The sequence below is a fragment of the Crinia signifera genome, chromosome 8 (assembly GCF_055691185.1).
Source record: "Crinia signifera chromosome 8, ASM5569118v1, whole genome shotgun sequence".
Lineage (NCBI taxonomy): Eukaryota > Metazoa > Chordata > Amphibia > Anura > Myobatrachidae > Crinia > Crinia signifera.
In genome coordinates this window covers 146,731,553-146,875,731 of record NC_139224.1, presented here as the reverse complement: position 1 = coordinate 146,875,731, position 144,179 = coordinate 146,731,553, and positions in this window count along the sequence as shown.

Below are 144,179 nucleotides of genomic sequence, written 5' to 3'. Positions count from 1 at the left end.
GACTGACCCCCAGACCCTGACCCCGAGCCGTGTAGAGACTGCTGACCTGCCCGCGGCGTCAGCATCGCTACCAACTGCCGGACCACCGCCATGTCCACCTCTGGGGCGGCTGCTTGCGCAACGCCAGGCAGCACCGGCCCTGGAGCCGTGGGTGAAGTCGCCTGTGCCGCCGGGGATGGCCTAATGCGCTGTGGGAGCAAGCACGTTCTGGAGAGCCACCTCCTCCTTGCCCTCCGTAGAGGAGTCATGGGGGACCCCGCGGAGGGGTGACTCTGAGAGGGTACAGTAGGCTGGGCTGACAGGGAATAAGAGTCCCCAAGCTGTGGCATGGGACCCGCTGCTCGCGTCCGGCGGCCATCTTGGATAGGCGCGGACGCACCAGGACCCGCTGCAGCGGGCCCCTGTGACCATGTGCACCTGCCGCGTTGCCTACCTCCGCCGGGGGTGCCTCCGCTACCCCGGGCGGGAGCGCAAACCGCTATATCAGCTTGCGGCCTAACGCCGCGGACGACCGCATCATCAGCCGATGACGCGGACCGCGCGCCCCGCCGCTGTGGTCCCGTTCTCGCCGCCGCTCTGCCTCCCCGCCCGGCCTGCGTGACGCTGGCCGTTGGAGGAGCAGAGGGGGAGCCGGGCCGTGCAAATCGGGCGGGTGGGTGGATGGCTCTACGCGGGCGCGGCATAGTTAGGCCGGGCAGCAGCAGCGCTAAAGTATCTGTGACCCAAGTCCCCAAGGAGCAGCCGTAGGACAGAGAGAGAGATAGAGACAGAAAGAAATGGGAGAGAAACAGATTAGACAGAAGAAGAATAAATAGCAATGAAAAGGGGGAATTTGTACAGGAGAGAGTCAGAAAACCAACCTGCTCCTTGGAAAACCGGGCCAGAGAGCAGATCACCTGACTCTCTGGCTATTCCTACAACAGGAAACTCCTCCCTAGCTCCCTAATTGGCTATTGCTGCAGCATCATAGCCTTAACAAAAACCACAACCAAAGTGCAGGCATCTCAGACTCCTTCTGTAGTTTATGTTACCTCCAGCTTATTCAGCCATCGGTTTTCTCAACAACAGGTGTAGTCAATCAGGATCACAACAACAGGTGTAATCAGGATCGCCTCAGCAGGTATAATCAGGATCACAATAACAGGTGTAATCAGGATCATAACAACAGGTGTAATCAGGATCACAACAACTGGTGTAATCAGGATCACATCAACAGGTGTAATCAGGATCACATCAACAGGTGTAATCAATCAGGATCACAACAAAAGGTGTAATCAGAATCACAACAACAGGTGTAATCAGGATCACAACAATGGGTGTAATTAGGATCACAACAACGGGTGTAATTAGGATCACAACAACAGGTGTAAAATGGATCACAACAACAGGAGTAAGATAATCAGTACTACATCACCAGGTAATATGTGTAAAGCAGTAGTTACCAAACTTGGTCCTCAAGAACCATTAATGGTCCAGGTTTTAAGTATATCAATATTTTGCATGGCTTAATGAGGACAGTACCTCAGTACCTCAAGAGCACAACAACAGTGTAGGGCAATCAGGAACATAGCAACAGGGTAAGGTGTCAGAAACCCAGCAAAAGGTGTAAGTCAATCACAAAGAGATACAGGACGAGATTCTCTAATCTAAATATGCGGTAAAAACCCTGTTATCTGGGTTTTTACTGCATTTTGATATGCAGCAAAACCCGCACGGAGGGCTTTCGCTGCATGGGGTATTAACGCACCCACGCCGTCTCGCGCTGACCACCCCCTCGCCTGTGTGCGGTCAGCACAGCACTGTGCTGCCCGGACCTGTGACCTCCTCCTTCCTGCACTGAAAATCATCTTCCGGGTGCAGGGAGGAGTAGAGCCCGCCTGCCCGCTACAGCAGCACAAGCCGGGTACGGTAGGGAGGGAGAGCTGCCGGGACCCGCTGCGCATCGCTGGCTCACCGCAAAAGACAGCTCTTAACGCAGGAGCTGTCTTTTGCCATAATTATCGCATATTTTAGAACATATGCGACAATTATATCAGCGGTTGCGGGTGGACGGGGGGCGCGGATGTTAGAGCATCCCGCCCACAGTATTTAACCATGAGAGTCAGAAGTAACATCACTAGACTGTTAGAGGTTTTGTAGACTTTAGAATAGACACCATAGGTATAGCTACAATGCGTGCAAGTGGTGCCATTGCTATCGGGCCCAGGAGCTTAGGGGGGCCCTGAATCCAGCTCAAGTCCCTAAAATTTCCTAAGAAAATTGATCCCGGCCCATTGCCCATGCCTGAATAGAGGGACTTGCCAGTGGTGATCTCTGTCTATGCCTCTCAGGAAAGTATCACACTGATATGATCCATCTCCCACACACCCGTTTCACAGCCATAGACAGCAGAACTAATCAGTGAGCCCAGCAATGTCAGAGAGTAGGCTTCTCCTTGTATCAGTGGCGTGCGGTGGGGTGAGGCAGGTGAGGCACAGCCTTTCCTGTCATACTAGCGCATATGCCGGCATTTGGAATTGGTAAAGTATGTCAAAAATACAAATAATTTATAAAAAAATTCTTATTTTTATTATTCTAATCATTTTTATAGTCAATACGCTGGAGTAAAAAGTCTATGGCAGGTGAGGCAGTGACTCACCTACAGTGCCTCACCTACAGTGCCTCACCTGGCTACCTTTTCTGCACATCTCTTATCAAAGCTCAGCGAATCTCCAGCAGTGTATACTGATGCACATGTGTATAATGCTGGTATATACCCCATCATGGCTCATATATTGTGTGCAAATCTGGCTCTGGTACTTGCCAGGGACTCTTGAGCCATTTACCTCACCTCACGTCCATGCCTCCTTGTATCCAGCATTTGTAAAGCTGGGAGCAGCACCTCAGGGACCTGTTTTTTTTTTTAGCACTGTTTAAAAAAACAACAACATCCATAACAGGAGGGCAGTTCTGGCGGTACTTGTGTATTATCACGGTGCCTGATTTCATCTAAATCGCATATGATATCGCATACTATTTAGCGGCTGATTCGATCCGCAATGCGATTTAGCGGGTGATTTGTGGATGTTTTTCGGGCAATTTTCCACAATTTTCTGCTGATTTGCATGCTATTCTATCCTTGCACACCCCCACTATCCAAGTCAGCCCAAAGCGTGGCGAGCGCACGTGGTACACGTTCTCCCGACCTGTTCATACCCCCACTATCCACATCGGCGTAGAGTTGATGCTATAAAGCGTGGTGAGCACAGCGAGCCACCTAGCCCGTAGCGTGTCGAGCGGACACGGAAAACAATCCCGAAGCGTGGCTTACTTGACGTGTATTCCGGGTCCCCTCGCGGGACTCGTTGCACTTGCCACGCTTCGGGCTTGGTGGCTCTCTGCGCTCGCCACGCTTTATAGCATCATCTCCCTGCCAGCGTGGATAGTGGGGGTATGAACAGGTCGGGAGCAGTGTTCCCTCTAAGCTGTGCGCGTGTGCGCGCGCACACATCTCGCCAAGCCCGCGCACAGACATTACAACTGAGTGCACAAAGGTTAAAATCTTGTTTAGTGTGCCACAAGTTTAATAAGGTTGAAAATCACTGCTATAGCCTATGTGTTGGTGTGTGAAGTCTGTAAACATTCAAATTGCTTTATTAACTCAACAGAACTCGAAACCTAGGCCTTTATATGTTGTGTGATGCACACAAATTAAAATTTCCTTCCAAAGTTGCACAGACAATATCTTTTGCCGCACACAGCCTTCGTAAAATTAGAGGGAACATTGGTCGGGAGGATGCGTACCGCGTGCACTCGCCACGCTTCGGGCTCACTTGGATAGTGGGGGTGTGCAAGGATGGAATAGAATGCAAGCCGGCAGAAAATCACAGAAAATCGGCCGCAAATCAGCCGCTAAATCGCATCCAATTTCTGCATGAGATTTACGGCCGCCATGATAATACACAAGTACCCATAAAGGTAATATAGATCCAAAACAAAACGGGGGGGGGGGTGTCAGTGCACATCTCTAGCAGAATTTTTTTTTTAAATACCACTGGAAAGGAGTGGAAAAGAATGATTTGAGGTTAAAAATTCTGTAGGAACAAAAGCAAGCACCAACTACAGTAATTCACCTATTTTTGGCTTTGTTTAAAAAATAAACCCTCCAAAAGCAACACAGGAGGGCAGTTTTGGCAAAGCACAACATAAAGGTAACACATTTCTGAGGCAAATAACAGTCACTCTAGACGTGGATAAAAATAATTTGATGGTCGGCATCTTTTTTGCCCATACGCCCGCATGCAAATGGGTGCATATATATATATATATATATATATATATATATATATATATATTGTCTACAAAAGAAACGATAAGAGCAAGCGCACTATAGTGCATGAATCAATTTTAAACAATTTATTGAAGGGTACACAGAAGATAAAACAGGTAGCGGGGGTCACGTACCACAACAAGCGGCACTAGTCGCCGCAGTAGAATCGCATAAACTGCTTTTCCCAGCAGTAGTTTGTAGGAGAGGTTACACTCAATTGTGGCATCCACAGCAGCAGCGGTTGCGGTCTCACACCCCACAGGTTCAAAGTTCTTGGTCAGAGAAGACGCTAGGCCACCCCCCAACGCATTTCGTCATCGACTTCGTCAGAGCCCTCTTGAGTAAATACTCTGCTTGATAAGTTGTGCACGTTTATTTCTTGTTTGTTCTCCGTTTTACTTTTTCTTTCGCACTGTTTGCCCCTCCGCGTCCTGGATCTTTTATTTGTGCTCTTGTGCGCACTCTTAAAGGGAACTGTGGAAGTACCCGATGCTGTATCTCGCTCGCTACCAGATGAGATTCCACCACTAGATTGGTCTGTCTCCAGTGGTAATCTAACTCTGCGTCTGTTGTATCTTTGCCGTCCAGGGTTTGGAAAGCTTTTAGTATTGTTCACCCAAGAGTAAACTCTGTTCTCTTGGTAATCCTTTGTTACTTTTTCAAATTTGTCCGTTTTAAACCTAATAAGGTCTTGTTTGTATTTTTCAGTTTGTATTTGCAGTTTGTTCAACCAGTCTCCCGGGGGGTCGGACGTGAATACAGTGGTTGTCTCCCTTTCTAATGTTGTTATCTTCTCCTTTACTGCAATCAATTCTCTCTGTGATTCTTCTATGACCAGTAATATTAGATCAAACGAAGCTTTATTCAGCACAGCAGCCCATCTTCTACAGAAATCAGGATTATATCTTCCAATTGTAGGAACGTTATGTATCCTGAATCCTCTCGGGATCTTCTTGTCTCGATAATAGTCGGACAGCGATACACCATGCAGGAAAAAGTCGATCTCCTTCTTTTTAAGTTTAAGAAGTTTGAGGAATTGTTGCTCTGCAGTCTCGTTGGAGGTAGTTTGTGCCAATTTATCTTTGAACAGGATGCGGTCCGCGTCACTGTCTGATAATGTGAGTAGGTCTCCTCTGGGGAGGTCAGTATGTTGAAATCCAGGAATCTGCGCTTGGCTTTCGTCTGTCATTCCGTGCAGACTACTGTGTGCCGTGCTCTCCCGTGGTGATTCACTGATGTCCACAATAAATGCGGTGACGGTGCCTTGGCTTTGGGTTAGGTAACCCTATTTGATATTGTTGCTGTATGCCCGGCACTCCTGTCTCTTATCCAGTTGCAGCTTCACCCGGTGCCTTCTCCAATCAATTGTGTAGTCTGGTAGTAATGAGCGGCACTCCAAGGTATCATAGATTCAATAATACACAAAACAAGTGCTGAATTCTACGTTTCGGTTTATTTCAACCTTCATCAGGATTACAAGTATGGTGCAGTACATGGTTTATATAGGTACAGACAGAGTGATCCCACGTTTGTGAGCCCGCCTAATGTGGTGATGACATCATCACAGGTGAGCCGCCTCACCTGTGGCGCATCAATTACATGAAACAGTGCCAGTGAAGAAAAAAGAAAAAAACAGCGATATTTACATTTACTTTGTACAAAAAAAGTGCTTTACAATAAATATATACAAAATACCAGTGCATAATGTCAAAATAGCAGCAGATATAGTTAATGCCTTTAATATCAATATAACATATATTGATATTAAAGGCATTAACTATACAGTATCTGCTGCTATTTTGACATTATGCACTGGTATTTTGTATATATTTATTGTAAAGCACTTTTTTTGTACAAAGTAAATGTAAATATCGCTGTTTTTTTCTTTTTTCTTTTTTCTTCACCGGCACTGTTTCATGTAATTGATGCGCCACAGGTGAGGCGGCTCACCTGTGATGATGTCATCACCACATTGGGCGGGCTCACAAACGTGGGATCACTCTGTCTGTACCTATATAAACCATGTACTGCACCATACTTGTATTCCTGATGAAGGTTGAAATAAACCGAAACGTAGAATTCAGCACTTGTTTTGTGTATTATTGAATCTATGATACCTTGGAGTGCCGCTCATTACTACCAGACTACACGATTGATTGGTGAAGGCACCGGGTGAAGCTGCAACTGGATAAGAGACAGGAGTGCCGGGCATACAGCAACAATATCAAATAGGGTTACCTAACCCAAAGCCAAGGCACCGTCACCGCATTTATTGTGGACATCAGTGAATCACCACGGGAGAGCACGGCACACAGTAGTCTGCACGGAATGACAGACGAAAGCCAAGCGCAGATTCCTGGATTCCAACATACTGACCTCCGCAGAGGAGACCTACTCACATTATCAGAGAGTGACGCGGACCGCATGCTGTTCAAAGATAAATTGGCACAAACTACCTCCAACGAGACTGCAGAGCAACAATTCCTCAAACTTCTTAAACTTAAAAAGAAGGAGATCGACTTTTACCTGCATGGTGTATCGCTGTCCGACTATTATCGAGACAAGAAGATCCCGAGAGGATTCAGGATACATAACGTTCCTACAATTGGAAGATATAATCCTGATTTCTGTAGAAGATGGGCTGCTGTGCTGAATAAAGCTTCGTTTGATCTAATATTACTGGTCATAGAAGAATCACAGAGAGAATTGATTGCAGTAAAGGAGAAGATAACAACATTAGAAAGGGAGACAACCACTGTATTCACGTCCGACCCCCCGGGAGACTGGTTGAACAAACTGCAAATACAAACTGAAAAATACAAACAAGACCTTATTAGGTTTAAAACGGACAAATTTGAAAAAGTAACAAAGGATTACCAAGAGAACAGAGTTTACTCTTGGGTGAACAATACTAAAAGCTTTCCAAACCCTGGACGGCAAAGATACAACAGACGCAGAGTTAGATTCCCACTGGAGACAGACCAATCTAGTGGTGGAATCTCATCTGGTAGCGAGCGAGATACAGCATCGTTTACTTCCACAGTTCCCTTTAGGAGTGCACACAAGAGCACAAATAAAAGATCCAGGACGCGGAGGGGCAAACAGTGCGAAAGAAAAAGTAAAACGGAGAACAAACAAGAAATAAACGTGCACAACTTATCAAGCAGAGTATTTACTCAAGAGGAAATGACAGTCCTCAGCAAGGGACTCAGCTTTGTCCCGACTAATAAACACCGTGAATTTGATGCACTAGTAGAAAGCAACCTGTTTGCAAGACAACTCAAACTGAAGGAATTCTTTAATGCCTCGGCAAATGAAAACCTCCCTGGACCAATGGGACCAGTACGTAAAAAAAGTAACTTTGATCCGGCATCAAATAACCACGCAATCAAGTCTTATATCAACCTCATCACAGAGGAGATAAAAAACTACAAAGAAACTTCACCAAGTATCAGCAATCTCACAAAACCAGAATACCTGGCGTTGCAAAAAATATCCATGTACCAGGATATAATTATCAGACCAGCTGATAAAGGAGGTGCACTGGTAATACAGGACATTTTGGACTATAGAAATTAAGCAATGAGACAATTGGGTGACACTGAAGTATACACACAACTTGCAAAAGACCCGACTTGTGAATTTACAATACAACTTGATGGATTACTGAAAGAGGCGGTATCCAATAATTGGATAACCAAAGACATTGCTTTGTCACTTTTGAAAACAAATCCCAAAGTCCCAGCCTTCTATACTATTCCCAAACTACATAAAAACTATCGCAACCCGGGCCAATCGTATCGGCTAGAAATTCTCTTTTCTATGATGTTGCCAAATACTTGGACTATTACTTACAGCCGGTTGTACAAAGACAAGCTACTTATTTGAAAGACAATAATACTTTCTTAAATAAACTGAACACCCTTAGGGATATACCAGATGACTGTCTACTCTGCACAGCTGACGTCACAAGCCTGTACACGAACATTCCCACAGTACGAGGCACGGATGCGGTATGTACCCTACTTGAATCGTCTGAACATTACAACGGCCCCCCTATTCCATTCTTTACAAGACTTTTGCGTTTGGCACTTGATAATAACTACTTTATCTTTGATGGCAAATTCTACAAGCAAATACAGGGGTGTGCAATGGGAAGTTGTGTGGCTCCGGCCTATGCGAATTCATTTATGTTTGCAGTAGAGAAATGTCTGTTTTTTTCTATTGAGATGCATTACAGTAAGATACATATGTTTACAAGATATATAGATGATATCTTCATTCTCTGTCTGGGAACACGAGAGCATTTCCTTGAAATGATGGAAACGATCAATTTAATGGACCCCAACATTAAATTCACTTTTGAAATTGACAGTAGCACAATCCATTTTTTAGATGTACCTTTTAAAAAAACTGGCAATAAATTACTTACCACAGTATACACTAAACCTACGGACTGCAACATGCTGTTGGCAGCAAGTAGCTACCATCCAGTTCCCCTCAAAAAAGGCTTGCCGTACTCTCAATTTTTGAGAGTACACAGAATTTGTAATGACCCCATAGACGAATTGGAACAAATGCATAAAATGAAGCATAAATTCATGAGGGTACAGCAATAAATTACTGACGCAAGCAATGGAGAAAGCACTAGCTTCTCCTCGAACACTGCCTGAGGAAAATAAGGATAAAAGCCAACAATCAGTGGTTTGGGTCAACACCTACTCCACAGCTAGCGCTGACCTAAACAGGACAGCGAAAAAATGCTGGCCAATCATTCAAAGAGACCCAGGTCTCTCTGCATTAAAAGACAAAACCCTGCTTTCTTGCCACAAAAGAGGCAGAAACATTAGGAACATGATAATGCACATGGATATCACCCCTTTTAAGAAAGAGACACAGGGACAGTTCCTCACCAAAAAAGCAGGAGTTTATAAATGCACGGGATGTGCAACATGTACTTATCTGGAGACAGGGGATCACTTCTTTCACCCGCACAGTGGAGCTAAGATAACAATTAAACATACGCTATCATGTAGCAGTACACACGTGATCTACTATATAAAATGTCCCTGCTCTAAACTTTACATTGGTAAAACCTCCTGCCAATTAAGGGGAGAATGAACCAGCACAGAAGCGCAATCCGTCAAACATTAATGGGCAAATCAATTGACCAACCTGTAGCAAAACACTTTAAGGAGATGGGACACAATCTATCACAACTAAGATACAAAATGATAGAACATGTCCCAGCCAGTTTAAGAGGTGGAGATAGAAATAGACAATTGTTGCAAAAAGAAACTAAATGGATCTCTTGTTTAAACACAATCTCCCCTAAAGGTCTTAATGAATACATATCCTTTACAAGTTTCCTGCAATAAGTAACTCGCCTAGTGATATGAAGTATGCTTGTTTCCTTAAATGATAGCCTGCTTCATTTAGTAAAAATAATCTAATTGTCTCTAACGACATATATAACCTGTTATATTGATATTAAAGGCATTAACTATATCTGCTGCTATTTTGACATTATGCACTGGTATTTTGTATATATTTATTGTAAAGCACTTTTTTTGTACAAAGTAAATGTAAATATCGCTGTTTTTTTCTTTTTTCTTCACTGGCACTGTTTCATGTAATTGATGCGCCACAGGTGAGGCGGCTCACCTGTGATGATGTCATCACCACATTGGGCGGGCTCACAAACGTGGGATCACTCTGTCTGTACCTATATAAACCATGTACTGCACCATACTTGTAATCCTGATGAAGGTTGAAATAAACCGAAACGTAGAATTCAGCACTTGTTTTGTGTATTATTGAATCTATGATACCTTGGAGTGCCGCTCATAGCTACCAGACTACACGATTGATTGGAGAAGGCACCGGGTGAAGCTGCAACTGGATAAGAGACAGGAGTGCCGGGCATACAGCAACAATATATATATATATATATATATATATATATATATATATATATATATATACTGTATATTTGCCTTTCGTATATAGGCAAGACAGAGGGCAGATTTAAAGATAGAATGTCATCTCACCGTTCTGCCATTCGCAAAGCTCTTGCAACATGTTCGAGCGAACAACCCGTTGCTTGCCACTTTGTGCAATTCAAAAATCCACTGTCCTCCATTCACTACCGTGCTATCGATATGGTACCTGCCTCTTTAAGAGGAGGAAACCACTCATCCAAACTTATAAAATGTGAGTCCAGTTGGATCATTAAGTTAGATGTCATTGCACCGAGCGGACTCAATGAAAGTATTTCTTATGCATGTTTTCATTGAATTCTTTATATGCTGTTTATATGTTTTGTATATTAATACTTATTATGCATTGATATCATTTGTTACCATGCCTGCGTGTTATCTGTTAATGTTATGTCACCATGACTACGGTTGCTTGGAGATCACGGCCAGCTTGTAGTAGCTGGGCGATGACATCATCTCCAAGCGCCTAGTGTTGCACGTAGCGGCACAGCACGCCGCGTTCTGGTTGTATGTTCTTCACATGGGTTATAAAGGTATGTTCATTTGTCTTTATCACTTGTCTTGAACACAGTTTATAATAAAACTGAAACGTTGCCATACAACTATCTTGTTTCATTTTGATCCGAGTGCCGCACCTACGCCTGCCCTATATATATATATATATATATATATATATATATAAATATATATATATATATAAAACCATATGGTCCGGCACTCTAAATAACTGTTCGGTGCGTCGTCGGTGCCCCAGCAGCGGTAAACGCTATATATCAATACAGATGGCGCGGCACTCGTAACTTCATATAGAAACCAGATAGAAGCCTTTTTGCTTATCAATGATGTCTATATTAAGGTCAGTGTTATGTTTTGTTTTTTTCCTGATGACAAATAAAATTTGAAACGTTGATAAGAAAGAAGGCTTCTATCTGGTCTCTATGTGAAGTTACGAGTGCCGCGCCATCTATATTGATATATATATACGAATCCAAACAAAGGGCACTCAGGGACTTCAGATGGGTGAAAACAGAGGACTGGTTTATTTCTCAGTCATATCTTATGACTGAGAAATAAACCAGTCCTCTGTTTTCACCCATCTGAAGTCCCTGAGTGCCCTTTGTTTGGATTCGTATCATTGGGACTGCAAGGTTCCTTATTGCAGGCACCAGGGCAAGCTACCTTGGCTTATACCTAAGTCCAGGAGTGCCAGTTCTTTCGGATTCTTCTTGATATATATATATATATATATATATATATATATACACAGAAAAAGATGTAAGCCGCCACCTGAACTGGTCAGTACCCCCTATAATGGGTTAAGTGATAATGGCATGCAGGTACTCCCTTATTTATCAAAGGTGTCAGCTATCCTCTAAGAGTTAACACCTTGGTAAGTGTGCTATATAATTAAGAAAAAGAAATGAGGGATAGAGGTTCAGCGACTAAATATACCTGTGCATAAACAGTGCTTTTTTTCTATAAAAATATATTTATTTAAAGATGTGCACAATAGCACTACACAGAATTTTTCATAAAACAAACATTTAGAAGAATTATTTACATAGAAAAAACGAAGGATAAGAGATATGACCTTTATAAAATTACTATGTAAGAACAAATTCTTATATAGTAATTTTATAAAGGTCATATCTCTTATCCTTCGTTTTTTCTATGTAAATAATTCTTATTACTGTTTGTTTTATGAAAAATTCTGTGTAGTGCTATTGTGCACGTCTTTAAATAAATATATTTTTATAGAAAAAAAACACTGTTTATGCACAGGTATATTTAGTCGCTGAACCTCTATCCCTCGTTTCATATATATATATATATATATATATATATATATATATATATATATATATAGAGAGAGAGAGAGAGAGAGAGAGAGAGAGAGAGAGACTTTTGCGGGGATGGACGCAGCACTCCAGACACTTTTGTAATCCAAAAACTTTATTGAGAAAGGCAAAGAGAGACCGTTCAAGGAGCGGATGACGGCCCATCAGTCGTCTATCCGTAAGGCTATAGCCAAAGGGTCTAGTGACCAACCAGTCGCTAGACACTTTCTTCATGCTAAACATAGTCTGTCATCTATCAAATACCGCATGATAGACCACATTCCGGTATCTATCCGGGGTGGAAATCGTGGGCTCGCTGGATAGCGAAATTGGGCACAGTAACGCCCAATGGACACAATGAATATTCAGGCATTAATGTACTGTTATGATTTTTACAGCTCTATAGGCAATATTATGCCTCGGGCTAGCTGGTGAGAAGTTACAGAAGGGTCCGGATTGCTATACCTGTCCATTTCACACGAGGAGCTTGACGAAAATACGCAAGTATTGAAACGTTGCCTTTCTCAATAAAGTTTTTGGATTACAAAAAAGTCTGGAGTGCTGCGTCCATCCCCGCAAAAGTCTACATACCCCTTGACGAAGGCACCCCACCAACAAAGGACTTAGGGAAGCTGTGCCCGGCCAACTTGCAAGTATATATATATATATATATATAGAGAGAGAGAGTGTAGGGAGGACGGCGGCACTCGGTGCAAGAAATGACTCACGCGGTAGGCATATGTAACCAACGTTTCATGGCCAGGGTTGCCACTTTATCAAGGTGCCAATAACAAACAAACAATACACATACACTTACTTAAATAACCACTGAGACGTCCATGAGACACGGCGTCCAGCCCCGCTGCGTCAAGATGACGTCATCTGCTGCAAGCGGCGCAGTGTGCCACGGAGGAACCACATGATCAACACACCAAAAGCTGATAGGAAGAGAAACAAAGAAACAAAAAAAGATAAATAAACACGCAATGTAACCAGTGCAATGAAACATAAAATGCAAGCATCATCGATAACTCAAATGGCTGTCAACAAATGAGGATACATAAACATAATAATGTTGCACGATAATGCAAATGATGAGTTTCATAAAAAACATGCTAACCCGAGGTTTTCATTAAGACCCCGAGGGGCCAATGTATCCAGCAAAAATATCCACCGGCTCTCTGCTTTTAAAAGTACCAAAGATCTGTCACCACCGCGTGATAGCGGGGGGACATGATCTATGATGCGGTATCTTAAAGAAGTCAGTGAATGTCTGGCTTCGACGAAATGCTTGCTCACTGGGTGCTCCCCATGCCCACAATTGAGAGCAATTTTTATGTTGGATCTGTGTGCGGCCGCACGCTCCTTGAAGGGCCTGTCGGTTTTACCGACATAGTGTCGGCCGCAGGGACAGCTGAGAAGGTAGACCACATACCTAGAATGACAGCTGACATGATGCTTAATTTTAAACTTCTTCCCTGTAAAGGGGTGATGGAAAGAATCCCCTTGTATCATGTAGCTGCACGTAGTGCAGCCACAGCATCGGAAGCAGCCTGGCTTTGGAGTGCCTAGGAATGTGGCTGCCTTAGGGGGCGGAAAGCTGATGTTGTTGTGAACTAAATGATCACGTAGATTTTTACCCCTTTTATAGGAACACATAATAGACTTAGGGGGAGGGGCCCTAAACTGCACACCCTGGACATATGAGGTGCTACCTGCTGAGACTTGTAGTGCAGCAAGCAGGAGGAGGAGTTTGCAGGTGCACACTAAATATATATGCTAGACCTTTTAATCTCTTGCTATATTGCATTTGAGGTTATTAGCATAGTAATGGCCATTAGTATCGGCTTGTCCACCGCGTCCAGGTTACCTCAATAGGACAAGTCCCTAACACTACTCTGGGACAGGTCCAGGGCACAGGGCCCCCCAGGCCAGCCCAGCAGAACCACCCCATGACATCACATTAGTGTGAAATTAAAGTGATAGTAAAAGGGATAGGGGAAATTATATGTGATAGGACTTACCTACAGTAGGTAAGAAGTAATAATAAATGTGAAGGGTGCTACATATATATTAAACAAACTAAAGCTTGAGCCCTGGGAGGGCAGGGTCACTGGTGATGAGCGGCCAGTATTTATTGGAAATGGATTTTATTTGTTTACTTTTATTATGGAATGAGTTAACCCATATAAGTCTGTTATCCATTTTCTGCCTGTTGGGTTTGGCGGAAAGGGCTTGTTCCCGGCCAAGGGCCAGGACCTTATTTTTAGCCTGTATTAGGTCTTCATAGCAGTAACCCCGCTGTAAGAATTTTTGGATCATGGAATTCAAAGAATTCTCAAGACCAGTTCGGTCACTCTCAATTCGGAGCACCCTCAGCATTTGAGAGAACGGTAACCCCTTTTTAAGGGGAACCGGGTGATGAGAGGAAGCTAGAAGGGTGGTATTTCTGTCACTGCTTTTGACATGAAGTGAGGTGCAGATCTGACCATCGACTATTTTGATGTTAACGTCGAGGTATTGCACCTCCATTTGGCCAATAGAAAAGGTTAATTTGGCAGGGGAAGAGGACTCATTGTGTGAGTCTAACATGCCCTGCAACACAGAAACATCGCCGACCCACAGGACCAACAGGTCGTCGATGTAACGTGTATACATGAGTAGGTTGCCTGTGGATAAAGGGTTATTGCAAAATAAATCTTGGTCAATGATATGCATGAACGCATTTGCCAGCGATGGAGCCACAGAGGACCCCATCGCACAGCCCTGTACTTGAATGTAAAATCTGCTGTTAAATACAAAATAGTTGCGTTTTAAAGTGAGATTTAATAATTTCAGAAAAAATTGTATACTGGGACCTTTGTATAGAGGGTTGTCAGTTATGAGCCTGCACACGGCATCCATCCCCGCCTGATGCGGTATGCACGTGTACAGACTCACAACATCAATGGTGCCCAAAGAACATTCAGCAGTAACATTGCCAATGCTGGCCAATTTGAGAAGTAAGTCATTAGTGTCCTTGAGGTAAGTGTCCATGTTTTGGACACACGGCTGAAGAAAAAAATCAAGGTACACAGAGGTGTTCTGGTAAAGGGATCCCCGGGCGGAGATAATGGGTCTCCCCGGGGGTTTCACCAGACACTTGTGTACCTTGGGTAACAGGTACAATAGGGGAGTCACAGGATGCGTGACAGTAAGCGCGTCCAAGGTGGAGGCAGAGATAATGCCCTGTGTGACAGCTTCGAGGAGGATCTTGTCCAACTCCGCTTTGAAAGATGCCGTGGGGTCCGAGTCCAATAATTTATAAGTGTCCTGGTCGGCCAGTTGTCGATTGGCCTCAGCGACATAATCGGCGGTGTTGAGGACAACAGTGGCACCGCCTTTGTCCGTCGGGCGGATCGAGATGGTGTTGTCACTGCTGAGGGTTTTTAAGGCCAGCCGTTCAGCACTTGTGAAGTTGGAATGTCCAAGAGAAGGAGTGTGAATACAATCTGTAATGTCCTTTTCCAACATCCTGCTGAAGGTTCTGATGGAGGGGTTAAGGGACACAGGCTCAAACTTGGACTTTTTCTTCAAGCTTATAGGAAAGGGTGACACAGTCGACGCAGTAGAAATAGATGAATCTTTATGTTGAAAAAATTCACGAAGTTTCAACTGTCTGTTTAGTTTGAATTGCTCGACTTTGATGGTAAAAGGGTCTACTTTAGTGGAAGGTACGAAACTTAAGCCTTTGGCAAGTATCTGGTATTCGACAGATGACAAAGGGCGATCGGAGAGATTGAAAACTAATTATTTGGGAATCTCTTTTTTTGTTTCTTTGTTTCTCTTCCTATCAGCTTTTGGTGTGTTGATCATGTGGTTCCTCCGTGGCACACTGCGCCGCTTGCAGCAGATGACGTCATCTTGACGCAGCGGGGCTGGACGCCGTGTCTCATGGACGTCTCAGTGGTTATTTAAGTAAGTGTATGTGTATTGTTTGTTTGTTATTGGCACCTTGATAAAGTGCCAACCCTGGCCACGAAACGTTGGTTACATATGCCTACCGCGTGAGTCATTTCTTGCACCGAGTGCCGCCGTCCTCCCTACACTCTACATTCGGCTAGCGGCTTACACTGCTTAGCCTTTGGAAGGCACCGGCTCTTTTTTACTTTTTCCACGTTGCTTGCTGGGAGTGCCGCCGCCTCCACCCCTATATATATATATATATATATAGTAGCAGTATTTTCCTGGGGCAAGCCTCTAGGAAAAAATGAGTGGCACTCTCCGGATTTTTGTAGACACGTTTATAGTGCAAAATTAATCATTACATAGTCGTCAACGTTTCAAGGCCTCAGCCTTTTCGTCAGGACGGACATAAAGTGCATACAGTGCTGTGCAAAGGAAAGAACAGAATGCCATAACCAGATTACCTTATATGCCTTGTGTGATCAAACCAGCGTGTGTGCTACAGCGTCAGGCTGCTGTACTTCCGGGGGTGTGTAGCCGGTGCCAGCTTGCAGTGACGTCAGACTACTCCATTCCTGGGGTCCGCCTCCTGTCAGCTGCGCTATCCGGGTCACGGCACCCCGTGTAGCGATCAGCTGTCCTGCGCTAGGATGTAGCAATGGAAGACCAACCTGGAAAGAGGTTGGAAGGAGTGAGACAACGATCTGTGCAATAAACGTTCATAGCGGCATATATCAAACAAACGAGTGACAGTGTTGTAGATACAAAATGTGCAATTAATATATAAAAAAAAAAAAAAAAATTAAAAGACATACAGTACATATGGATCATAGAGGTAGCGCAGACACCAATGTGAACACTGGTGTCATAAGGCAAGTAGGGCATAATACACAATATCAATGGTTTCAGACTGCCTTCCAATATTGACAGGGAGGGATCAGAAGGAGTTGACAGCAAATGTCACATGAAGGCACCCCACGAGATTTTTTCATTGAGTCCGTTAGGGGCTAGAGCGTTTAATTTGTAGATCCACTCAGACTCGCGTTGTGTCAACAGTTTGTGTCGATCACCCCCTCTGGCAAGTGGAGGGATGTGATCGATAATTTTACATTTAAAATGAGTAAGTGAGTGACGGAATTCCTTAAAATGTTTAGCGACGGGCTGGTCCATATCCTTGCCCTCCAGGGCAGTCTTAATCGCATGGCGATGCATAGCCATGCGTTCACGCAGAGTGCGGATGGTTTGTCCAACATAGTATTTTCCGCACGGACAAATAATAATGTAGACAATAAATTGAGACCTGCAGGAAAGGACGTGCTTGATCTTAAATTTTTCTCCTGTGTGGGGATGTTTGAACGTCGAGCCCGGTTCCATATAACTACAGGTGGTGCAGGATGGACACCGGTAGCAACCTGGTTTTTTAGTTTTAGTGTTGAACAAGGTGGGGGCATGTTTGATGTCAACATTGGTTTTAACCACCATGTCTTTTATGTTCCTTGCTCTGCGGTAACTCGGCATCAGACGTTTGTTGGAGAAGATGGGTAAAGTCTTATCGCTAGTGACAATTGGCCACCAAGTGTGTAATGTTTTCGGGAGCGCAATGCTCGAAGGAGAAAAGGTGGTCACAAAAGGAATTCGGGAGTCAGGATTGTGGTCTCTCACGCTTGGGGCCAAGAATTTTTCTCTGGGTGTCTTCAAGACTACATTCTTGTGTTTTGCAAGCTCTGATATATTGTAGCCTCTGTCGGCAAATTTCAGCACCATATCGTCCAGTGCGGGTTCCAATTTAGTTGCATCACTTGTGATGCGGGCCACCCTGACGAGCTGTGACTTGGGAAGACCATTCTTCAATGCAGGTGGGTGGTTGCTACTGGAGTGGAGCAGCGTGTTGCGATCGGTAGGCTTTGAGAACAGGCTTGTCACAATTTTTCCATCATGCAATGTGATTTTAACATCAAGATAGTTAACACTACAGGTGCTACTAGTGGAGGTTAATTTGATTGGGCAGTCATACGCATTGATCTGTGTGATCAGATTGGATAGCTCTGTTTGAGACCCGGACCAACATATTAGCAGGTCGTCTATATATCTACAATATAGAATAATATTGTTGTATATGCTTGGGTCCTGGAAGAAAAAGTCGTTTTCAATCTCAAACATAAAAACGTTTGCTAGCGCTGGCGAGACATTGGAGCCCATCGAGCAACCCGTTAACTGGATGTAATATTCAGTGTTATGGATGAAGTAGTTTCTACAGAGAGTATATTGAAGCAGTTGGAGAAATAAGTCCACATCCAATTTGTCAAATTTAACCCTCAGTAGGAATTTTCTCATTGCAGAGATGGCTTGTGTGTGTGGAATCACGGTATAGAGGTTAGCAACATCCAAAGTACACAGAACCATGTCGGGTGGTAACGATGGTAGGGCTTGCAGTTTGTTCAACAAGTGCGTGGTATCTTTAAGGTAGTATGGTTGCTGAATGATGAACGGTTGCAGCAGACAATCGAGGAACTGAGATATGGCTTGCGTGAGGGATCCCCTGGCAGATATGATGGGTCTGCCAGGGGGATTGACCGGGTTTTTGTGAATCTTAGGTAAGGTGTATATAACTGGAACAATGGGAAAAGGCTGTATCAGAGTGTCCAGGACTTTTTTACTGATGAAACCCTTCTGGAGCGCCTCCGTGAGAATGCTGTCGATTTCTTTTTTAAATTGTATCGTCGGGTCCCCTTTTAGTTTCTTGTATGTAAGGGCATCGGAGAGCATCAGGTCCAGATTCTGTACATATGTTGTAGTATCTTGAATGACAATTGCACCCCCTTTGTCAGCGGGTCTTATTATAATTTCTGCCCTTTTGGAGAGGTGGATTAAAGCCCGTTGTTCATCGGGGTGTAGGTTGGAGTATTTCTTGCGAGGATCTTTATTGAAATTAGAAATGGATTCATCAACCAATCTTGGAAAGGTTTTTAAAGCAGCATTAAAGGATTGAGGGTCAAAAGTGGACTTCGCGTGTTTTTTCAAATAGTCATTGTGTCGATCGGAAGGGATTGATTGTGAATGTTGGAAAAATTCCTTGATCCGCATGGATCTGTTGAATTTATGCAAATCCACCTTCCATTTAAAGTCCTCATGGGTGTTAGTTGGAACAAACGAAAGACCCCGATTTAAAACCCCCGAGATCAAGGGGTCGCCCGAACTTCAGAGCTAACAGAAAACCCCGCACCCACCGTGACCAGTCTCGCTACACCAGCGATAGCGATTTTGCACCTGAAGATTCTGATGACAACCCCAGCCACGGTAACATCCCTTTAGGCAGGGCAACACGGTCCAATTTAGACCTTCGCGGACAAGATACACGAGGAGGGGCGGACAGAACTCCCGCATCTACAAAACCTCCGTCAAACAAAAAGAAACCCTCATCTTTAACTTAAGCACTCATCCTATCTCTGAGATTGAACAAAGGGTTTTAAATCGGGGTCTTTCGTTTGTTCCAACTAACACCCATGAGGACTTTAAATGGAAGGTGGATTTGCATAAATTCAACAGATCCATGCGGATCAAGGAATTTTTCCAACATTCACAATCAATCCCTTCCGATCGACACAATGACTATTTGAAAAAACACGCGAAGTCCACTTTTGACCCTCAATCCTTTAATGCTGCTTTAAAAACCTTTCCAAGATTGGTTGATGAATCCATTTCTAATTTCAATAAAGATCCTCGCAAGAAATACTCCAACCTACACCCCGATGAACAACGGGCTTTAATCCACCTCTCCAAAAGGGCAGAAATTATAATAAGACCCGCTGACAAAGGGGGTGCAATTGTCATTCAAGATACTACAACATATGTACAGAATCTGGACCTGATGCTCTCCGATGCCCTTACATACAAGAAACTAAAAGGGGACCCGACGATACAATTTAAAAAAGAAATCGACAGCATTCTCACGGAGGCGCTCCAGAAGGGTTTCATCAGTAAAAAAGTCCTGGACACTCTGATACAGCCTTTTCCCATTGTTCCAGTTATATACACCTTACCTAAGATTCACAAAAACCCGGTCAATCCCCCTGGCAGACCCATCATATCTGCCAGGGGATCCCTCACGCAAGCCATATCTCAGTTCCTCGATTGTCTGCTGCAACCGTTCATCATTCAGCAACCATACTACCTTAAAGATACCACGCACTTGTTGAACAAACTGCAAGCCCTACCATCGTTACCACCCGACATGGTTCTGTGTACTTTGGATGTTGCTAACCTCTATACCGTGATTCCACACACACAAGCCATCTCTGCAATGAGAAAATTCCTACTGAGGGTTAAATTTGACAAATTGGATGTGGACTTATTTCTCCAACTGCTTCAATATACTCTCTGTAGAAACTACTTCATCCATAACACTGAATATTACATCCAGTTAACGGGTTGCTCGATGGGCTCCAATGTCTCGCCAGCGCTAGCAAACGTTTTTATGTTTGAGATTGAAAACGACTTTTTCTTCCAGGACCCAAGCATATACAACAATATTATTCTATATTGTAGATATATAGACGACCTGCTAATATGTTGGTCCGGGTCTCAAACAGAGCTATCCAATCTGATCACACAGATCAATGCGTATGACTGCCCAATCAAATTAACCTCCACTAGTAGCACCTGTAGTGTTAACTATCTTGATGTTAAAATCACATTGCATGATGGAAAAATTGTGACAAGCCTGTTCTCAAAGCCTACCGATCGCAACACGCTGCTCCACTCCAGTAGCAACCACCCACCTGCATTGAAGAATGGTCTTCCCAAGTCACAGCTCGTCAGGGTGGCCCGCATCACAAGTGATGCAACTAAATTGGAACCCGCACTGGACGATATGGTGCTGAAATTTGCCGACAGAGGCTACAATATATCAGAGCTTGCAAAACACAAGAATGTAGTCTTGAAGACACCCAGAGAAAAATTCTTGGCCCCAAGCGTGAGAGACCACAATCCTGACTCCCGAATTCCTTTTGTGACCACCTTTTCTCCTTCGAGCATTGCGCTCCCGAAAACATTACACACTTGGTGGCCAATTGTCACTAGCGATAAGACTTTACCCATCTTCTCCAACAAACGTCTGATGCCGAGTTACCGCAGAGCAAGGAACATAAAAGACATGGTGGTTAAAACCAATGTTGACATCAAACATGCCCCCACCTTGTTCAACACTAAAACTAAAAAACCAGGTTGCTACCGGTGTCCATCCTGCACCACCTGTAGTTATATGGAACCGGGCTCGACGTTCAAACATCCCCACACAGGAGAAAAATTTAAGATCAAGCACGTCCTTTCCTGCAGGTCTCAATTTATTGTCTACATTATTATTTGTCCGTGCGGAAAATACTATGTTGGACAAACCATCCGCACTCTGCGTGAACGCATGGCTATGCATCGCCATGCGATTAAGACTGCCCTGGAGGGCAAGGATATGGACCAGCCCGTCGCTAAACATTTTAAGGAATTCCGTCACTCACTTACTCATTTTAAATGTAAAATTATCGATCACATCCCTCCACTTGCCAGAGGGGGTGATCGACACAAACTGTTGACACAACGCGAGTCTGAGTGGATCTACAAATTAAACGCTCTAGCCCCTAACGGACTCAATGAAAAAATCTCGTGGGGTGCCTTCATGTGACATTTGCTGTCAACTCCTTCTGATCCCTCCCTGTCAATATTGGAAGGCAGTCTGAAACCATTGATATTGTGTATTATGCCCTACTTGCCTTATGACACCAGTGTTCACATTGGTGTCTGCGCTACCTCTATGATCCATATGTACTGTATGTCTTTTAATTTTTTTTTTTTTTTTTTATATATTAATTGCACATTTTGTATCTACAACACTGTCACTCGTTTGTTTGATATATGCCGCTATGAACGTTTATTGCACAGATCGTTGTCTCACTCCTTCCAACCTCTTTCCAGGTTGGTCTTCCATTGCTACATCCTAGCGCAGGACAGCTGATCGCTACACGGGGTGCCGTGACCCGGATAGCGCAGCTGACAGGAGGCGGACCCCAGGAATGGAGTAGTCTGACGTCACTGCAAGCTGGCACCGGCTACACACCCCCGGAAGTACAGCAGCCTGACGCTGTAGCACACACGCTGGTTTGATCACACAAGGCATATAAGGTAATCTGGTTATGGCATTCTGTTCTTTCCTTTGCACAGCACTGTATGCACTTTATGTCCGTCCTGACGAAAAGGCTGAGGCCTTGAAACGTTGACGACTATGTAATGATTAATTTTGCACTATAAACGTGTCTACAAAAATCCGGAGAGTGCCACTCATTTTTTCCTAGAGGCTTGCCCCAGGAAAATACTGCTACTATTATCCCTCTGTGTGGAGGCACCACGGTCCGTGACTATACATCAGCCGAGAGTGCCAATCAAACCCTCTTCCATATATATATATATATATATATATATATATATATATATATATATATATATATATATATATATATACACTGTATATACATTTTACATTCTCAAATTATAAAATAAAAATGCCCCACACACCCACATACACACACGTGTACACACACACACACACACACACACACACTGCTAAAATCCTTTATTAGTAATATTATCCTATATTACACTACTGGCTTTTCCTCTGGCAGGCCCCACTCCGCTAAGCCTCCTCTGAATTATGTTTTAATAACCATCCAACGGCATTTTTATCCATCACAACCTTTAAAAGTCTCAGGCCATTTAAAAGAAAAATACTTTATTACTGCCCAATGCACTGAATTGTTTTTTAATTGAAAACATTTTGCGGAGAAGTCTTCATTAATACAGAGCAGCCCCCAACCCGTGCCCTCTTTTCCTTCCATGCATGTTATTTTTCTCCCTACTGCAATCAAACCCTTTTATGAGATTTAAAACTCTCACTGTTTTTTTTTTTTTTTTTCATCGTAAGCTGTATAATGTTCTATAATAAAAAAATAAAAAAACAACCATTTTGAAGTCTGGCAAAATAATATGCTTTTGAATGTCTGTGTGTGTTGCCAATTAGTTGTGCAGTAAATACAGTGCTTCATCCATCAGCAAACTCTGGGTGGCTACAAGGGGGATCTAATTTGTTTCAGATGCAATGTTTTGCGGGCTATTCACTCGCCCGGCTCACCCCGCTGAGAAGCCTGAAAGACTGTAAGAGAATGACTGACAACTGAGACTGTGAGACCTCTATCTGCTTAGACAAATTGTGACATATCAAGGGAAAGATAGGGATTTGAGATGCGGACCCTCCCCCTCCCCTATCCCCCTTCCAGACTTTACGTTCTCTTTTTCAGAAGCTGCAGCTTTAAAGGATTTCAAAGACACAAGAATCACATAAGAAAGTTTGTGACAAGGTAATATGAATAAAAGTCTCCCCCCCAATTCTTTTTTCTTTTTTTTTTTACAAGCCCTCCTTAAAACCTCCATCTCCCTTGGAATTTTATGAATGCCTGCAAGCGGCCAAAATAAACTAGTAAAAGGGGTTTCACAAAGAGGTCACCGGCCCATACAGCAAGTGCTAACCAGTAAAAATGAAAGCTAGACATTATACCATTTGTTGATCTCCTTGGGCCCACAAACAATGCTTTAGCATTTTTATGAGGCAAAATGTTTTTTCAAGAAGCCCTCAAAAGTGGTTGCTTTTTACGGGTTGCAAGGGAGGGGGGGGGGGGGGGGAGTCGAGATTGGGGGGGTGGGGGGTTCTGACTGAGCGTACCATAGAAATGTGGGTTAGGAAACTCTAATTGAATGTGTGGCTGACCCCAAACCCCAGCCCAATTCAACAACGGCTGCCTGGCCGCTGCAAAGGAACGCTGGAGTTTCCTGAAAGATTTATCCTGGCTTGTATTTGATTGAAAAGGAGACTTAAAGCTCGACGGCAAATAAGAACCACTTGGCCCACCTAGACTGCCCATAACTTTGTTACTGTAAGAAAAGGGCCAGGCGGAGATATTCTGCGAAAGGTGTTAATAAGTGTTCCATGGGTTGTGTGTAATAGATCGTGTGTATACACAATGGCAAATGCAAGATTTAAAGAGCAAGTTGGAGGTCTCTTAACAAAATGTTTTCATATTAGAAAAAATAGCCGGGGGGCTACTGGGATCTTACGTTTGCTACTCAGAATAAGATATTCTAGAAGCTCTGTTACTATGAAGTGTGAAGATTCTGCCTTCTGTTTAATATAATTAAATACACATATACATATCATCTGTAACATTACAGCTAAGAAACTTTACTTTCACTTTATTCTACTATAATTATTTTCAGTAATAACACATACGTGCCTACTTTTGAAAACTAGTTTCAGGGAGATTATAGTTGGTAGTAGAATATTGCACTGCGCCCCATTGAGGGGGCGGCGTGACGTGCTCCACCCAAAGGGGCGTGTCTACTTCCATATATGGAGAGATTGTGCAAAGAGATTGTGAATGTGGCACTTAGAATCTTTTAAAATTAATTATATCCAAATGTAGATGAGCCCCAAAGCAGTTAGTAAGAGATACTATACTTGCTAAAGCGCTGGGAAATTGTGCTGATGATTCAATGTAAATGTATCTATCTCTCATTCCTTTTTCACCCTAAAATGTCACCGTGTAATGTGGGCTAGGTGAAATGAGGGAGATTGCTAGACTAATGAGGGAGAGAGGGAGATTGCTGTTATTTCAGGGAGTCTCCTGCAGAATGCAGGAGGGGAGGCAACTATGAATAATATTGAATAGACACTTCTCCACATTAGTTAAAGCTTTCATCTTAATGTCCTTCAACCTATGGCTTGCCACCTTACTTGATTGGCTCAATGCATACTTGCCTTCTTTATTGGGGAGATTTAATAGGATGAGAGATTCAGAAAGTGAGAGATTTGGTGAGAAATCTCCAGTTTCTATAAAGCGGCAATCATTTACACTGCAAAACCAGATTGATTTTGCAGTGTAAATGAGTAGGAGGGGCTCTTGCACGGCAAAAAGGTGGTGCGCCCTAACATTATACCACACAATTTAATGCCCATTGCACATTTTTGCGAACTTTGTAATACCCATTACACATAAAGCCACATGCCATAATGCCAATTACACATAAGGTCACACATGATGCCCATTACATACTATGGGTAAGATTTAATTGGATGAGCAGCGAGGGGCGTGACCACGGCAGTGAAGGAGTGAGGAGGGAGTGAGAGCTCTCCGGCTAAAACATCCGAAACAAAGATTTATCAGCGGTAGCTGAGAGATTACTGACCCGCGATTGCTTCCGGGGGCAGGTGTGACGCGTGTCCGGCTCTGGGCGAGTGGTGGCGTGGTGCCAGAAGCCGCAGCGCCGTGTCCGTGAACCGGAGCCGCAGCACTGTCGAGGCAGACAGGGCGGACTGCGGTCTAGAAGCAACCTAAAAAAAGCCGCAGCGCTACCCCCGTGACCTGGGTGCCGCAATACCGTCAGCATTCCAGCGGCAGTATATAGCGGGAGCCAGTTAAGTGTCCTCCATTACCGGCATCAGCGAAAGCAACTTGCGGCCAGAGAAATATTCCCTGCCGGAAGAGTAAGCGGTGCAAGTGGAGCGTGGAACGGTCAGTCTGAATAGCCAGCGGTGTAAGTGGACCGTGGAGCAGCCAGCCCGTGGTCCTAAAGCATCCCCAGTACCGCTAGCAACCCAACAGGCATACAAGGACTGAAGCAAGCAAGTCCTGTCTCAGTGGTGGGGTACAGACGGCTCCAGCGCTAAGCAACATTACAGCCTGAGAATACTGATAGCCGGCAAGAGTGGTGAGTGATACATACGGCACCCTGAGAGAAGGTGAGAACCTTGTTTAATATACTGGAAAGGAAGAGAGAGGGATAGAGGAAAAAGAAGGAGGAAAAGAAAGTATTGTAAAGGACATTAAATAATCAGCAATAAGGCATTGTGAACGCTTTCCTCTGAGGACAATATTTGAGGTCATTGTATGCTCTAACATTTTTCCTTGGACTTTGGAGATGATTGTCCTTTTTTTTTTTTTTTTTTTTTTTTTTCTTGGAGTGTTTTTTTTTTTTTTTTTTTTTTCTCTCCCTCTCCTGCCTAATCTCTATTGCCTTAAAATATAACATAGCTATTATTGCTCCAGTGTAGGGGAATCAGTATATAAGTATCGGTTGCTACCGGAAGCAAACTGCTGAAACACCCCTGGCCCAGGCTGAGGTTGTAAACCTAGAGGAGAGTCGGCCTATGTGTATGGGACTCACCTCACCAGTAACTAACTGCTCCTAGCCGCTGTCCGTAAAACACAGTCCGCTTTAAAAACTGAGGTGGGAAAGCAGGACATAATAACCAAATCCTAACGACTGACCTGAGGCTATTACGCCCATTTAAAGATAGAAGAGTATATTACCCTCAATCTACTTAAAAATGGGTAAAACAACTAATGCCGCAGCAGCTGCTAAATTGGAGCGATTTGCCCGATCACAAGCCAATCTACCGCAGACTCCTGGCACGACGCCACATAACACACCATCGAAAGCTGTAAGCTCCCAAGCTTCCACGGAAATAACGCTGCAGCAAGTCCTTGAGGCAATAACGAGTAGCGAGCAGCGCCTTACAGATAAAATTGATGGAGTACAAATACAAATAACATCCATCCAAACGGATCTCAAACATACTAACGAAAGAATTCAGGAAACAGAAAATCGTATTTCCCTGTTGGAGGACGCAAGTACTAGTTGTTCCACCAAAATGAATAAACTCTCCCAACAGGTATCCGAAATGAGGGCCAAAATGATTGACGTCGAAGGAAGGTTACGCAGAAATAATTTGAGATTTATTGGCATACCTGAACATGAGGAGGGGGCAGAAGTAACTAAATTCATTGAAAAATGGATGGTAGATACCTTTGGTAAAACATCTTTTACAACACAGTTCGCCGTGGAGAGGGCGCACCGAATTCCCTTCAGACCACTACCACCTGGCGCCCCCCCCCGTACTCTCATAGCTAAATTCCTGAACTTCCAAGATAGAGATTCTATACTCAAACTAACGCGAATAAAAGGCCATCTGGAAATGAATGGGCATAAAATCTCAGTATTCCCAGACCTAGCTCTCGAGGTACAACGTGACCGAGCAAAATTCACAGAAGTAAAAAGAAGATTGCGGGACTGCAGTATGAAATACTCGATGATCTTTCCATCAAAGCTCAGAGTTGTCGATAATGGAGAGTCTCAGTTTTTTGCTACACCGGAGGATGCAGCAAAATGGCTTGATAAACTCAAACCTGGCCATCAACAGCTTGCTACTAGCTAAAAATATACCATTGAAACCGGAGAGCTCCCCCACACAATGGTGGTTAAGGGTTCTTTTTTTTCAGCCCTGACGAGTCGGAGTTTTTTTTTTTTTTTTTTTTTTTTTTCTATTTTGGGGGTCGGGGTCAACTTTAAGTATGCCTATATTTGGATGGTATACAGGGAGGAGGGAGGGATGGGTAGATGTGGGTATTGTGTCTATTGTATTATTGGATTTATGTATTGTATGTATGGTCAGTCAATTTCGGTTACAGGCAAAGGGAAAGTGGGAAGTTCTAGTTATAACCCATGGTAAGAATTTGGCTAGAGGTTATATTGGTGCATGGTATATATAGACGCATCTATGAATAAATGGTGAAAATCATAACATGGAACGTCCGTGGCATAAACAATAAAATCAAACGTTCCTTGGTCATGGATCAATTAAGGAAATCTAAAGCTGATATTATGTGTATGCTTGAAACACACCTTATTGGTGGGAAACTGTTAGCATTAAAGAAACCATGGATTGCAAAAACCTACCATGCACCATTTACCTCATCCTCTAGGGGAATCTCAGTCCTGATTAGGAAATCAGTGATATTTGCTTGTAATAGGGCATATTTGGATCCCGGTGGGCGCTACATTTTCCTCGACTGTACGATAAATAATATGCATATGTTTTTGATGTTTTTCTATATTCCCCCACCTTTCAGTTTTGAAATTTTGGTAAAAGCTGCCGAATTAGTATCAACCCACCCACAAACCCCCATAATTTGTATGGGAGATTTCAATAATATAATTAACCCACAACTAGATAGATGGAGATCTGTACCATCAGACAACAAAACGGGTAATAGTAGTTTCTCCAATTTTATAACAGATATGGGATTGGTCGATATCTGGAGAGAGCGAAACCCAACCAACCGCCAATATTCCTGTTACTCGCCCAGTCATCAGGTTTTCTCCAGAATAGATTTAACTTTGTTATCCAGAGATATGGTCCCTCAGGTAAAAACCATTGAATATAAACCAAGGGGAATCTCTGATCATTCACCCATGGAATTGGAACTAATAGAAACAAGAGATAGGGGCCATGGGTTCTGGAAATTTAATACTAACTGGCTGCATTTACTAGGTCAGGAGGGGAAGATCTCTTCTCAGTGGGAGGAATTTTGGAGTATAAACAGGGGCTCAACATGTTCGGCAAATATGTGGGACGCATTTAAGGCCTTTGTTAGGGGCACCTTAAAAAAGCGTACAGATGAAATAAAAAAGGAAAATAGGAAAGTTATACAGAACTTGGAAAAAGAAAGTACATTGCAGGAGATAAAATACTTAACAGACGGGGACGAACCCTCTAGACTTAAATGGCTTGAGGCTCAGGGGGAATGGTTGGAGGCATTACGTCTGCAGAATGTAAAAGCAATCGCCTGCAATACACAAAGGAACTATCAATTTTCCGATAGATCAGGCAAATATCTTGCATATCTTGCCCATGTTGAATCCTCTTCTTGCAACATAAAAAGTATTGAGAGAGAGGATGGAACATGGTTATATGCGACGGCAGAGATAGGGCAGGAATTTGCACATAATTTTTCTTCCCTATATACAACTAGATTAAATATGAGCCCGACTGATATAAGGGAATATATTTCCAAAATTACAATCCCCGCCCTTAATAATCAGGATGTACAAGATCTGGAAGCTCCACTGAGCCTTGAGGAGGTGAGGAGGGCAATTATGGATCTGCCAAATGGAAAATCCTCTGGGCTTGATGGAATTCCTTCCGAAATTTATAAGAAGTATATAGATCTTTTCGCCCCATTACTGGTAGAGACCTTCCACTCCTGCTTCGAGGAAAACAAACTCCCTCCATCTATGGTAGAGGCAAGAATAAGTCTCATCCTGAAGCAGGATAAGGAAGACAGTAAAGTCGACTCATACAGGCCCATATCTGTAATAAATGTTGAGGCCAAGATATTGGCGAAAATTCTCGCAACACGTTTAAATAAATACATTTTAAAAATCGTCCACCCAGACCAGAGCGGGTTCATGCCGGGTAAAACCACCTCATTAAATCTGCGTAAACTACAAAGCCACCTACAGACCCCTAAAGATTCAAAACCTAGATCAGCTGTAGCCTCTTTAGACGCAACAAAAGCTTTCGACGTAGTCGAATGGCCATATTTATGGATAGTTCTTGAGACCATGGGCTTTGGTCCTAATTATATTAAGTGGATACAGTTATTGTACACTGAACCAACCGCCCGGGTCTCAGTCAATGGATGGATATCCCCTGCCATTTCCTTGAATAGGGGAACAAGGCAGGGGTGTCCATTATCCCCTGCACTATTTGCTCTGGCAATAGAGCCATTGGCCTGTCTGTTAAGGCAACAATTAAGTACCCAGGGTTTTAAAGTGGGGGCAGATATGGATGTAATTTCCCTTTATGCAGACGATCTTCTTATATACTTATCTGACTACCAGCATGGTTTGCCAAGAGCATTAGATTTGATAGATCAGTTTGGCGATGTCTCAGGTGTTAAGATAAACTGGAAAAAATCGCATATCCTCTCGGTAAACCAAGCAGGTATCCTTCCCCTTCCCAACCCCATGCCCTTAAAATGGGTACCGAAATTCAAGTACTTGGGTATTTGGATTTCGAGTGATCCAAAAGAATTCATTTCCTTAAATATACAACCTTTAATTAAATATCTAGAGACAAAATGTAAGACATGGAGTAGACTCCCTTTGACAACGATGGGGCGTGTCAATCTTCTAAAAATGATCGCACTTCCAAAAATACTATACGTAATGCAACAATCCCCAATATACCTCCCGCGTTCTCTGTTCAGAAAGATAAATAGTATTATAACATCATTTATCTGGAACAATTCCAGAGCCAAGATACGTTTCAGCGTACTGGTGAAAGATAGAGATCAAGGAGGGATGGGTCTACCTGAATTTAGAACCTACTATTTGGCAGCCCAACTATCTCAGATGAGAGATTGGGTGGAAGACGATCAAGGAAGTAAAATGGTAAAGGAGCTCGTAAATATATCTACTCCTGGAGTTAGCCCAATTAATAGGCTACTGCAGGGCCATACGGTTCGGAAAGATCCTCCTTTGGTAATCCAGGCAATTAAGGTATGGAATGAGGCGAATAAAGCAATTGGCCATGAAAAGATTGATCCACAACACCCCATTGAAGATAACTGGTTGCTAGGAGATCTAAAAAAAGAGCTGCAACTTAATGAGACATGGGGCTCATTTCAGGTCAATTGCATTAGTCAGCTTTATTTAGATGCCCAGTTTAAGTCTTTTTTACAACTGCAGACGGAATTTGGTCTTCCGAAGACCTATTTCTTTCGTTATTTACAACTTAGGAGTATATACAACCAGCGCTTTGTAAATTCACCCCCAAACTTCGCAGAATCCCCGATTAAGAAAATAATTAAATCAGGAAATAGGGGGAAAAAAATATCGAAGATTTATAAAACAATAATAAGAGAGACCCCATGCGATTACCTGGGGGAACTGAGGGTTAAGTGGGAGGAAAACATGGGTCCACTAGTAGATGAAGATTGGCAATCCGCCTTATCAATGGTAAATAAAGCAACAAACGCACTTAGAGTGCAGCAAATTCAACTATATATATTGCATAGAGCCTACATGTCTCCCTCGAGAATGATCAAGTATGGGGCAGTCTCCTCTATAAACTGTATGAGGTGTAAGGAACTTCCAGGAACATTTTTTCATTTGCTCTGGGAATGTAAACCCGTGGCCGAATTCTGGGGTAAAGTGATTTGCATAATGGTTAATACGGGGGTAAAAAGAGAATTACTGTCACGGAAATGTTGTTTGTTGAATATTATTGACACAAGTGAAATTGACTGGGGTTTAAAAATGTATGTAATGTGCCTATGCTCACTTGCCAAGGTTCTTATTTCGAGATACTGGATGGCGAAAACCGGTCCAGTGATCGAAGAATGGGTAGCACTGGTTAACTATACAGTTGAGCAAGAGAAGCACTTATCTGTTGGTAGAAATACACTTAGCAAACACAACACGGTATGGAATAGATGGAAAGTTTCACTTTATTGGTATACTAGGAATACAGTAAAATAGCACTGTTTAGGAAAAACAGTATTAATACAACACTGCATAAATACACAAAGTAACACTAAATAATAAGCCGACTTAATGATCTGCTACACTATATACATAAATTTCTTTTTGCTCTTGTTTTTTTTTTTTTTTTTTTTTCTCCTCTTTTCCCTTTACACCTGGCTATCTAGGCTTTCAATCACTCTCTCTTCTTCCTTATCCACACAACTTAACAGTATCAATATTATTCTTTATAATAAATACACAGTATTTTGATACACACTACACGAATAAGGGAAATAGTGTACACACACATATATTATACACTAAATTAGATAAGTAACTATCTGTAGATAACGATGAGACAGTATGCCGTAAGATTACAACCCCATATCCTACCAAGCCACTTAGGCTTGGTATGGTGCTTTAGCATAATCACATATGATAAATGCACCAAATATAACACACCCTAAATACAATATCTTATAGGGAACTGGACCACGTCCCAATGTTTAACAACTCTGCCTGACCGGACCTGACCACTTGTAATGTCTAGATTTGCAATAACGTATGACAATAACATTGAAATGTATAGATACTACATACTTTATGTCTTGTATGTATTTTTTTTTTTTTTCTTGCTATTTGTGTATTTATGTCTTTTGTTTTTTTCTTTTGTATATCTAATGTCAATGTCATATTTCTTGCTCTGCTGCGAGCAAAGTTTTAAAAATCTAATAAAAATCATTTTGTAAAAAAGATTTAATTGGATGAGAGATTCAGAAAGTGAGAGATTTGGTGAGAAATCTTCAGTTTCTTTTAAAGTGGCAATCATTTACACTTCAAAAACAAACTGGTTTTGCAGTGTAAATGATTGCTGCTTTAAAAAATCTGGAGATTTCTCACAAAATCTCTCACTTTCTGAATCTCTCATCCTATTAAATCTCACCCTATATATCAAACTGTAATGCCCATTACACATTTGACACATAAGTGCCACTTACCTACATGCTCATTGCAAGAAACTTCATGCTCGATGCCAAGGGCTTCATGCTCAATGCCATGGGGTTTCATGCTCAATGCCGAGGGGGACTGAAACTGCTTATTGCCAAGGGGGACTGAAATTGCTCATTGCCAAGGGGGACTGAAATTGCTTATTGCTAAGGGAGACTGAAATTGCTGGTTGCCAAGGGGGACTAAAATAGCTCATTGCCAAGGGGGACTGAAATTGCTCGTCAGGGGGGACTGAAATTGCTTGATGCCAAGGGGGGACTAATATACTTGTTGCCAAGGGGGACAAAAAAAGCTTGTTGCAGCCTGCCCACCCGCTCCCCGCTGTACCCGGCTGAGCCTGTCCGCTGCTATTTTCAATTCAATTCAATTCTCAAGTCTCCTGCTGGACCACTAGCCAATAGGCGCTCGCAGTTCACCAGCCACCAATGATTGGCTGCTGGACCGCAATCACCTATTGGCTAGCGGTCCAGTGGGAGACTTGAATTAAAAATAGCAGTGGACAGCCAGGTACAACAGGTAGCGGGCCAGTGGGGGAGCTGGGTGGGCGGGGGAGCAGGGGAGCGGGCAAGCAGTGCAGGGGAGCTGGCAGCAGAGTTTGCGGTGCAGTGCTCCGGCACCCTGTGATCTTTCGGCACCTGGAGCTCATTCTCCACTGGCTCCATCCTCGCTACGCCCCTGATTCTAGCATCTTTGCAATATCACAGACATGCACAGAAATCAGCACAGAAATGTAATTGAAGCTATAGTGGCAAACCGTATTTCAGCTAATTATTCTGATTTTTATTTCCCAATTTAAATTAGTATTTTTCTGAGGATAACCCACTTCTTGTGCACGTGTAGGATATTTTCATTCTCACGGGAAGCTGGTCCTTAAACAGCAGGCATTTTACTGTTTGCAACATTGCAACAACATCATCTAGTTTAAGTAGACCTAAAGGTACTGTTTGTTATAGTTCAATTAAACAGCTGTAAAGACTCTCCAGGTTTCTTGGTGTCATTACACAGGGGCAAATGTTAGGGGCGTGGCCTCCTGGTCAGGGTGTGTGGCCTAAGTTTGAGGTACTCCCAGCACCCCAGGGGTCATGGCCAGCACTCTGTAAGCTGCTGCTGATCATGACCCCTGTCCCTCTTTGTCTCTGTATAGGTGGCAGACTTACTCACAACTGCCCCCCCCCCCCCCCCTCCACCACGTGACAATGCCAGCCCCGGGTGGGACATGGGAAAATCCAAAGAGAAACAGGACTGTCACGTAAAAATTGAGACAGTTGGGAGGTTTGCCGACGGAACTCCTGATTGGCCGCTAGGTGCTACTAGGTGGCCAACAGCACTATTCGGGGGAAGGAGCAGCAGAAAGTAATCAAACTCTCTGTGACTTCTCTTCAGTGACTGCAGCGCATCGCAGAGGTCACGATCCACGCATAGAAGGTGGTGGGTATAGCTTCCTTCCACAGTTACCCAGCACTTGGATTTCTACTGGACAAGGGGATTGTTCTACATATCAGTATAGGTAAGTTGGTATGAGCGGGCTATGTATGAAATAAAGTTGTATTTTTCTGCTGTGCCAGTGTCTTTATTTGCCTATTGGTTGTGCTGTGGAACTAAGAGCCCCAGCAAGCCCCTTAATGGGCTACCCTTCTGGGACTTGTGGTTCTCCAAGTCCCAGTAAGCGGCCCAGACTTGCTGGGAATCATAATTCCACAGCAGAACCGCTGTGGTTTATCTTTCATTTACAATAATATCAGCCCATGCCCAATGCCCAGGGCCACCGGGGACAGCCCCGGACCTCAGCCTGGGCAGAGGTAATTCTGGAGGTGGGACCCCGGTACTGCTTTCCTAGCACGGCGCCCATCTCACTGATTGTATGCCTTACTTAAGGCATACAATCAATACAATTGAAACAATTTTTTAATCGTATGGATCTCATCTTATTCATCTCATGGATCTTATGCATCCATAGGATGCATGAGATCCATGAGATCCATGACATAAAAAATCGTGAGCCCCCAATAACCATTGTTAACGCCACCAGCACTATCAACGCCAACCCGAAGCGTGGCGAGCGCAGCAAACCCACGAGGGGCAGTGGTACGACCTTTTCATACCCCCACTATCCACGTGGGTGTGGAGTTAATTTTATATAGTGTGGCGAGCGCAGCGGGCCACCGAGCCCGAAGCGTGGCAAGCGCACGCAGACTACTTCACATGTATTACGCATCCCCTCGCCACGCTTCGGGCTCGGTTGCTCGCTGCGCTCGCCACACTATATAAAATCAACTCCACGCCAACGTGGATAGTGGGGGTATGAAAAGGTCGGAGGACGCGTACCGCCGCCATTCGTGGGCTCGCTGCGCTCGCCACGCTTCAGGTTGGCGTCAATAGTGGGGTGGCGTTAACAATGGGGGGGGGGGGGGCATTTCACCCATGAGAGGGGGTTAGCAATTCAAATTGGGGTTTTGGGGGCTTTTTACATTGGAATAAATGTAACATTGGGACTCAGGGACCATTTCACATTGATTCCAATGTAAAAATCTCGTCGATCGCGTCGATTGCATCATCTCATGCATCTTATGCCGCACAAACACATAAGATGCATGAGGTGCTTGAGATATCAGCCCCACACATACAATCTAGATTGTGGGCGCCGTGCTAGGAAAGCAGTATCGGGACCCCTTTATTGGCGGGGTCCCCGCTTCTCCAGGGTCCCTGCCTGGGCTAACCATTCACCAGGATAAATGCTTTGGCCAGGGGAACTTGCATAAAAAGTTTCCTTGTCATTACCCTGGTTGTTACCCGGTGCTGGTTGTCAAAATACGGGGGGACCCCTAATCATTTAGTATTTGTGGACCGGGACCCTGGGGATCCCCTATGATTTTTGTCCCCTGAATTTCTAAAACCAGGACCGGTTCTTTGAGCCCGGGGCTGGTGATGCTCAGGAGGGGTGGGGGACCCCATGCCATGCTTTTTTCTAATTTTTACTGTTACACATTTTTTTGGGACAGAACCATGCACAGATCGCACTGGTCTGTGCATGGTTCTGTCAAATTCGACATGTTGAACTTGGTCTATTTGTTTTGTGATTTTTGATAATGTTTTCCCAAAATTGCATCCAATTAAATTTGCGAGTTGTATACTTTTTAATGGGAAAACATCTTCATGCGAGTGTGAGAAACAAATGAACAGGTCAGATTGTGCAATATTTACCGCAATTCGCATCCTATTAAGTTGTTGATTTTGGAAAAATGTGCGAATTCCGAAGTTTTTTAACAAAAAAATCGCGAAAGTCTAAAAATCGCATCCGATTAAATGTCACCCCAAAAGTCTTTACCCTTTATGTGATGTTTTATAATTAAATATTTCCTTGCAATGCTGAGTAATGTGGAATCCCTGTGAATTGCCTGTGTCTCCGTCTGTGTATTATTCTAGGGCTATGAGAAAAAAGTAAAACCCAATTTAAACCCAGCAGCTGCCGAGGACGCCCCGTCTAAAGCACATTATTCTGTCAACATTTTATTTTCTTTGGGAAAAAAAACGCGGTTCCAGTAGTTGAAATCAGTGCAGTGAGAAAAAAATAGGTGCAGGTGCTTCAGAGTTCATCCATGGTTTAGAGGAGGGTTGAAGCTCCCTCAGAAAGGGATGTTAATGTCAGCAATGACTAATTCATCCGCCTGGCCTCAGATTCCTTTATATTGCTTTTAATATAAATTTTAACTTGTTTTACTCTTGGTCATTTGTTTTACTACCCAGTCTGATGACTGTAACATATTGCTCTGTATCATATCAGCCGCATAGCTTTACACACCGCTTTGGCATTCTACCCAGACATGCCTACGTTCCTGCATGCCCAAGGGTGCCAAGAGGTCAGGAGCAGCCAGACCCTCTTCAGCAAGGAGACGCAGCATGAAGAGTGCACATCTGTGTTCAGAAAGGGGTGTGGCGTTGATCCCTTGCATTGCCACACCCCCAGTACAGGGGTCCAATAGATCTCCTGACATCTCTCTCTCTCTCTAGGTCCATGTGTGCTGATGTCTGTTTCATATATGGAAGTATGTACTGAATGTTTCTGTTGCAGGTTTTCTTCATATTAGAACAATATATTGAATTTTCTGGGATGTGAAGATCTAAAACCCCATATGCTATATGTTAACAATATTGTCTAGTGTGTACACTCAATATCGTTAATGATGCGTGCTCCCATACGTCGTTAACGATGAGGGATATCTAGTGAACATAAAGGTCAATTTGACAATATAGCCAAACAACCTGGATGTTCAGCGGGTCCCGGTGATGAAACTGGACAGTATCAGTGGCCGATACCGTTCAGTGTATATGGACAATATTGGCTGCCCGCCACCGCAGCCAATATGGTCAACTGTATAGGCCGCGGTCGTGTAGTTTGTATGGGAATTTGGTCCCAACTTTGACCTGCTCGCTTGGCTGCCTGTTTTTGACAATGATTAGGTCGACACCTAAGAATGGTTGACATCCACTAGGTCAACATTGACAGAATGTCGACACAAGTAAAAGGTTGGTGTGAACATTGTCGACACAGAGGCTGGTCAACACACATTTTCCACGTTGTTTGAGTTGTCTGTGTCCACATATGTCAACATGAGCTCCTCATGCTTCAGGCACGGTGCCCCGCCATGCTATTATATTTTTCCTCTGTGCCCACTGGTATGGTAACGTATGAACAAGTCGGCTTAAAAAAAAAAAAAAAAAACATGAAAAACTATGTGTAGGCCTGGAGCTCCATCTGCCCCTTGGTTAATATGACTCTGCTTCTAAGCAAGGGCGTATTGTCCATTTGGTTCACAATGAAGATTCTCAGTGGGCTGACGTGCCTGAGGCCTGTTTTGTTTGCTGTCATGTGGCCCCCATGACATGCAGCCCACATGTTTTTGTATAGTACCCCGCAGCCCCAGAAGAGTAGGCGTTTCTTCCGCTTACTAGTGAAGCAGACAGGAATTTGTAATAATAGCGGACAATTGCCAGGAAGGGGGTGTGGCTAAAGGATGGGAATAATTAAATTTAGCTCCCCCCACAAATCCATGTTTTGTGGGAGGGGCCAATGATGAGACTTCACCCCAGAATTCACCTAGAGTTTCTCCTCTACGGGCTTCTCCTCTAGATAAGTATGATAAACAAATCAGAAATCTTCATTTCATATTAATCTTAATAAATAGGCTTTATGTTATTTCAAGCCACAGTATAGAAAATGTATAACAATACAGGTTGAGTATCCCGAACTGTGTATCGAAAAACCAAGGTTTTTCAGGATATTTCAGTTCTCCCCATCCCCCGCCCCTTTTTTCTTACTAATCATGTCCCCCGGCATCCACGGCAGGCTTCAGGATCCTCTTCAGCGGCATCTCCGGTCTCAGGGGTGCAATGCATCCCTGGGACCACTGAAGAGGCTCCTGAAGGCCGCCGTGGATGCCAGGGAACCGTCGGGGCACCACCAGGGGACCAAGTAAGTATGTTAAAAAAAATATTCCAAAAATGTGAAAAATCCCTTATCCAAAATCCTCGTAGTCCCGAGCATTTCGCATAAGGGATACTCAACCTGTACCAGTATATAACAATATACTGTATAACCATCTTACTTATCTATCGGAGGACATCTATGCAGACAGACAGCACTAATGAGCGGACAAACCCTTTGAACCCATATTTATATAGAGGTAGATATCACTGTTTTTCTATGGTACATCATGAAAACCCTGTCCCTAGAGTGTGGATGTTCCCGGCTTAATTAGAGAGCATCTTTAAACACGAATACTTCCTGCTCTTGTAATAATTAGCATATATTAGTAAAGCAAGTTTGATAACGCTAGATTAGAATTCATGGGCTCATAAGCTGTTATGATAGCTTTTAGTAGACTAATTTATTCAGAGTGCAATACTTAGATCCACTTTATGCACTTTATTCATATTACTGATTAATCCATTTGTCAATTATCTTAAAAATGATCTCAGATAGAAAAATACTTCAGGCTTTGCTGCGCGTGAAGTGGCCGCTCCAAGTGTGCTGCTTAGTTATTCAATAAATGCTGTGATTGATACAGGTGTAATGTTTAATCTACTTACTTCTAGGGTGTAAGATTACTCCCGGGAAAGCTCTGTGTAATGTATGTAAGGCAATACTACTTTGTGATACAGGTGGGGTCTCCCTTATCCGTGAATGGCAAAAACCGAAATATTCCGAAAACCGTGGGTTTTCAGAATATTTCATTTTTTTCCCAGACCCATTTTTCATACTTACCTTGTCCCCTCTTCAGCGGCATCTCCGGTTCCAGGGGTGCATTGTGCAAAATCGAATTCGACTGTAGAACGAGGAGCGCCTTGTCGCCCATTGTTAATGAACAGCTTAGTAGCTGAAGGGGGACCGGACTACTCCAGTTGAAACAGCAGGGTCCTGGCCACAGACCTGGTGCATCTGTGGCCAGGACCTGCAGATTTACTTGTTTGGGGTCCCGACTCCCCTCCTGGCTCCTGCTGTGAATGAAAACGGACCCTCACAAAATGGCTGCCCCTAATAACAGACTGTTTTTAGGGATGATAGAGGAGGCCGCAGCCTCCTCTAGCATCCTCAAAAACGGTCTGCTGTATGGGGGAGGACATTTTGTGATGGTCCGTTTTCGTTAAAAGTAGGAGCCAGGAGGGGAGATGGGACCACAGACAAGTAAATCTGCGTGTCCTGGCCACAGATGTGGCAGGTCCCGGCAGGTGGCAACGGCATAACAATAGCCCCACAGAAGCGGCATGCGGAGGGTTGACATAGACAAAACGGTTAACACAACAAAAAGGTCAAAATGAAAAGGTTGACATGAATTTTGTTTTTTATTTTTGGGGGTGTCTTTGTCAACAGATGTCAACAAATGTCAACATGGACACTGTATAAGTGTACCGCTTCACTCGCCATGCTTCCGGCACACTATTATACCCCCCCCATGTTCACTGGAAGGGTAAAGTACGAACAAGTCCTTTTTTAAAAATAAATAGTGAAAAACTAATTTTGACCTTTATATTGTCGACATTTCCCACGTTGACCCTTTGTGTCGACCTTTTGCCTGTCTCGACCTAATGCATGTCGACCATTTTGGTGTGTCGACCAATAGTGGTCGACCTAACAACTTTTGACCTTTTTACTGTCGATCATGCGATCGCAACCCATCTATTTTAGGAGAATCATCCTAATTAGCGGCCCTCTCCATCTTTTATGCCCCGTGTTCCATCGTCAAACGTTTAACAAAGACCAAGGCGCTCCGTCTAACAGGAAAAGCCAAATTATTCCTGATAGTGAATCTCCGCAAACAAATAAATGATCAGTTGATATATAAAACACAACAGATGAAATCAGACATCCACTGATATTTAGCATCACTCAAAAAGCTAAAGTACATGATTTTAACGAGATAGAAAATAATACTTATTTAGTTATTGGGAATAATAATCAGATTTACAATAACGGATGGTGTAATGGTTAGCATTACTGCCTCACAGCACTGAGGTCATGGGTTCCATTCCCACCATGGCCCTAACTGTGTGGAGTTTGTATATTCTCCCTGCGCTTGCGTGGGTTTCCTCCCACAATCCAAAAATATATGGGTAGGTTAATTGGCTCCCAACAATAATTAACCCTAGAATGTCTGTGTGTGCGTGTACATGTGGTAGGGAATATAGAGTGTAAGCTCCACTGGGGCAGGGACTAATGTTAATGTTCAAATATTCTCTGTAAAGCGCTGCGGAATATGTGTGCGCTATATAAATAACTGGTAATAAATAAATAATAAATCCATATATGTTTGCAATAAATATAAAGTGTTCAAATAAATATTCCTCGTATTGGACGGGAGCTACATAATAATGCCTTTGGTTAATTTTTTTTCTTTCGTTTGTTATCGCTTAAATTTTCTATTGTAACCTCTGTAGCATTTTCTTCACCCCTATCACAGATGTCTTATGAAATCTGGAGGTCTCTTATCACTGCAGAAGCTGGGAGTGCTTTGGAGATGCCAGCAATTAATGCACGAAACTGATAAAAAGGACTGCGGTTTACAAAGCAGCTACAGATAATTGAAGTACCTGCATCTCATGCTTTTCACAGAATCTATTTTCTTCCTCAATAAAGCATCTCCAATGAAGCCATGACTCGGGTTTGCAAAAGCAAAGTAAATTGCACACTGAGCATTGATGTGAGTTAAAGAGATGAGGACTGAGGCGGGGAAAGAATGAACAATTTCACCTTTGTGGCCTTGAAACGTACAATGTTGTTAATTAAGGCACAGGTAGAACTATAAACAGCAGCGTCTTGCTTTCCTTTCATATGATCTCCGGTAGTCCATGTGAATAGGGTCTCCACAGTAGACAGGTGCTGTGATATGTTATTCATGATTACGTTGTATGGCATGAGCAAATTTCCCTGTCATGAAGCACCTGTCCCTAACTGACGGAATAAAGACGCTTGTATTATTCCTTTCAATGAAGTGTTAATTTTTAAGGTAACATTGTAATATGAATGTGAACAGATAGATACACATAGAATATTGCATATGCCAAATAAGTATTGACTCAGTCACATTATAACAGCCACAACCTGTATTGTTTCCAAGCATTCCATATAATCAGGGTTGGATTAAGGGGGGGCTTAGGGTTGGCATGGCTAGGGCCCCCCTGTGGTTGGCATGCATTTTTTTTGCGACAGGTTTTGTGCATGGGAGTGGGGTAGTTCTGCAGCTTCACCTATCTGCCAATGTGACAATGATTAATGGTGCTGAGCATTGAGAGTCAAGGCACACTGACTGCACAAGTGCATTACTATATGTTGACCCATGAGACTTTTAACAAGAGGTCAGAGGCAGAGAAGCTTGTGCTGAGGTCTGATTGATGGAGCTCATCACATGCTTCTCAGGCCCATGGAGGACAGCAGCAGACTCGTCATGGGAGGGTTTTTAACCTAAAGTGACCCGAAGGCATAATCCGGCCATGTCGGGGAGACTCAGTCACATTTAAAGAGCCACAACCAGTATTGTTTCCAAGCCTTCCGTATAATTATCCTTTATAAGAACTTCCCATCAAACCCAGCAAAAGATACCCTAAGTCACATGGCAAAAGGGTTATTAAGTGTTCTCATAACTAGTTAAAAGCACATCAAAACGACAGCTACTGCAATGTACCTTCGCTTTGAGCTGTGAAAATATTTACTTTCACTTTGAGCTGTGACAGTTTTTAGCCCACAAACTTTCCACCCCACCACCAGTCCCTATATGCTCCTACCTCATCACAACTCCCTATTCCCATATCCAGCAACTCTGAAAATTATCAGTGTCCCTGCAAAAATTGCTTTCACTTTCTGTTATGACATATTTTAGGAATAATTCGGTCCATCAAGTGGCCTCTAGTGATCACTGGCAGCACTTTGCCTCATAGAGGTGAGGAGAAGTTAGCCTTTTATATATAGAGAGTGATCGGGACAAAACCAACACAAGTATCCAAGTGCCATCCCCCAAAAAGTGAGGCCCCTAAGCATGTAACTCACATGTCTAATGGGAAATTCACAACTGATAATAACATTGCGGATCCAATATATTTCATATAAAAAATTAGCATAACCCTGGATGTTTCATTTTACAGGAAGATTTTAGTCATGGTATTAATAATGCTTGAAATAAAAAAAAATTATATTGATTCAAAAAGTTTAATTTTAAAAAGCATTTTGAGGAAGAAAAAAGTAGCATATAAAATAATATTTTTTATATAGAATTTATTGGTAGACATATTGGGTGCATGCATAAAAAAACTTGCAGACTGACCCTTTGCAATAGATTATAATGATTTATCTGACTAACGAACACCAGCAACTCTACACAGTAGAGTCAGAAGGGATGATGAGCAGGTTTGATTGGAAAGCCTGGCAGGCAGGAAGATGGAGACACACCTGTCACTCATGATACTCCCCCACCACCACCACCACCAGGGATGCCAGGGCAGAGTCACAGCCCCAATGGTTAGACCCTCCTCTCATTGCCAGTAGTCCACTCTATGCTCACCTGCCTTCACTGATACCAAGTGACTCTCTCTTCAGTAAGGAGCTTGGGAAGTTTCCCTAAAAGATAGCTGGATCTGGAATCATACATATTTCCTCCTGAATACATAGAGGTCCCAGGCACATAGGCGTGAGATTAACCTTCTCCTATCATTCTCAGTGGTGGACACAGGAAAAGGCCAGATGGTCCATGCAGTGTCACTGACTAGTAGCCATTCTCCAGCTAGTAATTACAGGTACAGCTGTGATTGCACAAAACTCTCACGCTACTTCTTGCTTACACCCTCTGGGCTTCACTCTTAGGGGTCCTGCCAGCAACTTCATATCCATTGGAATTCCACTTACTCCTCCCCAGTCCTCTGCAACAGTGGGAGATCCTGCCCCTCATCACTGCCATGTACAAGTCACTGTCCCTTCTCCAACATCCCTTGCATAGCCCTGTGCATGCATGGACCTGGTGACATTTTGTTGAGGCTCCTGGTTGACACCTTTTTATATGAACCCAGTAAGTTTAATAAGCCTGGCTGGAAACATGGTTTAATCAGTGGGGGCTCCAGAAGGGGGGGCTGCGGCACAGTTTAAAATTCAAATAGGGGAACCAAACTGTCAGTGGGTGTGGCTGCCCTATTTGAATTTTGAACTGTGTTGCCGCCCCACCTCTGGATACGCCACTGGAATTAATTATAGTTTAATAACATGCTCATATTTTGATTTCAGTGCAAAATATTTTGACAAACAGAACCAATAAAGTCAAATATGTAAAATTTGCATCATATGCTTTAAATGTAGACAGTGTTGATTATTCGGCGACTAGAGTCCGCTTATAATAAAATACTGTACAAGAAAATGTACGTGACCTTTGGCTGTAAAAAGCACCATTCATTCGTGTCCTGTAACTGTAAAGGTTCTCTACATTATGAGACCATTTTCTGCCTCTCTTTTTTTTTTAATTCTTCGCCACAGCCTTCTCCTGTGTCCTTTAATGTCATAAGTGCATCATTAATTCTGTTGCTGCTAATAGGATCTCCAAACTTTTGTTTACCGCATGTCCATTGAAATGTCTTAATTTTAAAGGGAGTCATCATGAGACCATTAAGGTTACAGACATCAAAAGTAGCTGATTATCAGTTGGATATACATTGTAGGGCAAAGATGCTACAATGCATCTTGAAGTGAAGTAGCAGAAATTGAAGCTGATAAACACTAAGTGTCATTAGAAGAGGCACAGATGTGTCACACAATAAAGCGAAGTCTTCCTGGATCCCGCACAGATACAGCCAATGGATAAAATATTCAAGCCACCTATTTACAGACATGAGCATGTATCTGTTATAGGAAGTGCCGTCATTGAGCTTAATGGGCAGTTGTCCAGGGGACCAAGGACTCTAGGGGCTCTCCCCAATGGGTAAGACAGCACTACCCTGGGGAGTGGCGGCGGGGATCCAGACAGCAGCGGTCAGCGGCATACAGGCAACGGCCACTCAGAGCTTGTAGTAACACTATTTGCCGGACGGGAAGCGCTGCTGTTTTTGAAAATACAGGCCGGACGCTGATTGGCCGGACACTCAGCCAATCAGCTATAAGCTCCCAGCCGTCTCCGCCCGGACTGCGGAGCCCAGGCAACGGGGAACTGGGCAGCGGCGACTGGGAGCTTGCATCTCTATTTGCCAGGTGAGAAGCGCTGCTGATTTTGAAAAGACTGGCCGGACGCCGATTGGCTGAGAGTCCGTCCAATCAGCATCCGGCCAGTCTATTCAAAATTGGCAGTGCTTCCTGCCATGCTACATTAAGCTCCCAGCTCCCGCTGCCCGGATCGTTGCCACTGCTCCTGCACATAGGTGGTTGGAGGGGGGTTGTGAGGGAGCCCTCAAATTATTTTGCACAGGGGCCCGCCCTATTGTTAAAATGGCCCTGGCTATAGGACTACTAAATGTGTTACGCATAGTTATACTGAACAGGTGGCTTGTGGCTCACCAAGTGTAAGTTCCAGCTTGCTCCCCCCTTAGCATGGCTTTACTTAATATATTCGATTACGTGAATACAAGCTATTGCAACTAATGGACATTAGTATGAACTCTGTAATTACATAATATATCATTTTGTCAATGCTAATTGTTACAATAATATTTTATTTTGTTTATGTGCTGGAAAGAACATAATCTACCTCACTGTAGTGCTCATTAGGTCCCAACCTACCTGGTAGACCAAGAAGTTGATCATGGCCAAACCCATGGTCTTGATCAATTGACCACTCTTTTCACTGGTTGATACATCAACCCCTCTGAGTCATCTGACACAATGTATACTTTTCGGAATCATTGTTGACATTTAAGGACACTGGTGCTGTAGCCAGATTGTGTGACGGAATAACATACATGACCAGTAGGTCGCACTGGTGGTGTGACATCATCACACCTACAATTGATGGCTCAGCAGGTTTCAATTGGTTAGTAGAAAGAGTAGGAGGAGCAGGGTAGAAAGCAGTTATGATCTGCCGTCAATAAATCCATTCCTGCAGTTAACTGGTTATTATTCTCATACATTCATTATTTGTGCGAATGGCGGTCAGGATAATTGGTGGTCTGAAGCACACCTGGAACATCCCTCAGTTTCGCCTATGTGCCAGATGGATGTTCTGTGGCAAATATTAACACTGTGAGGGATAATTCCATCTTCCATCATTGAAATTGAGCCTTGCTTCGTTTTATATTAGTTGTGGTAATATTAATTTATCCATTATCTAATTTTTGGTGTATTGTTGCTTTATTCATTTTTATGATTTCGAATTATATTTATTATTTTTAATGCTATAATGATTATAGTGAATGATGTTATACTATGTTATTCAGTGGAAAGGTCTGTGCGTGACCAAATTATAGTACAATCAAAACTGGTTTATGAGCCCAATTATCCAATTTTACATGGACTATTTTATTAAATAATTTTTTACTATAGAGTATTGAGATATACTTTTTTTATAATAAATAAAATACATATTTTTTTCATCACAGCGCAGTGTTTTGTTCTTTCCTGTTGTTCCCATCCTAAATTGTGGCCAAGTATCCACAATTATTCACTGCTGCTTTGATTGAAAACAATTGACTACAAATCCCAGGTGGTCCCTTAAGCGCGCCACCATCTGTTTTTCTTTTGTCCAAGTTCTGTGGCAAAGACTGATTGGTATGATGGCACTTTCGCCAACCATGTTACATACACATCTACAGTTGGTGGTCGGTCTATGGTACTGTAGGTGTGGTCAACCATCCTCTGGGTCATCCATCCTTTTCTGGTGGCACGCCCTGGACCACTTGGCTGGATTATCCTCCCAGGCTATAAATTGCCCGCTGTTTTGAGAGTCCCGATGAGACATCCCAAGCACTACTCATAAATGCAGCACAAATATATATTATTTAATGGCGAACTCTAGCAAACAGAAATTTTACTCTCCAAAGGCTTGGAGCGATTTTTTTATTTTCCATCAAAACACAAAACAAATGCACGCTCACAGCTATTTCAGCCTGGAAGCCAGTGACAATATTTTTCCATTATCAAGAAAACAAAAGCGGATACAAATGAGTCCTAACACAATTAGTACAAGAAAAAATATTTACAGACCTGTTTAATTTGCAGGCACATTTTTAAGATGCCTTTGATATCTAAACAATCAGAGAAGGGACTCGAAAGTGTTGAATGTGAAGCTTTATTATGAGTTGGACCAGTATATTTTACTGATCTATCTCATTTGCATCGAATTCAGTAAAATCAAAGCGCATAATCTATTTAATACAATTATAGATTTCTGCTTTTTGTCTCTCAAGGTTTAGAAAAAAACCCAGTGAAAGCCACAGAAGAGATGGCTTTGTTCTGTGGAGGGTCATATCTGAGAAGCAAAAGGTACAACTTGTCCTTCCATATTGTATAATAATGAAGAATTTTGTGTGTGTCTCCTACAGAAAGCCCTCAAGGAAATTATGAATAAATACCTCTCGCTCTCTGTTCTGTAACAATTTGCAAGTTGTTGATTGCGTACCACTTAAATGTGTGTCTTTGAAAATCAGACCCGGAATGATCACCTTTTAGTGTAATTATAATAGGCTCTTTATCAAAAGCTTATTCCAGACAAGATCATTCAGAAGATTATTTTATTCTGCTGATCTAGAACTTTAATTATCATTTGCGCCCACTGCAAAATATTTAGTCACTCTTCAGAAAATCCCAAGAAGGTCAGGTGTTTGAGTATACAATTATTGTTTTTATTATTGAATGTAAAACAACATACCCCAAACCATCCAACTGAAAGACTGGAAAATAAGGGGCTGATGCATAATTGGGGTGTGGTATGGGACACCGACATTTGGGATCCTGACAGTCATTATCCCAACGTCGGGATCCCGACTGCATGGAGTCAGACAGCATGGTGAGCGCAAAAAATCCCCTTGCGGGCTACGCGAGCCACCTATTCTATTCTCCCTCTATGGGGGTCGCGGAGCCCCACTAGGGAAAACAGCTGGGTGGCCGTTGGGCACCCGGCTGTCGGCATTTTGACAGTCGGGATCCCGACGTCGGGTAAACGACTGTCGGGATCCCGACTGTCGGGAACCCGTCCGGCACCCGCATAATTGACCTTGCGTTCCCTTAGGGATATGGTCACCAGGTTGACATGCATTAGGTCGACCACTTAATGTCGACATGCATAAAGGTCGACATGGCTGAGGTCGACAGGGGTTTGGTCGACAGTAGGGATTCCAATCCCAGGGCATTGAATAATGCTCAATCCCGGGATTTCCGGGATCCCAGAATTGGCATCCCTAATTAAAAAAAATTGCCCCCCCTCCAAATCGACCGCCGCGCACAATTACCTTCATGGTTAGTCTGCAGGGCGGTGCGGTCAGGGAGCGAGGCAGTCAATGCAGTTGGAGAGTGGTCCGGAGGTGCCATACTGAGCAGGCATGTGGGCGGAGCGAGCGGTGCAGGGGTGCAGCATGCGCAGCGCGACTTCTGACATCATGTTACGCTGTGCAGAGCCGTATGCCAGGACGGGAACAACTGGGCAGCGTCTGAGCATGTACTTAGACACTGTTTAGCATTAGGCTGCGCATGAGCAGTCTAATCCCGAAATCCTGGGATAGGAAACTCCAATCCCGAGATTGAAATTCCGGTGATTTTGAGGCCAAATTGACCACCATAGTTGACAGGGGCATTAGGTCGACACAAGCATTAGGTCAACATGGGGAAGGTCAACAGTTTTTCACTTTTTTTTTGAGCCAACAGCCGGTATTTCATGCCCTATCATCCACTAGGGTGTGGTGGGAGAATAAAATAGTGTGCCCGAAGCATGGCGAGCGCAGCGGTACACTTTTTTAGTGTCCATATCAACTGTGTCAACATTCGGGACAAAAAAGTGAAAAACCACATGTCGACCATTTGACCTTCCCCATGTCGACGCACTCTCCACTGAAGTATCTATAATGGGTGTAAGATACTCGGTGCACACAGGCACTCGGACCTAGAAGGGAAAACACACTACACATCCGGCACCCATTTAATAATACTTACCGCTCTGTTGGCCCAGCTCTGGCTGCAAAGCTGAAAATATCACTGGGAAAATGGTCAACAGAAAAAGTACTCAAAGTACAGGAATAACTACATGGGACAGAGCCAGCGGCAGATCTCCAATTGGTTTAGCAGGTGCAGTGCATCGGGGGCCCCCGAGGGCTAAGGGGCCCATTGTTTCCCCTGTCACCCTCTTCCTGTCACCCACTGTTTTTCCCTGTCATACTCTGGCTCTCCCTGACACTGTCTCCTTGTCACCCAAATTATTTTTATTCACTTGGGCTCACCACTCACAAGTTTCGCCACTGGACAGAGCATCTGAGTTGCAATAGTCATCTCATACAGTACAAAAAGGATAAGTGTGTATGAGGATATATTTGTATATATTTACTTGCTCACAGTCAAAAATGTTATGTTTTTGCTGGTGGGTGCTTGAGCGCATTAAAAAGGAGGTGCGACGTTGTGTAAACGGGCATGTCCTTTGGGGAAGAGGTGCGGCCCTGCAAGCAGCAGCACACAGAGTGCACCCAGGCCAGGTGCCACCATCCTCCCTAACATCACTCCATGTGTGCACTGTGTATGTGTGCACTACTCACACCTGCTGCATGTCCACCCCACTGTGCGCCTGGGATATGTAGTCCTCGCTAGGCCTGAGCTTCCACAGCGGATGGCATGGGGACCATTCCACTATCAGGAAGAGGAGGGTGGCAGCAGCAGCGCTGTCAGGACCAGCAGCAATAGCAGTGGGTGGGCGTGGCCGACCATGGGTGTGCATCATTTTCCGTGGGTGCTAATTGCCTGGGCCAAGGTCTGATGGGGAAGCCCAGTGGATCCCCCATTACTTGGCAGCAGTAACTGTTCTCAACCCAGAACATGTTGCTGTGTGCCGGCGTGCCGTGTGGCCAGGGAGGTGCTTCAAGTGCTATTTTTTCTATATTTTTATTGTAAGGGTGCATTACCACACCCCCACATTTGGACCACGCCCCCTGAGATGTACTCGGTCCATGCAAGTCTGTAAATGGCTTGGTAATAGATCACTGATCTGCAAATCAACACGCAAATCTCTGACCATCAACGGATTTTCCCAGTCTGTGCAAGTGTCTTCGAAACTCTGACCCTTCAACAACTCTGTGACAGAGACAAAAGATAACATGGGTATCCAGAAGAATAGTACAGGCGCTACAATGGGGTATCTCCTCAATAAGCAGAAGTTGATTGAAGGTATAATCAATGCCTTATACAGATGGATTGCCTCTCATTCAGCGCAGGGAATCGCTAATCCCCTGAGCTGGTGCAGGCCAGCGGAGAGGTGCTCCATCGGATGGGGATGCGTGAGTCCCAGTCACTTGGCGGTGGGGAGCGAAATCCCTGCCTGTCTCCGCTTCATGGAGAAGGGCAAGGTTAGGGGGGTGCGGGCATCTACAGGGGAGCGTCAGGGAGCGGCGAGGAGGCGGCAGAGGCGGGCTCCATCAGAATAGGGCGCGCAAGCATCTCGTGCGTGCGTAAACCCTTCCGGCGGTTGCCGCAGGCTGGTGGATGGATATTCTATCATCAGGAGCAGCTTCGACGGGAGCTGCTCCATCTGTATAAACAAAAGGGAATGTGGTTGGTAACTGAGCTTGTGAGGAATAAATAATATGGTATCACACAGCGTGAGCAGTAAGAATTTGTTCACACATTTATTAATACATAATTACACTAAAAACATGTTCTCACATTAATAACACTTTAAAAAAAGCTTATTGCTGGAAAAGAGAATTGAATTGATCACCCCTTTTTCTCTCTCCATATAACGTATATAACGTATAACTGTACCTATAGCAGATTCTACTTGTGTCCCAGTCAATAAATGGAGGAGAGTAAGCGGATGGACAGCTTTAAGACCGCTCACAATTTTTGCGGAGTCCTGCACCAATGTGCTGGAATGATTGTTGCCCTTGTGGTGTCAGCTGGATGGTGTCCTGAGCTTGAGATTGTATATCTCCAATATGAATTCAGTGTCCACAGGTCCTAGTTCAGTACCCAAGTAACAAATCGGTTATGGAGATCCAATTACTGGGATGGCGCATTTCACCGGGAGATTCACAGCTTTTTCAAAGGCCACTCCTAGAAAACGACATGTTACCGACCCCAAATGCTGGCTTTCTGTAAATCAAATTGCTTACAGCTAGCGATTAAAATATTTTATCGCTGGATGGCCTCGCGCATGCGCGCTGTGAACCGTTCCCATGACCTATTAATCGATAATTGACTGGGCTGCATATTCTCAGTTTCCTGTCGGCGGGGAGACGGGAATCCTCTCCGTCTCCACTTCAGGGAGACGGACATGGTTAGGGGGGGGGGGGGGTGGCAAGGCGGCGGGGACCCCAGGCGAACCTCGGCGAGGCGGCTGGGACCCGGGGGGAGCCCCGTTGTAAGGTGACGCGCGCGCATCTCATGTGCGCGTGTCCCCTTACGCGGCTGGCGGGGGATGGCGGCTGGCGAATCTTCCGCCATCCCCTGCAAGAGCGAGACCCGCTCCATCTGTACTAAAAGATAATAGATAGTATCTGATTGGTTGGCCATAGCAACATTCCGTGTGAAATAGAAATCCCATCTTAGTAAATTTCCCCCTATGAGTCCACGCACATCCACACCGTGCAGTCGTTTTGCATTATACTCTACAGTATTTTTCAAAATTATTAATATCTTTTTTTTCCCACTGGAAAAGGTTATTTTTTTTTTTTTTTTAGATATCCTAGAACCCATAAAACAGAAAGCTTCTAATACTTCACCCTCTTCCATTTTAGCAGATAAGCTGACCTCTCTGATTTGGAACTGTTTTATAGTCCTGAAACCAAAATTTATAATTTACAGCTCTCCTGGACCCGGAAGACATATTTATTTTCAGTAATTTCCCCAATTATATATCTATACCGGCCGTATGATGAAGTGCCAAGTCTCACGAGTGTGTCTGGAAAGTCAGAAATGTTTGTACAATGCAAACCTATGTCATGTAGGGAATTACTCAGACTAATAGGTCTTTAATTGAAACCTTGTGAGGTCTAAAGGGTAAGGTTTTTTAAGATTTCATTTACAAGCTAAACTAGTAAAATTAGCTCTTCGTAAACTTTTAAATGCCAGAAACCAGAATCTTATTGAAAAGAAAGTTGTTTACTATATTGGCTAAAAGAGAAAGAAAATAGGGGGGAAAAAGCAATAAGTACTGTGTGATACTCAAAGAATAAAAGACTTGTCTCTCCTGGGCCTATTTACCACGGTCTGCTAAAGGTAATTTATCTAAGTTTCCTCTCAATGACTCTAAAGGTATTTACCATGCTGAGAAGTGTCTTTATTTACAGTTCAGAATGTGGTGAGCAATATTTTCAAGACATTTGGGATTTGACCTAGTCTCTCCCCCGGGATTCCAATGCATTCACTATAAATGGATAGAACAGTTTAGAGGAAGCCTTAATTAAGTATATTGGTGTTTCCTTGTGAGTGCGCTAATGTACATTAACATTTCATGTGAATTGAAGTTTGCTGTGAAAAAGGCCATTGCTACAAGCTTCAAGGTCTTGCGTTCGCTTCACCTTCCTGGTGAATGCCATTTCACAACGCATTTGCAAACATACAGTCTGTAGAGAATGTGTTGTCCGTGAATAGAGCAGGTATGGCGATACATAATTTATGCTGTAGTATTACCAGGAACAACCCAGGAAAGAAGCTGCAATATCACCTAAAGGGGGAACAATTTTGGCAAAATGGACAAGGACAGTAGTTAGGGGTGAATGGGCTAATATTATGTCACAATGTCATATGACACTTTTGTGAATGAGAGGTCTATTATATTAACACTACTTTTACTAAAACAATGTGGAAAAGGGGTTTTCACACCCTTTTTGCATTATTGCAGTTTCATTAAAAAAAAAAAACAACTCCAAACCCTTTAATTTGCATTTTTTTTTATAGTAACCAGATCACATTTCCCACTTCTTCTAATGGGAAATGTGATCTGGACAAAAAAAAAAAAAACAGTGCAGGAATCGTGAAAGTGTGCTCATCTTTGTGGGTCCTATGGACACATTTGCTAATCGCTGAGTAAAAAATAAAAAAAAACCTTGTACTCACCTCCCCAGGGTCCTGTGATGGTTGCTCTGGTGAAGGCTGCTACTCTTTGGGACTCCCGGCTGCTTTGTGACCCCCCAGGTACAGCAAAGTGACACTATAAATTGGCAGGTCACTTTACAGCACCGAGGGCCACAAAAGGAGGAGGACCGGTAGCGTGCCAGGTGCAGATAACTTGGTGGTAAGTATGATTAATGGTGATGAGGAAGGGTTATTGCCAGGGCTATTTTTGTGCAGGCTCCAGCAGGAACTGTGGCCCTTATTCTAGTTCATTCTTTCTGACAAAATATTTCTTAGATGGACTAAACCATGTGCACTGCAGGTGAGGCAGGTGTTACTTGTGCAGAGATAATTAGATTTGGGTGGGGTTTTACACCTGCCTCACCTGCAGTGCAAATGGTTTTGTCCATCTAAGAAATATTTTGTCAGAAAGAGTGAACTAGAATAAGGGCCTCAGTTCCTGCTGGAGCCTGCACAAAAATAGCTCTGGTTATTGCAATGGGGAGGGGGGTGCCGGCAGGGTACCCTGATAGTGCTGCAGATACCCATTGCAGGGATAGAGCTTTATCACAATATCTGTCCCTGCGTGCAATAGTTGATACATCTGTGCAATGGAATCAATCATTGCAAATTGGGCCGATGTTATCACATCGCATCCGCATCCTCAGATGTAGATGGTGATAAATCATCCCCATAGTCTCTAAATCTATATATTAAGTGAAACAATGTAATAGCCGCAATTATTTTCTAATACAAGTTCTGTTCTGATCCGTATACACCGATATACAGTACAAGTGCCGTATATAACATTAATCAGCACAATCTCCGCGTGTGTTCTTGAGTCTAAAGCCCCATACACACTAGAGGATATTGTGAAAGATATGGCTCAGGAAGGTGCTTCTGAGCCATATCTTTCACAATATCATCTAGTGTAATATCGTTAACAATGAGCGCGCCCGAGCATTGTTGATAATGATTGATGTCTGAAGAACATGCAGGTCAGTTTGGCTATATAGACAAATGACCTGCAAGTTTAGCGGGTCCCGGTGATGCCACTAAATGATAACGGTGGCCGATATCATTCATTGTGTATGCACAATATCGGTCGTCCGCGGCCGGTATAGTTAAATACTGTATATCGGCATCGGCTGGGTTGAGTGTGTATGGAGCTTAATACACATTTTTTAAGTTAAACAAAAAAGTTGTACAAGACCTGGCTTTTAAAGGCTTAGTACTTCTCACCCAGTATTAGTGAAGTAAGAAAACCTATGGGCGACTTAACATAAATCACAGTTTGCGCTACCAAGACACAAATGAAAGCAGTGAAAATTCTGTTAATTGGAAGCATTAACCAAAAAGCTACGTTTGAAAGAAAATTATTGTTTACAATGTGGATATAATGAACTTAATGGAGAGACTATAAAGTATACATGCCTCAGATCTCACATCAGTGAGGACAGAATTACAGTTCTACATACAAACTCTGGTAGGTTGCGGAAACCAACATTGCACTTCATATGAACTGAAATGCTATTATTGTTATTATTATTTATACAGTATATCACCACAGTCACATTACTCAGCTCTATACAGAGAATACATAATTATTATCTGACCCATTGCAGATTATTAGCTGCCAGTATGCCTTTGGACTGTTAGAGGAAACTCTTACAAAAACAGGAAGAACATACAAACCTATCACCAGAAGTGTTGGAACTACCATGGGTGCAGGGTCTACAGAAGCTAAGGAGCACAGAGGAGAGGGGGAAGCTCCTGCACCACACCCTGGCACAGGCACCACTTTCCACGCTTGGACTTTGCTGTCCCCAGGAGAACATGTTACAGTGGGTATACCGGCCTGTTCCATTCACCGATAGAAACACACTGGGCAAAATTTACTAAGAATACAACTATGTCGCAGTCGTATTCGTATTTTGAATATGACTGTTATCGATGGAGCATTTCATTTACACATTTGTATTCCGGAGTATAATTTACGAAGGTGTCGTATGTTTGAGATTCATATTTTACAGAGTTGTATGGAGTCGTATGTTTTTACAACGCCAAGTATACACTTGTTAAAAGTCTGATTTTGTGAAATACCTCCGCAAATTAAGCTGTATTTTTTTGGGAGTATTTTTATGACATTCGTAAAATACAAACTTCTAACATTATTTCACATTAGTAAATTACAAAAATATGAATACGTGCCCGAATACGAATATGATGAAATTAAATACGCCAATTCCTACCGTATTTTGCTTAGTAAATTTCCCGTATTGTTTTTTTTTTTTTTGGAATGTTCAAACTTTGGCTCTGATTGAGTTGAAAAGGATTCACAGATCAGTGTTCTATTTAAAAACATCCTCTCTATCCATACTTGCCATACTCACCCGTGATATTTAGCATGCAGAACCAATTTTTCTCTACAGTGCGATGATATTGGACTTTTTATATAAATTACACAGTACCACTCCTTGGGCCTTATTCTGGTTGGAGCGGCCGGGCCGTACGCTGACGTCCCGGGTTTTTTTATGATCTGCGCATGCGTACATTCGCTAATGCGCAGGCGCGAACACTCCACAACGCTTACGGACGGGTCTCTACGTGCGAGTGTACGGGCATTGGGGGCGGCATAGGGGCGTGATGAGGGGAGCGGCCGAAATAATGATGGAAAATGGGCGTAAATATGGGGGTACACGGGGGTGTGCACCAAAAATGAGCGGTGCTACTACCGCACGATCGCCTACAGCACCGTTCATTTCGGACACAAAACAGGCGGCCGCCAACCGCCATCTCAAACCACCCCTACAGATACCGCATGCCAGCGTGCGCCTGGGTTTGCTAATTTACGCTGCTTACTACCAAACACATACACCTGAATGTAATAACCAATGCTGCAGTCTATTAAGTCCAAACCATGATTTCACTACCTGCAAGCCACACACAGGACTCAAAAGCTTATCTTTCGATACTTCTCTACATTTAAAGGTTTGTTTAATTTAAGGTAAGAATCTTTTTAAGACCTGCTTATATATGCTAAGGTAGCTATTTGCTAAACAGTTAGACACATTCACTACGTGCTTTCATAGACTTTACACAGTAGCACACTCAATCTACAAAAGTCGACATGTGTCAACGTGTTCACTCTAATACAAACATAGGTTTTGTATTTATGATACAATAACATAAACCACATCTAACACCTACAAAGGATGTTTCAGCAATGTTTTAAGCCCATGCCCACTATTTTGCACATTAATTAATTCAATCAATTAATTAATTTTCATAATTATAGTTGAAAGGCAAGATTTGCAGGTCCATATATGTGAAGGGTATGCCAGCGTACACGGACGTACGCTCACTCTCACGAGAGGTGACATAAGCTGACTTTTCTATTGAAAACTATAGGGACCCGTCCATGCAAGCTGGCGTACGCTCAGATAGCCGCAAGAAGTCGGTGGGAAGACGGACGAGAGACGTCCGTAAACGGTGGTGTACGCTCAATTGTATGCCAGTTGTCGGAGTGTAAGGGCTGGCCCGTCCGTGTACGTTGGCGTACGCACATTTGTACGCCACTCCCCTTCGACGTTGTTTCTGGCCGTACGTATGCGGCTGAGTTGTGGGTGGACTTAACCCCAATGGCCGCGTGCGGATAGCGTACGTTAATAGCGAACGTACGCACGTTTGGCCGCTCCGATCAGAATAAGGCCCCTTGTTCTTCACAGTATCCTAAAGTCCTAATTTTTGCTCTTATTCTGCAACTATAGAAAACTGTTCCTGTTCCTCTTGTGTCCTGCAAGCTCTGCCCAGTCCCTGCATATACTCTAAATGGTTGTGTTCAAGTCCAAAACTGTGCCCCCTGGAGCACCATGGTTTAACTGAAGCGATAGTATTTTATGATACATATCGGCTCTTTCCGATTTGTGAAAATAATGCAGGCGTAAAATGCACCCCAAAAAAGGCATATATTGTGCGGCTAAGCGCATGCCTAATTTGTTCTTTAAATGGGATGCATTGCATGAAAACATCATTATTGCGCTCAGCCAATGCTTAATTATCATGCTCATTGTACTGTACCTTCCGACAGTGGGAATCCCAGGTTGTTTTTGCTTCTCTCGACTGGGGCATACACACAGGGCGATTTCAGCACCATCTGACTAAATCGCTTATAAATGGAGTACTGATCGCTCCATGTGTACGCCTTAAATCGATGATGATGCGCAGTCCCGAGCATTGCTGTGACTCGCAGGGAAAGCCAGAACTTTCAAAAGACAAAGCCCCGCTCAGCACGATCGCTCAGCACACAGCATCGTGGGGCAATGCGTACGGGGCTTAACTAAACATCCGGAATTCAATGTTCTAGCTGTCTAGTTTCAGAAAGTCAGAGGATTGTCGAAAACAGCCGCGGATTGTCAAAAAAAAGACGCAAATTCAACAAACTGCGGCCGTGTCTGACAAAACAGATCTGACTATTTAAAAAGTCGGATCTGGCACCCTTCAATGCTGTCGTTAACAGCAGCATTGAATAGGTGAGTGATGATAAATCCCCCCCCCCCCAATATTTACAAAGACAGAGGCATGAGTTTCTTGTACCATTGTGCAGTACGAAAATTACAATATCCAGCAATATATTTTGCAATCTATGTGGGTTAGGGGAAATCTGGACATGTCTATTCAATGTGGCCGTTCTCGGATGGATTTTCCACTAATACAGCTTCGTCTTTGTTTAAAGTCAAATTTGCATCCATAGAAAATAGTCCATAGAAAACTGACTTATTTTCATATAATACCTTTGGATCAGCTAGTAATTCCCTAATTTTTCCGACAGTTGACAAATCATCACAGGGATTGAAAAAGGTTGAATGAAATTTCGATCGAAAATTGTCAAAAAAGTACCAATATTTCCAACAGTTGGTAAAGATTAAATAACCCCTACATCTGCATCATTATTAGGATCATAGTGACAATGCAAGACACTAGAAAAGTAATTTTGTTCTGCTGCCTCATCTATCAATCATAACACATCACCCATGGCAAATTACTATATTTTGTCTTTCAGTATTGTATGGTGACCATACACTGAATGGGGAAACAAGCGATTGGACCGACGGGTACAAACAGCTTCTTTACCATCAGGTGAACAATGCATTTGCATAAGGTTTATTGCATTAAATAGAACTCATAACGATGGCCTGGAGGATCCAACATGATCAAACCATCAGGACCATTTTTCAGCCATACCAGTGTAGAACGATATTTGTTCAGAACTCTATATTGGAGCAATTATCATTTGGTGTATGGCCAGCTTAATTTGAACTAGACAAATTAAATTATCTGACTGATTAGCAAGATTTACTATACATTGGTCCTGGGCACTAGTTTTCAGAAATGCGCCGTCCGCCCTAATATATATATATTTTTTTTTAGAAAATTTCTGATTTGGCATAAAAAGAAAGACCTTTTTCTTCAATTCATTTTATTGTGAAGAGTTCAGAAAAAGTTCAAAAGTTTAGAGCAATATAGTCTGTATGCTTGACTTTTTTTCATTATGTAAGTTATTTTACAACCTCGGCAGTCATTCATGTCAAAGTCCTGCAGATGTTTGTTTTTTATTATTAGCAGTTAATGATCAGGAGCCATACATGTTCTGTGAAGATGTCCAATTTAAAGAACGACAGTTAATGACATACACAAACATACGCGCTCACACTTACAAACTGGACCAAATGATAAGAAGATTGCACGATATTCAAGAGCTGGTTAGAATAAATGGGGTAAAAATGCACAACATTCAGTCGTAAGGCAAACGAAATACCGCTAAACCTTTGCAGATTGGGACAAATGGGACCTTCCCTTCAAAACTGAGATAGTTGCGAGTTGTGCTTACAGATGTAACAATATTTAGGGAATTATAATGTCAATCATTATTAATACACTACAAGTGAAAAATGGTCAATTTATTGCAAAGTCGGATAGTGATCCGGACATTGGCAGGAAGCAGCTGGGTATACGTTGCATAGTGCTTTACCAAGCCAACCAAGTAACAATACATTGCGTGTGCCTTACACACTGCACGATCCAATGTATAACAGTGTGATGTCTTGTTTCAGCAAGCTTATAGCTACATGCCTTCATTCATTGCACTGTCAGTGCCTTAAATTATTACAACAATAGCAGTGGTATGTAATATGATCAATAGAGCTGCCACCACACCATGCAGTGTAAGGGACAGAGCAGAGCTGCTGCACATACCCAGTGTACCAGCTTCTTCTACCACATTTACTGTATGTGTGGATCTGAGCCCTCAAACATCGCAATGGACCAGAGAGCAGCTGCCAGGAGGAAGAGACAGGAGCCTTACCATGTAGTGGGAGATTGTGAGCTTATAAAGTGCAGTACTGGTTCTATTATGTTTGTGTATTTATTTGTTATATATTTAACCCTTTCCTGACCACTTATCTTATTTAAATGTTTGAAACAGTCTATACTATAGACCCTCTGTACTGTAACATATTAATACTGTATTCCATACAGTTTCCAGTGTATAAAAAGACCAATATTCAGGGCTGTTACCACTCCCTCAGACTCCTGTACTTGCTTCGATACGCTGCAGAGTGGGAGATTTTGGATTACATTTGATTCCCCCCCCCCCCCCCTCTAAAAATCCCGTGTTTGCCACTGTGACCGGTGTGCATGCACAATTGGAAATATGCCCTATATGATTCTAATTATATCTGGCTGTATATTGTAGGATATATCTTATACTTTACACAAACTCTGCAGCCATTTGCACATCCAGAAGAGGAATTATGTTTGAGGTAAAATGTGTCAGTGTGATTACAGCATCCCTTACAGTATGTCAGTATTAATGAATATACTGTAATTCCGGTGGATTGCTTAAATGATGCCAGTAGCATAAAAAGAAACTGGGCACCCACCCAAAAAATTGGTGCCATGCCACAAAGGATAAGCCCCCAACCCTGCCTCTGTCCTCTGTTGCATCCAAGTCTGTAGCCGAGAGCTGCAGATTTACTTGTCTCCGATCCCAGCGCGTATCCTACAATAAAAAATGCCCCTTGCAAAATGGCCACCGCCTCACATCAGACAGTTATTAGGGACTAAGTAAAAACTGGATCCGGACCGAACCATCTAACACAGGACCGCACTATCAAACTCTGTATTCTGGAGCTTGTAATGTCCGGTCTGGAAGGTGTCCAGTCCAGGGGGTGCCTGTGATAGCTTTCACCAGGGACATGGGGAAGGGTGAAATTACAGCCTCCTTGTTTGGTCCAGACCATTCCGGTTTTTATTACATCCCCGGACCATGCATAGAAGCTTTATTTTCCCAATGCCAGGTGTCACAGCAGCCCATCCGCATGGGACACCCCCAGCAATGCACCACCCCAGACCGGACACTACAAGCTCCAGAATGACAGATATTGATCAGCCTTACTAGTCCGCTGTTCCGGGGTGCTTTCCAGTTCTGTTTTTTACCCATACCCCAGTTACTAATCATGCTAGAGGAGACCACCACCTCCTCTAGCATCCTCAAGAACTTCAAGTCTTCTGTTGAGGCCATTTTGTTAGAGACATTTTTGCTGGTAGCAGCAGGAGCACCTGGACTGCAGGCAAGGTTCCATCAGCGGTGACTTGGAGGAGCTATAATAGGCTAGCCCACACAGACCCCTTATGCCCACACTTACCCAAGCCACCGCTGGGTCTGCGAGGACTATTGCTACGCCACTGACCAATTCAACCCTCATTATACCTGATGGTGGGGCTCTGCATGACAGCTCTTGCAACCACTGTGTAGAACAGTGAATGCCTCTTCCTGAGCGAAGGGCAGAGGTGTTTGCGGGGAGTGGGATTTCTAGAAATGGAAACTTATCACCTCCATTTTCCAGGGGTAGCTAGACTCTGTGTAGGTTTTGACAGGCAGCCTGAGTAAGGTTAGACTTGGTCAGGCTGCAGTTGCAGAGGGACACCGTGACCGCTGGTCGCGATTTTTATCAAAACTGCAATTGTACCGCAGTTCGATGCGATTGCAAATGTAGACAGGGGGTGGTATGCAACTTCTCCTGCGAGCAGCTTATCATATGCGATCCATGATGATTGAGGTCCATAATGATGAGTCTCAGCAAACTGTCACCACAACTCTCTTCATTCGGGGAGTAAAGATCTATCAACAATCCCCCAACAATCTATTGTGATTGGAAAGATACAGATGTTACTTTTTTCTGTTAAGCTAAGATAATAAATAATGGAACAGAACCTAAATTGACTTTGTAGTAAATAATTTCACCTGATTACGATCCATTGCAAAATTGGCAGGAGAAGCTCATTCAGTGGCTAGAATTGCAATTGCCTATGAAATGCTTTCCTGCTCGCGTTCTAGTTCTGGACATCTGCTGGTTGGGCTGTAATTTTAATGTAGCATTCAATTCCCTCCAAACAGTAGAAGTCAGCCCCTGTAGCTCATGTCAAATAATGAAGTGTATAAAAATATATTTATTATTATTAAAACTAGAATGGCCAATCCCGAGATCGGCGGGATCCCAGGATTTGGTCCCAAAAACACTGGGATTTCAATCCCGGGATTGGAGTTTCCAATCCTGGGATTTCGGAATTAGACTGCGCAGACGTTGCCCGGAAGTACCTGATGCCCAGCCTGCGGCTCTGCGCAGCGTGATGGTCAAAGGTCATGCTGCCCAGGCCGAACACTTAATCCACCCTCCTGCCCATAGCCTTGCTTATTCCCCGGCCCTGCTCCAGATACCCACCCTACATGAGACAGTAGTGCTTCTTATTCATGTCAGGCCACACTACATTGTAGAGCAACTTATTCACATTATGCAAAACAGTAGTACTCCTTAGACACGTTATGCCACATAGTAGTAGAGCCCCTTATTGCACATTATGCTAATCATTAGCAGTGCTCCTTACAACACATTATGCCACAAAGTAATACTGCCCCTTAGAAAACATTATGCAACACAGTAGTAGTTCCCCTTACACATTCTGCCACACAGTGATGCTCCTGGAAAATAGTTGAAATCTTTGACATATCCCCCCTCTACTTACCTGCACTTCTATTCTCTAAACCAGGGGTGTCAAACTCAAATTCATCGGGGGCCGTATCAGCAGTTTGGTCACCCTCAAAGGGCCGGTTGTATCTGTAGGACTTTGTGTCCACTCTTTATTATCATAAATTATTGTCACTGCATTCAATTATTGTATACTCAGCAGTAGCATTTCCCTCCTGCTATTGCTGTGAACTGCAGTGCATTAGGGCACACGCTGCCTGCACAGGGGGGCAGCACTCAGTCTTAGGGCATATGTCCTGCTTATTATCATGGGACACAGCAATTAATGATGGGCTGCAATGTGCCAGTGCACACACACACACACACATAGGCAGAGAGTTTGACACTTACCCGCTCTGATGCGTCCACTCCAGTCTGAGCTGCTCCACCACCAAGGACACAGCTGCGCTCTCACACAGGCGCATTTCCCCCTCCCTCCTGTGAGTAGCGCTCCTCGCACTATCTATCCAGGAGTGGGGGGCAGCGTGCTCCCGGTCACTGTGCAGTGCACACTCAGCAGTAAGTGACCTGGAGCGCACAGCAGCAGCAGCACCATTCACCACGACGGACCTGCTCTTTCCTTTCTCTGGCTCCTATACAGCAGGTGGGAGCGGAGGAGGGGTTGACGAACTGCGCTAGAGGGCAGATGTTCTCTGGCTTGTAGGCTGCCGCGCATGCGCTGAAGAGGCGGCTTTCTTGTTTAAAAAAAAAAATCGAGAATAAAAGGTGAAGGCTGGCGGCGGCTGCGCGGGCCACATGAAGAGGTCTGGCGGGCCGGATTTGGCCCGCGGGCCTTGTGTTTGACACCCCTGCTCTAAACTTATCACCACTCTAATCCTCCCACTACACTATTCTGAGCATTGGCTGAGGCAGCTGCATGTGCTTCATTTCCTGTTATCACACATGCTTAATATATGAGCCCAGTGTAGAAGCATCAGGTGTATATTCCCCTCCACCAATAGCTATGACATCCTCTCCAGTTCTGGCTCTGAAATACAATTGTACAGTTCTGCTGATGTTTCCTCTACGTTCTTAATTATTTAGTTTTTATTCAAACTTGATCAGAACTTTCAAGAATATCCAGGATTTGAAAACCCAACACTGGCCAAAAGTCCCAAATGTGCCAAATTAATTTCCTCTTATCTGCTAAAGAGCCAACTGCCGTTGAGCGATGATTTGAATTTTTTTTACTACCAAAACCCTGCCGCCGGCTAGTTCTTGCCGCGCTTAGGGAACAGGGTCTGGAATATTAGTTATAAATGATTGACACTGTTTACAAACATAGAATGTAAAAAAAAAAAAAAAACTTTGAGATCAACCGGTCACTAAAATATACCAGATTGCAAATTACATTTCAAGTTGACCCCGAGGTGGAATCCTCTCCCCCACCTAAAACTGATTCACAAATCTTTTACAGTAGAACGGCATTGAAGAAACAAGAGCTGATGAATTAACCCCGTTTAGCTGGCAGCATAAAGGGAATTCAGAGACTGTTTTTGGAAACACTGAAAAGCTGAATTGAAACCTTCTGGCTCAAGAGGCAAAAGAACCTTCTTTCGTTTTTGCTATAGACCCAAAACAAACATTTTTACAATAATTTTCCAGTATCAAAGTAATATTTTTTTTTCACCCAAGACAGATGAATACTGTACAACCAAGCAATAACATTTCAATGCCAACCATGTGCAATGTATATATTTTAACACCTTTGATAATAATTTAAAAAACGCACGTCTCTAACAGTTTTCTCAGCTCTCCTTCAATTACAACATTGTCACGTCGATGCTACTACTAGGCTTTCATATTGTTATGAATCTGTGTTTAATTTTCAATGCCATCTCGGCAGTTTAACCTTCTTTATACATTCGTCTCTTAGTGACTTGATTAAGAAATTAGTCTTTCAAGTTCTCAGAAAGAACTCGAAACTCCCCAAAACCGCAGTAACACAATACGATGGGAAACCGATACGATCTCCTGAAAAATGAAAATAATAAAAAAATTAAATAAAATAAAAACACTGGTCACCAAGAAGACATCGGAATGATAAAAAAACAATTGGGAAAGAGTCATATAGCTCGTAAATGTCGGCCTTCTACGGAGAAGAATTTGGTTTGTTCGCATATTTGCTGTCACTCTGCCTGAAGAAGAACTATCATTTAAAGCCCAGGGCTTGCTAACCGCATCTGGAATGAATTGTAAAGGGGAGAGAGAGTGCGGGAGAGAGAGATGGCTTACAGAAAGAAACACAACCTTAAAATAATTATTCCTTAAATCATTAATACAATGAATATGCCATGTGGGTGGATCAAAAGTGAAATACGGCCTAGGTATCAATTAAACCTCTGTTGTACATCAATATGTTTTTTCAGCTCATTTGTAAGCCCTGCCAGCTTGGATGAATGTTTTTTCCCCCTAGCTATGTAAACCGTTCAGCACTTTCTGTTCAAGCTACTTTTTTGCAGAACTTGTCTGTTTTCTAATGGAAGGGAACATTTATGGTTGATTTTTGCAGAATTAAAACCTGCCAAAGAAAAAAAAATTCTAGAAAAATATATGGTTAGGGAGAAAGTGCACATTTTTTTAAGCTTTGGTCACCGATCCTGTGTTCAACATTTTAGGTTGAACCGATAAAATAAAACGGACGAGGGCTGATTTAGAGTACAACGTAATGACATTAAATATTAAAAGTTCAACCCTACACCAGCCGAACCTGTCGCAAGGATAGGTTTTAAAAGTAATTGATTGATGGCTTAAAAGGTTGTACTTTATAAGTATTTTATGCTTTTTTCCGTTTAAACCTTAAACAGTTATTTTATTTTACTAGATGTTGGGTGGCATATTTGTTTCAGAAAGCACTTTACCTCACAGCTTGCTGTATTTTTTTATGGACCAACACAGATGTTTTACTTTATTGCTTAACTCACAAGAAAACAATGTAAAAAAAACCCCCAGAAATCATTGTGGAAAAAAAAAAAAAGACTGTATTTGTGTGGACGCCTTGGAGTAGTAAAGCCATTGCAATGTAGATATGCGGCCATATTTAGGAGGGGTATGTGTGACTGACAGACAATGTTTAGGTCAACAGCAAAAGTTCGACATTGATAATATATTAACTGACTAAAGGTCGAATTTGACAAAAGGTCAGCAACGACAAAGAATCGACACCAGCAAAAAGACAACATATATAAGTAGATGCATGAAAAGGTTGACATGGGTTTTCTATGTTTTTTGGTTGTCAATGCTGACACGTCAACATTGATCCTAATTATTGTAGCGTGGATTGCTTTGTTCGCCATACTTTACCGTTCCCACTGGGAGTCCACGTTTATGTTAAGTATGATTCTTTTTTTTTTTTTTTTAACTCATGTAGACCTTTTCACGTGTCAACCTTTTTCGTGTTGACATTTAACTTGTGTCAGGATTTTTCATGTTGACACTTTGTCGATGTCAACCTTTTGCATGTCAACATTTTTTAAATGCTGACATTTTGTCAGCTGCCAGGAAGTTCACCAACCAGCCCTGATCGAGCCACATAACTCCCATTCTCTACTCAGCAACTTACTGAGTTTCAAAGCCCTACAGGACCAAGGCCCAAGGTACCCGAAGCATCTTCTGATTCCATACTGTCCCACCCCATTACTGTGATCTGTAGTTGAAGGGCTTTTAGCAGTACCTAGGATCTCCTGTAATTCATCTGGGGGTAGAGCTTTTAGCTATGTGGCTCTGACTCTATGGAACTCACTTCCCCACACAGTTCGAGAGACCCCCACTCTAGAATCCTTCAAAAACAGACTCAAGACTTTCCTGTTTACTCAAGCATTTCCTTCATTCCCCTAAGTATTGTTTATGAAAAGCTTTTCTGTACGTCATTGTAGAAATGTGCAGGCTCTGTTTTACTCTTATTTACTCTGATTTCAAAGCAAGATCTTATTGGCTATCAACTGTCAAACTGTCATGTGATTTGGGATAGCCAATAAGATCCTGCTTTGAAATCAGAGTAAATCAGAGTAAATCAGAACCTGCACATCTCTACTTTATTGTTCCTGTACTGTATTATATTAATTCTGTCTGTTAAGCACCTTGATTCCTGTTGGAGAAAGAATGTTATATAAATAAAATTATTATTATTATTATTATTATTATTATTATTATTATTATTATCATTATGCATTATTATTGTATGCCTTTGGGTGTGGACCTATTGACTGTCAACTTAGATAGTCCTATTACCTGGATACCATTTATGAGTATCATCAATGGCAATGCAGGGCACATCTTATAGGACAGCATGAGACTGCAGAATCTTACAGGTTGTTTGTTGACTTCTGTGCAAAGGGTCCGATTCAGAGATGGACTCTGAATCAGGAGGTGAGGGCAAAAGAACCTACTGTATTTGCTGGCGTATAAGACTACTTTTTTCCCCCGAAAAACATGCCTCCAAGTTTGAGGGTCGTCTTATACGCCGGGTGCACTTATATAACAAACTCTACATTTTGAGTGGAAATGTTGGAGGGTCGTCTTATACGCCCAGTTGTCTTATACGCCGGAAAATACGGTAGGTACTGCCTCCAAAACATTGGATCCCCATTGTGACCATTCAATGTGACTTCGGCCATTTGAGTGATCATGAGCAGTGGCGTAACTAATGCCCTGCAGCCCCCGTGGTGGCGGGGAGGCGCTGAGGGTTTGTGAGCGCCGGGGGGGCTGCGGGACTATTATTAGTTACTCACTGCCTTCTGCCTGTGCCGGGTCCCAGCTCTCCCGGCTACTGCTGCAGCGCTGCTAATACAAAAAGAGACACTCGGAAAATGGCTGCCCCCATACTGCAGACAGTTTTTCGTCTGCTGTATGGGGGCAGCCATTTTACCAGTGCTACTTCTCAGTAGCAGCAGCAGCCGGGAGAACCGGGATCAGGCGCAGACGGTCGGATGCGGCAGGAGGTAACCCCCTCCCTTCCGCCGCACCCCGGTTCCCCTCCGCGCTCCCCTACACTAGCAGCACAATCGCGGCTGAGGTAATGGCCGCACGGGGTGGTGGGCGGGGGGGATTTGTTTACCCTAGGGGGGGCGCCCCCCTGCATTTTCGGCAGGGGGGGGGGGCGCAGAATTATTAGTTACGCCACTGATCATGAGGATACTTAGAATGGATGTTTCATCTCTGTAGCCAAGGCCAGTAAATGTTTTGGAAGATGCAGATACTGGCTTCACTAACAGTAACACAACTAGGGGTATGATTCAGACCTTTTCGCTAGCTGCGTATGTTCACACCTTGTGCACAATTGAAAGCCCTAATATGGAGCGACAAATAGAAAATTAGTAGCAATTAGCTGTGACAGGTGCGAGAGAGCTTCTTTCCAGATAAATCCTGCCTGCACTTTATTTCCTTTAGGCTGAATCTTCTTGCAGTATGTGTTTGCCGAGCACTTACATGGCGAGGGCTCTCATTCTGAGTTTAGAAAACACTTCCTACTTTTTCACCCAAGATGGAAAGACACTGTCACAATCCTGTCTGAATCCTGTGTATCTGGCCTGTCATTCTGCTATTCACTTCTGTGTATTCCAGCCAGCTGCAATGCTTTCTAGGCCCTTATTCTGGTTGGTGCGGATATGTCCGTGCGCGTTTGTTCCGCCGATGTTTTGTATCTGCGCATGTGCAGAGGCATATCTGCGCATGTGCGAAAGGGACATACGTCCAAATTCCGCATGAATTGTTTACACTACGAACAGGGGGAGGAGAGGGGCATGAAGGGCTGTTTGGCCTCATTAACATATGCATACGCCCCGCGTTTCATGGGCGTTCCCATGAAAACGCTGGGCATACGTATGGTAATGCGGCCGTGACGCACGTGTAGGGGGCGGACTTATGACATTGCCAGATGTCAGCTGCCCGCCCAGATCCCTGCTTTTGCACGGAGAAATGCCCGAGTGGTCTGAGCTCGCGGGAGCTGCCTGACCGCTCGGTCCTGCATTCGATGGTATGCGACCATCGAATGATGGGGGAGGTTCCCAGAGATGGAGGAGGTGTATACATGAGAAATCCACTCGTGCTCCTTGCGGTCAGCGGCTTACCGCATTCGGACGGAGTGAGCGATCCGTACGGAAGGTGGGGTTTAGGACGCACAGTCCTGGCCGCATATTCGGCTCCGGCCGCACAGACCAGAATAAGGCCCCTAGAGAGACAATGCTTGCTAGTAATTAGCACCTTTGGTAGTGCTAGCTCTGTGAGATCTTCTGCTGCCAATCATGTGTAGTCTGGTTCCCTGTCATAATTGCCTAGCCAATCCTGGCTTCTCAGTGGGTATATGTATGCTGGAAAATCCAAGACACATTGCTAGTGCTTCAATTGTCTCCTGTGATTCAGTTGTACTTTGTCTGCTGCAGTGTGTTCTCAGTTCCAGGTATTCCAGCTCCTGTGATTCCATGTCCAGCCAAGAATACTCACCTCAGCAGTTACCAGCTTGGCTCCAGTCGATGTTCTACCATCGTTCAGCATTCCAGTTGATGTTCTACCATCGTTCAGCCTTCCAGTTGATGTTCTACCATCGTTCAGCCTTCCAGTTGATGTTCTACCATCGTTCAGCATTCCAGTTGATGTTCTACCATCGTTCAGCCTTCCAGTTGATGTTCTACCATCGTTCAGCCTTCCAGTTGATGTTCTACCATCGTTCAGCATCCCAGTCGATGTTCTACCATTGTTCCACATTATTACCAGCATTCCAAGTATTTTACAGTTCAAGCAACTCCACGTAACGTACTACCACTCTGTGGTTATTGGCTCATAGACTTTATTGCCATTGCCTATTATTAATTGCATACGTTACCATATCACCAGTTGCCAAGTACAACATTCTGTTTCCAGCTTCCATAATAAAACTGGTTGTACTTTTACCTCTGCTTGTTTACTGCCTCTGGGTGCACTTTGGTGCTGTTCATGTACAAAGGTATGATCAAGCCGCCCCGATTTGTACATCGGTCAAAGCCTACGCCTGAGGCCTTCGCACGTTGACTCAGACCCCAGGCGTTACAGGCACACTGCAAAAAGTGTAAAAACTTCTTGTCAAAGACCCATTAGTACCACCTCCTTCCTTAATTTCTCCTAACCAGTAAATATCTTCTTCATACATGTTCTCACTGAGAGGAGAAAGCCGTCACCCACACAACTGCTTTCTACTCCCAAATCTATCCATAATTCTCGAACCATCGAAGAGACTTTGTCATCTGTGCAAATGTGATTAAGTCTGAGACTTCCACTAATCTGCAACTGAGACAGGATGGAAGCGTTCATCGCTGACATCACAAACCCTCCCCGCAAACGCCTGGATATGCCTGCGTTTTTTTCAAACACTCCCAGGAAATGGCAGGTTTCCACCACCAAATGCCGACTTCCTGTAAGTCAAAGTCTGGCTCCATTGCAGTTATGATCCTTATGCATTTTCTGTCGTTAGTCTCCCTTGTACATGCGCAATGCATACGGTAGGCATGCAGAGTTGTTTGATAATCACGTGATTCTGTAATTAGCGATCCTTCCTGAATTAGGCTCTTAATTCCGTATCTGGTTGTACAAAATAAGTCTTGGTCCACAAATGTTTGCACTCCTATTGGTGTGTTGTATGAAATGTCGACGTTCCATATGTAGACATGGTCTGAGTGTTGACATTCAGAATGGATATTGACTTATGACACGTCAACATGGTCCTAATGACAAAATGGTCCTAATGTTGACTTTTTGTATGCTGGTTTGTCTACAATATATTATTTGATAGCCCAGTCACTAACCTTAATCCTAAACCTAACCCTATCCACAGACAAATCTTAACCATTAACCTAAGCCCATACCTCCCAACTGCCCCGATTTTTGAGAGATTGTCACATTGTTCGGGCACTCTCACACTGTACCATCCGTGGGACATCTCCATGCGCCACAGTAAGAAGTAATTAACCACAACCAAGTGTACCTGCTTGGTAAGGACGCTCCTCACCCAATTACACTAGAGAATCGGCTCTGTCAGCAGAGGAGGTGGCAGAGGGGAGCTCCGTCGCCACGGGGGGCGCAAGCCAGCCCCTGCAATAACAAGATGGGCTCCATCTGTAATAGTAAGGCCACTTGAAGCAAATGCTTCGAAAGCTAGTCTGCTGCCTTGTGATTGCCTCTGTGTTTATACATGTGTGTGTGAGAGAAAGAGATGTAGTTTCACTCGCTGCCAACAGATGGCAGTGTTTCGGAGACAGACAAATGGACACTAGGCATGTATCTATAGATGATATCTATATATGAAAGGCTAACTATGTCTCACCTCTGAGTTGAAGTACCACCAGTGACCACTAGAGGTCACTCAACGGACCAAATTACTAATTGAAAGTGAAACCAAAATGATATGTTTCACACTTCCTGGATATGGACAGCGAGAGCTGTGACTACAGAGATAGAGGTAGAAGTAGATAGGGACTAATCTGTCATTTTGATGGGATAAGCATTAATAAAAATTATTTTGAAATGTTTAAAATATCATTTATGTTCTGACAATGACTGGTTCTGTGGTTGGGAATCTAGTCTGCATTAAAAGACTCTTAATTATGACTTGTTACCAAACAATGTGTATTTGATTATGGCAGTAATGCTAATCATTCCTCTTTTGTTTGGGTACAATGTCACTTAGAGCATATATATTGAAATCATGGGACTGCCGTCGCCTTGGGCTGCCATCTTTTTCGAATGTTTCTCTCCTATGGCCCAACATGAAAAACAACAGTGTCGCTCCCACTGGTAACAAGTGATTGCAGCCATGTGCTGGCCATGTGTGAGCAATAATTTGTAACCTGCAACATGTCAAACAACATGCCACATTTGCGGAGGAAGCCATATGAAGACAATGCTTGTTGTTAACATAGTTAATGATGATTCAATAAACAGTGGGTAAAACAACTATAAAAATACTGCAATGTAAAACTTACACAACAGGGTAAAGTCATTCTAGAAAAGCTTCAAAGTATTGGTTAGTTAGAAAGAGAACACATCGATGGGGTGATTCTGGTTGGCTCCCTAAGCAGCAAAAGTTCGCTGCTTAGCGAGCGTTCTAACGCCGCCCGCCAGGCGTGTGAATACCGCCCCCATCGTGCTCCGATATCATTCGATGGTTGCCGACCATCGAATTATTTCTACCCTGCTCGCAAATCTAAGTCAGTCTGTGCTGACAGATCTGCGGCGCGTGGGTCCGAGAACTGGGTGGGTGGCTGATGTCCTGCGACGTCTGCCGCCCACATCCGACAGCCAGCTGTCTGCCTGTGTTCGCATGGGGATGCCCAGCATTTTCCTGGGTGCACCCACTGTTTTGCAGGCATGCGAACGCCCAGGAATGCCACCTGCCCAGCTCCACCCCCTCCCACCCCAGCATGCGAGCACCACGGTGACTTTGCAAGTTGCTAAAGGCACCAGCACAGAAGCCCTGCACATGCTCATGTGCGAATATGCACAGTGCTGAAACATTGGTCCTCGGTGCGAACATGCCGGGGACCAAATCAACTATAATGACGGCCTGAGTCTCCTTCAGTGTTAGGAGCTTACCTAGCTAAAGGTGCCCATACACAAGGGGAGCTAAATGTGTATTACCCTAGAGCACCTGGAACCTTTAATAAGGCCATGCCCGCAGGGAAACTCCTCCAGCCGCACATCCCACACAGCAGTGCCGTTCACCTCCCGTACTGCAGATCCACTTACCTCCCGCACTGCAGCACGATTACCCCCATCCCTGCTGCCTCAATGAACCCTCCCGAAGGCCTTCCAAAACGTCCTACACCCACCATCCCACCAGCACCTGATGTGTCTAGATTAAACGATATTCCAGACCATCGGGTGCAGGAAAATCTGTGGTATATCTGTATTTCAGAATGAAGTCATGATACGCTGTATGTGGGCCATTTACATTTCCTTATTACAGACATATAGATACAGATACATCAAGCAGACTCAATATTTCCTTATTGACCTTTGCTAGTGTTCCTTGTACCGGAGGCGTGTCATCAAACTGAACGTCAATGTCTGGTGACACCGCTTTACTGACCTTGGCTGCGGACCTGAGATGGAAATCTGAGCAACCTGAAGACTGTGATGTACTTCTCTGAATCAGGCCCTTTTATGGATTTTCAATGTATTATAGCAAGCGTTAAACTATTGTTTATAATCAGAATGATTCATTTAAAATAGATATAAACAAAAATCCAAATGATACATATTTGTATTATTTGTATATTTGGCTAACTAAGCTTTCATAAACAGTTGTTTTATTTGAGACACAAATAGTTTGTATGTTTTGGCACAAAACACAACTTTTGGCCTAAAGTTGGGAATTGTTCTACTTCTAAGACGTGAACCGCAAGAGATTTGTCTATTCCATTTCCAACAGACAGTGTTGGACTGGGGCATGAAGCCCCCACAAGGAGGATGCAGTGGCAGCTTTAAGGGGTGCAGCCAGAGTGAGACCAACTCCCTCAGCCATAAGAGACAGTGGGAGGGATTCTCTAACATCTGCCGCCCCTTACCCCCCCCCCCCCCCCTTCCACTGGCGACTGCATAGATACTAATCGCATATGCTCAAAAATATGCCATTAGTATCGCAAAGGGAGAGCTCTGCAGCTCTCCCCCTCCTCCTGTGCCCGGAAGCCTGCTGCTCAGATGGCTCCAGGAACTTCCAGGCTCCTGCTCCTCGCTGCACCCGGAAGAGGTCACAGGTCCGGGCAGCATAGCAGGAGGCTACCTGGACATCAGGTAAAGGGGGCGACGCAGGCAGTGTGGGGCGGCGGGGGTCAGGAAGAGAAGCTCATAGGCTTCTATAGAATATCATATAACTGGGGTTTTACCGCATTTTTGCTTTAGAGCATCCCACCCCATGTAACTGACCCTCTAATAGAGTAACAGTGTTAGATTTGAGTGCACTGTCTGGATCTGGACATTATAGATAGGGGTGAGACCCCCATGCATTGGGACCCACTGGGATTTCCCCTGTGGGGCGGTGGACCAATCCAACCCTGCCAGTAGATCAGTGTCCAGTTACTCAACTTCAAGGCTTGTGAAACACAAACAGTTTGGACCCATGATCTGTCACAAATACCTTTTTTGCTGGCTGCTATATTACTATAGAGGAAGGAAAATAATAGACAAATAGTTATCGATTTAGAGGCGCTTGTTGAATGGGTTGCTTCTCTCAAGCAGCAGCAGCAATAGATTGGAGAGTGTCTGTCTCCTGATAACAATAAAGAAAAAAACAGAATGGTATGCTATGCTTCTTTTGAACTAGATTATATATTTATTAATATGCAACAAAATATAATAAAATTACATCTAAAAATTACAAATGATAAGCTATGACATAAAAAGGTGCAATTATTTATCAAGTGGCACAATTCCATTTATTGTAGAGCCAATTTGTCCCTGAGCTGGTGGAAAAAAGTCTCTCTCTGTAATGGGGGCAATAAGCAGATTCCTTTGATGTATTCATGGCAAGGTGGCTTCCCTTTTGGTGAGACGGCAGTGTTATTTAAAAGTTCCTGGACGTCATTTTTCTGCCAACTCCCAATATCTAATTTCCTCACTAATGCCCAGTGCCTTACTAGTCCCCCCTCTCTACCACCCTGTCTCTCTCTATCCCCTTCCTACTGCCCTGCACCTCTCTATCCCCTCCTACCGCCCTGCTTCTGCCTATCCCCTCCTACCACTCTGCTTCTCTGTATCCCCTCCCTACCACCCTATATCTTAACTCCCTACCCATTCTGCGTCTCTCTATCCTCTCTCTACCATTCTGCGTCTCTCTATCCTCTCTACCATTCTGCATCTCTCTATCCTCTCTCTACCATTCTGAGTCTCTCTATCCTCTCTCTACCGTTCTGCATCTCTCTATCCTCTCCCTAGTTTTCTGCATCTCTCTATCCTCTCTCTACCATTCTGAGTCTCTCTATCCTCTCTCTACCATTCTGAGTCTCTCTATCCTCTCTTTACTGTTCTGCATCTCTTTATTCTCTCCCTACCATTCTGTGTCTCTCTATACCATTCTGCGTCTCTCTATCTTCTCCCTACTGTTGTGCGTCTCTCTATCCTCTCCCTACTGTTCTGCGTCTCTCTATCCTCTCCCTACTGTTCTGCGTCTCTCTATCCTCTCCCTACTTTTCTGTGTCTCTCTATCCTCTCCTTACTTTTCTGCATCTCTATCCTCTCTCTACCATTCTGTGTCTCTCTATCCTCTCTCTACCATTCTGTATCTCTTTATTCTCTCCCTACCCTTCTGCATCTTTCTATCCTCTCCCTACACTTTTGCATCTCTCTATCCTATCTCTACCATACTGCATATCTCTATCCTCTCTCTAACGTTCTGTGTCTCTCTATCCTCCTTACTTTCTGCATCTCTCTACCCTCTCTCTACTATTCTGCGTCTCTCTATCCTCTCTCTACCGTTCTGCGTCTCTCTATCCTCCCTACTTTTCGGCGTCTCTCTACCATCTTTACTTTTCTGCCTCTCCCTATCCTCTCCCTACCAATCTGCATCTCTCTATCCTCTCTACCATTCTGCGTCTCTCTAGCCTCTCCTTACTTTTCTGCCTCTCTTTATCCTCTCCCTACCATTCTGCATCTCTCTATACTCCCTACCGTTCTGTGTCTCACTATCCTCTCCCTACCGTACTGTGTCTCTCTATTCTCTCTCTACCGTTCTGCGTCTCTCTATCCTCTCTCTACCATTCTGCATCGCTTTATCCCCTCCCTACTGCCCTGCAACTATCTTTCCCCTCCCTATCGCCCTTTATCGCACCTCTCTACCTTCTTCATCTCTCTAGGCCCTCCAGAAGTTAATGACTAATCCACATTGTGGTGGTGAAGGTTTGGACCTGATGTGCTGGGTATTATTTTGTTTTTATGTGGGAACATATGTGTTTTTTTATGTATGTAAGGCCCTTTCAAGACTTTATTATGGGAAATGTACATATATGACACAGCCTACAGCCTATGCACCTTCTCCTGACTGGGAAAGTGGGTAATTACCAGTGTTGGGGGTAGGGTGGAGGCATTAGCAGAAGTTTTGCCTAGGGTGCCAAGAAACTTTGCACCAGGCCTGCCCCTATGAGAATGCACAAAGCATCTAGGTTTAATCATTGAAAGGTTAGAGTTAGGCTGCAGGGGAAGAGAGGTTAGAGACAGACTGTATGGGGGGGGGGGGGTTAATGTTAGGTGTTAAGAAGAGAATTTTAGGTTTGTGCTTAAGGTTAGGCCGTTAGGGGCTGGGGACAATGGGACATAAAGGTGTATATATATATATATATATATATATATATATATATATACCGTATATTTGTTTTTGTGTGTTTGTCAATGTCAAATGCTATTATAAAACTAAAATATTTAATAAACTAACAATTTTTTTTTTAGGAACTCCATTTTCTATAGCCGCCAGTATGCACCCGTCTACATGTGAAGCAGACAAATGGGCACATTTATACAATATGAAATATGCTGGAAATGTGCATTTTCCGGTTCTCTTCTCAGAAAGGATTCTCAGACAACCTTTATCTGTGTTTTTTTTATATATATATTGTGTATATATATATATATATATATATATATATATATATATATATTGTGTGTGTGTATATGTATATATATATATATATATATATATATATATATATATATATATATGACATTTGTTCCAGGTAAAAAGACTAACCTTCCTATATATGCAAGAGCCCATTAAGTAACAGTTTTAAACATGGTGAAGTTTTACAGAATATACTTTAAAGCCCTCCAATGCCCTAAGGTTTTAGCTTCTATTGAATGGCTGCTCTTAGAAGTTTCACCTCCCGCCTGGAAGTCGGTTACAAAGTGCGCCGTGGAATTCCTACAATAGAATTCTGAAGATACATTAATGCTAGACACACACTAGTGTTTTTATAATTGTAAGCGTTACACTCATAATAAAGAAAAATGAAATCTCTTTGCGAGACCGCAATCTTCAGTTTCTACAAAAAACATAAACAGCAATATACAGAAAGAAAAACAGATTTGCACTGAGCAAAAAACAGGAGACTGAGAGTGAAATAAAGATTTAAGAAAAGACAAGAAAGTATAAAAAGAGGAGAGAAATGAACAAGCGAAGGCTAAGAAACCTGCTATAACCCATATAAACTAAGGAGCAGGTATATCCTGCATTGCTTTGGTGGTGGCGGTGGTGGTGGCGGTGGTGGTAGGGGTCAACGATAATAACTACAATTTGCTTTTTATGTCTGGAATCATACAGTACTGTAGGTAACTGTAGCAGTTCCAGATTATGATGTGAGTACCTGTTCCAGGCACCCTCTTCCACGGGTAGGCCCCCCTCAGGCTCCCCTTGTGGATCAGCTTTCATTCCTCTTGGGCGTTGGGGGCTCTTTGTCATTTAGGAGCTGATTGGCTGCCACTTTATTACTCTCCACCTTATAACTTTTCAAGGCTTAGCACATCTGACCCAGAGTGACAGTGAAGAAGGAGATCAAAGAGTACCCAACGCCTAGGGAAGGGAAGCTGATCCAGAGGGGGAGCCTAGGGGGACCTACCTGCTTCAGAGGGTGCCTTATACTGGCACTGCTACAGGTACCTACTGTATAATCCCAGCCTTGCCTAAGGGTGGGATGTACTACTGAAAAAAATCAGTAAAAATACAGTTTCAGGGTTTTTACAACATTTTTTAATATACTAAAGCCCCTTTGACCAGGATTCAATATGAAGGCTTCTTTTCCGGAGAGCTGCTGTTTGAGGGATCTGACAGAGGTCCCTTCCAGCATGCCCCACAGCCACCATCGGCCCTGCGCATACACAGAGGGACTCCTGGATCAGAGACCAGATAGCGGCGGTGATCGCAAAGGGCAGCTCTTATTGGAAGAACCGTCCTTTGCTTTGCTCATATCGTATGTAAGTACATATGCATTGAGCATTGTAGCGATAGGCAGCATGATGTATCGCCAGTGCTTGGTACATCCCACCATTAGAGTCAGAGCTAGGCGCACCGCTAGCAAAACAGGCATTGCAGTTGGTGCCCGTCAATAGGGATTGTGGCAGCTGTGATGTGCATAGTGGGTTCTGCCACCTGGACATCACGCTCTATCACCCTAGTTCTGGCTCTAACCGGAAGCCGCTGCTGACATCAGTACCTGGCAAACTGCTAGACCAATAGGGATGTTAAGTCGACATTCTATCATGTCAACATTTTAGCAGTGATTACATCATCTATGTGCACATGATAAATGTTGACCTGGTATACTACACCCATACTGTCGGAGCTGTATGTCAAATAGACTTGTGTCTATAAGGCTCCAACTTTCGCACTGTTCCCCTTAGCTCCGGATGGGCAGCAGTTACTGCACAGTTAGCTGGGGGCAGCACTGATCATACATACATAGACACCCCCCCCCCCCCCCCCCGGCACCCAGCAGAGCACATCACAGTGATGGGCTCCTTTTTGAGCTCCTGTCTCTGCTTGTGATCTGTGTTGAATGCCGCTGATGGAATTCCATATTACAATACGATACTGTTCGGACAGATCCTGCCCAGATCCATAGTAAATGGGCCCCTCTGTGACATGGGACCTTATTCTAGTTCACTCTTTCTGACAAAATCCTTCTTAGATGGACAAAACCATGTGCACTGCAGGTGGGGCAGATGTAACTTGTGCAGAGAGAAATAGATTTGGGTGGGGTTTTACTTCAAAGTGAGATCTATATTGCAGTGTAAAAATAAAGCAGCCAGTATTTACCCTGCACAGAAACAAAATAACTCGCCCAAATCTAATTCTCTCTGCACATTTTACATCTGCCCCCCCCCCCCTGCAGTGCACATGGTTTTGTCCATCTAAGAAGGAATTTGTCAGAAAGAGTGAACTAGAATAAGGCCCTTTGGCCTCATTATAGAAAACATACAGTAGATATCTTCAGAGGGTCATTTGCCGTGATATACATATACATACATTACATGTTCTAGGTCCACATTTCTCAGAAAAGAAAGGAGAAATCCTCTTGTATGTTTTCATAAGCAGACATAACACCAGGATAAAAAGCAGTAAGTCCGGTACGTTGAAGAGACCCCGGCGTACATATAACACATTCCTAGACATGGTGTGTTTGAGATAAGTGACAGACCTTTCACTCTTTTCCTCTGTTTAGACATTAATGTGTTGAGTGAAAATGTCAAATTTTCAATTAAACAAAACACGGCGCTGGCCAGCGCACACTGAAGACTTTAAACAAGTATTAATTATTCATCTATATTCGCTGACATTTTTTGAAAGTTAATAAACTGAGGCAGATTCCTGGTGACATCACATCACGTTTAGCATAATCCGCTACAGACTTTTTATTTCATACCCGTGCCAACGTCAGGTCACAAACCTGATTATGAGCCAAGCTTTCACCTAATCAGTATGAGTGAAGATGACAGCGTTATATATTGGTGTTTTCAAAGCATTTATGGTCTCAAAGAAGTTTTACACTAAAGTCACTTCCTTCCCAATAAAAGCACTTGGTGGGGTCTCTTCCTTGGAAACTTTCAGCACCAGGGTCCCTGAAAACACATATCCAAGACCTTGGTGGAAGCTATGTTCACAGCGGAAGAGATCTGCCAGTGGTGGTTTTTACCTATGGGCTTGTAAAATCCACCGCCGTGTTCAGCCTTAATGAAGCCCGATGCAGTCCGCAAAATTGCACTGGCTTTACTGTGACTGGCAGTGACTTCCTAGTGGAAGTCCGACCTGCCAGTCACCCACAGTAAGGCAGTCCCTTTGGGAGGAGCTTTCTCACTCTGGGACTGCCATAGACAGAGAGTGGGATTCTGGATGCAGAAAAGACAAGGCAGGTTTATTAGACACAGACAAGACAGGTCAGTTTTTTGGGACTCCGGCAAGGCAGGGCAGGTTTTTTGGACTCAGACAGAGCAGGGCAGGTATTTTGGATACAGGCAAGGCAGTGCAGGTTTACTGGATACAGGAAAGGTGTTATGATGCAGACGAGGAAGGGATTAGGACTTCTGGACATAGACATGACACAGGAACAAAGAACAAGGACACACTCTGGGTAACTAATTAGGCCCAGAGGCTATGGCCTGCAGGGCATGGCTGGGCTCACTTAAAGATAAAGGAAACAGACAAAGCCAATCGCAAGACAGCACCTTGAGCTCAGGTAACAAGCTAATCCACCACAGCTGAGGCAACAGAGCTAGAGCACACTCTGAGACTGGATTACTCCAGCTGAGCAAAGCAGACACACAGGCTGATTACGGCAGCTGTAACTGTTGCCTAACAACAGCCAGGACTGTCAAAATGCTGTCAGCACATGACAGATAGTCACCTTAAGAACTCCCCCCCCCCCCCCCCCCCCACCGGCGGGTGGTAGGCGCAAGGAACAACTTAGGATTTCCTTTTATTCTCAGCAGGGCCGCCGAGAGGGGGGGGGGGGTACATTTTACCTGGGCCCAAGTCTTCTGGAGGGGCCTACTCGCCCATAACCCATTGCAGAGAGCCCACAGTGGGGAGAGAGATGACAGGCTGCTACAGCAGCACAGCCTATCTCCCCAGCTCAGCATGCACTGCTCAGTCAGTGTGCAGAAAGGCAGTTGCAGCTGCATTTTTCCAGGGCCCGGCCATCCGCCATCCTCTTGGCAGCCCTGATTCCCAGCTGTTCTCTGAAGGTCCCCCCCAGCCGGCCTGGGAACCCTAGCCTGCAGCCTATTGGTTAATCAGGCACTGCATAGAATAGCCTTAAAAATATTTTTCATTACATGTTATTTTCTGAAGCTGTTCATAAAATAACGGGGTAAAAGCTGTGATGTTGCCTATAGCAACCATTTTCTAGGATGCACTAGAAAAATGATAGGCAATATGGTTGCTACGGGTAACATCATAACTTTCCATTTTTTTAATCTTTATTGAATTTACCCCTAAGTGTCTGATTTACAAGAGAAATGCTAGTGAAGTTTTATAAGCAGGGAAACCAAAAAGGATACAGCAGGCATGTTGTGGTCAGACACTTCAATGTCCCTACTGGGTGCGAGGGATCTTTATTATATACGAAGGGCAGATTAAAGTGCAATGTTTCTAAGAGAAAATAAAGGATTAAGGCGGTATTAGCAAACTGCTCTTATGAACATGTTGGGTGTTGTCAATGGCAAATCCCTTCCCTTTTTGTCTCCTTCCTTTTTTGTTTCTGAATAAATACCCTCATTTTCTCTGCTTTAGAGAGAGCTTTGTAAGCCAAGACCTATTTTTTTAATAGCTAATACACAGCTGCTATAGGTGGTCTGATACATCCGCCTCAATAAGCAGATTCTGTAGGAAAGATTGATCCATTACGAACCTTATTTGCCCGCACAGTCTTTCAGAATAATGTTTAGGACCTGGTTCTCAGCCACTTACATTTTCAGTACTTGAACTTCCCCAGAGGGACCATCACTTGACTGACATTTCCACCTCTAGTGTCTATACCAATCTCTGCGTTCCCCTAGCTTTCCACCAAAACTCTTTGTAGCAAGACATTGTACCGCCATAAAGGAAAGTGTTGGAATAAGCTTTGTTATGCTGAAGGACTCTGCAATTACAGGCATTATTGCATACCATCCCATCTCAACCCCCCAGTTTCCCTCCTTATCATAAGAGCCCATTCAGGGAGAAATTATACCAGCATTAAACTGGGGTGAAAGAGACCTTGAGTTTCCAAACGATTGCCGGAGCCACAAAAGGTGAGAACCCAGTAGGAACCTCTTCTACTTCAATTGTAAAATGCCTCAACCAACCAGCAAACACCTATTGAAATCAGGTAGCCGTATGCCTTTGGAGACAAACAGGACATATAATACGGTGGTCAACAGAGCTACCCTATCGGCGGTGGGCTTTTGTTTCATGTAAATGAATTAAAACAACCACTTGGGGGATGTTAAACCAAGGCATGGTATTTAATATGACAGTAGAGGTCTTGTATATCTTGGTTCTTCATTGCAACTATTGTCCTCAATTAGATCATTCGAGCACTGCGCAAATTAGCTTCGGCAAGGATTTCTGGTCAGAAAAAATAATTAATAAATATTTATCCTCACCCACAAGAGTCTTGTGTGTGTTCCCATAGTAATGCAGAGAGCGGAAAGAATATTATGCGCCTGGGCTTTTCTGCCAGAAAGTATTTTTGATGGAGGTTTAAGGAATTTCTGTACATAATGCTAGTGTGTGTTTATAAAACCGGTCCAGGAAAATGATTTTCATTCTTTATTCTCAAGCTGTTTGTATAAATTGAATCATTTAAATGGCTTCTAGGAGATAACACTGAGCCCTTTAAAATTTGAATTTATTGTACAATGACCCTTGAGCCATCAGGTGAAAGCACCTGTTTGTGTGAATTGCATGCATAAATATTCTATTATTAATAATATGATAAAGAGATTAGATGATAAGCGATTCACCTTTTATTCCAAAAGAGAATTCCCTGTGACCTTGTAACATCCGTGGTGGTATAGAGAAGGGCAGCTAGTGTAAGAAGTAGTGTATTCATATACAATGTAGGACTTTTGCTGCTTATAAATGACCAGAATGCCGAGCTGCAACACAAACTAGGAAACAATTTATTAGCTAAGAGGAAGCTATGTGTCTTTCGTACGTTGTGCGGATGACCGGAATGATGCAAAAATAAGAGTCTCTACATATGCCATTTACCAAAATCGGAAATTATTGCTTAAAAACTAAGTATTCCTCATGAAAAGACTGGACCACAAGGCAGTAGGATAACCCTTTCTGGTCTGGTCCAGTCCAGATTAATAGCAGGTAAACCTTACCCCGCCAAGCTCCACCCCCCACCCCGCCCATGTGCATGGCTGCTAATGTGATTGTAGCCGTACACATGGGAAAATCACTCACCATTTCATGATTTTTCACTGGCTTGCAATGCTGAGTAAGTGTAGACTTACTCAGTGCGGCGAAGGCTGTGGGAAGAAGGAGGCTGCTCCCTCCAAATGATCCGTGAAGACCTGCGTTTTCTGGGGCCCTCCCATAAAAAGCCTTCATTCCGCCTCCCAAACGACTGGCGCTTGTCAATCACCTTGCATATGGCCAGCGAAGGCTAGCCTTTGCATGGTCCGTATTCAGGGGGACCCCCACATTCTCACAGCGGACCATGAGCAGGCGCAGTTTTTCATTTATCGGGTGGGCTGCAAATTCGCAGCTATCCGATGGCTCTGAATCAGGCCCCAAGTCTGAATTATGCCTACAATTTTGGCTCTATCAAGGATACCACATTAGAAAATTGTACAGGTTGAGTATCCCTTATCCGAAATGCTCGGGACCACGAGCATTCCAGATAAGGGATTTTTCTGGTTTTTGGAATAACTTTTTTTTAGGCATACTTACCTGTCCCCTGGTGGTGCCTCGATGGTCCCTCGGCTTCCACGTTGTCCCCTGGCATCTACAGCAGGCTTTCAGCACCGTCTCCGGCGTCTCCAGCGGTCCCATGAGTTCAAGTTCCCGGCAATCCGGTGATGTCACCGTTGCGTGCGCGCAATGCACTCCTGGTACCGCTGGAGACGCCAGAGAGGATGCTGAATGCCTGCCGTGGACTCTGGGGGAATTGGTAAGTATAAAAAAAGGGTTAGGGGGGGGGGGGGGGCAGGGCCGGCGCCACCACTAGGCAAATCTAGGCATTGGAGGGCGGCACTTCACCCCTCGCCTCTCGCATGGAGGCTGCAGGGGTGTCCGTGCCGGGTACCTGCGGCACTGTGTGATCTGGCGGCGGGGTCCCTGCAGTGATGCGCGCTATCCGGCAGCCAGGCGGCGCGGGAAGCGCTGCTGGGTTTGAAAACATTCCGCATGCTGATTGGCTGATATTCACTGCAGGGACCCCGCCGCCAGATCACACAGCGCCGCAGGTACCCCCCCCCCCCCCCCCCGTAGGCACCGGGGCGCCCCACCCCCCTCGCCTGGGGCGCTCCGGTGCCTTGCACCGGCCCTGGGGGGGGGGTTTAATTGTTCAAAAAAAACACGGTTTTTGGAATAATTCGGATAAGGGATGTACGGTTACAGGATACCGTACCTGTACTAACCAGATAAATAGTTTTAGCAAAATGCTTTTCATTGTATTTGGTCTACAATACAACACTACAACCACTAAAATGATTTCCAGCCTCTAAAAACATTATTTTATTGGATATTTGCTGTGCTTTTGCGCCATTTCACTAGAGCTACCAATGCATATACCAATGCAGTTCTGTGGTCTAGGAATCTGAATCCGCACAAATTTTGTGGATCTGAACTTACAGAAACACAGCCCAGATCTCCCAATGAGAGATGATTGAACCAAGTCCTGGTTAGGATCTTCCTTCAATTTGAAAAAACTATTTTATATTCGAATTTTGGGTTTTAAAAATTACATGATTATAGTTTTTAGTGTTTTTTATCGATATTTTGTCAATGATTATTAATTATTGACTTTTAACTGAATCAAAATAATTAGGATGAGTTAGAACCAAAATTACACCCAGAACACAAATGGGTTTACTCACATTTCTAGACATGGGGCCAGATGCACCAAGCTTCAAAAAGTGAACAAAGTGGAGAGGGATAGCCAGCCAATCAGCAACCAACTACCATGGTACAGGCTAGCGTTGCAAAAATGACAGTTAGTAGCTTGATGCATCTGTCCTATGGTCTGTTAGCCCTTTGTAGCCTATGAGCTCTGTTTCTAAATTAATATATGTTGTTCGCCCATGTACAGTAGCTCAGATGGGTCCATACCCAGAATTAAACTGGTGGCATAAGTGATCTTTTGGAGCCCTTGTCGTGACAGAGACAGGTATTAGAGGTCCTACTGGGTAACGTGTATCGCTACCCGGATGTTAAAGATTCAGGGTAACGATATACAGTATATGTATATTGCCCCTGCCATGTAACCCCCTGGCAACTAGCATGTATCCTACTGGTAACAAGCAAAAAACCACTGGAAAAGAATGGCAATGAGCAAGAAGCTCCTGGCTATGAGCATGTCAAACCTGTCAATGAACATGAAACACCTAGCAATGAGCATGTAACACCTGTCAATGAGTATGAAACCCCTGGCAATGAGCTTTTAGCTTAAAAAAAATTAACAAAACTGTATGTTGACTTTCACTGTGTCGACCTAACAACTGCACACGCAAAGCAATATACTATTTTATTTAGAATACAGGGCCTGAATAAAGTACACAATGTAGCATTTTTTGTCCGCGGCCCATGCTCCAGAGCCACACTGAGCATGTGCAGCAACTGATTAGCGACAGCGCACTCACAGAGGATATATTCGCAGAGTGAGTGAAAGGCAGTTAGTGGTGGAGGCAACGGGGGTGGGGTCAAAATAAAAATACAGCTGTGGCAGGGCCATTCTCTTGGGGTGCTAAAGTCAGCCACTGTAGGCTAGCCCTAAAGGTGTGTACACACGGGCATTTATCGCTGGCAATATGGTTGCTAAGCGACCATATTGCCAACGATTGGAGTGTGCACCGGCGATAGATCGCCGGTGCGCGCACTCGTTTTTAGCCCTCTTATGATCGCTGGTCGCAGTAGCTTGCTCCTGCGACCAGCTGATTCCCTCTGCGGCTCCCCGGCAGAGGTTCCCTTTCATCAGTGACCATCTCTGGTCGCTGATGAAAAGGAGACACTGAGCAATATATCTCCCCTGTGTGTACACAGCTTTTAGATGGTCATACACTGCTCCAACTTTTCGCCTGGGACCTTACCTTGCGGCCAGATCACATGTAATATATTGCATGCGGTCCTTCTGCATGTGACATAATGCATGCTATCCCGCTAGCCGCAGCCGGTAGGGGGAGCGGGTCTGAGCTCTGACTTATGTGCATGGGACCCTACATCGGATTGGATGTCAAACACATCAGACTTGGCTATTTTTTACCTGATTTCTCGATTCAATCGGTCAGAATCGGGTGAAACTGGACAAGTGTTTGGGGGCTTTAACCCAGAGATGGCTTGTGTCAATCGATGGTCAATAGCCATACCTATAGTAATTGGAAGTTCAAGTCAAAAGGCACTGAAAGGGACAGTAATACCATAGAGAGGAGTGTCGCTTTATGACTGGAGGGTTAACGTGAGAGCAGGAGAATGCCTCAACCCAGGTAAGTAAAGCTATGTTTTATATTTTTAAATAATTCCACTTATATGAATGGAGTTCTTTAAATTTTGCAGATGAATTCCTTGTTCTGTTTTTTTGCCTTGGCATTTAATTATCTTTTGTGCTGATTCTTTTCATGTAGCTTAAGTGAACATGTGCCCTTGTCCAGATTGCTTGGAGATGTAAAAGTGTTGACAGAATTCATGGTCAATCTGTCAATACCACTATCCACTAGAAGCCTTATCTCTCAGGAAAAAGGAAATGTTCACACTCCAAACATCAAGAACACCGGCAATCAGAACAATGATAAGACACCCTGATACTTACCATTACCTTGGCATCATTTCTGGCCAGAAAATATGTGTCCGCAACCACCAGGTGACCTTATCAGAAGGGTCCCTTACATTCCTGAGGTTCAGAACATCGGACCCCCATATCAGCACAGCCCAACCGCCCCAAAGCATCACACAATTGAAAAGTAGCAGTGTGCAGTAAATGGTTATAAGTGTTACTTTAATAAGAGGCATAAGTGCATATAAAGTAATAAATCATTGCGAGGTAGCCATTATAAAAAGTATTATATTGATAAAAAAAAAAAATATCCGTTAAAAATGCCCGGGGCCATAGTCGAGGAATATGAATCACTTTAATTATTCCCGGCAAGTGATCTGAAGTCAATTAATTGAAGTCACAGTAATTAATAATGACTAATGCAATAATAATGAATATCAGCAGTGTTATGCAGCAATCAGTACTCCGATTGGCTGCCTGTATATTGACTCTCAAGCCATGAGTAGGTAATATTTTAGCAACTTAGATATTTTATATAGTGTAATGGGTTTCTTAGGCAAATGTGAGTGTGTCGCACTCCCACAATGACATGTGAAGGACATACTATGAGGAAGATACTGCACCTAGCATGGGGCAAGTGTAAGTTTGGGTGGTGCATCCGATGGTAGTGTGCATAGGTATATCAGTTGCTGTTACAGCATCTGAAGATGCACAATAGGGGCATCCCAGTACTTGCCCATTGAGTTGCACACTTGTATACCTGGGGAAGGACTTTTACTACTATTACCTTAAAATCACAGATGAGATTTTGGCATACTTGCCTAACCTCATGGAATGGCCGGGGGTCCCCCTCCCAGCACCCAGGAAGGGTGGGCAAGCCTCCCGCATGATCCCAGACTCCGCTGCATCTTCCTATCCAGATGGTAAAATCCTGCGATTTACAGAGGTACGCGGAGGGGCTAAAATGACATAATTTGCATAATTTTAGCTTGATTTTGGCTTCGTCCCCACCCCAATGGCAGCTGAAAGTCTCTCCGAGCTTCTCCCAGAGAGGAGACATCAAAAGTCGGCAAATATTTAGTTTGGCAGCAGAGTGCAACTCTGCCACTTTATGTGGCACATGCAGCTTTTGCTACAAACATTTTATGCCTGGGGAATGCTTGGTGCAAGTAACAGTGCAGGATGCATCTGGAGATTTGTCTGAACACGATGCTGTGTAGTAAAAGCACACACTGACACTGGACTTGTGCTCAATGGGTTATTTTGTCAGGATGACCACAGACTTGCACCATCCATACTGTAAGAATGGAAATTTATCTCCTGATCAGGGGTTAAAGTGAGGGGGAATGGGGTGGAACTGCGTTCCACCTCTACCACAATCCTGAACAGTAATTCCAACAGAAAAGCCTGTCCCATCAGCTTCTTCTCCTGGCACGTCGTATGTGATGTCATGCCATCACCGTCTCTGAAGTGACGAAGAACCACTAAGATGAACAGGCTCTGTGCTTGAGAGGGGGCTGGAGGGACTCAGAGGAGGGGAAGCTGCTGGAGGGACACAGGGCATGGATCTGCTGAGGGACATGGACAGCAAGCTGCTGGAGTGACAGCAACAGATGTGAATAAGCAGCACAACTGTGGACATTATGTGTATAAGGGGCACTACTGTCTGATTTAATATGAATCAAGGACACTACATGCAGTGTAATGTGTATATGATTGTGCTACCGTGTGTTGTCATTTTTACTGGAGTTACTATTGTGTGACCAGACCCCTACCTTTTGGAACCATTATCCCTTTACTGGGATAGGAACAAATCCCCTGACACTGGTCTAGGCTAATGAGGTAGTGGTGTGTGTGTGTGTGTGTGTGTAGGGGGGTTCGGTGTTAAGGAAAAGGAGTTCCACCACCTCTCCGAGATACATGATAAGTGTCCGGATCCCATGTGTTATTGTGGCTGAAGAATGCTGCTAATTAGGGATTATGCTTTGTGTGCCTGAATCAGCCAATTAAATTCAAACAACTTTCATAGTTTATTTGAACATTTTATGCTGTAAACCTCTCAAAGTCATCGTTGTGAGGATACGGGTTCCTCAATCATTCAGACACCAAGCAGATGAAACCAAAATAATGGTTTATTTTCCACAGCACACACAAATAGGTAATAAATAGGAACAAGAGGCAAATGTAGCATAGAAACGATATCCAGGCAGCAGTCCAAACAGGCAAACCTTGTAGAGTCAGAGTTCCAAACCAATTCCAAAGAGCATAACTATCGCTTATCCACACAGCAGTGATAGCAGATTAGTCCTCCGAATTCCACAAGGACCCCCACCGCAACCCTATCACGTATTCCACACAGCCATGATAGTGCAAGAAACCTGTATAAGTCCACACAGCACCGGATGCTCCACACAGGAGCGTAGTAGGACCCACCCAGGGCAGATGATGCGTTCCACAAGATACATAGGCAGAGTATTATCTCTTAGCCCAGGATAGTGACTAACATGACGAGCTGACCTATGCAAGTGGTTTTAAAACTTTCCAAATTCCCACGGTGCTTGAACCATCAGTGGGGTTGCCCAGTTTCCTGATTTAGAGTTCAGGAAGGCACAAAGAAGGGCAAATAGAAGGAACAATCACAGGGTAATTGGGTTATGCCCTGATTACCCCCTGTGGAGATTGCCTTTTGGTGAAATTATATACTTTCCCTGGATACATACTTCCTGTGTGACCATATAAGGATAACAGCATATGATCTACAGCATGGGTATTCAACCTGTGGCCCTCCAGATGTTGTGAAACTACATGTTCCAACATGCATTGCTACATTTTTTCCTGTAAGAGCATGGAAAACTGTCTGGGCATGCTGAGACATGTAGTTCCACAACATCTTGAGGGCCACAGGTTGATGACCTGTGATCTACAGGGTAATACTATATGAATTAAGTCCTGGGAACATACGCACACACAGGGAATAGAGACATAAGCATGATGGACTACAGATGTACTAAAAAGTACATTAATCACTACACATAATAAAATACCATAATTACAGTTTTACTCTAAGTCTGATACCTTGACAATCGTCATAACACGTTCCATGCCCATGATCCAGCTTAATTCAATTGAATTTCAAACTGATTTATATTATTCACAGCGGCAGCTCCTTCCTCTGTAGAAGGGGGGCTGCTGGCCAAGTCTAGAAACCCTGTAGAGTACAGTGACAGGTGCCAGGCCCAGCTCATGCACAGTATCGGCAATGGTACTGCATATGTGCATACCCCGGCTGCATCAGGTATTATGGGCTGCATCAGTTGCAACCCATAGATGTCAGCTAGGGCTGCTCGGCAAGGCAGGAAATGGTCACCTCTCTGCCTATCGCAGCCCGGACTGGAAGTCCTGGTGGGAGGGAACATCTCCCAGTGTGACTGCCTTACTGCAAGTGACTGGCAGGCAGAACTTCCAATGGGAAGTCACTGCCAGTCCCAGTGAAGCCAGTGAATTCTCATGCACTGCATCTGGCTTCACTAAGGCAAAGCAGGGTGGTGGATTTTACTGGGGGGCACCTGCAGCAGCCCCCACTGTGTGCAACTCATAGTAATTCTGGACAATGTTTGATGTAAATATGCATATGTTATGCCGTTTTACCCTTAACATTGGTTGAAATAAATGTTGCAGATCTTGCTGGGAAAGCTTGGGTCGGACCAGGAGCCCATTCAGCAAAACCAAATAAGCAGCTGTTTCAATTCATTCCAGTCCCTCCTGTGGAAAAGTTGCAAAATCATTTTAAAAGATCTTGATGTGTGGTTCCCTGCGTATAATACAACACTTGTACGTCAATCTTATCTGTAATTAGCTAGGGATATGAAATGACACTCCGGGCAGCACACAAATCAATTAGTCTAGGGTTCGTAGTCCTTGCCTGCTTCGCGGGCACCGTGAAGAATGGAACTTTTTGTATTCTCAATGAGTCTCCCATGCTGTTTGCCACAGCAAAGAATATTATCTGTGGAAGCATGAAAATGCAAAGTAAATATAACTCTGTAGGAATCAGCGTTCTCTTAGCCAAAATCCTCTCCAAATAAAAACACTGGACGTGTGACAGCCTGATATAATGCACCGATGCTAAAGAGATTTACAGACTCTAATCGGCTCAAATTAGTCTAAGCCAAACAAAAGCAACTTGTTGCCAAGTATTTAGCAACACACTGAGGCAACAGCAAATTTTATTGCAAAGCATTGTTGTTCTTCATTGCACTTTTTAGCACACTTTATTATCTGTCCAACTGTGCATGTTCTGTAGTGTTGGACACGGGGGATACTACAGCAGGGCTGTTCAGAATGTCTAGTGCTGAGGCCCATATTTGCACGCACTGTTCTTTGATATATCTGTATACTTTTGGTTTTGGTTTTCAGCTGTGGCTGTTTTTGTTTTGTTTGTTTTTTTAAATAAAAATTGACAAAAATTGTTAAAAATTAACATTCATTTCCACTCATTTTGACCACATGCTCATTGCACAGCCAGGTAGGTAGCCAGGAAACAGTGGCAGTACAGATATACAGATAAACATATATATATATATATATATATATAGCAAATGGGGGAACCCTTTCTGCGCTCGAGAAAGTGGCAGCAGCACCTCTGGGGGGTCCTCTGTTAGACAAGACCCAGAATAGGAATGGAAGGAAAGGTGGTTTTCCAGAGGGCGCTAGCCAATATTAGACAGAAAGATGCCGGTTTTTACCGTTTATTATAAAAATGAACAAAATCCCTTAACAGGGTATCACAAATGCATAAAAATCATATACATAACAAACAATGATAAAATACTGCTTGGTACAAAAAATGATATCTGACGTTTCACATGAAATGATGTTCAAATCTGTGAAGGATAGCCCAACGCGTTTCGTCAGAACCTGACTTCATCAGGGGCAGATAACATAGCCAGCAGACACTATAAGAGTTCTATACCGATAAAGTTTGAAGGTATAATTTCATATAATGGTCCGTTGAAATTTCAGTACTCGGAGAAGTATATCGTATCTCAGCAAGCAATTAAAAGAATATTCTCAGCAGGCAGTTCAACTGATAGGTCTCACAACTGGAAAAATCTGGTAATTTTTGGATCTGATCAGAGTATAGAGAGCCACGGGGAGTAGCTAATGGTGGCGTGGCACCAGGGTGGATATTTGCTTAATGCTACTAGCATATATTCCAGCAGATGAGCCCAAAAAAATTTTTTCACAACAAAAGAAATTCAAATGGTGTCTTTCAATACTGGAGAATATTAGACCAGTACATAGAAATCCACAGGAAGTAGCCAGCATCAGGGTTTCACCAGAGTGAGTCCGGTGAAACCCTGACGCTGGCTACTTCCTGTGGATTTCTATGTACTGGTCTAATATTCTCCAGTATTGAAAGACACCATTTGAATTTCTTTTGTTGTGAAAAAAAATTTTTGGGCTCATCTGCTGGAATATATGCTAGTAGCATTAAGCAAATATCCACCCTGGTGCCACGCCACCATTAGCTACTCCCCGTGGCTCTCTATACTCTGATCAGATCCAAAAATTACCTGATTTTTCCAGTTGTGAGACCTATCAGTTGAACTGCCTGCTGAGAATATTCTTTTAATTGCTTGCTGAGATACGATATACTTCTCCGAGTACTGAAATTTCAACGGACCATTATATGAAATTATACCTTCAAACTTTATCGGTATAGAACTCTTATAGTGTCTGCTGGCTATGTTATCTGCCCCTGATGAAGTCAGGTTCTGACGAAACGCGTTGGGCTATCCTTCACAGATTTGAATATCATTTCATGTGAAATTGTAAACGTCAGATATCATTTTTTGTACCAAGCAGTATTTTATCATTGTTTGTTATGTATATGATTTTTATGCATTTGTGATACCCTGTTAAGGGATTTTGTTCATTTTTATAATAAACGGTAAAAACCGGCATCTTTCTGTCTAATATTGGCTAGCGCCCTCTGGAAAACCACCTTTCCTTCCATATATATATATATATATATATATATATATATATATATATATATATATATATATATATATATATAGGGATATTCTGGTTGATTTGCTTAGATGCAAATTCGCACCCTTGTGAGTCAACCAGAACCCCCCCTGCAAATGGTGGTATGGCCGTCACCCTCGCAGCGTGTGTTCGCACGCAGGACCTGCGAATTCGCAGCCTGTGGGTGAACCACCACATCATTCGATGGTCGCCGAACATCGAATGATGTGGAACGTGTACGCATATATAAGTGACTCTCAAGTCAAGATTTGCTTGCACCCTTGGGAGGATGTAGGTGGGCAGCTGACACCCGATGATGTCAGCTGCCCGCCCCTAATGTCACGCCCCAATTACCATGGGAACGCTCACATTTCCATGTGAATGTCTATAAAACGCTGGGCCATGGGTACGACTATCCGCCGCCCCCAGGCCGCAGCCTTTGGTGCATTCACCCAGTGAACAGGTTGTTCACTTTGGCCACATGCACCCGGTGTATGCACATGCACAGAAATGTAGCTGAGCATGTTCCAAACATTGTTCCCTGTGCGAACGAATGCTGGCTGCGAATGGACCAGAATAAGATGGGGTAACAAATTTTCCTGAGCTGCACAGCTCCTAGGCAGCCATCAGCGGTGCAATCTTGGTCAAAAGTTACTTTGAGGTTAGCAGCACGACCTAAACAGGCCATTTTTTCTTGTTTAGTGAGTTTTATTGCTGAGTCCGATCTCCTGGGAAGTTGAGGGTTTTCCGGTGTGTCCGGGGGCCTTGGTTGGGGCAGTAGCTAAGGGGTGGGCCAGAGTGCGGGGAGGGAGGAGAAGTGAGGCCGGGCCTTTGTTGGGTTGCAGGCCCATTGCCTTACCTCCTCCTTTGGTGGTTCTCCCCATGGGCCACTGCGGCTGCTGTATTTGTCTAGGGGATCCTGCAGACCGGGATGGGGTAACAGTCAGGGGCCGGGGGTGCCCATAGCAACCAATCAGATTCTACATCTTATTTATTTAGCACCTTCTAGAAGATAATAGATAGAATCTGATTGGTTGCTATGGGCAACATCCCATCTTCAAAACAACTCTCATCTTAGTAAATGTACCCTTTTTTTAGTTTGCAAATGACACTGTGGAGTCACACCCCTCATGTGAACACAGTGGGGTACATGCTGCATTGTCACAGTACAAGTATGTTCTAGATATACAGCGGAGTACAGAACAAAAAAAATAAAAACTTTTTTTTTAACATAATCCTAGCACCATTGTCCAGTGCCGGAACCTGATTATAAAGGAATATGGGAGCTCTAAGGAAAATTACAAAGTAGGTGGTCACACTGCATATATTGGTCATGGAAGTAACAGACCAATAATAGTGGCCCTTTATTTTGAATCTTCATACATTGGCATGGAATAAAGTAGAAATATGGACAAGGCGATGGCCTCATGGATCTGCGGCAATGCAACAAGCGGCCCCCATTCTTTAGCAAGCCCCTCCCCCTAAGATCGGGACACGTACTACACAGGTCTGGGAGGTGGCTAATATATTTTAAAAGGACATTTTACAAGGACATTTCCAATTTAGAAATAAAAAATTTTGGGTGAAATTTTATAGAATGAGAGATTCAGAAAGTGAGAGATTTGGTAAGAAAGATCCAGCTTTTATTAAAGCGGCAATCATTTACACTGCAAAATCAAACTGGTTTAAATTCCCCCCATAATTTTTATTCTTACAACTAATTTTTTTTTCTTCCCTAAATTTATCAAATTGGAGGAACTGTTCTCTCCAGTCATCGCCCCTGTATGTCATTCATTCTAACACTCCTTTCATCTGCAGTCCCCATATTGTGTCTGGATTGTGTGACAGTGATAGAAGTTCCTGGCCTTTTGTTTATTTAGTTCTAAACATTATATAAACTCCGCAACTTCTCTTATTTCACTTTCAAAGCTAGCAGACACCAGCCATGGACTTTCCATAAATCTTAGACAAACAAAAATAAACTCTTAGAACATATGTTGCAAGGCTACTGGGGTATGTGACGCAGCTAATGAGATTCAGAGATACCCCACTGGTTCACTTTCCAGCTGATAACATTTTTGCATTAATTTAAAATATCAATCATTCCCGCTTTGTGTAAATACGTACCTATAAACATGGCAAGAGCCATTTTTCTAATCTTAACAAGATCCTGAGATTAATAGTGTAGCAGACCTCCGTGTGTATATAACGCAGAATAAAAGCCAGATCTATACACGTGTATAATGTTGCTATTTAATTTCACTCAAGATGTGAATAGAGACAGTAGATACACAAAACACACAAGAGAGAAAAGGATACATACAATATCCCAGTAGTGGTCATACCGGCGGTCAAAAGACTGACCCCCGGCATTCCGATATGGAGTTGACAGGGCTCCATAAGTGAGTCTGACCCTAACCATCCCCACTAAGGCCTTACCCTAACCCCAGTACCCCACCTAATACCTCTTGTAAGTGCATAAACCTACCTTCCTCCCTCCCTGCAGACTAACCCTAACCTTACAGCCCTCCTGAAGCCTAATCCTAAATTGTAACAGGATAGGATAGGATCTTTGAGCACTTCGATGCACTAAGGAGGAGAAACGTGTCGGTCGGATCAACTGTGGCCACAGAGTGTTGCCGGCCGGCACGTTGACTGACAGACTTGTAAACTACGGGCGGAGACCGCAAGTATAATTCACCTGTTGTCTGGAAGTCTGGTGGAGCAGAGACTGCCGCCGATTTAATATCTGGAGGGCTACTTACCCTAGGTTTTTAATTATTACCATTAACCCTTGCCAGTAAAATGAAATACAGTATTGGGGACAGAGGAATTACTAACCCCTGACAAACTAACCATTAACTCCACTAACCCAATGGAGACAAAGGATTGACTATTTTAAAGCACCATATTAGCGATTTGGGAATTACTGGACTTTTTCTTTTCTTTTTTACTAATCACCGGCCGGTGTTTATACTCTGTGTATTTTATTTATTCTGTTTTTTATTTAATTAAAATGCATATATTACAGGTTGAGTATCCCTTATCCAAAATGCTCGGGACCAGGAGAATTTTGGATAACGGATTATTCCGTATTTCGGAATATTTTAATATTTCAATGATGTATTTTGAAGTATCTTGCATTTATGCTGTATAAACACATAAAATACACACAAATATATTTTATTACCACATAAAATACACACAAATATATTTTAATTGTTCAAAAAACAAGGTTTCAAAACGTGAAACAAAATTTTGTGTACTATCTCAGCACTGAATTTGAATGCCAAGCAATCATTGTCTTGCACATATATAGTGCCAGTTACATATCATGTCCCCAGTGATGCTGTTACAAATGTCCCCAGTGAGTTTTTAGCAAAAAAAAATAAAATTTTCACTTTCTGGAAAGTCCGTATTTCGGAATAATTTGGATAACGGATATTCGGATACGGGATACTCGACCTGTACTTTCGTAATGATAATGGTATTTTGTCGCTTTTGTAGACTTTGAATGTTTAACACTATGGGTGAGATTTAATAGGATGAGAGATTCAGAAAGATTTTGTAAGAATTCTCCAGTTTTTTTAAAGCGGCAATCATTTACACTGCAAAATCAAACTGGTTTTGCAGTGTAAATGATTGCCGCTTTAAAAAAAAAACCTGGAGATTTCTTACCAAATCTCTCACTTTCTGAATCTCTCATCCTATTAAATCTCACCCCAAGTGTCAAGCGCTGTCTAAACCCCAGTAACACAAATGGTAGTGAGTTTATCGGTAGTGGAAAAGCTGCCGATTGGTCTATATTCCTTTAAGGTCCCTCCAACCTTCACCAAAACACTGAATAAAAAACAAAGGTACTCTTTACCTAGATCGGCGCCCATCGCGGGCATCGCAGGTACATCGCATGCCATTATAATGGCATGCGATGCGACCGATGCGATGCCCGCGATTTCACATAGAAATGCATGTTAAAATGTAAATTGCGTCGGTCGCATCGCATGCGGCCAAAAAATGCATGCGATGCGACTGACGCGATTACCGCGATTTTACATAGGGAACAATGTTAAATGGCCCAATTGACCCGATTTTACATAGGGAACAATGTTAAATGGCCCACAGACCCCAAATAGCCACCCTCAAGTGTGAAATAGCCCCCCCAATTGTTGCGCTCGCCACGCTTCAGGTTGACGTTGATCTTGGGGTGGCGTTAACAATTGGGGGGGGGGGCATTTCACACTTCAGGGTGGCTATTTGGGGTCTGTGGGCCATTTAACATTGTTCCCTATGTAAAATCTGGTCAATTGGGCCATTTAACATTGTTCCCTATGTAAAATCGCGGTAATCGCATTGGTCGCATCGCATGAGATTTTTTGGCCGCATGCGATGCAACCGACGCGATTTTTTACCTTGTGATGCCCTAGATCCAAATCGTGGGCACCGTTCTAGGTAAAGAGTACCAAAACAAAATTTGGAACACAACCTATCTGGCGCTCTGAGTCTTCAATGCAGTTATTTTTCTCCCACACAGGTATCAAATATAAAAGAAAAAGGATATCATAGTGAAGTACATTTTCAAATACAATTTAATGACAATTAAAATAAATATCCATAATGTAACAAGTTAAAAAATGCTGGAAAAGGCACTTATTAAATAAAGTGCATAGTGACAGGTTTCATATGGAGGTACATGCTGGTAATTACAGAATAACAAGAAACTGGGTTTAAGCAGTTCCACATAGATATGAAGTAGTTCCAAAGTAGCAATCAGCTGGCCTTCTGGTTCATTGGTCACCGTCTCCTCCGTTTCCTGTTTCCTGGTAATTTAAATGCAAGTGTTCACCAATGCGTTTTTTCTCCACACTGGGGACTTTTTCAAGGTGTCCAAATACTGTGCAAATTAATCTTTTATATGTGTAGTCTGTTGTATATCTCCCGCAATCACGCAGTACTCTAATTACAGCGAAAACAACATGTCCCATAGTCCTTTGCGCAATTACGGGTCTTCCCATTTCCGTATTAAGTAATCAGCATCCGGGGTAACCATGGTGCACGCCGGGGCTCTGACACAGCAAGCCCCGAAGTGCTGATACATCATTTCCGCCCTTACATCACATCCGCTTGGCAGGAGAATGCCGATACGTCATTTCCTTAGGCGGCGAGTTTCTCCAGCTTTGTTTATGTTTCTGCGGTTGCTTAGTAACCTTGGTTGTTATCTGATTCTTTCCCCGGAAGGCTTCACGTATTCTGTATATGCAAATTTATCCTTAAAAATACAAAAGTGTAGTGAATCTATTTGTAGGGAAAACATCATACAGTACTTCAGATTGTAATTTTAAAACCATAACTCATAACATCACTATAATACTTTAAGTTACAATTTCAAGACAAAAATGTTTAAAAAATTATTTTTAAAACCAATTATAAAAACCACTTAATTTCGAAGTCTGAATTAAGACCTCCTGCTATTAAAGTACCCAAGTCATAAATCATCCCCCTTCACGTTATAGGGATTATAATAAAATAATACTGTACTGTATTGTAATATATATAATGTATGGTAATGTACTATGTTTCCTTTTTCTATCAATGTTATTTCCTTTAGTGCTTTTTATCTTTGAATTAGGAAAAAACACATTGTGTAAAACGCAAATGTTTTATTAGAAAAAACATTCTCAATAAAAATGTATTTAAAAAAAAGGGGAAAAAAAGAGGAAAAAGAGGGGGGGGGGAGAAGATTAGGCCTCAAACATAAAAAAAGAAAAAAAAGGTGATTCTATCAAAATAAATGCAGGGATAGAGGAAAAAGGGAAAATAAAGATTTTTAATTTAAGTAACCATCAATTAGAGGTAGCGGAGATTTTGTTCCTTGGAAAAGGACTGAAATATGCCCCCTCCCTTCCATTAAATAAATTCAACACGTATGTAGACCTTAATAAGGTTATCAGAAAGTTGAGTCTAAAATTTTCCTTAATCAGACTACAGAAGTACCCGAGGAAGTAAGCAATACTCCCTTCAAACCTAAATCGGTATTCAATCCGATACACACTAGAGGTAATTTTATTGAAACTTTCCTTAAACTGATGTTGGACGACATTAAAGAAATGGATTCAAAGATTCAAAATTATAATCTCACTTTAAAGAATGAGCAGTGCTGAAAGTCTTAAAGAAAATGAGGAGTTGGTTATTAAACCCACAGACAAAGGGGGGGGGGGGGGGGGAGTGGTAATCATGACCAAAGAAAATTATGACAATGAGATATATAGACAATTAAGTGATGGAGATACCTACATAAAATTGAGAACTGACTGCACAAACAAATGCATAGAAAAAAAACAAAAAGTTATTGAGTATAAAAATAAGGAGGTCATATCGGATAAAGAACATCTCTTCCGGTACTCTACATATTCCCGAAGGTCCACAAGGACCCTGTATGTACACCAGGCTGACCGATTATTTCGGGGAGTGGATCAGTGATTTCGAATTTATCGGAATATATAGATTACTTTCTACAACCAATAGTTATACGTAACCAGTCACACCTTAAAGACACAAGGGACATACTGGTACTTGTTTCCTATCTGGGCGCCCACGATCAAAATCGCGGTCATCGGGGGTAAAAATCGCGGTGATCGCGGTCATCGCGGGCATCGCGGTTAAAATTGGTTGGTCGCGATGCCCGCGATGACCGCGATCACCGCGATTTTCCCATAGGGAACAATGTTAAAAAGGCTGATTGACCGCGATTTCACTGTTAAATGGCTCAATTGACCCGATTTCGCCATATTAACCCTGAATTAGGCCCAATTAACCCTTAAATGTCCCCAACAATTTTTAACGCCACCCCACGATCCACGCCAACCCGAAGCGTGGCGAGCGCAGCAAGCCCGCGAGGGGCGGCGGTACGCGTCCTCCGACCTTTTCATGCCCTACTATCCACGTCGGCGTGGTGTGGGAATATAATAGTGTGGCGAGCGCAGCGAGCCACCGAGCCCGAAGCGTGGCGAGCGCAGCGAGCCCCGCGAGGGGACGCGGATACCTTCACAGGTAGACGCGTCCCCTCGCGGGCTTCACAGGTGTCCGGGTCGCCACGGACACCTGTGAAGCCCGCGAGGGGACGCGCATAACTGTGAAGGTATCCGCGTCCCCTCGCGGGGCTCGCTGCGCTCGCCACGCTTCGGGCTCGGTGGCTCGCTGCGCTCGCCACACTATTATATTCTCACACCACGCCGACGTGGATAGTAGGGCATGAAAAGGTCGGAGGACGCGTACCGCCGCCCCTTGCGGGCTCGCTGCGCTCGCCACGCTTCGGGTTGGCGTCGATCGTGGGGTGGCGTCAAAAATTGGGGGGGACATTTAAGGGTTAATGGGCTCTGTGGCCCATTTAACATTGATTCCTATGGCAAAATCGGGTTGATTGAGCCATTTAACACTAAAATCGGGTCCATCGCGACTTTTAACATTGTTCCCTATGGGAAATCGTGAGCATCGCGTCGCGGGCATCGCGGGTACGTTTATGGCCGGCCGCGACGCGACCGACGCGATTTTTCAGCTTTAACATGGTTTTCAATGGGAAAATCGCGGGCATCGCGTCGGTCGCGTCGCGGGCAGGCATAAATGTACCCGCGATGCCCGCGACGGGCGCCCAGATAGGAAACAAGTACCGACATACTTAACACCATAGAAGGTATTAAATGTGAGGAAGGTTACATATTGGTAACCGCTGATGTGAAATCACTCTATACAATTATAGAACATCAAAAAGGATTAATGGCATTGAAAAAACATTAGAAAAAAGTGATCTCAACAAAGACCTCCAAGAATTTCTATGCAAGGGTGTACACTTTATTTTAGAGAATAATTATTTCTCTTTTAATGGTAACTTTTATCTTCAAAATGTTGGGACGGAGATGGGCACCAGGTTCCCCCAAGTTATGTAGACATCTTTATGGGACAGTGGGAAGAGGAGTTCATCTGGAACCACTGTCCTTTTGGGGTGAACCTGGCACTCTGGAGAAGATAAATCGACGATGTGATATTTATTTGGAATAGGGGTGAGGAGCTTTTAAAAAGCTTTTTTTACCTATCTTAATACCAATTTATTAAATATTGAATTTACGTTTGAGAACGATTTTAAAAAAAATTACTTTTTTGATGTGACTGTTTATGTAGAAAACAATCAAATTCATACCATGAACTAGAACTAGAGTAAACCTACAGACTCAGGGGCATATATTCAAGCCAACAGTTGTCACCAACCGCTCTGGCTTAAATCCATACCAGAGGGCCAGTTTAGAAGGTTAAGACGTAACTGCACTGAGATTGACGTTTATAAAAGTCAGGCTGCGATTAAGAAGAATAAATTTCATTCCATGGCGTGACCCCTCCCTGCCGCTCCACACTCCCCATCCACACAGCTAGTTGCAAACGAGACAGCAAACTAGCAGTTCACCGTGCCGGCTCGCATCGAGCATCTGCACATGCGCATAAAAGCGCATGCGCAGATGCTCCATATCGCTCCCCTGTGCGAACATGCAGGGAAGCGAGTAAACCAGAATAGGGGACTTAGGGCCTTATTCTAGTTCACTCTTTCTGACAAAATCCTTCTTAGATGGACAAAACCATGTGCACTGCTGGTGGGGCAGATGTAAAATGTGCAGAGAGAATTAGATTTGGGTGAGTTATTTTGTTTCTGTGCAGGGTAAATACTGGCTGCTTTATTTTTACACTGCAATATAGATCTCACTTTGAAGTAAAACCCCACCCAAATCTAATTCGGTACTTGTGTAGTTTCACGGTGCCAGCATGGCGCCGTGCTACATCTGGGTTCTACGCTCGCCACAAACTATGTTAAATAAAGTAACTTAACTCCATGCCAACATGGATAGTTAATACCTCCACTATCCATGTTGGCATGGAGCGGGCATGGAGCGGGCATGGAGCTGGCGCCGTGAAACTACATAAGTACCTCTAATTCTCTCTGCACAAGTAACATCTGCCCCACCTGCAGTGCACATGGTTTTGTCCATCTATGAAGGATTTTGTCAGAAAGAGTGAACTAGAATAAGGCCCTTAGTCCCTCTGGCGTACTGAGACCTGCCCTTGTTCTCTGCAGTGAAAGGCATATCTGTAATATTAATATCACTAACAGTACAATGAGCAACATTAACAATCTAACAAAGAAATATGATCAGAATTGTTTCTGTAGCGTTCTGTATTCCTAATAACACTGTTAATTGTTTTCAAGGTCTTTGGTCCCATTATTGTAGTGAAGTGTCTGCCGAAGCCTGCGTTGTTGTGAAGGTCATACAGTACCTTATTCTCATGCATTCATAGTAAAACCTGAAAAATATAAAATAAAGAGAAAACAAACATTGGACTTTTACGCTTACTTACTCTTTTAATCAATGTAAATTGAACTTATCATAGAACAGGCTTTCTTATCAATGGCTGGTGACCTTGTTCAATTGCCATGTAAAATATAAATAAATGACATTTTAAATGAAAAGAGTTGGTGTTATAATCCTTTCATTACAGAGAAAACACAGACCAAACACAGTATTCAGTCTGAGTCAATATACTTAAACAGCATTATGATGTGAAGTTAATGTCATCAAAGCACAAACACATTTGTCAAGCAGTTTATTCTAATTAAAAATTACCTTTACAATTTCATGGCGGAAGTCTTTGTTATGTTAAATGGTTACATACGCACATATACTATACTTTCTTACCCTGCTGGAGGCTCCAGAATATACCATGCTTCCCCCCGTAAAATAGCTAATGTGGGGTACACTCCAGGACGACCCGCTCACGAAGCACCATGAGCGGGTCCGATCCGATGGCGACCCGCACCCGGGAGTATGACGTTTCCAGATCCTACCTGCTGCTGGTAGGATCTGAATAACGACCGACCGACCCTCGGGACCGTGCATCGGATCGGTATCGGTCCACACCAGGACAGAAAAGGGCCCAATAACCACACAATCTACATCCAATCAGTAGGAATTGGTTCTAGATTGATGGGATCGGACCCCTGTCGTCCTGGTGTGTACCCAGCATATGTCTCCCAGCTCCTGCCACATAGATCTGCCCCCTCCCCCTAGAATGGGGCAATCTGACCCTCACCCTCTATGGGGCATCATCGTAGACCAGCACTTTGCATTACAATGCCAGTAATATTGTAGAGCGGGGTGTGTGGCTGGGATGAGGCAATAGAGCATCCACGCTCCCATACTTCCTGCCTGGAGGATCCCTTGCACCCCCCACCCCAGTTATGACCCTGGTTAGGTGTCTCTTGAGATAGAGGCTCCTTCAAAATTTTGCAATGGGGCCCACAACGTTCTGGCTCTTAACCCATTGTGTATCTGCCCCTAATAGGTGCTGTAATAGTCAGCATTACTGCCTCACAGCACCATACCTCCCAACTGTCCCGCTTATTGTGGGAACGTCCCATTTTTTGGGGACGTTCCCACATCCTTCCCGCGGCCGGCAGTGTCCTGCGGCTGGTGGTGCAGTTGAGAGTCCCCCCTGTTGTCCGTTTATTCTTGCAGGCAGATGGGCTGGGGGCTGGCCAGCAGCTTACAGAGCTGCTGGGCATGCCCCCACAGCGGAGAAAAAGGGGGCGTGACCTCACTGCAGTGATGCAATAATAGACCATGCCCCTTTTCCAGCAACAATTTGCCCTGTCCTGCGACGATAACCTTAAATGTTGAGAGGTATGCAGCACTGAGGTCATGGGTTCAATTCCCACCATAGCCCTAACTGTGCAGAGTTTGTATATTCTCCCCATACTTGCGTGGGTTTCCTCCATGTACTCTAGTTTCTTCCCACAAACCAAAAATTTACTGGTAGGTTATTCGGCTCCCAAAAATTCACCCTAGAACCTCTGTGTGTGTGTATGTACATGTGGTGGGGAATATAGATCATAAGCTCCACTGGGGCAGGGAGTGATGTGAATGTTCAAATATTGCTGTGGAATAGGTGTGTGCTATATAAATACCTGGTAATAAATAAATAGGAGGTGTCCTGCATGCGGTGGATCTCTGTATTGGAATCAGTGACCAAGGATACCTGAGTGCGCTATACTGCAGGGTTGCCGACTTTAACATTCTCCTCTCCGGGAGAAGCCCGGAGAGGAGAGTTTCAGCAGCCGTTCAGGGGGCAGGGCTTACAAGTGACATCACTAAGCCCCGCCCCATACTGTTAAAAGCAGCTAATTCAGGGATCTCCATGGAGGGGGCGGGGCTAAAATGACGCGATTGTGCCGTTTTAGCTCCGCCCCCTCCTCTGAGACCCGAGGATTGCGGCATTTTAATGCCGCGATCCGGGGGTCAGCGGGGGTCCCCCCTGAATCCGGGAGGGTTGCCCACCCTTCCGGGGGCCGGGAGGGGGTACCCGATTTTCGGGAGACTCCCGGAAATTCCGGGAGGGTCGGCAACCCTGCTATACTGCAATATACAATCGTTTTGCCTGCAGCAACACTGCGAGACCCACACAGCGTCCTGATCACGTGTATTGCTTGTTAGAGTGTGATAAAAGTGATACTAGACACTTTCCCCATAAATCGCACATATACTGTATGTGCCAAGGTGTATGAGTTCATGAGGTTTGCCAGACCGCTTGGGGCTCTGATATTCTAGATCATGGCTATACATGTCCTGTAATCTTATCATGCACTTCAAGAGCTACTGACACTCTGGGTCCTATACATTTACTCTGTCCACCAGGGTCAGACTCATGAAAAGTATTAAATTAAAAGCACTTAATACTGGCGGCTTAAAATGACTCAGAAATGTGCTTAATGGCCAAGCAGAAGGGACCACCCCTTACGATTGTTCTAGAGGTTAATTCCTGCATTAAATTCTACTGGTGACCTTAGTTTCACATTCTGACAACTTTGCCGTCCTTTGTGATTTATCGTAACTTGCATTTTTAAACACCTGTGCACTGAATTGTGCAGAAAACCATCATTTTGTGCCAATGTCAATGAGATATCCTTTGTAGCTAGATTGCGTGGGCAAACATCAACTACATATGGCTTGTATGTCTAATAATTTGTGATATTTGGTAATTAATAGGTGACTTATTGTTGCAATGACTAGTAACCAGTGAGATATGGTCAGGATAGGCAAAGCCTCACCTATCATTCTCCAGTACGAAGGAATACACATATGGATGAGATGCCGGCATCCAGAATATCGACGCCAGCAACCTTAATCCCGACAGGTATACTTACCTGCCCCCTAACCCTCTCTATCTCTCTCTCTGTTGCCCAACCCTAACCTTCCTACCCCGAAACCTAACCCTCCGACCCTGCAGCCTAACCCTAAAACCCCCTTTTGAGTGCCTAACCCTAATCCTAAACCTAACCCCCCATCTATTCCTAGCCTAACTTTTCCCCCTATAAAACTGATTTGAATGATATTAAGTTATTTAACTAATTAAATCGATAACCTGTGATGGCAAGTGAACAATTTATTAAATTTCTTCAAATAAAAACATTCCCAGGGACATTGATAAAGATTAGGAAAATGGGATATACTAAGGTCTAATCGCACATTTTATGGTTAACCTGTAAAATAAAATGTTTAAGGGTGGGCAGCGCTGCTGACTGCTCCCGTTATGGTCCCCAGAGCGCGAAAACTCCTGCGCTGCCTGCTGGGGATCACTTGAGCATCCGCACACTCAGAGGACTGGCGGAGCAGCTTAGTGCGACCGCGCATGCGCATCAGCCCTCCCACGGCCATTTTCACTGTTGGAATAGCTGAGGCCGGGCTCGGCCATCTTTGCCTTGGGCACAAGTGCTGCGGCCGCTAACCGTGTGTGGTCCGCGGCCCAGCCATGGGTATCTGCAGCCTTTATATGTGTGAAATGGCCCGGCCCACTGGGAAATAGCCCGGTTTCCCGCCAGGCCAATCCGCCCATGTTTGTATTTCATGTAAACTGGGCCAAATTACAATGTGTTTTATTGATTTTTTATCAAAGCTTAAAATTTTTTTAAAACAGTTTTAAACCAAATCGAAAAACACTTGAGAGTGATTTTGCCAAAACCAGAACCAAAACCTGATGATGTGTTAGCGCCAAAAGCAAAACACTGGGGTCTGTGCACATCTCTAATTATAATTAATAATCATTAATAATCAATTGGTTTTCCAAGAGGGGATTTGCTTGCTGGATATTAACCAAGAAACTGTAGGTACACAAACAGCTAAGTACCCCCCAACAGAGATGCACTAAGCTTCAAAAGTGAGAAAATGAGAGTGACAAACAGCCAGCCAATCAGCTCCTACCTGCCATGTCACAGACTGTCATGATGTCAGACAGGAGCTGATTGGTTGGTTGTTTAGCACTTTCCATTTTACCACTTTTGAAGCGTAGTACATCTGGCCCAATGACTCTGGATAGTAATATCATATCTGACAGCATTTGAGTAAATATAGGCCTACTGTACCTTAAAGCCATTCAAGCTCAAGTACTTTTTTTTACAAACTACTACACCCTTCATGACATCATGAGTAGGTGGGGTCACCAGCATTGGAAAGTGCAGCATTGCCTGAAGCATCGTAAGGATGTCCCAGTGGCTTCACAGTTGGCAGAGTGAGTGCCTGGAGCATCAGAAGTATGTGCTGGGTGAATGTGGCATCCAAGTTATGTTCTTGGTGGCACTGCCACAGTGATAGTGGCTCCCCCAGGGTGCCATTGCAGACACACTGCTAGGAAGGCTCATGGTGCAACAACAGTGCTGCCCAAAAAGGTCAGTGCTCTGTATGGTGGCATCATACACACACACACACACACACACACACCTCTAGCTATGGCCATAGGTGCTGATCCCATTTCTATGTGCTATGTTTGTCTTGGTGTAAAAATTACTCCATGGATTTACAGTACTTTAAAAATGCACATGTAGAAGGGACTGATGGCAAATAAGGGGTTTGTGGAGAAGACTGATTGCACAGTATTGCACTCATTATACTGTATATATATGCCACTGGCGAGAGATCTGGGGGCCATAGATAGGCTGAATATGGGCCCTCCCCTTTCTAGATCCACCATTTTACTATCTGGCTTAATTCAGTACAGTTCAGCAGTTTGATTTTGAACAACTGAAGCAGTTGTGTAATCTACCATGGCATTCCACCACCCAGTGGGGCCTGAGAGCCAGTTCTGCAAGCAGAGATGTTTTATCAGGCTTTCAAAGTTCATTGCTGTAAACCAAAGGGTAATTTTCCTTTAGCTTAGTTTTTGTGTGGCCTCCTATGTGCAGGATACCTACATTGGAAGGGAACTGTTTTTTAAATTTGCCTTATAAATATAGTGGAATTTTTATTAAACAATGAGAAAGAAATCGAGTTTCATGTTTCGTTTTCTTATACAGCCGTGTAGGTTTTATTGCTGAACAAGGCTGTGGTTTGTGTAACAGAATATCCCTAGTAATATATTGCGGCATGTGAGCGCTGCAGTGTTATAGCGTCAAGTTACACTTTTATTATCTGAAAGTCAGGCTATGGTTAGATTAAATTGTCAAAATGTAGTAATCTGTGCAAGAGGTGATCAAATTAATCCTGTTATTAAAGGCATGCGCCATTACCAAACCACTGAGAGATGTGCCCCTGAAACTCCATGACACGTTTTGTAATAAACAATAAATTCTGAGGTAAAAACACGCTCACGGATGGAATTCTGGTACGAGTCAACGGTTTACTTGGAAAACATGACCATATTGATAACTTGTTTGTTGTACAATGTGTTTCTTTCAAATCCGCAAACAGACCTGATCGCTGCTATGTGATTTTGCAGAGGTCTGCGGTCAGATACCAGCCACTCAGAAAGAGTCAAATCCAGTGCAAGTCTGTGAATGATTTGTTAATAGTTCTCTCACCATCGGATGATTTCCCCAGTCTGTGCGGAACTCTGACTCTTCCACAACTCTGCAATAGAGACGGGTTTATCAAGGCCGGAACTGACATCACAAGCTCTCTGAAAATGCTTTGGCACGCCTGCATTTTTTGTGACATTCCCAGAAAACTTTAGGTTACCACCCACAAATGGTGACTTTCTGTCAATCAAACTGCGTCCGGATTGCGAAAATAACCTGCTGTTTTTCTGTTGCTGTTTGGTATCGCGCATGTGTGCTATGACACTGCCGCATTGGCAGTCATTAGAAAATCGATTGGCGCACAACATGGATCAGGTCCCCCATTCAGGTTGGCTTGGTAAGCTGATTCTCCTGCTTTCGCAAATAGAAGTCAGTGAGAACTGGTGGACGGACGGCTGGCATCCTGTGACGGCAGGCATCGGCCCACGCGCGTACCCATGGGAACGCCCAGCATTTTCACAGAGACACCCATAAAATGCTGGGAAAGCCGCATTCCCGCTGTCATCTGCCCCTTGCCCCCCCCCACAAGGAACAGCCCGGCAAGTGTGTAAATATGTGCAGACCCCCAAACATCGGAAAGGGGCCGGATGCCCAATAGCCACGAACTTTAGATATGCAATTGACTGGATACAGCATACGGAAAATGATGTAAACCTGGATCTTGAACAGGCTTTTTGCCCAGAAACACCTTTAACGAGTCTGTTACATATGTGACCATCAAAACACCCTCTGAAAGTATCCAGCAACCTGCTATTAACCTCAACTTGTACAGCTTGGAGAAAGGCCAGGTCTGGATTGGGGTTGTCTACCTATAATACATGTTTTCAACCCTTATTCTATAATTTATCATCAGATACACCAATACTGCAAGATACCAAGCTGGTTAAAAGCTATAAAAAGGCAGGAATATGCCATTTATTTCATATTATGGATACTATTGTCTTATCAGTCATTATTATGTGAGAAGTATGTCAATACGGCTATAACCATATATGTCTATTTTCAAGCAAGAAGTCATGTGATGAGTATACTTGCCAAAACACCGATATTAGAAAACATAGGGGGGCTAGATGCTAAGATAAGAAATAATAACAACAGCCTAAATAAAACATCCTCAATCTACCCCTACGTTAAAAGACAAATAGCATTAGGAGAAGTAAATACAGGTTTGGTAAAGTGGGTAATAGATCTCCCAGACATATCATTACATACACTCCTGTCCGTCAGAATAAAATCCTAGTATCTGCTACGTACTGTATGCGGAGATGCAGTATAAATTACTCCACTGAGCATACTATACACCTAAACGCAGAATGCAGATGAGAATAGCATCAGACTCAGTCTGTTTTAAATGTAAGAGGTTGGACGCCGATATACTACACTGTATGTGGCAATACCCAGAAGTTAATGCATTCTGGATGGAAATCAGCCAGTATATATTATCCAGATATGAAATCTATTGCCCCATCACACCAGAATGGGCTCTATGGGACATTGGGGGAGATTCTCTATGCAAGAAAAGCGGTAAAAACCCTGTTATCTGGGTTTTTACCGCATTTTGGGATGCTGTAAGCATCCCCCGCAGGGTTAACGCGGCGGGGGGCGTTGCCAGAAAAATCTGGCGATGCCCCATAGAAGCCAATTGGCTTCAACCACACCCCACCGCCGCCCCACAACGACCCGCCGCCGCCCCGCACGGACCCCCGCCGCCCCGCATCGCCCCCTCCTCCCTCACCTGTGTCCGGGCAGCACAGCGCAGTGCTGCCCGGACCTTTGACCTCCTCCCTGCACTGATCCTCTTCCGGGTGCAGGGAGGAGGAGAGCCCGGCGCAGCAGCAGCAGCAGCGCCGGGTGTGTGAGGGAGGGGGGAGCCGTCGGGACCTGCTGGGACCCGGCGACTCTCACCGCAAAGGACAGCTCATAACGCAAGAGCTGTCCTTTGCTATAATTATCGCATATGTTAGAACATATGCGATAATTATAAATGCGATGGGCGGCGAAGGGGGGCAGAGATTCTTAGAGAATCTCCCCCATTATCCCCTCGGTAAATGACATACACTTGACACAGGGCCAAAAAATACTCTTGATAAAGGTATTCGCAGCAACGCGGAATAAAAATAAAGAAAGAATCAAAAACAAAGAGATTCCTCTCTACCTGGCTACCCCATGTCAAATCACTAGCCCCAGAAAGAAAAAAATCTCTGAGACAAAGTATACAAACATCTGACTGGTATAACATGGAGACAATAAGACTAGGGACACACCCATTCTAAAGAAGAACTCCTCCATAGACCCCTAACATACCAATAAAGATATGCAGGAAAACATGAAGAATAGACCAGGAAATAAGAAAAGGGAGAAATAGTGAAGACCTTGATAATATAGAGGTCTAATAAAAAGAGCCATATGTAATGCATGGAATGTATATGCAAATGTATGTAATATATAATGTACTGTATGAAATATGAAAAGAATGGAAATATTTGCATGGTTTTTTTTTAAAAAAAGGTGTACGTCAGTATACATTGAGGGTGTATTTTATTCAAGATTTTCAATAAAGTATTTAAAAAAAAAAAAAAACTGCGTCCGGATTGCGAAAAAGGCATTTTTTTGTTGCTGTTTGGTATCGCGCATGTGTGCTGTGACCCTGACGGATGCGCAGTCATTAGAAAATTGATTGGCGCACAACATGGATCAGGTCCCCGATTCAGGTTGGCTCGGTAAGCTGCAAACGTTGAGCTTACCGAGTGCCTGAACCGCCGCTCTTGTGAACACCCATCCATATAGTCCATCAATATAACATGATTTTACTAAAGGCAAGAGCCTATAGAAGCATCTCAAGAAAGGTTATCCACTGGTGGTCACCCATGCCCAACGGCCATTTTGGTGTGGTCTCACCGTCCTCAGCATTAAGACATCTTAGATGATAACTGGTGAGAGATACTGTACATACAATATCTCGGCGTTCAGGAAGTCGACCGTGGCATCTCGAATTGGAGAATCCCGACAGGGACTCCTTAAGGTATCGAACCCTCTCCCCCCAAAGTGGGCCACAAAACTCACTTGCCTAATAAGAAATTCAGAGCTGGCTCTGTTGAGTCCATTCACTTTATAATTGATGGGCATGTCTCCTTCCGTTCCCTGTCGGTAATTAAGATTATAGCATATTGTAAGTATGATTTATTGCTTGTCATGATGAGCCATGGAATATTACGGGGCCTTTTCTTCTTTGTCTGCACGCCGCGGTGATGAGCTGTGCTTACGTCAATGATGTAAAGCACACAATAGCATTATCGCAAATTCCAGCGACACTACAATATATTTCTGCTTTTCATTGTTTACCGACACTGACTCACTCAAATCTGCCAGTAACTTTGTTAGGGCAGGGACTGGTGTAAATCATTCAAATTGCCCTTTGGTGCCATATAAATAAACAATAATAAATCATTTTTACTATTGAAAGAACACATCAAGGGGGATTCTATTCCTAGCTTGTAGGACAGATGTATTATTCACAAGTCATGTTCTTAAAAATGTACTTTATAAACTCCTGGCAACATTATCTGTATAGTATATTGTTAAACAAATCAATAGATATGTGATGGCGCTAATGTGTGTGTGTGTGTGTGTGTGTCCGTCACAACAATATAGTAAATGACCTCTCCTGTCTGATATGTAGCTTCACATATACAGAGGAGCTGAGCATGTAAGTAGCATACCTCCCAACTTTCAAAGGAGCCGAAGAGGGAGCTTTGCGCACCTGATATTTGGGGGTGTGGTCTCATTGTGAGGGGGCGTGGCCTTCAAACCACATCACCCACATGAGGCCACGCCTACATTTTGCTGCTGCTGCCCCACTGCCTGCGGGGAATAGATGTTCTGCTTATGCGCACAGCGTCTATTCACCGCTGCCCAGCAGGTAGCAGCGGGGACTCCCTAATGCCCCACCACCACCACGGGACACTGCTGGCTATGGGCAGGACGTGTGGAAAGCGGGACAGTTGAGAGGTATGAAATAGACAAAAGATTGATATCACAATCGCAATCACGGTAGGAAGCAACGGAGCTCTGGTGTTGTCTGTCTGTATCTTTGGTGTTGAGATTTTAACTGGTGGGGTGCAGTCCAATAGCAGGAACTGCAGCTGGAATTGATATTTAAAGGTTTCCGCTTTAGCAGTTTTTACTGGAGAAAGAGTTATTTGGAGATCCAGGCCCCCAATGCTGCAGAAATAATGAATGACTCTAATAGTAAAATGTACTTTTCATATCTTGCACTGGATACTTAACTCCACCTTCATATGGCATCATCTACCATTTATAATAGGCAGCCGGGAGGGGGGTGCAGGCAGATCATGTGCCTCAGTGTGACAGAGAAATGGGTGTGTCGGTGGGCAAACTGACGATCCAGAGAGGAGTGCAGTGAGCAAAGAGGGCAGTCAACTCAACCCAAAAAATTTGTAGTGCAGTAATAGGCAGTACAGCCCTTATCTATGCAGGACACCTCCTCCTTATCAATGACAGCAGCCTCAGTGGGTCTTGCCTGACAGGCTGCAACTTCTTCCCAACTCCTGAATGATGTATGATGACAACAGATTAGGGGCCAGATGCACTAAGCTTCAAAAATGATAAAATGGAGAGTGATAAACAACCAACCAATCAGCTCCTGTCTGACATTTTTCAAACACAGTCTGTGACATGGCAGGTAGGAGCTGATTGGCTGGCTGTTTATTACTCTCTATTTTATCACTTTTGAAGCTTAGTGCATCTGGCCCGATATCTACAGTAGCTCAGTTATTTTATAAGATTATGGTGGATAATAGTAAAATACAAAAATGTAGGGTTGTGGGTTAATAAAGTGGTTACCTAACTTTTTTGATTCACGGCACCCCCAGGCCTAACATTTGTTACCAGGAATTTCAGAAATATAATAATAAATAAGTAGGGGCTTACGGGTCATCCTTAGGCCCAGTTATGTGATGAAGTACATGATTAACTTTAATTTATCCACATATTTTGTAATTGAAAGTCACAAGCACTAATTTTCCTTATTACTGTACATTGACCATAAATAATACAGTTACACACAGTTTGGAAACCATTGGTTAATACTTTATTGGAGCTTACAATCTATATTCCCTACCACATGTACACGTGCACACAGACATTCTAGGGTTAATTTGTTGGGAGCCAAATAACCTACCAGTATATTTTTGGATTGTGGGAGGAAACGGGAGTACCCGGAGGAAACCCACGCAAGCACGGGGAGAATATACAAACTCCGCACAGTTAGGGCCATGGTGGGAATAGAACCCATGACCTTAGTGCTGTGAGGCAGTAATGCTAACCATTACACCATCCGTACTGCCCCGGACTTTCGCGGCTCCTGATTGGCCGTTAGGTGGCCAATAGAATCATTCGGAGGAGAGGCGCGGAAGATGAAACATCTCTGCTTCTCTCCTCAGTCCATGACAGGTGACTGCCGAATGATGCGCGACTTGGACTACGGCAGAGAGAAGAAGACGGGATCTTTGCCGGAGGACCTGGTGAGTAGGATTTCCTTCCACAGGTCCTCATATGGATTTCTTCGGATCCTGGACCCCGGACTCTGCAGCCCCGGACCCAGGAACCAAGGCACCGGACCCTGGAGCATGGAACCCCCGGACCCAGGGACCTCCAGGAACCTACCGACGGGCTCAAGATAGGTAAGTATCAGTATGTGTGGGCTTTGGATGTATTAAAGTTTTATTTTTCATGTGTCAGTGTGTATTTATTTGACTATTTTTCATACTGTGGAACTAACTTCTCCAAGTCCCAGCTTGCGGGGGAGGCTTGCTGGGACTCATAGTTTCACAGTATTAAACAATAGTTTATACTTTTTTTTACACAAAGATCAGCCCAGTGACCACCGCTCCAGGGTCACCGGGGACAGCACCAGGCTTCAACCTGGTCAGGTAAGTCCTGGAGGGGGGGGACCCCTTTATTGGGGGGGGGGCACTTCCCAGGGCCACTGGCCAGGCTGACTGGTCAGTAGGGTGATGTTTTGGCCGCGGAACCTTATATAATAAGTGTCCCCCGGCTGTGACATTACCCTGCTGGCTGGTTGGGCCTGGTTCTTAAACCCCTATTCATTTTGTCCCCCGTATTTTGGGAACCAGTCCGGGACCTGGAGCCTGGGGCTGGTTTTAAAAAATCGGGGAACCCCTATTTGTCTGGTTTCCTGATTTTTTATTACCAGCCCCAGGTCTTTCAGCCTGGTGCTGGTTACGCCGGTTTTTTAATTTTTTTTTCTATTTTTTTTTTACACATTGCAGCCTGCACGGATCTGACTGATCCGTGCAGACTGCCTGCACGAATTCGTATATATGGCCGCTAGTACAGATCATTACACCATCGGAGGGTTAAAAAGCAGTCGTATTTGACTGCTTTGTAAATCCACACACCCCCCCCCCGGAGCGCGACTTTGCATACGGCTGAATCGTATTGATTTGTATTAAGAATACGAATACGATTTTTTGTATTCGTATTCTTAGTAAATTTCCCCCTACAAGTCATTATGATGAATATAAATGTTTGTTTGGCAATTTTCACAAATATTTTGACAAATTCACTTGGCACTGGAAGGGTTAATAAAATAAAAAAAACAGGCTGTGATTATGCAAATTCATTTAATTGTTTTTAACACTGGTAGCAGATGAAACCCTCTTTTTTTCAGCGCACCCTACACCAATAATTTACTGCCCCCCCTGTACATTTGTAGTAACTCTTCGTGAATTGAAAAAACATTATACATTAATTAATTAATTAATTATGCATTAGGTCAGGAATGTCCAAACTATGGCCCTCCAGCTGTTATGAAACTACGCATCCCAGCATGCCTTGCCATAGTTTTAGCATTCCCTAATAGCAAAACTGTGGCAAGGCATGATGGGACTTGTAGTTTTACAACAGATGGAGGGCCATAGTTTGGACATGCCTGCATTAGGTAATTTTACCAGTTTATTAGGGAATAGATTCTGACCCCATTTTCTGGACTGTGGACCCACTCACCCCCTCCAAAAATTACATAAAACTAAAACCCCAGATCCTGCTTTGCTATTTATCATTGCATGCAGGGCAAGTGGCATATTTCATGGCTTCGCAGGGAATTGTTTGCTGGTTGGAATTTCCGCTGGATGGAACACCATTGTAAATATCGCATTTCTACACAGACATATATTACCCTCAGCACACACACACATTATCCTGAGTGCTTTGTGAGTTCACAGCGTGGTCCTCCCAGCCGAGTGTAATACAAGCATACAAGTTTCCTTTGGATACTTGCGGCCGTATTTTATAAGGGTTACCACAGCAGAAGGCATGCATTTACTGCTCCGTTCCACAAACATGACGTCACGCCTTAGACATGCTAAGAACCACAATATCAGTACGGTAAAAACACGACCGGACCTCCCACACACTAACCCTTAACCCTTTGGGCACTTTAGTGTGTAACACTCTTGCTGCGATGTATTTTCTCTTTCATGTTTGACTGTTCATATGAACTTGCTTGGGCCCGTCGTAAATTTCATGTTTATAATATTAATAAAATTTCCACCCAATATACTTTTTATTGCGTTTTACGGAGGAGAATGTGAAGATGAAGACTTAATTGCTGTGGTTGCATTTATTAAGAATTTTAATAACCACGTTGCACTTTGCACATGCATTTGGTATAGAAATTTAACAGATTTTACTAAAAGTTACGGAAAGCCATAAATTGGAAACAATATCATTTGCAATTGGGTGAAAAATGGAACTGTTGGGATCAGGGAAATGCCAGAACGGAGAGTTCCGTCATGGGGGATGGGGTCTGTTATAGGTGTTACCAGAGAGGCAGGTAGGGAGAAATACCAAGGGATAGGGTAAAAAATGGAACGATTCGGACCAAACAAAAAGTTGCGGCACATCATTGGGAGGGACGCGGCATGCCCCCCCACACACAAAGTCTGTCACCAGGAGTTCTAACTTTGCAAAGTTTCGCAAAACTGCAATTCATACTGAATTAGGCCCTTAGTACAGAACGAAGAAGCATGCTGAGACATACACTGCGCTCGCCACGCTGCGGGGTCGGCGGCTCGCTTCATTTGCCACAGGTTTTATTCTCCCTATATAAGGGTCCTGGACCTCACAAGGGAGAATAGCCCCTGATCCCGGCTGTCGGGCATTTAAACAGTCGGGATTCCGATGTCGGAGTACTGACTGTCACAATCCCGACTGTCGGGCAGTCATCCGGCACTCCTGGTACCGCCATTGGAAGACCATCCCAACAGATGTGCAGTGCCGCTTAGATGCATGCGCAGTCGGCTGATAATCGTTTCATTGCGGAAACATTGGGTTTGCATACAACTGTGTTTTAAGCACCTTCAACATCTTAAAAATGGGCCACAGGCATCTAGCTAAAAGCATACATTTGGGACCCTATTGGTAAAATTGAGTCACATTGCCCAACAAGGATTATTTCCCCACTGACATAATACTGAGTAAGGAAAGATGAGACGGACAGGGAATATTGCTGTGGGGATTTTGCCTTTGGCTTAAAAGTTTTCCATTGGGTCCAGTGATTTAAAAAAAAAATCTGCGTGGGGATTTATCACTGCTGTATGAAGCTGCAGACCTATTGCGGGCTTCAGTAGCAAAGGCAGAGCTTACTATAGAACGACAATATCTATCCTTAGGCGGATGTAGTCATTAGGTTGGCAATAACAATAGTGACAGTTGTGATGTTGTCATAGCTGTAAGAGCAGGAATTTGTACAATTCTATATAGTCGCCATCACTCTGGAGTCTGCAGGGTTATGGTGGTCAGGGAGCAAACCTGAAGACTTTTTACCCAGTATGTCCAGAAAGTGCCAGAGAGGGAGGCTGAAGTAAGACACGCGGAAGTCATTGCCCTTTGAATCATGCCATCCTGCTATCCCCTGTGCAATGCAACCACTTGCTGAATATCCACACAGTCTTACTGTAATTGATAGAAAGAGAGTTCCCAAGTGTTGCGGACCTTGTTTGTATAACAGATTCCTATAACTTTTTCCCCTGACCACAAAAAGGGGCCCATTTATCATATAATATTTGCTGCTGAATATTAAGCATCGCCAGAAAGTATGTAGGAGGCACCGCAGCGGGAATCTCCAATCCCTGCTGCAATCCCTCCTGCCCCGCTCACGGCCGCATCCCCTAGGTTACTTTGGGGGATGCAAAGCTGCCTGATGTATCAACATCAGGCAGCATCGCAGTGGGTCGCGGGGCTACTGCCATTTGGGCTACAGACTGCACTGCCTATGTGCCGGCAAGGCAGTGCGGTCAATGGGGTCAGCGCTAACCGCGCATGCACAGATCCCCAGCACCCAGTGAAGCAGGGCGCGGGGACTGGCTCCTTTCGGACCCCCTGTCCCTGCGTCTGCAAGTTGATACATTCAACAGAAAGCATTGCATAATGCAATGTGATCCTGGCCAGTAAATGCCGCCCACATTGCATTGCATATGTGGACCAATATTAAATGGGCCCAAAGGGTGAAATGTAATACAGGTTGAGTATCCCGTATCCAAAATGCTCGGGACCAGGAGAATTTTGGATAACGGATTATTCCGTATTTCGGAATATTTTAATATTTCAATGATGTATTTTGAAGTATCTTGCATGTATGCTGTATAAACACATAATATACACACAAATATATTTTATTACCACATAAAATACACACAAATATATTTTAATTGTTCAAAAAACAAGGTTTCAAAACGTGAAGCAAAATGTGTGTACTATCTCAGCACTGAATTTGAATGCCAAGCAATCATTGTCTTGCACATATATAGTGCCAGTTACATATCATGTCCCCAGTGATGCTGTTACAAATGTCCCCAGTGAGTTTTTAGCAAAAAAAATTTTTTTTTTCACTTTCTGGAATGTCCGTATTTCGGAATAATTCGGATAACGGATACTCGGATACGGGATACTCGACCTGTAGCATGAGAGATTCAGAAAGTGAGAGATTTGGTAAGAAATCTCCAAGTTTTTTAAAGCGGCAATCATTTACACTTCAACATCAAACTGATTTTGCAGTGTAAATGATTGCCTCTTTAAAAAAAATCTCTCACTTTCTGAATCTCTCATCCTATTACATTTCCCCCAAAGTGTCTGCAGCCGCCCGTGTTTGCTTTGAGACTAGGGACATCGATTGCATCACAGAATCCTTTATCGTTTCCAATTCCAATTCCCCACGTCCTTTCAATGCTGTATCTTAATCATGTAATTACAGTAGCAAAGGTTTAAAATTGCCGGAGCTTCTTCTAGGCCTAGACATTATTTGCATTTGATATTCCCAAGCAGAAACCCTACTGCACGGATCAGTCTAGGAGCTGTTCAGGAACTATCACCAAAGGGAATTCACTCTGAGTTCCGTCAAGTCAGTTCAAAGCGAGCCTTCGTCTCAGAAGTTGCCTTAACTTTCAATATACAAATATCTCAATCACACGCTTGCTGTCAGGTCCTCGAGTGCTTTTCAACGACAAAGGAATATTGTTAAAAAAAAAAATCCTAATCGTCAACCTGTGAGGCAACGAGGACCCCACTAGTAGCGAAGCAGTTAATAGGATGTAGTTATCTAAACAGAATACATAGCAAACAGAATCTGATATTTCTCTTCAATAGAAAACAATCTACCACAACCGTTTTCATTATTCCCGGAGAAAAAGACATTAGTTCTCTGAATTACACGCCACTTTCATAATTCTCCCTGAAGTGCCACACGGGGACTGTGCTGAAGGAAGGAAAGTGAAAACATATGTGGACTGTGGAGGTTTACAGTTACACATCTATAACGGCCCCTGGCCCCTGCCCACCAGGACTGTTAGGAGTCTTAATCCTGTCCGTGAATGACTGTATTTGTGAGTGCCTGCTAAGTCTCAGCTAATACATGCATGAATAATAGCTGCCCTCATGCGCTTATCTGTTAAACCCACTCAGACAGTTCAAGAAAGGCATCAGGCTGCCACTATATAACCTCTTCTCACTTCCAAGGAGTGAAGGTCCACGGCACTGGGAGCAATATTAGCAACAGATGTGACCTCTGTGCTGTAAAACAGACCTTAACATGTGAAAACAGAAAGGTAGCGTTTAAAGTAAAATAAAACAAAAACAAAAAAGTCAACGGAAGGCGTATCAATTAATATTAGATGGACGGAACCAGGGATGCTCTCAAAATTGGATTTATCTTTAAGGATCCTATTGACCTATGACCTTTACTTAGATAATCTTATCAAATCAACAGTAAATGACAAAAGACAAGTAAGTGATAAAAAAATGATAAAGGGGCGAGATGCAGCAAGCATTGCAATAACCTTGCGAAGCTTTCCGCCAGCCTCTGCATGCAGACCAGCGCTTACTAACGACGTATGGATGAAGAATTCTGCAAAGGACGGCTCTTGCGGTGAGAGCCGTCCTTTGCAGAGTTAGGACGTCCAGGTTCTGCACACGGAGACCTATCTGCTCATGTATCGTGTGACGCGAGCGCTGTCGGGGATGCTGTGAGGGATCCCTCATAGCAAAGGAAGTGTGATAATAAAAGGCCATAGGCTTCTATGGGCAACGGTAATTTTAAAATTGTGTTGTCTACCGCATTCAAGACCCCGAACTTACCGCATTCCGGGCTTGGCGCATATGGGGGCTGCGGGCAAACCTCTGAAAACTGAATATTCTGAGGTTTTGCCGCATTTTTTATTTGCTTCATCTCATCCATAGAGATCTGAGATGGAATTAGATTTATTGTCACCAATTCATTGTAATAGGTGGGTATACTGTACTGGGAAGATAGGTGTAAACCCAAAACACAGGCAAAGAGTATTAAGGCCAATAGTTGATCAACCTTTAGGGTGTGTCAAAGCTTGGAGAGAGATCAAGTGGAGACAGATGAACTACCAACCAATCAGCTACTCTAATTTTATAGAAACAGACTGTAAAATGACAGATAGAAGCCGATTGGTTGGTACTTTTTCTATAACCACTTTTTGTTCCATCTCCCCTCTATCATCAAATGGAAACGGGTGGTGTTGGGTTTGTAATCCTTTCCCCCGACTCTGCCATCCCATAGTGAATGCATCTCCTAAAACGATCCCCCATGCAGCATGCTACTGTATCTACATCACCCGTGTGGGCGATATTCTCAAAGTTCACTTTCACATGGTCTTGTCTTGGGGCTTAGGACTGCCAGAGTTGCAACCACACCCAACCAGAGAGGTGTTCCCCTTCCTCTTTAGAAGCATGCCACCAAAGCATCAGTAGATTGTTCCCAACAGGACATGGGCATGGCTACAAACCCACACACTTTACAATATCCTCTATAATGCCAATGCATATCTTTTCTCATGGTATTGCTTTGTGCACTACCCAAAATCCCATGTTACCAGAACTGATGAGATGTCGGATTAGAATAGCGTTCCTTGTAATTCATTCATACTGACTGTTGAAGGGTTAAAAACAGACCCTGCAGATGTTGATATACTACAGAGATTGTTGTTTCAGGGAGTCCTGGGCATCACGTGGCCTTTTCCAAAGTTCCAAAGAGAGCAGTTTGACGCGAGGAAACAGTCATCATAACCAACACTTCTCTCCTTGTTACCTCGAGAAATACTGTGTGGTGACAGGAAAGAATACCTCAAGGACCAGTTCAGTGAACTGATTTTTTTCCATTATTCTCAAGCTAAATACATTTGACTGCTTAAGGTATTAAATGCCTCCCTGGATTTCCAAACAGCAGTCCAATCCAAAGCCAGTTGTAGAGTCCATTCTTGGCTGATAAGAGAACTACAAATTATCCTCCATGCATGATCAGGTCAATATTAGCTTTCTGCTGGCCCCTCCCCCTAAACATAAGACATCATGACATAACAGAGAACAGGGTGAGCCTCCAAGACCTTGAACAAGTAGACCAGCACCCAGAGCATCCTTAGGTTGCTCGAGGCAGCCATGCGGTGCCTTGGTGGTGTGACCAAGGAGAAGCTGGGCCCCTAGAACATGCTTATGTATAACTAGTCTGCAGAGGGTCGTTCCAAGCACCCTGCATGCTAAATACAAATACCATTGAGTAGCAACAGTGCCGCATCCTACGTACAGAAATTCACATTAGGACCATGGGTAAAAATTGAATGCAGAACATCAGTGGCATAAATTCGTCCCAGTTGCCCAGAGGCAAGATAAGTATTGGTGCCCCTGAAAATCTTAATCAGTAAGGTGTCTGTCTCCAGTAAGACAGGTCATGGGTTCTAATACATGGTGAGACACTTGCAAAAAATGAAGTTAGGAGGTGGAGTCAGCCACAGTAGTGATATCAATGATTTTCAATTAACTGATTCAAACTGGCAGGGAAGGAGAGGTGCCCTATTGGGAGCAGGAGCCCGGTGGCAGATGACTCTATTGCCTCCCAGAGTTACGCCTCTGCAGAGCATCACAGTCACAGAAAGCAGAGATAAAGATGAGTCTTCAGAGATGCTCTGAGCAGAGCAATCTTTCAGGACTGAATTAGGATTATTACTTAAAGGGCCACATGCCTAGGGCCCATCTGGAAATGTGCACAATTAGACTCGCTTGTAATGGCTCATGGTAGGGTCGACAGTGTCTAGGTTGACAAATGGTTGACATGAACAGGGTCAACATAGACAAAAGTTCTACCTATGAAAAGGTTGACATGTGTTCTTCATGGGTTTTTTGTGTGTCAATTTGTAGATTTCATCTTATAAAAGTAAGGGTTTACACAGCGCTTAGAGAGAACCCTGGCGGCCTGCACTCCTGGGGGGAGGTCCCGGTCCCCCTGGTCGTGAACAAATTCAAGAAGGAGTTGGGAGTGTTGGCGCTCTGGGGTTGGTGTGATTTGGAAACAGTTTACTAATGGGAAACTGGGAGCAATAACTGTAGGCTGTGTGTTGTGATGGTGTGCGAACCGGGAGCGATAACTGTAGGCTGGGTGTTGGGATGTTGTGTATACTGGGAGCAATAACTGTAGGCTGGATGTTGATGGTGGTGATAGGACAAGGGAATTTCCAATCGTGGGTGATGGTATAGTAACCTGGGCCATGATGTGGCAAATGTCTGATGTCTTATGGGCTGATGTTGGTGGCCATTGAAAAAGTCCTGCAACCAGGATGAAGCGCGTTTGGACACTCACCCCACGCCTTTACCAGCTGCCAATTTTATTATTGCAATGTATGTTTTTTACTAATTAAACTGTGCTTTAATTTAAAGCAACAGTAGTCAGTATTTCTTTGAAGTCACCTTCCCCCATATGCCCTTCTACTTGCACTGCATGTACCCAACATCAGAGTGAGACTCGCCGACACATCGCCACCACAAGGTAAGCTACTACTATAATCTATATTACACACAATTTGCATATACTGAACACCTGCCGTTATCTTTGGAGGTACACGCATCCTCCCCAGAGTTTTGATATGGAGGAATCCAGGTTATCGCTACACCAACATCAGCCCATAAGACATCAGGCATTTGCCACATCGTGGGACAGGTTACTATACCATCACCCACGGTTGGAAATTCCCTTCTCCTATCACCACCATCAACATCCAGCCTACAGTTATTGCTCCCAGTATACACAACATCCCAACACCCAGCCTACAGTTATCGCTCCCGGTTCGCACACCATCACAACACACAGCCTACAGTTATTGCTCCTAGTTTCCCATTAGTAAACTGTTTTCAAATCACACCAACCCCAGATTTATCAAGCCCGGTGAAGTGATAACGCACCAGCCAATCAGCTCTGAACTGTCATTTTTCAAACCTAGCATGTAACTTGACAGTTAGGGGCTGATTGGCTGGTGCATTATCACCTTCCAGTTTTTTACTCCATCAGGCTTAATAAATCTGCCCCTGTATGGGGAAATTTACTAAGGTGGGAGTTCTGCTTCACATCAGTTGTTGCTATGGGCAACCAATCAGATACTATCTATTATCTTCTAGGAGCTGCTAAATAAATAAGTAGATTCTGATTGGTTGCCCATAGCAACATGCCATGTGAAATAGAACTTCCATCATAGTAAATTTCCCCCTGTGTCTCCTTATACCCTGTAAAGTTTCCAATTGGAGTCTACATGGATGGTAGCATCTACAAATGTCTAAAAAAATAAATTCCCAGAAACTCAAGTCAACCTTTTCATGTCTCGACCATCGGCGAGTTGACATTTTGGTACTTATGTAATATCTGGGCTTCCATTTTTCTTATGAGACCGCGTCCCCTCGCCACGCTTCGGGCACGGTGGCTCGCTGCGCTCGCCACACTATATAAAGTCAACTCCATGCGTAGTTGGATAGTAGGGGTAGGAAAAAATGGGGTGCATTTAACATGGGAGCCCAGATAATACATAAGTACCGACATTTTCACATGCCAACTTTTTGTACATGTATTTCTGAATGTCGACGGTATGACTCTATTGACTGTTGATCTATCAACCGGATGCCGTAGTAATGGACCCTGGATAAAGAGCCCCCGATTAGATAGTCTGTCCCCAGTCCCTCATGTCATGTCAATCATTTTTCTAATTATTTGATGAAGTAACTATAATTAAAAAATATAGAATAAGTATATTAAGCTGAACTGTAACATAAATGTCTAACATTAATCTAATTCTAATTTCTAACTGTAAAACCGGAAAATCTGAAACAACTCTGACAGTTTTTGTTCTCAGCAAATTTCAAAAATGTTAGCAAAATTTGTACAAGTGTTTTTGTCTTGGTACAGTTGTATAGTATGTTTCCCCTTGTGTACTCTAAATAAATACAAATTGGCCTAATTTATTCAAGGAGCCCTATATATTTAATCTTAATATTTAATCTAATTGCTAACATGGAGTCTCACCAATGCCCAAATTCATGGATCTAATAATAAACAAGTAGTAGGCTTGACGAGTCTGGTCTGTATTAGTTTAATTTGAGTATTGGTGCTATTTTTATTCAGTTCTATCCATGCATAAGTGTTTACAGTTAGAACCAACCAGGAGCAAAGGGCAGCATAAGAATGCTCAGAGTTCTAGATCAGTCAGAGTATGAGAACATTCGCTACACCTACATTAACTGATGCAAGTACAACAAAGCAGATAAAAAATAACCCCAGCCCCATGAATGGAAGTCTGGGGATTTACACACAGGCTGAATCAGAACGTCACTTCCACGCAATGTGATTTTTTTACGTTTTATTTAAATACTTACCTAACTCATTACAGCTGGCTTGTGACTCACTCATTCTTGTGGCCTGCAGGTGTCACTGTTGCTATTCCTGTTTATGGAAGTATTTAGGCATTGGCTGGACTTCTTGATGAATAGTAACATCTTTACCCAACAATCTGCAGCAGCAGATAAAACAGGTTGCTTCAAGATGCGACATCCAGCCATTTTTGTGGTGGTGACGTCCCAACAGAGTCATTACCATATGGAAGCAAGTCCCCCATAAAATGCATGTTAATGTATATGACAACTGTTTGCGCTTCCTGTATTCAAACAAAGTGCACCTGTTACCGAAATGGATGGAGAATGGGCCTATGCGCTACAGCATTGACACACAGAAATAAATCCATACATTCGCCAATATGTAGAGCCGTGTGCATGATGTGGTGTGTTGCACCCTAACCACGTGCTTGCTTGGATAATCATCATTATCATCGGTGTCTACATGCACCAGACTATCATGGGTGCAAGCTCCTGATACACTCAATCAACAGGTGGACATTCAACGCTGGTAAAGTCCCTGTGTGTTCAATTATACTTTACTGTCAGTGAACAAATCACAATATAAGAAATTACACTGAGTGCCCCACTACTTCCTCTAATGCCAAGTTCCTGCAGTACACTCAAATTATACATGGTAACTCTATTAGAAGGTTAATTAGAGTGCATGGTCTCTAATGAAAGTTCGGTCATCCCCAGGTGGTAACTGTCCATACCCCTTAAGCAGGGCCCCTACCACTTCATTCCCCCCCCCCCCCCCGGAGTCCCCCATCATGCCAAAGTCCGACACCAGTTGCTAAGAACTTGTTAAGACAATATTGCCTATTTTAAGACACCCCAGTTTAATGACTGTATTTTATATATCTAATAAAGGTCAATAGCCTGCAATATAAACAACATGGATTGTGATGACACCCAAGAGTGGATCAAGTTAAAAAATAAGACAGAAAGCTAAAGATAAATAAAGTTGACCCCTGTAAAACTACTTAGTAAAACTACACCTTAACCAGAGTGCCCAGTTTTATGCACCTCGCCATAAAACATCATTATGGAATTAGACAAAGTGCAGTGAAGAACCATCTCGGCAATAAAGCAGATGAAGGATGGTCCGAGGAAAGGCTCCATTAGGTATGTTTACTTTACAAAAGAGGATTCTTAGAGGGGTATGATTGCTGTTTACAAATATACCCAAGGTTAATGCAAGGAACTTGTGAGTAGCTTTTGACCTCAAGGACAGTGCAAACGACAATCATCCCAAAAAGATTAGAGGAGAGTTTGCCAGTAGCAAAGGAAACTACTTGAAGAAGATTAGGAGCATCATTTAAACACAGATAAGAGACAATTGCCATTTGGTTTGTCTATTTGAGACAGTTATATCAGTTAGAGCTAAAGGTGAACAAACAGACAAAGTTGTATTTCAAAGAACTGTTAAGACTGTCTGAGAACCTCTGTTTCCACTATATTGTTTGACAGCAATTCACCATCATTATGGTCATAATTTACCCGTAAGTCACTACAGCCCCGGACTGTCTGAAATACAAATCAGAAAAAGTACAAATCATACAGAAGAACATAACTACTGTAGTACTGTACATGAAAGGTTGCTGAAGGACATGCAGATGTGAAAATACCGAAGAGAGACTAGCTTGTGAGAGCTTACAGAACTAGAACACAGTTTCTTCCTAGGGGCCAGTCTGCAGTTCTGCTTCTGACCTGGGACCTTGGTGGAGCTGTTCTGCAATGTATGGACACATGGACCTGTAGTAGAGTTGATATGAAATAAAGCCTCATTATACATTTATGGACAAAACCACAATAACATTTTCTTACTGTATGGAAAATAATTCATGGTTATCTGGAGTCTCTAGAACCAGCTTTAGTAAGTCAAGGTTGGAGTTCAACTTAGTCTACTGTGAGTCCTGAGCTTTAAGGAGTGGTCTAATATCTTCCAAGCAAAGGCGGCCTCCCTACTCATTTTGTCATTGAGGCTTCAGAATGCATAATTGGTCCACCTTGGCATATCGTTTTCTTTCAGATCAATGTTGGAACCGAAGATCCCCTACTTATAGGGGAAAAAATCAGATGAGTTAATTTTCTTTGTTATAAATGTATTGATTAAATTAGTTTATCAACTAGTTTACAGCTACAGACTTGTAATGGCAGCTTCCACTGTTAGTCCAGAACCATAGGCGAACCTGGGGGTGGTCTGGGGAGTACACCGGTCCTGACGTTTGCCCAAAACAGTTCATTTTTTTTATAACCCTCAAGCAATGGATATTCGTCATTCTCCAGTTAAAGACCCACTGGGAGTCTGCATTAGCTTCTTTGTTCTCACCCTCTCCCCCCAAACACATTTTGGAGTGACTAGCATTACACATGTGTCCATTCTTGGATGCCGCCCACCACTCCAGTCGCGTCCAGTGTGTCACTGATATTGGTGTGTTAATGTCAGGAGATTAGAAATGTCCAATTTTAAAGAATTTGGAACAAAATAGTACACCGGTCTTCATATGTTGGCCAATTTATGGGATATAAGGTCATCTTTTCCTGCAAGACCACTCCCCGTGCAGCAAGACCATGCCCCATTCATTGAGGCCACACCCCTTTTTTGCACTCACTCCTACTGCACATGTAATTTATTTATTTTAAAGATCTGAAATTTGGAACTGGGATAACTCATCAACTTTCTAGTTTCAACAATGTTCAGAACTACTGCAGCACAAACAGAAATATGGTGTTTTACAAGATGAAAGAGTACAGCTGGGTGCATCATGGAGCATTCTACATAACTATGGGTCAGATGGACTAAGCCTCTAAAGCATGGGTCCTCAAACTGCGGCCCTCCAGATGTTGTGAAACTACAAATCCCAGCATGCCTTGCCACAGTTTTGCTATAAGGGAGTGTTAAAACTGTGGCAAGGCATGCTGGGATTTGTAGTTTCACAACATCTGGAGGGCCGCAGTTTGAGGACCCATGCTCTAAGTAATAAAATAGAGAGTGATAAACTGCCTACCAATCAGCTTCTGCCTGACATTTTTCAAACACATTCTGTGACATGGCAGGTAGGAGCTGATTGGCTGGCTGTTTATCACTCTCCATTTTATCACTTTTGAAGCTGAGTGCATCTGGCCCTATGTGACCACACATCATCAGAGTGGCTGGCGAAATAAGAACTGACTTCTACTACTCTATGTACGCTGAGAATGTATATTGATATCACTCACCCCACTTTCACAAAGTGATAATTCCCTGGTACAAGGTTCCGCAGTTTATCCTGAGCCATTTAGGACTCACAGGATCATTTATTTGTGAAATATTATTTGAGGGGAATCTTAACAGAATCGTTTGTCCCATACAATGGTCACCGTTCCATGATCAAGGTCATAGACCATTTCATGCTGCACTGCAGCTCAGATACTGTATTGAGTATGGTGCATTATTCAACGGTGCAATACCAATAGAAATGTCCTAGTAATCATAGTAACATAGGGGTAATTGAGACCTGCCTGCTAGGCTGCGTATATTCGCTGCCTAGCCAGCAGGTAATCGCTGCCCCACTGACCGAATCCCCGTGACATAATGCGAGCAGATGTGTGCGCTTACACACCCGCTCGCATGCATTAACATAGAGGAGAAATCATATAATGGATACCCCCTAATTTAATGATTTCTCCTCTCTTCGATGATAAAACTAAGCCTGGACTTACTGTTATCTAGCCCATTCTTGTGCGAATTCGGGGCAGGTGCTGATGTCATGTGACATCATCTGCCCACCTCAAGCAAGGAAGGGCACGCCTGTGTTCGCAGGTGTCCGCCCAGCATTTCCATGGGTGCGCCCAGCGTATATTTGGGTCACACCCATGAAAAGCTGGGTGGACCCCAGCGACCGCCCCCCCTGCATGTCAATCATTTTCTGAACGTAAAACTTGCTGACAGCGTTCGCTCCAGGGGCACTCCCCATGCGCACACATCCCCACCATCAGAGGCACTATAGTAACACAGTGGTTTAGGTTAAAAGAAGACTGACATCCATCAAGTTTAACTTTTTGCAGGACCCCTTAGACGGTGTTGTCGACTCTAGATGTTAAATCCCCTTTTGATTTTTTTTAATCGGTTGTATTTGTAATTGTTTATCGGTTGTACCCCTGGAAGATTTTATCCAATAAATACTTGTCCAGCCTAAATTAAATGTATTTATTGTGTATGCCGACACCACTTCTTCTGGAAGAGAGTTCCATACATTTACTGCCCTGACCATAAAATCCTTTGGGCCAGATTCTCTAAGCTTCAAAAGGGATAAAATGGAGAGTGATAAACAGCCAGCCAATCAGCTGCTGTCTGACATTTTTCAAACACAGTCTGTGACATGGCAGGTAGGAGCTGATTGGCTGGCGGTTTATCACTCTCCATATTATCACTTTTGAAGCTTAGAGAATCTGGCCCTTTGTCTTTTGCAAATATTCTCTGTAAAGTGATGCTGAATATATAAATATCTAGTAATAATAATAATAATGGGGCACAAAATTAACAATTAACAAGGTGCATTTGAAATTCAATCCATTTACCCAACAAATTATTTAGAGGTAATAATGTCAGACACGATGCAGGCCATCTGGTACATCCAATAAATAATAATGCACTTGAAGGTGTTGATATAGTATAATTTGGACCGATAAAGACATGTCGGTTTCCAGGTTAAATTATCTAAATGATAGGACAATTATGGAAACAGAGTTTTTGAACTAGTGGTTTGAATGTCTGTACACACTATACGATTCTTGTTAAACACCATGCACGGTAATGATATCATTTATGATATTACCGTGCATATCGTCTTATACAGAGGCGTAACTCTGGAGGCAATAGAGTCATCTGCCACTTGGCTCTTGGTTTTAGAAGGGCACCTCTTCTCTCCTGTGAGTTTGAATCAGTTAATTGAAAGCTGTCAATATTGTTTCTGTGGCTGACTCCTCCCCCTCCTAGCAGGACCATAAATGCCACACTCTTTATTCTAATCATAATTTTTGCGCCGACAGCTCTGCCGTCCCTGTTAAATGAGGGGGCGTGGCCACTTGCCTGTAATAAAAATAAGTATATACAAACATTTATTTATTTATATTTTTTTTATATATTTATATAAGGTGGTGTGTGTGTGTGTGGGGGGGGGGGGGGGGGGGCACACGAACATTTGTTTTGCCTCTAGCACCTGGGAAGAAATAACGCTAATGTGTTTGCAATCTATCGTTAACGATGTGTTCTCCCATGTGTCCATATAGACACCCCCAATCTGTCATCTGAACATGCCGTCAAAGTTTCAGTAAATCCTAAGAGATGGCATGCTCCTTGATATTGTTAATGATATTGTTCAGTGTGTATGGACTATATCGTTTGTCTAGGCGAATAAGCAATCATTTGACAGTTTTTAAGGACCACCAATAATACAGCCACTAACAACTTTCTATACTCTGCTGCAGTGGCGTAAGTTCATACCAGGTGCCCGGAGGCGACAAAGATTGCAGTGCCCCCCCCCCACAGCATCTATTAACCGCTAACATGGGGACAGTAAGCAGTAGCTGAGACTAGGAACTCTGTCACCCACCAGCACACATCCTCCCCCCAGTCCCCGTCAGCATGTCTGCATGTGTGCAACTGTGTACACAATATACATAAAATCACACATATACAGTCCCACATATGCATACATACACCTATGCATACATTCAGTCATATATACATAGTCAAACACCAGTGTGCCTACATATACAGTCACACACCTATTCACAGACAGTCACACCCATGCACATATACAGTCACACACCTATTCACAGACAGTCACACACCTATTCACAGACAGTCACACCAATGCACATACACAGTCACACACCTATTCACAGACAGTCACACCCATGCACATATACAGTCACACACCTATTCACAGCCAGTCACACCAATGCACATATACAGTCACACACCTATTCACAGCCAGTCACACCAATGCACATATACAGTCACACACCTATTCACAGCCAGTCACACCCATGCACATAAACAGTCACACACCTATTCACAGCCAGTCACACCAATGCACATATACAATACAATAGTTACACAGATAAAGTGCACCTTATCACACTCACCATTCATCCTGAGGGCCTGCCGTTTGGCCCCGCCCCCTTTTCGGACTGTCCAGCTCCTCCATATTAAACACTGTGGAAACTTAAAGGTTGGTGAGGGGTGTCAGGGGCTGAGAAGACTAGCCCCATCTTCATCTGGCTGCTGGGTGCACGGACAGCACTACAGGGAAGAAACTGAAAGCTCTCAGCAGGTATTGTAGCTTGCTTTCAGTTTCATGCCTGCAGTGAGTGCACACAGGACCCGGCTGCCGCCGCAGCAGCAGTGACTGTAAGTGCTTACTTTGATCTGACTGGGCTCCCACATCTTGCCCCCCTAGTTGTGGCACTTGCTCCTTCTCTCCTGCTGTGACTGAGCCTGAGGTGCGTTTCCGCTCACTGCAGAAGCCGAAGGACAGGAGATGCCTGGTTCTGGCTCCTCTGTGCCCCCCCTAGTGGCTAACGCCCGGCGGCCAATGTCTCCATTGCCTCCGGGAGTTACGCCACTGCTCTGCTGCTATCTTAGTTGCCACTTTTTTAAAGTCCAGGCAGGGCCGGTGCAAGGCACTCCCCGGCGCTCACCCGGTCCTCGGAGGGGGGTGCTGGGCGTGTGGTGGCTGGCTACTGTGCTACACAGTAGCCGGGGGAGGGAGGGTGTCGGGCGGATGGTACACGGAGGGGGAGGGGGGGTGCCGGGCGTGCGTCGGACCCGGCTCCTGTGCTACACAGTAGCCGGGGGAGGGGGGTGTCGGGCAGCTGCTACACGGGGGTGGGGGGAATGCTCTGCTTGGGGGACTAACCCCAGCCTGGCGAGTCATTCCACGGGGGGCGGGTATGGGTGATGCACCGGCGACAGGGGTGGAGGGGGGGACAGCTGCTCCAACTTCCGCCCTCCAGTGGCCGGTGCCCTAGGCAAATGCCTAAGGCTGCCTAGTGGTGGCGCTGAGTCCAGGATGCCTCCCCAATTCCGCCAGGTCACTTTATGCAGAAACATCAAATTGTCTTTTGTGGTTGAATCGTTCATATCTCCAGTTAGACCATTGCTGCGCTGTATGTAAGTTTAAGACGAATGTTCAATTTTGCAAACTAATTGAATTGACCTCTATATGTTTATAACAAACCTGATCTATTTCCATATGTGTATGTTTCATTTCCTGTGTCAATTTTTTTTTTTTTTTTTTTGGCTCTGAACCCGCAGCTCAGTAGGTCAAAACTGGGGCGGGTGCTTGTGGCCTTATGTACCTGGTTTTGTGCTGCGTGACTGGTCAGCCTGTTAAGGGCTTTGTATTTATTTCCTTCTGGAAATCCCTTCTTTCATTGTGGGTGGCTAAGGCTGATATTAAAAAAAAAATTCAATTGAAGGATTTCAATTTAGCAAATAGAACTGGGCATCTGGAAATGCTGCAGTATTTCAAGGCTTAAAAATACTTTTAGGAAAAAAAAGTTCTTCTTCCTTGGTAATTTTCTGAAAATGTAAAAGCCCTAAACCAAAATATAAGGTCTTAGAAAATGTAAAAGCCCTATACCAAAATATAAGGCTAATTCAGACCTGCTCGCACTGGCGCCATTTTGCACGGCCAGCATTTAGTTGAGCCATCGTCCTGCTAGAGTGAAATCCTGCTTTGCGAATCATTGAACTGGCCATGCGAGTGTATTTGTAGGGCTACACATCCATTCACAGCCAAGCAAATATGTCCAAAACCCATTGTAATAGGCTCACCATTGATTGATTTTTACACTGGGCACCAGTCATCGAGGCTCAGAGTTGTCAGAGACTATTGGGCGGTGCGATGGAAAAGGGCCTAGAGCTGACATCCCACACCCTTCCTGTCAATCACCTTGTGAAAGGCGTGGGGATAGAAAAAGTAGAAGGATTTCAACACAGGATGGCTGTGCGAATTTGCAGGCAGGAGATTAGGTCTGAATTGCCCCTTTAGACATTAACAATTTCGGAAATCTAATTTTGAGCTATCTCTCATTCATTACTAGGAACATACATTTTAAAAAAATATTTTAAGATTTTCTTTGCATTTACACTATTTCTCATTCATCATGCATCTTCAAGTTGTCTTGTCGGTGGTCCACAGTCGTATATAGTGCATCCAGGGACACCTGGCTGAGTCGGACCTCCCTATGCAATGACAGACGTTGCTTTAGCCCTCTAGCATATCTTGTCCTTGACTATAACTAAATTTCACTAGTAGACACTGAGCCTACAGATGTGTCCTCTTACATCTATCGTCAAAACACGATATTCAAGCCTCCCAGTCACAGCATGTCATGTTGTGGCATTCCAGTCACAGCATTTCAGTACGGTCCGCCACACCACAAGAGATCCACACTACGCAATGCACAATTTACCAGCTGTGTCTATGGACACAATCTACAGAGTGCGTTCTATTCATGTTTAATAGCAATGATGTACTGCTATAGACATCAGGGGCCAAATGTAATATGGTGTGAAAATCAGAAAGTGGGAGTACTTTGTTAAACTAAAGGGCCATACACACTGGGCGACTATTCCCAGCGTGTAGGGAAAGCCTCTCAGTGCATACACACTGAGCTGCTTTCCCCCTGCCCGGCGCCGACGAAGGGGGGGGGGGAGGGGGTGCATCTTGAAAGCCACTCATCTGCTGATGAACGGCTTTTCCGCCCATGTTACGGGAGAGCGCAGCCGGGCCATACACACTGGGTGGCTTTGAGCTTAACCCCTTCCCGACATTTGACGTATATATACGTCATGGTCGGGAAGTACTTCCCGACACATGACGTATATATACGTCATGGCTGAAAACTGTCACTGCGTCTAGAGACGCAGTGACAGAGGGACAATGTCTGCTGTCCCTGACAGCAGACATGTCCCTGCGTGCCCGGGGGGGGCTGCGATGCCGCCCCCCCGTCGCCGATCACTGTGATTGGCTGTTCAGTGTGAACAGCCAATTACAGCGTTTTCTGTGTCACCGGCGAATAACGTTCGCCGGTGACATGGGATCGGAGGTGATTGGTGCTGTAAAGTACAGCACCAATCACCGTGGGGTGTAAGGGTGACACTGGTGTCACCCCACCTCACCCCGCCCGCCCCCAAAGGCCGTGATTGGTCCGTCGGACCGACGGACCAATCACAGCCATGGAGGGGGGTTTAAACTAACGGTGACTGCACTGCAGACGCCATTCCGGTCTGGAATTGCGTGCAGTGTGGTCACCGTGCCTGGCTGCCGCAGTATACTGACCTGATCCGTGCAAACCGTGCAAAATACTTACCTGATCACTGCCTGGATCTTGCTACTTGTGTTGTGCTGTGTTGTGCTGTGTTGTGCTGCTGCAGTTAGCTAGAGAGAGAGAGATAGAGAGAGATAGAGAGAGATAGAGAGAGATAGAGAGGCCTAGTGACAGAGAGTGCTATATTTTGCTGCAGTGTAATAGAGTTATAGATAGAGAGAGAGATAGAGAGAGAGAGATAGAGAGATAGTGACAGATTGTGATATATATTTTTTATATAACTGACTGCTGCCCCCCCTTTTGTGCTGATCACTATATCTGAGGTGATCAGCAACTTTTTTGGGGGTGCAGGGGTTTGCTGCAGTGTCATAGAGTGATAGATAGTGATAGATAGTGAGAGATAGAGAGAGAGAGAGAGAGAGAGTGATAGAGAGTGCTAAATTTTGTGTCTGCTGTCCCCGCCTTTTGTGCTGATCACTATATCTGAGGTGATCAGCAACTTTTTTGGGGGTGCAGGGGTTTGTAAATTCCTGTCAGTGCTGCAGTGTCATAGAGTGATAGATAGTGAGAGATAGAGAGAGAGAGTGATAGAGAGTGCTAAATTTTGTGTCTGCTGCCCCCGCCTTTTGTGCTGATCACTATATCTGAGGTGATCAGCAACTTTTTTGGGGGTGCAGGGGTTTGTTTTTTAAATTCCTGTCAGTGCTGCAGTGTCATAGAGTGATAGATAGTGAGAGATAGAGAGAGAGAGTGACAGAGAGTGATAGAGTGCTATATTTTGTGTCTGCAGGAAATATATACCTGCCAGTTGCACCAAAGGTTGTGCACCTGCTGCCCCTCACCTTTTTTTTTTTTTTTGAGGGTGCTGTGGGTATTTTTACACACACTGTGATTTTGTGGGTGTCCTGTGGCCACTGTGCGCTGATCAGTGACGTACATCACTGATCAGCTTTTTCGGCACAGGGTTGATTTTTTTTTTTTTTTTTTTTAATAAATTCCTGTTGCCTTTGAGCGCTGTTCAGTGACGGTCGTTACTGACTAACATCTGTGCTCAATTTTTGGTGCAGGACCTTTTTTTTTTTTTTTTTTTTTAATAAATTCCTGTTGCCTTTGAGCGCTGTTCAGTGACGGTCGTTACTGACTAACATCTGTGCTCAATTTTTGGTGCAGGACCTTTTTTTTTTTTTTTTTTTTTTCTGCACTACATACACACTACCTGGTTGAAATAAAGTTTGTACCCCCCCCCTACACTATACACGTGTTGAAACATTTCACAACCACAAACACAAAAATAAAAATGGCATCCCAAAGGTCATCCCAAATGTCATCCCAGTCATCCAGAAGAATGTACTCAGCGGAGGAGGCATATGCCATGCTTGCCTCTGACAGTGACACAGCCAGTGAGGCAAGCGGGGAATTTGAAGGATTTGTGTTAACCTCATCTTCCTCCTCTAGTGATGAGGGACCCCCTCAAAGACGCCCCCGTAGAGCAGCTGAGACCCCCCCCCCAATGATTGATCCCGTATGGATCCCACCACCAGCCAATTTTGAGCCCCAGGTTCCTGAGTTTTTGGCCATCCCAGGAATCCAATTTGATTCCACAGGTCTCAGAGAAATTGACTTCTTCAAATTATTTTTCTCTGATGATTTTATAAATTTAATGGTGGACCAAACTAATTTATATGCCCAGCAGTTTATTGCTCAAAACCCCACGTCATCATTTGCTAGGTGGACCCCTGTAGATGCAGTAGAGATGATGGCGTTTTGGGGTCTGGTGTTTCATATGGGCATAGTAAAAAAGCCAGAAATTAGGCAATATTGGAGTACAGATGTTCTGTACAGCACCCCATTTTACCGTATGGCCATGACCCGGACTCGTTTTGAGATGATCCTTAAATTTCTGCATTACAGCGATAATGCACAGTGCCCACCCAGAGATGATCCCACCTTTGACCGGCTATTCAAAGTCAGGCCGGTCATTGATCATTTCAGCGCCAAATTTGAGGAGATGTACATCCCCCAACAATTCATTTGTGTGGACGAGTCCCTTTTACATTTTAAAGGAAGGGTTAAATTCCGCCAGTACCTTCCCAATAAGAGGGCAAGGTATGGCATAAAATTGTATAAACTGTGTGAAAGCACCTCAGGGTACACCCACAGGTTTAGGGTATATGAAGGGAAGGATTCAAGTATTGAACCGCCAGAATGCCCCCCCTCCCTCGTAGGTGTTAGTGGAAAAATTGTCTGGGATTTAGTGCACCCCTTCCTGGATAAAGGTTATCACCTCTATGTGGATAACTTTTACACTAGCATCCCCCTGTTTAAGGCCCTTGGTTCAAGAGGTACAGCAGCTTGCGGTACTGTGCGCAAGAACCAAAGAGGCCTCCCAAAAACGCACATTGCCCAAGTAATGAGAAGGGGTGAAAGCAGGGGAATATGCACTGAAAATATGTTGTTGGTCAAATATAAGGACAAGAGGGATGTCCTTATACTGACAACAATTCACGGAGACAGTACCACCTCCGTCCCTGTACGAGGTACCAGTACCCACACCTCAAAACCTAATTGTATCCTGGATTACAATAGGTACATGGGCGGAGTGGATCTTTCAGATCAGGTACTGAAGCCGTACAGTGCCCTGCGGAAAACAAAAATCTGGTACAAGAAGCTGGCCGTGTATATCATCCAGATGGCACTGTATAACGCTTACGTGCTATTCCGTTCTACCGGCCAGAGGGGGACATTTATGCACTTTCAAGAGGAAGTCATAAAGGGCCTGATATTTGGGAACCAGCAGGCAGAGGGCCCCAGTACTTCTAGTACTGGCCCCCGTATTGTACCAGGGCAGCATTTTCCCAACGAAATCCCCTCCACTGCAAAAAAGGGCAGGACACAAAAAAGGTGCAAAGTTTGTTATAAAAGGGGAATAAGAAAGGAAACTATTTTCCACTGTGAAACTTGCCCTGACAAACCCGGCCTTTGCATAAAGGAGTGTTTTAAAATATACCACACATCTATGGATTATTAGGTCCATCAATTCACCGTGCATCGGGGGTCTTGCTAATGCCACATAGCACCCACCATTCATTCCACCTGAATCTGAGCCGCAAAATCCAAAAATCACTCCTTCCCTTCTGAGTCCTGCCATGCACCCAACTGGTATTTTTTGGTCACATATGAGGCATTGCCATACTCGGGAGAAATTGGGGCATATATTTTGGGGTGCTTTTTCTCCTTCAAACCTTGTGAAAATGAAAAATTTTGAGCCAGAACTGCATTTTTGTGTAAAAAAATGTAATTTTGCCCAGTTGTATCAAAATTGGTGAAACCCCTGGGGGTTTGAAATGTACATTATACCCCTAGATGAATTCCCTGAGGGGTGTAGTTTGCAAAATGGGGTCACTTGTGGGGGGTTCCACTGTATTGGTGCTTGGGGGGTCTTGCTAATGCGACATAGCACCCACCATCATTCCACCAGAATTTGTGCTGCAAAATCCAAATATCACTCCTTCCCTTCTGAGTCCTGCCACTTTTTGGTCACACATGAGGCATTGCCGTACTCGGGAGAAATTGGGGCACAGATTTTGGGGTGCTTTGTCTCCTTCATTCCTTGTGAAAATGAAAAATTTTGAGCCAGAACTGCATTTTTGTGTAAAAAAATGTAATTTTTCATTTTCACTGCCCACTTGTATCAAAATTGGTGAAACCCCTGGGGGTTTGAAATGTACACTATACCCCTAGATGAATTCCCTGAGGGGTGTAGTTTGCAAAATGAGGTGACTTGTGGGGGGGTTCCACTGTATTGGTGCAACATAGCACCCACCATTCATTCCACCAGAATCTGTGCTGCAAAATCCAAAAATCACTCCTTCCCTTCTGAGTCCTGCCATGCACCCAACTGGTATTTTTTGGTCACATGTGAGGCATTGCCGTACTCGGGAGAAATTGGGGCATATATTTTGGGGTGCTTTGTCTCCTTCATTCCTTGTGAAAATGAAAAATTTTGAGCCAGAACTGCATTTTTGTGTAAAAAAATGTAATTTTTCATTTTCACTGCCCACTTGTATCAAAATTGGTGAAACCCCTGGGGGTTTGAAATGTACACTATACCCCTAGATGAATTCCCTGAGGGGTGTAGTTTGCAAAATGAGGTGACTTGTGGGGGGGTTCCACTGTATTGGTGCAACATAGCACCCACCATTCATTCCACCAGAATCTGTGCTGCAAAATCCAAAAATCACTCCTTCCCTTCTGAGTCCTGCCATGCACCCAACTGGTATTTTTTGGTCACATGTGAGGCATTGCCGTACTCGGGAGAAATTGGGGCACAGATTTTGGGGTGCTTTTTCTCCTTCATACCTTCTGAAAATGAACAATTTTGAGCCAGAACTGCATTTTTGTGTAAAAAATTTAATTTTTCATGTTCACTGCCCACTTGTATCAAAATTGGTGAAACCCCTGGGGGTTTGAAATGTACACTATACCCCTAGATGAATTCCCTGAGGGGTGTAGTTTGCAAAATGGGGTGACTTGTGGGGGGGTTCCACTGTATTGGTGCTTGGGGGGTCTTGCTAATGCGACATAGCACCCACCAAAATTCCACCAGAATCTGAGCTGCAAAATCCAAAAATCACTCCTTCCCTTCTGAGTCCTGCCATGCACCCAAATGGTATTTTTTGGTCACATGTGAGGCATTGCCGTACTCGGGAGAAATTGGGGCACAGATTTTGGGGTGCTTTGTCTCCTTCATACCTTCTGAAAATGACAAATTTTGAGCCAGAACTGCATTTTTGTGTAAAAAAATGTAATTTTTCATTTTCACTGCCCACTTGTATCAAAATTGGTGAAACCCCTGGGGGTTTGAAATGTACACTATACCCCTAGATGAATTCCCTGAGGGGTGTACTTTGCAAAATGGGGTGACTTGTGGGGGGGTTCCACTGTATTGGTGCAACATAGCACCCACCATTCATTCCACCAAAATCTGTGCTGCAAAATCCAAAAATCACTCCTTCCGTTCTGAGTCCTGCCATGCACCCAACTGGTATTTTTTGGTCACATGTGAGGCATTGCCGTACTCGGGAGAAATTGGGGCACAGATTTTGGGGTGCTTTTTCTCCTTCATACCTTCTGAAAATGAAAAATTTTGAGCCAGAACTGCATTTTTGTGTAAAAAAATGTAATTTTTCATTTTCACTGCCCACTTGTATCAAAATTGGTGAAACCCCTGGGGGTTTGAAATGTACACTATACCCCTAGATGAATTCCCTGAGGGGTGTAGTTTGCAAAATGGGGTGACTTGTGGGGGGGTTCCACTGTATTGGTGCTTGGGGGGTCTTGCTAATGCGACATAGCACCCACCAAAATTCCACCAGAATCTGAGCTGCAAAATCTAAAAATCACTCCTTCCCTTCTGAGTCCTGCCAAGCACCCAACTGGTATTTTTTGGTCACATGTGAGGCATTGCCGTACTCGGGAGAAATTGGGGCACAGATTTTGGGGTGCTTTTTCTCCTTCATACCTTCTGAAAATGAAAAATTTCGAGCCAGAACTGCATTTTTGTGTAAAAAATGTAATTTTTCATTTTCACTGCCCACTTGTATCAAAATTGGTAAAACCCCTGGGGGTTTGAAATGTACACTATACCCCTAGATGAATTCCCTGAGGGGTGTAGTTTTCAAAATGGGGTGACTTGTGGGGGGGTTCCACTGTATTGGTGCTTGGGGGGTCTTGCTAATGCGACATAGCACCCACCAAAATTCCACCAGAATCTGAGCTGCAAAATCCAAAAATCACTCCTTCCCTTCTGAGTCCTGCCATGCACCCAACTGGTATTTTTTGGTCACATGTGAGGCATTGCCGTACTCGGTAGAAATTGGGGCACAGATTTTGGGGTGCTTTTTCTCCTTCATACCTTCTGAAAATGAAAAATTGTGAGCCAGAACTGCATTTTTGTGTAAAAAAATGTAATTTTTCATTTTCACTGCCCACTTGTATCAAAATTGGTGAAACCCCTGGGGGTTTGAAATGTACACTATACCCCTAGATGAATTCCCTGAGGGGTGTACTTTGCAAAATGGGGTGACTTGTGGGGGGGTTCCACTGTATTGGTGCAACATAGCACCCACCATTCATTCCACCAGAATCTGTGCTGCAAAATCCAAAAATCACTCCTTCCCTTCTGAGTCCTGCCATGCACCCAACTGGTATTTTTTGGTCACATGTGAGGCATTGCCGTACTCGGGAGAAATTGGGGCACAGATTTTGGGGTGCTTTTTCTCCTTCATACCTTCTGAAAATGAAAAATTTTGAGCCAGAACTGCATTTTTGTGTAAAAAAATGTAATTTTTCATTTTCACTGCCCACTTGTATCAAAATTGGTGAAACCCCTGGGGGTTTGAAATGTACACTATACCCCTAGATGAATTCCCTGAGGGGTGTAGTTTTCAAAATGGGGTGACTTGTGGGGGGGTTCCACTGTATTGGTGCTTGGGGGGTCTTGCTAATGCGACATAGCACCCACCAAAATTCCACCAGAATCTGAGCCGCAAAATCCAAAAATCACTCCTTCCGTTCTGAGTCCTGCCATGCACCCAACTGGTATTTTTTGGTCACATGTGAGGCATTGCCGTACTCGGGAGAAATTGGGGCACATATTTTGGGGTGCTTTTTCTCCTTCATACCTTCTGAAAATGAAAAATTGTGAGCCAGAACTGCATTTTTGTGTAAAAAAATGTAATTTTTCATTTTCACTGCCCACTTGTATCAAAATTGGTGAAACCCCTGGGGGTTTGAAATGTACACTATACCCCTAGATGAATTCCCTGAGGGGTGTACTTTGCAAAATGGGGTGACTTGTGGGGGGGTTCCACTGTATTGGTGCAACATAGCACCCACCATTCATTCCACCAGAATCTGTGCTGCAAAATCCAAAAATCACTCCTTCCCTTCTGAGTCCTGCCATGCACCCAACTGGTATTTTTTGGTCACATGTGAGGCATTGCCGTACTCGGGAGAAATTGGGGCACAGATTTTGGGGTGCTTTTTCTCCTTCATACCTTCTGAAAATGAAAAATTTGGAGCCAGAACTGCATTTTTGTGTAAAAAAATGTAATTTTTCATTTTCACTGCCCACTTGTATCAAAATTGGTGAAACCCCTGGGGGTTTGAAATGTACACTATACCCCTAGATGAATTCCCTGAGGGGTGTAGTTTTCAAAATGGGGTGACTTGTGGGGGGGTTCCACTGTATTGGTGCTTGGGGGGTCTTGCTAATGCGACATAGCACCCACCAAAATTCCACCAGAATCTGAGCTGCAAAATCCAAAAATCACTCCTTCCCTTCTGAGTCCTGCCATGCACCCAACTGGTATTTTTTGGTCACATGTGAGGCATTGCCGTACTCGGGAGAAATTGGGGCACAGATTTTGGGGTGCTTTGTCTCCTTCATACCTTCTGAAAATGACAAATTTGGAGCCAGAACTGCATTTTTGTGTAAAAAAAATAATTTTTCATTTTCACTGCCCAGTTGTACCACAATTGGTGAAACCCCTGGGGGTTTGAAATGTACACTATACCCCTAGATGAATTCCCTGAGGGGTGTAGTTTGCAAAATGGGGTCACTTGTGGGGGGGTTCCTAACTTTTAGCATCTTATGGTGCCTAGAAACCTACATGGTGCCTAAAAAATAATCTCATAAAAAGGAGGCTCCAAAATCAAGTAGGTGCTCCTTCTATTATGAAGCCTGTGGTTTGGTCACCGTGCACACTAGGGCCACATATAGGATATTTATGAAAACAAAAGAATTGGGGGAATCAATTTTTAGTCACATTTCTCTAGTAAAATGTACTGTGTTCCTTAGAAAAATGTATTAAATTTGCAAATCTGCAAAAAAAAAGAAATTTTGAAATTTCACCTACACTTTGTTTTAATTCCTGTGAAACACCTAAAGGGTTAACAAACTTCCAAAATGCTGTTTTGAATACTGTGAGGGGTGCAGTTTTTTGAAATGGCATCATTTATGGGGGTGTCTCACATACACGTCCCTCAAAGTCACATCAGAACTGAACTGGTCCCTAAAAAAATCAGTGTTTGAAATTTTCTTGAAAATTTGAGAATTTGCTATTCATATTGTAAGCCTCCTAGTGTCCCAAAAAATTAAAAGGAAGTTGAAATAATGATGTCAACATAAAGTAGACATATGGTCTATGTTAGTTATTCACTATTTTGAGTGGTAAGATTATTTGTCTCACAAGCAGAAAATTTAACATTTTGCAAATCGCTAAATTTTCCATTTTTTCACGATATTTTGGTATTTTTCACAAAAAAACACAGACTGTATTGACGAAAATTTACCACTAACTTGAAGTACAATGTGTCACGAGAAAACAATCTCAAAATCACTGGGATAAGTAAAAGCAAAAAAAAGTTATCCCCACTTAAGTGAGACATGTCAGATTTGAAAAAAATGGCTCTGTCAGGAACGCAAAAACTAGCTCTGTCAGGAAGGGGTTAAAGCCGCTCGAACCTGCTGTTTTGAGCGACTTTCAGCTCAAAGTTGCCCAGTGTGTATGCGCCTTTACTCCATAGCAAGCCATGGAGAGCTATATAAGAACAGTATGAAGGTCTCTTTACAACTTTCCGATCAAGTCTTGTGGGGCCCCTATCAATAAAAGTGATATAATGGTGTTTATAAAAAAAAAATATGACTTATCCATCAGCATTATGATTATGTTCAATTCCTTAAGAAATAAAATTGGACTTTAATACATTTGTTAAAATTTGTTAAAATTAAAAACATATCCATAAAAATGGACAGACATCAGAAGATTACAAAAGCTAGCTCACAAGATATTAGTAACTAAATAAAGTTAGTAACCTAATATTCTTTATGATTTCTTTATGATTAATAATTACTATGAAAGCGTGTTGCCAGCCAGTTACTCACTACCAGCACCGCCGAGGTATAGCTGAGTGAAATGGTGCTGCCTCATTTTCAACTCCTGGGCATCACAGCAATTCCAGCTGCCGTGGCAGTGTCTGTGAAATCCTGCAAGAGGCTGGCAGTGACTTCAGTAGCACCTTGGCCAGTGCTGGCAGTGGCTGTGTAGTGGAGAAATTGGAAAAACAGCTGAATTGTGCTGGTTTCCTTACCAACGGTATGCATGATTCAGAATGTGGGGACTCCTAATGTGTGGGACCCCGATGAGAGTGGGCAGGGACGCAGCGGGTGAGCGCCAGCAGCACACTGAGCATGCTGAACGGGAGAAGGAGGAGGCGCACATTTGTTTTAAGGTATTTATGCACTGCTTGTTTTGTTCACTTTTCACTTGTTGTGGCTAGAGACAGGGGTGCAGCCCCGAAACGTTGCCTTTTATTAAACCCACATTTGGTTTTTCCACTTGAAATTGTCTCAGAGTGCCGCCTTTATACAGTATGCATACTGTATAAAGTAAATGCACGTAAATGCTAATAGACAATAAGACAATTGGTTTTTAGTAAAGGTATCTATCACCGAACCAAACCTGACTGCAGCCAGGGCAGCCGAGAGGGGGGGGGGGGTACTAATTACCAGGGCCCGGGCTTGCTTGAGGGGCCCCGCGGGGCCCTGGTCCAACCCCCCCACTTCCCCCTCTGTCTCTCCCGGGCAGCAGCACACACCCCTACAGCATGTGGTGGGCTGACAGCAGGCTCAGCATGAGAGCTCATGCTGAGCCTGCTGTCAGCACAGCACATGTTGTAAGTGTGTGTGCTGCTGCTGCTGAGGGGGGGGGGGGGGGGCAATAACACCCCCCCCCCCCCCCCTTGATTTTAGATTGTTTTTTGAACCCCTCTAAACATTTTGGGGGCATGGCCTAATTGCAAGAGGTGGCCACGCCTCCAACAAGTAGGCCACACCTCAACATTTTACCGGGGTCCGGCATACCTCTCCGCTGCCCTGACTGCAGCACCGTGTTCAACCTTGGAATACCAACCCCACTTCCTTACAATACACACAATACACAACAGTGGTGGACAATATTGCACTGTCTCTATAATAAAGGTGTGTTGTTCACTCCTGCTGGTTGTAATGATGTTTTCTCCACTGTTAATTTGCTTATTCAAGCAAATAGAGAAAATGAAAAGTATTGATGAGCTGATAATTCAATAAAAAAGACATAAAGTAGATCCACAGGTTCTGTTTCTGACTGACCTGTTAAACAGGCCCTATATGCCTGTAGAGGTATCTTTATGAATCTCCAATCACATCAGATAAGAAACATCAGAGGTTCCCAGTCCCCTTGTGTGTATGCTCACCTTCAGCAATTGCCCTATATGCATGGAATGGTTTCTTTTACGTCCCAATCCACCAGAAGGGGAAAGCCAGCCCAGACTCAGTCACAGGTAGTAAAAACAAACGGTTTTTATTCCAAAGAATCCATCCAGCATACAAAACATATAAAAAATGTTTAAAAGCAACAAGGTAAAACCACGCAGAGGTGTACTATATGCGTGGTTTTACCTTGTTGCTTTTAAACATTTTTTATATGTTTTGTATGCTGGATGGATTCTTTGCACTTGCACCTTATGTTTTATTATACACCCGCTTATTTGTCCCAACGACGGGGGCTTGACCCCGGAAACGTAGACAGGCCTTCATATTATGGATTAAACTTGGTCCATAGTTTTCACCTTGCTCAGTCTCCGTGTGCCTTTGTATCCCCACTACCTATATATATATATATATATATATATATACAGGGGGTGTAGAACCGGCACTCTTCACTTAATGTTGAATGCCCTGGGTGCCTTCAGTGAGGATGAAGATAGATGGGTGTAGAAACCGCGTCACTCCAAGGGACTTTGCAAACAAGTTTTATTGAAACTTGCGAGTGTTTGTATTGGCCATGTTTGGTCTTGAGAAAAATACCGTAGAGTATTGAAACGTCGACCTTGACGACATGGTATTGATTTTTACCTTTCAATAAAACTTGTTTGCAAAGTCCCTTGGAGTGACGCGGTTTCTACACCCATCTATATATATATATATATATATATATATATATATATATATATATATACTTTCCTGATGAAGTCCGACCTGAATTTATAGGCATAAGAGACGAAACGCGTAGAGAAGCCTCTACCCAACCTTCATTCGCACCCCCTAATCACTTTATGTAAGTCTAATTTATTTTATGTATATGCACTTTATTAAAAAACTCCTCATTTTAATTTAATTGGAGTTATCCTCTTTTTTTGCAATCACCACTGCACTAAATTGGAGCACAACTGTGAAACTCACTTGGGGGACCAAAAACAAAAGGTCCAATCTGGATAGCAGCCAGGAAGATCCTGGTAACCAGCCCAACCATGGGATAACAGTATTTTGATGAGCACTTTATTCTTCATTATATGGTACGCAGAACCTAAATTAAGCCACAGTGAATACACTAACCTATTACACTATAGAGCACCATTCTCATCACTTTTATATATATATATATATATGTATATATATATATATATATTTATTTATTTCTACAGGACAGACTGTTGACAAATCGCCCCTTGGTGGTTTAGCACAGTTTTCCCCTATATCAGTGGGTACAACAACTTCTTCCGTGTCCCAGCAGTGATATGCAGTTCCGGGTCACACTTCGGAAGCTAATAGATGACTATTAAGCCGTATACTCCTAATATACAGTAACTTCTACCCCTAACCCTCTCCCTAGTGGCAATACCTACCTAACTAACCTTAACCTCCCCTTGAAGCCTAACGGCATATGTCTACATTGCACATGGCAATATTTCAGATGCAAACATTGTGAACATGTTAACATTCTGTGGCTATAAAAAATTTGAACCATCTCACATTGTTGCAAAGGTCAACATGGTTACTGTTGACCAATTGACTGGATCCCAAATCAACCAAGCCTGCAAATCCATCAGTCACTCTCTGTCTACCTTGTTAAAAAAGAAAAAAGGAAAAAAACAGTCTCTCAATTTAGTAATATAAAGACTTCTGGCTTTGTCTGCTGTTTAATACTCTATTGGTTTATTACTTATTTTCCTATGACTTTAATACTTAAAAAAAATTGTCTTTGTCAGTGTTAACACAAAGTTTAAAAAGTACAGTAAGCCAAACAGTCATTCAATGTACCTCACGGACACTAGACCTTTAACAAATACTGACTGTAAAGTTTTTAGGATTTTTCACCACTAAAAGCTCGTGTTTACAGGATGTAGTAATGTTTTATTAAAAATCATGAATGCTCTGTTTAATAAGCGTACGTTTCATATTTTGCCGTGTGTATTTTTCCTTTAAACATTTTTCTTAATTATCCCTTTTATTTCAGCCCAAATTACAACAGTTTGTGCTAAGTAGAACGTATAACTCACAGCTTAAGGTGGCAACACATTGGGGAGCAGAGAGCATAAAATATTTCTATAAAACTTTCATAAAAGCACGTTCTGTGGTCTGCAGATTTCTGAGTCTGGGAATATATTTTTTATAGAACTTCATTTAAAAATACATTGCACTATGCAATGGTTAGTGGGCAGTATTGCTCTTTCCTATGCTTTTAGTATGGGAGCTGACACCGAATCCTCTAGCCACCAGTAATAACACTATCATCCAGAATACACCGTTAAAACAGAAAAAAACAAAAAGTTTTTTGTGGTATTTAAATAGGATCTGAGCCCCATTTGTGTTATCAATCTGGCAGCCAAGGAAATCATCAGGGTATTCACAGCAGCACAACATAATTCAGGAGATAACTTTTCTGTTCTCATGGAAATACTTCCAAGGAAAACTCGTTAGACAGCAGTGCCACACCTCTAAATTTGTGCCGCTGGGTGGGTTGTACAGTATGGTCCTCTACCAATACCAAAAACACCACCAACTCACCCAGTTTTGGCACTTTCAAAAGCCAGTGGCGCAGCTAGAAATTTTTCTCCCCC